Genomic DNA, 144,179 nt, shown 5'->3' on the forward strand with positions numbered 1-144,179 from the left:
CACCAGCAGTGGCAGCAGCTCCACTACAAGCTGCCTTTTTCAGTCAAAAGGCAGTGTAGTCTAGTGGTTAGGAGCATGGGCATTAAAACCAGTTGGCCAGTTATTACCTTTTTCCTGATCTGTAAAAGGGAGGTGTTGATAGTGCCTGCCTCATAAGGATCTTCTGTGTCAGTGCTGTGTGTGTGTGTGTGTGTGTGTGTGTGTGTTTCTAATACTGTTTAGCACCAAGCAAGCACTCAAAAACTGAAGGGGAGGGCAGCCAGATGGTTCTGTTGGTTAGAGCACAAGCTCTGAACAACAGGGTTGCTGGTTCAATTCCCATATGGGCCAGGGAGCTGAGCCCTCCACAACTAGACTGAAGACAACGAGCTGCAGCTGAGCCTTCGGAGGGGAAGCTGGAGGGCTCAGTTGGTTAGAGTGCAAACTCTCAACAACAAGGTTGTCGGTTCAATTCCCACATGGGATGGTGGGCTCTGCCTCCTGCAACTAAAGATTTAAAATGGTGACTGGACTTGGAGCTGAGCTGTGCCCTCCACAACTAGATTGAAGGACAACGACTTGGAGCTGATGGGCCCTGGAGAAACACACTGTTCCCCAATATTCCCCAATTTTAAAAAATTTAAAAAAATTGAAAGGGAAAACAAGGTGGCGGTTTGTGGGGGTGGGGGGCTCTGCATCCCAAGTAAGGGTACAGCTTCCCTCCCTAATCTCCTCCCTAACCTCCTCCCATTGCCATCACTATTGCCATCACTCCAGTTTCTGGTTTCTGGTCAGAGTTGGGTTCCGTGGGAAGAAAGCCCCGATGGGAAGAAAGCCTTGACTGGAATCACTGATTTGGATGTAGTAGGCCCCAGAAAGAGTAGAGTTTTCTAACTCTCTGTCTGGTTCTTCCCTCCATTCCTGCAGCAACAATCATTTTTATTTTATTTATGATGCATTTGTTAAGCAACTAATGCATGCCACTTCTGAAACCCTCTCACTGCCCCCCTACTGGCTCCATCACACCACAGTGTGACTGTGAGTTGCTCTCCCTCTCTAGACAGTGAGCTCTGTGACTGCAATGACAGGCCTTCTCAAGCCTTCTCAAATATTGCTTGGATCAACTCCTTTACACTCTGCTTAGAACTCCTGGCTTTGCTGCACAATGGTCCTTTGCTAGCATCGAGTCTCCTTCAAACTATACCCCGCCTTGGCTACTCAGTAGCTCTATGATCTTGCACCAAACTCCTCCTTCTTCTGTACCTCAATTTCCTTATCTAAAAAATGAGGCTCTAGAAGGTCTTTGAGAACCCTTGTAGCTCGGGTGGCTCCAGGAGTCGGTTGTCATTGGCTCCTTGTCCCAGGGTCAGGGTGAGATGTGTGTGTCCTGGGGGCTCACAGAAGACAGGGTTTGGGTTCCATGCCTGCCAGGAGACACATAGCCGTCAGTCTCAAGGTGCTCTAGGTCTCCTGGGGAAAGGCTAAAGCCATGGTTGGGGATGGGGTGGGGCCTGAAGCAGAGATTCCCAGAAAGGACACCACTCTCTCCCCAGTGGGTTTCCAAATGTTGCCCAAAGTGGGCCAGGCTCCAGCTGAAAGGGGAAGAAAGGCCTCGGTGAGGCTTGATAAAAGCAGCTACCCAGATCTCACTAGGGCCTTCCAGGCCTGGATGGAAACTTTTTCACTGGGCTTGTCAGCTGCCTGCAGAGCCAGTGGCACTGAGTGGCCGGGAGACGAAATCATGGGGACAGCTTCTCCATAGTGAGAGCCAGCCTCCCAGGCCATGTACCACCCCTGAGGGACCTTGCTTGACCCACATGGACTCAGAAGCTTTCCTGCATGCATTCCTTCATCAGGCCTAAACAGAGAGCCATAGACTCTGCAACATATATCTCACCAGACTACTCTGCAGGGTCTTCCCTACACTTCCTTATACCCCATAGCCGCCCTATTAGAGTTACAGTCCCTTACCTTCAAGGAATTCTTAACTCCTTTCCAACTAAAACTGAAACTGTAGTCCTTCATCCAGTCCCCTTGGGGTGATGAGAGGTCCTCAAGTTCACAGGCACAAGGGAACCAGGTTGGTTCTTGAGCAGTGGAATGGCATGCTGAAAGTGCTGAGGCCTGGTGAGGAGCCAGCACTGGACTTGAAATGCTGGGAGACAGACTACCTGAATTTTAGTCCTGGCTCAAACATTGGCTATATAACCTTGGGAAAGTCACTTCCTCTCTCTGTAACTGTTTCCTCATCTGTAAATGAGGATGATGATATAACCTGTTCTACCAACCTTACTGGGTTGACATGAGGATCAAATAAGAATGTATTTGTAAAAGTACTTTTAACCTACAGTGTGCTACATAAATGCTTAGCAGTAGATGACAGGATGTCCTTCCTCCTGTTCTGGGGACCTGGCTCCACACTGGGTCCTTCCCCTTGGTCTTTAAATGTGCTCGGAGCTTCCCTGTCCCTCCACTGACATGTCCCTCCACTAACATACACTTTACTTTCACCACCAAAGTTCTGAGACAGATGGTCTCTGCCAAATGCCTTCATTTTCTCAGCCCATAGTCCACCCTCCTCCTCTTGCTCTCTAGCTTTCATCCCCTCATCATCATCATCCCCCATCCTCTTTGATATCTCTGCAGGCATTTGATCCCATTGATCTTGCACCCACCTAAGCCCTCTAATTTCTGTGGTAGGCAGCCACTACGATGGTCCCCATGTTCTTCCACCTCCTGGTATTTTCTCCCTTGTCTAATCCTTCCTCCTAGTGCATAGGCTGGACATTGTGACTTGCTTTGCACAAATAGAATATGGCAAAGGTGACAGGTTGTCATTTCCAAGATTAAAGTGTAAGACTGTGACTCCTGTCCTTCTCACACTTTCTCACCATCTCTTGCTTGTGCTGTGGAAGCTGGCTGCCATGTTATGAACTGCCCTGTGGAGAGTTCTATGTGGCAAGGAACTGAGGGTGGTTGACAGCTGGCAAGATATGAGGCTGTCAGTCCAACAGACAGCACCTGAAGGCTCCTGCCAACAGCCTCATGAGTAAGCTGGAAGCGATCCTCCCCAACTTTAGTCTTAAGGTACTTGCAGCCCTGGACAACACCTTGACTGCAGCCTATGAGAAATGCTGAGACGTAGGGTCCATATCCTATTCCTGATCCGTACAAACCATGAGGTAAATGCTCATTGTTTTAAGCTTTTAAGTTTTGGCGTAACTTGAAACGTGCAAATCATTGCTGTCACTTTCCAGCAGTTTGGGCTACATGAAGGAAATATCACCAGGGAGAAAACTGGTTGGGCCCAGCTCAGTGAAAAGGCACAATGAAATCAACAGATATGGATTGTTCCCTATAGCCTGGAAATTAATGATCCCACGCATACAGATGGAGGTAGACAGACATAATCATTTAGTATTTGTGTGTCTAGCACCAGAAACCACTGCATCACACTCCATGGAAGCAGAAAAAAACATCCAGAAATTCAAACAACCTAAGTCTATTAATAGGGGAATGGGTACATATATTCAGGCATAATTATTCAATGAAATAAATCTCAAAAACTTAATGTTGATCAACAAGAGCAAGTTGCAAAATATATGTATATTGTATCATTTATATAAAATTTAAACACTTATAAAGCAATCCTAGAAATTGTTTATATACACAATACACCATAAAAGCATAAAAACATGCATGGGAAAGGTTTAGGTCTCTCTCCTGAGTTCTAGACTCATATACCCAACAGCCCACTCACTTCTCCATTTGGATGTCTGATAGTCTTCTCAAACCTAATATGGCCATAACTCAGTGCCTGGTTTTCTCCCCATCCACCACTCAGTAAATACTTTATTCTCTCCTCCCTGCAGTAAATAGCAACACCAAAGTGGCACAGGTAGAAACCCTTGGAGTAGTTCTTGATTTTTCTCTTTTTCTTCATATCCCCCCACCACTATCTAATCCACTGGCAAATCCTGGTGACTCTACCTTCAGAATACATCTAGATTCTGCCCATGTCTCACCACACCCACCACTGCCACTGTGGCTGAAGATACCATCACCGGTCACCTGGATTCTTTGAAGAGGCTCCTAACTGGTGTCCCTGTGTCTGCCCTTATCCCCCTCTATTATCAACACAACAGCTGGAATAATCCTTTACAATCTAAGTCAGATTGCATCAGGCCTCTGGCTCAGAACCCTCTGGGAGCTGCCATCTCCCTCATTACAATGGCAAATAAGGCCCTTATAGGATCTAGCCTCCATTACATCTCCAGACTTACCTCCTACTACTCCTTTGAGCAGTCTACTCGAAATACTCCTTGTTATTTCTTGCTTACTCCAGGCACATTCCTACCACAGCGTCTTTCCACTTGCTGCACCCTTGTTCTGGAACATTATTCTCCTGGATATCAGCATGGTCTACTCCTTCACATCCTTCAGTATTTGCTTACATTTCACCTTCTCAGTAAACCATTCTCTACCCACCATATTTAAAATTGCAAACCCTCTCCTTACTCACTCTTCCTCTTTCACCCTTTATTTTTTATCCATAGCATTTATCGCCATGCCTCATAGTATACATTTTACTTGTGTGTTTATTGTAGTCCTTTCCCTACACTGGAACGTAAACTCCAGGAGGGCAAGTCTTTTGTCTGGTATGTTCTTTACTGTATTCCCAGTGCCTGTAAGCCTAGAACACAGTAGGTCGGGGGTGGGGTCAGCTCCCTCCCAGGAAGGTTTGCCTATCATCAGAAAGGCTTTCTGGAAGTGTCTCGGTCCACACCCACCGCAAAAGTAGCTTCTGGCACTGCCACACCTGACAGCGTCCCTGGAAGAATGGGTTGGGTGGGAGTGTGCATATGAGGGTGTGTATGGAACTGTGAAGAAATGAGTAGGATTGGGAACAGGGGTGTGGTTGTGTGTATGTAACTGTAGGGTAACTGGACATATGCTCAGGAGGGAGAGGGGGAAAATGCCCTTCTGGGGCATTTAGGGTGAGTCTGTGAAACAGAGGCCCAGTTAGCCCCTCAGATTCGGTTTTGGCCACTAGTAGGTATACTTGTGGTGCAGCCAGCCTAGCCAGACCCTCTCAAGCAGTGCCCCTTGAGGGACCAGGAGTGCTGGTGACTATTCACCAAGCATCTCTAAGGAGGTGGGGTGGGGAGTGTTTCAGGCATTTCCTCTCATGAGCCAAAGGAATGTTGGAGAAACCCTGAGAACAATGGGGACCTGAGAGCCCCTCAGCGGACCTGTGACGTGGGACCTGAGGGGGCACACAGCTGCCTTCCAGAACTTGGGACAGGGGAGAGGTGTTGGTGCGGATACAGAGGAGCCACGGGATCCTTGAAGGAGGAAACCGGAAGCAGCTGGGGATGACACTGATAGGTATTTCCTGCCTCAGGATGCCCTCCTGCTTTCTTCACTGCCGCTGCAGCTGCACAAGCAAAAGCTGCAGCTTCCTTGTAGTCCCAAATGGCCGGCTTGGAGGTTGGGAACTGTAGGGCCCCAGTCAGCCCCTACTCCCAGCCTCCCTTCCTGTCCCTGAGGAAAGCAATCTGCTCCCTCAACCCACAGCAAGTTTCCCCTTGGACCTAAAGGAAAGCTAGGCTAGTTTAAAGTGATTGCCTATAGCTCTTTCCCTGCCTGACCCCAAGCTTATGCTTCTGTTGCCCAAAGTGGGGCTGGTTCTAAAGGCTTTGCGTCTGGAAGATGTGATTGCCCTCTCACCTTTTCACTGGGGCCCACACTCGTATGGTCCTGCTGGCCATTGCTCAGCCTCCACTTCTTCTGTCAGTGTCTCAGTGAAGAGCACCAGGCCCCAGAGGCCTCTCACTCTGAACAGCCCATCCTACCTTGGTACCCGATTCCAGGACTTCTCAATCTATTTGCACTGCAACATACTCCAAGCATGCTCCCATTGACGTTCTTGGGTTGTGATAACTCCCCCTGACCAAATTTGTAGTCATCACAGCCACACTTATTAGTGATCATTAATGGTTGCTCAAGGGTTTACACATAGGGAAGACAGTCAAGGGCTCATGTGCAATCCCCAGCACAGAAGCTATAACCACCCCCTTCCTCTCCCATTTAAGAAAGCCTGCTGGAATGAAAGTGACCTTGTTCTATGGGGGACTCTGACTCCACTCTTATTTATAGTAGGAATAATCTTGACTCCAACCTAGTTTACGAGGTCAGACAATTAAGTTCGCAAAGTCATCCTAGAAAAAGTGCTACATACCTCATTGCTGACTATCACTATTAGTCACCTTCGAAGTACTCCCCTTGGGAAGCTGTGCACTGATGCCAGCACCTAGTCCACCCTTCAAAGCAAATTTAGAACTCTTTTCCTGGTAGGGCCGTCAGAGCTGTTGTTATATTACCCCTGACATCCTGAAAGTCATCAAAATGTCTTCCTTTCAATATTTCCTTTATCTTCAGGTAAAGAAAGAAGTCATTGGGGTACAGATCAGGTGAGTAGGGAGGGTGTTCCAATACAGTTATTTGTTTACTGGCTAAAAACTCCCTCACAGAGAGTGCTGTGTGAGCTGGTGCATTGTGGTGATGCAAGAGCCATGAATTGTTGGCGAAAAATTCGGGTCATCTAACTTTTTCACACAGCCTTTTCAGCACTTCCAAATAGTAAACTTGATTAGCTGTTTGTCCAGTTGGTACAAATTCATAATGAGAATTCCCTCTGATATCAAAAAAGGTTAGCAACATTGTTGCAACAAGTTTGTGACCTTAATTGTCAGAACTTGTATAATAAAAAGTCAGTCATTTGTGAACTTCAGTACTTTATTAGTAACACACCTCACAACCGATCTGCCTAACTTTGTTGTTGACAGAAATGGCCCTATCCAGAGCCTGCTCTGGAATTCTATTGCCTAAGAGGGGCCCCAGTAAATGGCTCTCCCCTGGATGTTTCAGATGGCAGTTTGCACCAGGGGCCAGCACCTGGGCTGTACGCATAGCAGCATCAGCTTGGTTCAAGCCACCTTGAGTGCTGGAAAGCATCCTGCTCACCACTCTGTAGGTACACATCACAGAGCTGGAGCCCATTCAGACAGGGCCAGCTGACAAAATCCAGGGACAGGAGCGCTGTAGGGCCTGAAGACCAAAGATGAGGACACACTTCAGGAGATGCATGGGAGAGGTAAAGACACAGGGAGCTCTTCAGTGAGAGAGAGCAAAAGGTGCTGAGAGATCACGTAGATCTCTGATGTCCAAAACACTTACCAGCAGCCAAATGTCACTATGGAGCACTTGAAATGTGGCTAGTACAAAACAAGATGCACCATCAGTGTAAAACACACCAGAATTTGAAAACTTTGCATAAAAAGAATGTTAAATATTTCATTAATAATTTTCATATTGAATACATGTATAAATGATAATATTTTAATATATTGGGTTAAATAAAATATACTATTGAACACATACAATTACAAGGGAGCACGAGGATACTTGTGGGGGTGATGGTTATGTTCACTATCTCAATTGTGGGGATAATTTCACAGGTGTATACATATGTCAAAACTTAAATTGTGCACCTTAAGTATGTGCAATTCATTATGTCAATTATACCTCAATAATGTTGTTAAAATTATTTAGTAGTTCCCCCATTGTTACCCAAGAGGATAAAGAACTAATTGTACCTGTTTATTTTTGTGTATGTGGCTATTAGAAAATTTAAAATTACGTATGTGACTTGCATTATACTTCTACTGGACAGGACTCAGTTAGAGATTTTAGTTCATTTTACAGATCATGAAACTGAGGTCCAGAGAGGGGAAGAAGCTTGCTCATGTAATGAGGTGGAGAAATTTTTATTACTTAATGACAATAAACCACAGGGCAAGAACTACCTATGTTGGTATAAAAAAAATACTTAGCTAAATTCTTGAGGGTAGAAAGTGACACCTATCCCTGATCTTCACACCATTACTAGGTACCAAGGCTTAGAGGGGAGGAGGAGAATTTGGATCAACCTCAGAAACCATGGAGGGAAACGATAAGGAGCAGAGGGGGAAAGGGACAGAGGAGCTTGAAAAATGGAGGAAGCCTGTGAGCTGTGTATGATGTGATTCGCTCCCAGGACTCCACCCACCAAAGATCTTCAGTAAACTCTACTCTCATTTTCTTGGTGGGAACTGAGGAAGGCTCTAGGTTTCATGCCTTAGTCAATGTGGTGAAAGCAGAGACCATGCTCAAAGCTGCAGGAACCTGGGTGGCGCAGGAGACCATGAGAATGTAAATCTTCCCTATTCCTTTACCCCAAGAAATTAAAAAATACATTGGACAGGGTTCTTGACTTACATGGCTCATGGCACAGGAGTGGAGGGGAGCTCAAAGCAATGTCATTTAGACCTTAAGAGGTATGCAGGACCCTGGTAACTCAGGGATACACTAGTATGATAAGAATTTTAAAAGTTAAGAAGAACATGATCAGAGTGATTGTAGCTTTAGTTCCCTCCTCCCACATCTTAATTCAGCAATTAAACCAAAAATGATTAAGGAAGCCTCTTCTATGTGTAAGACCAACCTCCACCTCCACCATGCTAGGTGCTGCGAAGTATACAAAAACACCATGGTCACTTGAAGCCCACAGGGAAGTCATTTCAGCAAGTGATGGCACAGGCACAGAACAATAATCTGAGTGTAGAGTAGTTAAAGGAATATAGGGGATCTTGGGGTCATCAAGAAAACAGCTCAGCACCCTAGTAGGGCTCAAGTCCAACCTCAGTGGACAATGGGCCTGACTCAAGGAGGTGCTAATATGTGTATAATCCCTGGCCAGGAGGGAAAGGAGGGAAGGGAAGTAAGCAGCATCTAGAGCCCCAAGATCAGCAGAAACTGAGTCAATTGTATGGTAAGGGGAGCAATGGGTTGCATTTTGGGAGGAAAATCTGTGAGGTTTGGCTCAGTTCATGATTGACCTGGTCCTACTGCAGACCAAGAATCCCAGGATTAGAGTAGGCATAGAGTAACCCAGATGTGATCCAGGGTGCCTCAGGGCTACCGTCAGCAGACAACATGGTGGAGGCTGCTTGGCGCATCCCTTCATGCTGTTCCCTGTGGAGTGTGTTGCAGGCTTGCCCATGCTCACGAGGAAGGACTGATCAGGGTGTAGCAGTGGATCCAGGTGAGCTAGCCCCAACTGCTACACACATAACTCGCTGGTGATTGGTCCCTCACTTTCTTGTGGGGAGGCCAATCATGGCTCTCCCTCTTCCAACTCCATTCAATCATTCACCAAGGATCTATTGAGCAACTATGGTACTCAGGTAACTGATACCTGTGCGTACATTGTTATGACACCAAGTAGTTAGTTCCCCAGGACAGATCCAGCTAAAAGGCAAGGGGAAGTTAGAGGAAGGAGACAGCATTTCCACTTGGGTGGTCAGAAATACTTCATGGAGGAGGTGGTATTTGAGCCAAACTTTGAAAGGCACTAGGATTTGAATATTAATTCCTAATACTTTATATAGTGCTTACTATGTACCAGGTGCTTGTCTAAGTGCACCACAAATAGTAGCTTGTTTAGGGCTAACCACAATCCTGTGAAGTAAGTGCCTTTATCACCTCCATTTAACAGACATGGAAATGGAGGCACAGAAAAGTAGGCATTGGATCCTGGAATCAAACCTACAGAGTCCGTGTTCATAACCACGATGTATACTGTCTCTTGGATGGGCAGAAAGAGGGTGGGGACAAAGTGGTCCAATGAACAAAATAAGCAGGAACTCAGGAATGCAAGAAAGCTTGGCCCTCTCATGGAAAGCAGAAATGACTCTGTTCTGGCTGGAGTGTTTGGTGCATGAAGAGGGGTAGTCCAAGATGGGATAGAGAAAGAAGGTGGTTTAAAGCTAAATCTTCAGGCACCTGATGGCAATGGATCTCTTTGTGCTTTGAGGGGTACAGTTGCAGCATTCATGCCAGGCCTAACTCAAGAAGGGAGGCATGCCCCTCTGAACCTAGTCCCAGCTGAGACAGAGTTGCCCATTTCCATGAGGGTCTTGCCTTGCCCCAAGCTAGCCACTAATCTCTAAGGAGGGTATTCATTTGGAAACAAGAATGGAAAACCCATCATGTTCAAGGCAGGATATTCCATAATGAAGGTTGTCCCTTGAACAGCATCTTTGCAGCAAGAGCCATCGCCCTTGCGAGGCAAGTCCCATTCCTGTTTTGTTTGGGGACTAAATGTTGTTATTCTCTGCTCTGCCTGTGTTTATGCCGGGGAACATTTGCCTTCAAAAAACAAAGTCCAGGCAGCACCCCCACCAATGAGCGACCATGGATGAAGCCCTTCACTCTGGCATTTCCAGGCTTTCTCCCACCTGATGAATTTTCCAATTGAACATAAAAGATCTGTTCTGGCTTCCATGTCATCTTAAAGGGACTGGTTCTGAGAGGAAGCCATTTGATTCTGAAAGAAAAGCAACTTCTAGACTTGGTATCCTCACCCATCTCCAGCCTGAGTGAGAAGTGAAACAACCCCAAGCAAGCAGGAGCAAGGCATCCAAGGCCTGGCCCCTCATGCTTCCCCTCCAAGACATACATCTGCAGGAGCCGGCAGGGCCAAGGCCGGGGAGAGCAGCCCCATGGCAGCAGCTCTTATTGAATCACATTTCATAAGTGGAATGGAAGCAGGGGAGGTGACACCACCAGCCTCCAATATGAGCATCCTTATTTTGTAGATGAAATAATGAGACTCAGAGGAGGGAGGAGGACCACAAAGAGATCCAAAGAAGGGAGAGAGTATAGGGAGTGGTGCAGAAAAGGGCTAAAAGGAGAACAGAATAAGGGCTGGAGAGAAAGGGCCACCCCCAGGGCCTCTGCAACCATCTGGCCAAAGGTTCCTCTGCGCCTTTCTTCTGCCACCACCTCTGGCCCCTTGCCTGGGCCTAACCCACATCTCCTTCACTTCTCACCACCTGCTGGTCACTCAGATAGTCCCCAGACAGCTGATTGAGTCTGCTCACCCCATTCCAACCCTTCCTCTCTTTCAAGGTCGAGGCCCAGTCCCTCTTCCTCTGCTGTGGCCCTCACTGTTCTTCCCCTCTTCTTTCACAACATAAAGTATAGGCTGTATAATTTTGCACTGGGTTATATACAAGATCTGACAATTAAGTTCATGAACTAATCCTGGAAAATGCTACATACCTCATTGCTGAATATCACTACGGTCACCTGTGAAGTACTCCACTTGGGAAGCTATGTGCCGACACCAGTGCCTAGTACACTCTTCAAAGCAATTTTAGAATTCTTTTTCTGGAATGGCCATAAGAGCTGTTGTCGTATTACCCTTGATGTCCTGAATGTCATCAAAATGTCTTCCTTTCAATATTTCCTTTATCTTTGGGTAAAGAAAGAAGTCACTGGGGGCCAAGTCAGGTGAGTAGGGAGGGTGTTCCAATACAGTTATTTCTTTACTGGCTAAAAACTCCCTCACAGACAGTGCTGTGTGAGCTGGTACATTGTCGTAAGGCAAGCACCAGGAATTGTTGGCAAAAAGTTCAGGTTGTTTTCGTCTAATTTTTTCATGCAGCCTTTTCAGCACTTCCAAATAGTAAACTTGGTTAACTGTTTGTCCAGTTGGTGCAAATTCTTAATGAGTAATCCCTCTGATACAAAAAAAATGTTAGCAACATCATTTTGACTCTTGATTTGGACTAACAGAACTTTTCTCGTCATGGAGAATTGGCTGACTTCCAGTTGTGTACTTTGACGCCTTGTTTCAGAGTTGTTGGTATACCCGTGTTTCATCACCAGTGATAACATGGCCCAAAACATCATCTTGCCTCTCCCAATGGTCTTGGCAAACTTTGACTCTCCTTTGCTTTTGTTCATTGGTGAGCTCCTTTGGGACCATTTTTTGCACACACCTTTCTCATGCCAAGATTTTCGGTTAAGGTTTTCCTGGGTGGGGGAGAGGGGTTGGTTCAGTTGGTTAGAGCTCATTACACCCAGGTCACCGGTTCAATTCCCACATGGGCCAATGAGCAGCGCCCTCCACAACTAGATTGAAAATGACGACTTGACTTGGAGGTGAGCTGCACCCTCCACAATTACACTGAAAAAAACAACTTGAAGTCAGAGAGACACAGATAATAGTTTAGTAGTTACCAGAGGGTAAGGGGGGTGGGGGGTGGTAGATGAGGGTAAAAGAGATCAAATATACGGTGATGGAAGGAGAACTGACTCTGGGTGGTGAGCACACAATGTGATATATAGATAATGTATTACAGAATTGTACACCTGAATCCTATGTAACTTTACTGACAATTGTCACTCCAATAAACTTTAATTAAAAAAAAAAAGATTTTCCTAACTCTTTCTCTATCGATGTTTAGTTGGTCTGCTATGCTTCTCACAGTCAGCCAACGATTTGGACGCACAATTTGACAAATTTTTGCAATGTTTTCGTCAGTTCTGCTCGTTACTGGCCACCCTGGATCTCTCTTCATCAGTGATGCTTTCTCTCCCCTCAGAAAAATGTTTAATCCGTTTATACACTGCCTTTTCTTCATGGCATTATCCCCATAAACTTGGACTAACATGTCCCTGACTTCACTTCCACTCCTGCTAAGTTTAATAAGAAATTTAATGTTTGTTCTTTGCTCTAATTCAGTCTCAGACATTCTCGCAATGGCACACAAAAACACACAACAAGTGACGTCATAGGAATAGCGGCAGCTAGGAGGGATTTTTGAGTTCTCCTCTGGAACTTACCACAAATTGAACATCTATAACCCATCAAAGGACTCTCTGTTCATCACACAGAATAGTTAAGAGACTCGCAGGAGGATTACTTGAAGGTGGGCAAACAGGGCGAGAAGGGGAAGAGGGAAGGGAGCATTGCAGGGGAAGAGGGAAGGGAGCATTGCGGAGGCTCGGCCTGCATCTGCTACTGCGGGGGACCTGGGGGCCTCAGGATGCAGACCAGAGATCAAAAGAGCCAGGCAGTGGACTCTTTCCCTGCATCCCACAGCTGATCTCTCCTGCTGAGAGAGCAGCGTTTCCAGCGTTTGAGGCAGTAACCTCAGCTGAGATCTCTAGCTGGGTCCTACCTCGAACATAAAGACGAAAAACAAATGCCATACCTGGGCCCCTCCTCCCACTCTCCCACAGCAATCCTACCCCCGCCCTTTCAGAGTCTCAAATTGTTCCCTGAACTGAGGAGTAGTGTCAGATTACAGATGAGCTCTAGCACTCAGGATCTGGAAAAAGCCGGTTTGCAGCTGTGAGATAGGGAAGAGAGCAGGCTGCGAGACTGAAGACACCTGCCTTCCCAGCCACCACCTTTTCTGGGCTGCTCACTGCAGGACAATTGCAGCTGCAGAGACAAATGCAGGGGTCAGCAGTGGGTGGCAGAGGCAGCTCTGGGCTTTCAGCAGCTCAGAAATCTTGCACCTTCCACACACCCTGATGGAAGAAGTGCCATAAGACCCAGGAGACCGGTGCACAGGGAATAACCCCACCTCCCAGTGGCTGGCTGTGGTGCTCTACGCACGCATTTGTGCAGGTGAGAACAGAAACTGCACTGTGTAAAAATTACCAACCACACCTCATAACCCCACTCATCTAGAACTACATTGCTAGGGTAACTCTGGACATCAGGTGGCCAGCTCTGCCTCCAAAGGACTCAGAGCAGTCTTTGTACAACAGAAGACAAACTGGAGACAGTTTGGTGGGCTCAAGCCAACACTGGCACTGCTTTTCTTATTTTTCGTATTTTTGATATTTTTGCCTGTGTTGAGTGTTGGTTATTGGTTGTTTTTACATGTGAGTGTATTTGGTTTTTTTCGTTGTTGTTGTTGTGCTTGTTGATTTGTTTTGCTCTGAATTGCCCTACACCAGGGCCCAGAACAAGAGGCACAAGATTCACACACTCAGCGCCCAGCTCCAGACCAAACCAGAGTATTACCGGGTTTGACCTACAAGTGATACACCCAGAGGGAATTCTCTACAGGCACAAGAGCCCATAGGGGCCAAGCCTCATTTGAGCATTCAACCGTCATGCAGCAGATCATCCACTGTGGGCAAAGCCAAGTCTCACAACTAGCTAGCCTAAGAATCAATCCCACCTACTGACAAGACAAAAGCAATTAAAGCTCAACTTTAACAAGGGAATACACACAACACAAGGGTCACCTCTGGAGTACACGGACAGGAGAATATGGAAGTGGAGCAAGTCAAATATAAAGGACACATACTACATTAAATCACAAAGCAAAGACTGAGAACCCTATGGGATCTACCTAATACATCGAAGCAAACACAGAGAATCAGTCAGAATGAGGAAACAAAGAAACATGTCCCAAATAAAAGAACAGAAGAAACCTCCAGAATTGGAACTAAATGAAATAGAGGTAAACAACCAATCAGAGACAGAGTTTAGAACACTGATGATAAGAATGTTTAAGAAGTTTATTGACAACATAGAAGGATAGAGAAATCATAAAGAACAACCAGTTAGAGCAAAAGAATACAATAACTGAAATGAAGAACACACTTGAAGGAATTACCAGCAGATTAAATAAGGCAGAGGATCAAATTAGTGACTTAGAATACAAATTAGCAGATATCGCCCAAGCAGAACAAAAAAAAAAAAAAAAAAAAGGAAAAGAAAAAAAGAAAAAACAAACAAAGAAAAAAGTTTAAGGGACCTTAACATCAAGCGTATAACATGTGCATCATAGGAATACCAGAAGGTGAGGAGAGAAAGCAAGGGATCGAGAACATATTTGAAATAATAATGACTGAAAACTTCCCTAACCTGGTGAAGGATAGCGACATACAAGCCCAGGAAGTACAGAGTGTTCCAACCAAGATGAACTCAAAAAGGCCCATACCAAGACACATCATAGTTAAAATGGTAAAAGTTAAACAAAGAGAGAATCATAAAACCAGCAAGAGAAAGACAGTGGGTTACATACAAGGGAACTCTTATAAGACAATACAACGACTTTTCTACAGAAACTTTGCAGGCGAAAAGGGAGTGGCAGGAGGTACTCAAAGTGATGAAAAACAAAAGCATACAACCTAGATTGCTTTGTCCAGCAAGAGTATCATTTAAAATTGAAGAAGTGATAAAGAGCTTCCCAGAAAAGAATGAGCTAAAGGAATTCATTACCACCAAGCCAGCAATGCAGGAAACGTTGAAAGGTCTTCTATAAGCAGAAGAAAGATGAAAACAATCTAACTAATGAAGACCAGAAATACAAATAACAAAAAGGCAATAACTACATACCTAACAATAATCACTTTAAATGTAACTAGATTAAATGTTCCAATCAAAAGACATAGGGTGGCTGAGTGGATAAGAAAACAAGACCACTGCATATGCTGTATACAAGAGACTGTATACAAAATAGTGCAGAGATCAAGACACACACAGGCTGAAAGTGAAGGGTTGGAGTAAGATATTTCACGCAAGTGGAAATGAGAAAAAAAGCTGGACTAACAATATTATCTCTGAAAAAATAGACTTTAAAATGAAGAATATATTAAAAGACAAAGATGGGCACTACATAATAACAAAGGGATCGATCCGACAAGAGGACATAACCCTAGTAAACATCCATGCACCCAACATAGGAGCACCTAAATATATAAAACAGATATTGACTGACATAAAGACAGAGATCAACAGTAACACTATCATACTAGGGGACTTCAACACACCACCGACAACAAGGGACATGTCCTCCCGATGGAAAACCAATATGAAAACAGTGACCTTAAGTGACACATTGGACCAGTTGGATTTAATTGACATTTTCAGAGCATTTCACCCCTAAGCTGCAGAATACACATTCTTCTCAAGTGCACATGGAACATTTTCCAAGATAGATCACGTTAGGCCACAAAACAAGTCTCAATAAATTTAAGAAACTGAAATGATATGTAGTGTCTTCTCTAACCACAGTGCTATGAAATTAGAAATCAATCGCAAGAAAAAAACTGGAGGACACTGAAATACATGGAGACTAAAATAACATGGACATGAAATAACATGTTACTAAATAATGAATGGGTCAACAATGCCATTAAGGAAGAAATCAAAAGATACCTCGAGACAAACAAAAATGAAAACAAAATGACCCAAAATCTATGGAATGCAGCAAAAGCAATCGTAAGAGGGAAATTCAGGCCTACCTAAAGAAACAAGATAAATCACAGATCAACAGTTTATCCTTACTCTTAAGTGATCTGGAAAAAGAACAGCAAAATAAGCCCAAAGGGAGTACAAGGAAGGAGATAATAAAGATCAGAGCAGGAATAGATGAAATAGAGACCAAAAAAACAATACAAAATATAAATGACTGACCTCGTAAAAATGGCGGTGTGAGGTGAGCCTCTTGAAATCTCCCCAGGAATTTACAACAAATTGAAGAACTATAACTCCAAAAAGGACTCCCTGCACAGCATACAGGCAAGACTAAGAGGGGCACTACTGAAATCATCTAAAGGTGGGCAAATTGTGCGAGCAGGGGAGGAGGGAAGGGAGAAGGGCCGAGACTGGGATGCGTGGGTAGAGGATGCAGACCTAGCTCATGCTCAGAGCTCGCTGCATTTGGAACTACCTCAGCTGTGGGAGAGGGAAGAACTCGGACTGCTAGGGCTCCGTTTACGGCCCGCAGGGCTGAGGGGACAGCACATAACACAGCTGAACCCAATGCTCACAGCAGAGACCTCGGAGCAAAGACTGAGGGAAGAATGCTGAAAACAGTGGTTTAAGCCCTCACTACCAAGCAGAGAATGGAAGCCTTAGGCATTGAGCCTTGCTGCCACCCCCCTACCCTTCCAGAGCTCTCACCACCCTCACCCTCACAGTGCTAGAAGGGAAACAGTCACAATATCAGATCAAAAGAACAGAATATTTGCAGTTCTGAGAATTGTGTGCGCAGACACGGACTTACAGCCCAACTAGTTCCAGCAAAGGGGATGAAGCCGTGGAAACAGGACTGGCTGGTGGTAGTGGTCACCGCCATTGCTCTGAGCCACTTCTCACAGCCCACTCCATCCCTGTCGCCACCTATGTTGGTGGATCCCTGAAGGAATAAACAGAGCTGCTGAAACACACAGGCTCTGAATCTGGTGCAGGAAGAGCTTGGGAACTTCAGAACCTCTCCACATCACCCCACAGAGGCGGCACCCTATGACCCAGGCGAACTGATCACAGAGGAGAAGTCCTCCTTCCAAGGAATCCCCCCCATTGTGAAAGAAGCCAAAATAGTGCAGAAAAAATATAACACAGGAGTGTGAGAGAGAATAAAAGGCTGCAGTCAGAGAGAAAATAAAATATTCTACCAACACCTACTGGAAAACAAAAGAAAGACCTCTTTCTATCAACCTGTTGCAGAACCCACTCCAACAAATGTCTAGGAAGAGAAATAATAAATCAGTAATTGCCATGAACAACCAAGATAACAAGAGAGCTCAGGAAGAAAATGAAAAGTCTACAGAAAATGAACTTAAGGACATGGAAATATATGACTTAAACTACAGAGAATTCAAGATTGCAGTTCTGAAAAAACTCAGCGAGATGCAAGAAAACACAGACAGTTTAATAAACTCAGAAACACAACCAAATAACAAAATGAACATTTTACCAAGAGATTGAAATTTTAAAAAAGAACCAAATAGAATTTCTGGAGATTAAGAACTCAGTAAAAGAAACGAAGAATGAAATAGCGAGCTTAGGTAGTAGAGTTGACCAGATGGAGGAAAGAATCAGTGACATTGAAGATAGAAATCTGGAAATGACACGGATGGAAGAAGAAAGTGATTTGAGACGTAAAAGAAATGAAAGAATTCTCCAAGAACTTTCTGACTCCATCAGAAAGAACAATATAAGAATAATGGGCATACCAGAAGGACAAGAAAGAGAGAATGGAACAGAGAGTATATTGAAACACATAGTTGACAACAACTTCCCAAACTTGTGGAAAGAACTGGATCCTCAAATCCAAGAAGCAAATAGAACACCTAATTACTTCAATCCCAACAGGCCTTCTCCAAGGCACATTATATTGAAGCTGTCAAAAATTAATGACAAAGAAAGAATCCTCAAGGCAGCCAGGGACAAGAAGATGGTAGCCTACAAAGAAAAGCCCATTAGATTATCATCAGATTTTTCAGCAGAAACTCTACAAGCCAGGAGGGAGTGGAGTCAAATATTCAACTATTGAAAGAGAGAAATTATGAGCCAAGAACAAATACCCAGGAATGATATCCTTTAGATATATGAAGGAGGAATAAAGAACTTTCCAGACATACAGAAGCTGAGGGAATTTTCTAACACATGACCTGCACTACAAGAAATACTGAAGGAGGGTATTCGACCAGCATGAATAGGGATAATTTGTGACAACCAAAATATAAAAGGAGGGAGAGTAAAGGCCTGAACAGGAATATAGAAATGGAAAAAGCTTACATGCTGAAAAAAAAAAAGGAATACTCTACATATGAAACTTTCTTTTATATAAACTTAATGGTAAGCACTCAAAAAAAAATTCAGAACTGAAATATGTAATGCCACGAAGGAAGAAACAGATGGGAAAATCATAGAACCCCACCACTCAGGAATAATAGACAACGACAAAAAGGCAAAGAAACAATGGAGACACAGTCTTACCAGAAAACCAAAGATAGAATGATAGGCAATCTTTACATATCAATAACCACCCTAAATGTAAGTGGACTGAACTCACCAATTAAAAGGCACAGAGTAACAGATTGGATCAAAAAACTAAACCCTACCATACGCTACATCCAAGAGGCACATCTCAGCTACAAGGACAAACACACAGTCAAAGTGAAAGGGTGGAAATTGACACTCCAAGCAAATGATGTCCAGAGAAAATCAGGTGTATCCATGCTGATATCAGATGAAACAGACTTCAGGATAAAAAATGTAACAAGAGACAAAAAAGGACATTTCATAATAATAAAGGGGACTATACTACAGGAACATATAACAGTCATCAATATTTATGCCCCCAATCAGGGAGCACCGAAATATACCAAGCAACTACTAACAGAACTAAAGGGAGAAATTGACCAAAACACAATTACAGTAGGGGACCTAAGTACATCATTGAAAGCTATGGATAGATCATCCAAACAGAAAATAAATAAAGAAATAGCAGCCCTAAATGACACATTAGATGAAATGGACATAATTGACATTTATAGAGCACTTTATCCTAGAACTTCATACTCTACATTTTTTTCTAGTGTACATAGATTATTCTCAAGGATAGACCATATATTGGGACATAAAATCAGCCTCAGCAAATTTAAGAAAATTGAAATCATCCCAAGCATATTCTTTGATCACAAGGCTTTGAAATTGGATATCAACTGCAAAAAGAAAGCAGGAAAAACCACAAATATGTGGAGATTAAACAACATACTTTTAAAGAGCGACCAGGTCAAAGAAGAAATGAGAAGAGATCAAAAGATACAAAGAAACAAATGAGAATTTAAAAAATCCTACCAAACCTCTTGGGATGCAGCAAAAGCAGTTTTCAGAGGGAAATTTATATCATTGCAGGCCTATCTTAAGAAACAAGAAAAATCCCAGAGAAATAGCCTCACGTTATACCTTAAAGAACTAGAAAAAGAAGAACAAATGAAACCCAAGGTCAGCAGAAGAAAGGAATTATTAAAAATCAGAGCAGAACTAAATGAAATAGAGAACAAAAAGACAATAGAAAAAATTAATGTGACAAAGAGTTGGTTCTTTGAAAAGATTAATAAAATTTACAAACCCATGGCTAGATTCACTAAGATAAAAAAAGAAAAGACATTAATAAACAAAATTAGAAATGAAAGAGGGGAAGTTATCACGGATGCCACAGAAATACAAAGGATCATCCAAGAATACTCTGAAGGAGTATATGCCACCAAATTCAATAACCTAGAAGAAATGGACAAGTTCTTCGAAACATATAGCCTTCCAAGGCTGAACCATGAAGAATTGGAAAATCTAAAAGGATCGATCACCAGTAAGGAATATGAATCAATCATCTGAAACCTTCCCAGAAGGAAAATCCTAGGACCAGATGGCTTCAGTAGTGAATTCTACCAAACCTTCAAAGAAGATCTAATAACTGCCACACTGGAGCTTAGGGTCTCAACATGTGCATTTGAGGAGTGGGGACGCAATTCACCAGTTCTTAACTGCCTCAGCTCATAAATGGTGCACATTACTTCTGACGACTCTCCCTTGGTTAGAATTAGTCATGTGCCCCAAACTCAAATGCAAGGGAGGCTGGGAAATATAGGGGAACAAATGGATACATGTTGAGCACAATCTCTGCCACCATTCTCTTCTGGGCTGAGCCTTGCTGAAGAAGGAAAGTCTCTAAGATTGAAACAGTGCCCGGTTGGGACCCCCAGAAAAGAGTCCTTGCAATGTCCCTAGCCTTGCCTCTCCCTGCCCTAGTGCTTAACAATTGGAAAAACCCCTCCTTGCGGTTTGAGCTTGAAATGTCCTCTGTCCAGTTCCTTGCTTTAGATAATTATTCTGAAACTTGTGCTTGCTTAGGATCACAATATCCCTTGCTTACTGATCACAATCTCTATGGCTTTGCATTCTTTCCACATTACTGCCATGCTGCTCCTGGGTTGGTGACCATGATGGAGAGCCACATTGCCTGAGGGAAGACTCCATGCAGACCCCTGGAACATCACTGGCCTCTGGAGGAATCCAGATTTTCCCTTAAATACCCCAGGGGAGGGATTTCTCAGGGGAGGGATGGAGCCACAGGGCTGGGGCCTCTGTGGACCACCCTGAGTCACAAATTAGAAGAAGACCACACAGGTTGGCCCAGGGTTAGCCCTCCCATGGCCATGAGGAGGTTTGAATTTCTTCAGGAACAGGAGGGCCATCTCAGCACTTCAGTTTCCTTGTGATTTTTCACTGATATGCCTCTCTTGGGCCAGGCCACCTGTATGACCATCTCTTTAGACCATCCATGAGAGAGGATGGAAGTGAACTTTGGGGCCTGCCCATTTTTTTTTTTTAATGTTTGGCAAGACTTACCTACAAGCACTTTCTTCCATCTGACCTTCCAAATTCTTCTCCTTCAAAGTCAAGCTCAAGCCTTATCTCCTCCAGGAAACCTTCCCTGACTCCCCTTTCCCTTAGTAATGCCTGCTATTAACAGTAGCTATACCAACTTTGATTGTATACCTCTACCTACCAAGTCCTCTGCTAGCTCACATTTCTTGCATGCTGTCTCATCTGACTCACTCAGATCCTGAGTGAGGTGTTATCATCCCTACTTAAAAGCTGAAGAAACTGAGGTTCAGAGAGAAGTGGCTTATCCAAAGTTGCACAGCTAATACATGGCAGAGTGTCCTTATACCATTCACTTGCTGTGTAACTTGGAGCAAGTTTCCTAACGTCTCTGTGGTTGATCTGTAACAAACCAAAGGATGTTTTTAACTACCTGAAAGCAGGTATGAAATGGAAACTAAAATAGTTTTTTAACTACCTGAAGGCAGAGGGCTGGTTTGTATGGGCTCTTAATTTCCTTTCCTGTTTTGTGTTTCCATGATTTAAAAACAAAACAAAACACCAACAAAAACTCTCCTTGGAACTGGAGAAGGGAGCCAAGCGCCAGAGAGGCAGCTTTCTGTACCACTCCCCCAATAAGCCAAACAAAATTGAGGTTATTCTGTCCCCTGCAGTCACTGTTAGTGATCCATTTAGGTTTCTGGAAATTTAAAATCACTTATGCTCATCAATTCATTCACATATTCCTTTATGCCTTACATATTTATTGAGTGTTCCACTCCAGGCCAGGCTCTGTACTACAGTACACTGTGGGTACAAAGTTATATAACACTAGGGCCCCTCCTTGAAGGGGGCTGGAGTCAAGCAGGGCAGACAGACACACAAAGAGATCATTTTGATATAGTTAAATAATTGCTTTGTTAAAGATCATTATGTGGCACAAGGGCAGTGAGCTTGGCTTGAGGGAGGCAAGGGGTGTGTTGGGAAGAGCTTGGCAAGAAGTGATGGTTGAGTTTGATGACTGACTTTGAATTCTTTAGATGGCTGGGGGAAGGGCCTTCAGGACACAGGTGGGTGTGCGTGAAGGCATGCGGGTACCTGTAAGGGACTACAGGACACTTTTCAAGCTGGGGCTATAGTATGGGTTTGGGGGACAGTGGGAGAAGAAGTTGAGAGCTTGCTGGTGGTCAAGGCATGGAGGGACTTGTGTGCCACAAGGAGCGTTTGAACCTGATCCATGCATGGTAGGCAATCTTTGAAGGGCTTTGAGTGACATGGTTAGATGTGAATTTCTGTGAGTTCATTCTGGCTGCTTTGCAGAGAATGGATTATAGAGGTGGAAGGCTGAAGAGGCTCTTGGGAGGATTGCCAGATTTAGAAACAAAACAAAACAAAAGAAAGAAAAACAAACAGGATGCCCACTGAAATTGGCATTTCAGATAGAGAACAATTTTTAGTATAAGTGTATCCCAAATATTATATGGGATGTACTAAAAATTGTTCTTTGTGTATTTGAAACTCAAATTTTAACTGGGTAACCCATATGTTACCTGGCAACCCTATTTTAGAGTCATCAAGGAGAGATGATGGAGGCTTGGACTAGGGTGGAAGTACTAGCATTGTATAGAAGTGGAAAAATTCAAGGGGTATTCAGGAAATACAAATGGAAAAATTTGGGTTGGAAATGATGTAGATGAGGGAAGGTGAGAGAGAGAGTTGTCAAACATAACACCCAAGCTCCAGTTTGGGCTTTCTCTGTGTTGGGTCCTCTAACTGCCCAACCACCGCACACATTGAGGTCAAGAGTCCTTCCTAAAACCTCCCAGAGAACCTCTAAACCCAGGAGCCAAGACATTGTCCAGAACCCTGCCCCGCCCTTCACCCCTACCTCCTGCCCCACTCTGGCCTGCCTCCTGCTTGGTTCCTCTCAGTTCCACACCTGCTTGGTTCTGCATTTTGGTCTCACCCCTTATTTGGTCCGGCTAACCAGCCAGGGTCTGGTGCCTGGAATCAAGCTAGCACCCTTTTAAGCCTCTGTTCTTTTCCTCTCTGCACCACTCTTTGAAACAGCTAGCATGAGGTGCCCAGCCCAGAACTTCATGGCTGATTAGGACAGATCCTTGCTACCATGTAGGAAAATCCCAAACATTCCCAGAACACCACAGGCTTCCCCAGGGTCTTTCTCACCCCCAGATTACTGGGGCTGGAACAGTGGCCTGGCTTCTTGAAACTTCTTGTGACCCAACAGTGCCTCCCAGTGCTCACACAGCACACTGCAGGCTGAGGTGAGATGGGAGACTGGTTTTTAGACCCTGGGAAAGCTTATCTTTCCTGATTACTCCTCTGGCAAGGCACAGGGGTCCTCTCCCTCTGCTGGTGGCCATCCATCAGGAGTGTTAATGGCACTTCTCAGCAATTAAGGATCAGAACAACACATGTGTTTGGTGGACCTGCTGGTAGAGAAGTGGCCCAAGATGACATCCGAAGAATGGAACAACTAGATCCTGAGGTCTGCATTCTTGGCAGGACTTAGGAAGATGCTCCAGGTGGAACGGGTCAGAGTCTCCAAAATCCGCAGCCTTCCATATTTGATAGATACCGCCTACAAATAAAGGTAGTTATGTTTGAGGAACCTCCCAGCCCCAACCTTCTTGTGGACATACCCAGAAAATAGGAGGGGTGGGGTGTGTCTCACAATTGGGTTCCCAATGGTGGGCATGTTGCTAGCCAGCCAGTGGGCCTGGCCACCATAGAATGTTAGAAAGAACCTACCTACTGTTCTACTCTCTCTCCCTTCCACACCAGAGCCTGTGAGTGTATGGCCAGAGCCTCATATGACCTTGTGGGTTAAAGCACAAGGCTTGTCTGGTGTAATTGAAAAAGTGTTCTAAGGAGCCCGGGTCAGAAAATGCAGCCCTCTGACTGCAGATACTTGCCATGTGTTCTTGGGGACACTCCAGGTGTGGCGGGGAGGCTGAAGTGATCACTGACCTACTGATGGTGTCTCCAGTACCATCTGGCTGGAGATGATAAGCCCTCCCCTAGGTGTGGCATGCGCTCTGCTTTCTAGCAGGTTTTGGCCATCAGAAAGAACCAACCCTGCCAACACCTTGTTATAGTCCTAAACTCTAGTATCTGTGAATGCGACCTTATTTGGAAATAGGGTCATTGTACATGTAATTAGTTAAGTATGATGAGGTCATATTGGAGTAGGGTGGGCCCTAATCCCATATGACTGGAGTCCTTATAAAAAGAGGAACTATGGACACAGAGACACACACATGGAGAGTGTCATCTGAAGATGCAGGTAGAGATCAATCTGGGTGATGCATCTATAAGCCAAGGAACAATTAAGTTTGCCAGCAAACCACCAGAAGCTAGGGGGGACACACAATTCAACCCATAATAAGCCTTTTGGTCTCCTTTCTTTCCACTTCCTCTCCAACTGTCTGGCCAGGGGTCATTCTTTTCCCTCCCATTCACATCTGTGCCTCCCTCTCCTCCAGCTGTTTCATCCATCCTTCCAGTTCACCTTTCTCTAGAGAAGAGCTAACTCAACAGCTTTCAGCAATGAAAGATAGGACTGAAACCTCCATGACCTTTAGTCAATTTCAATCCAGTCCTGAAAAAAAAATGGTTTATGGTTGTTGTTGACATTTTAGGCCACAAGAAATTTGAAGAGACTAGTCCATCAAATTCTTCAAAATAAAGAAATGATCATGAAACCGAAAAAGTAAGTGCAGTTTTAAATACCAGTTTTACAACTTGTAACAGTCATTCTCCTCTGCCATCTGCTGGACACTGCTACAATCCATAAATGATCCCTGCTTTTCAGAGCCAGGGCCAGCCACTGTTACAGGTAGAGGGGTGGCCCATGGTGCCAAAAGGCCATTGCAAGTGTGCTTTGTGCATGGACATGGCTTAGAATGCCAGGCCCAGTGGAGTCCTGAGGCCCACAGTCAAGATGGGACCTTGACTAGCCAGGGAGCCCCAAGGCTGCCTGGTGGCTGCTGGTCTGACGTGCCAGAAGGTAGAGAGAAGCTTGCAGATGCAAGGGACGGAGAAGGCCTGGGATGCAAGGGAGCGGGGTGGAGTGGGCCCGGTTACATGTCTGAGCACGACACTGTGTCCATTCATTATAACACACAGATGTTTCTTTCTTTTATGCAATAAAATTTTCTTTAACCTTGTTCTGATGTAAAAAGTAATGCATGCTCATTGTAAAACATTTAGAAAACCAGACAAATACAACAGTAAAAAAAAATCATTTATGTTGGCACCAGAGGGTGGCTTGGAGGCTTCAGCATAATCTCCATCAGCATCCCCAAAGTCATTCCAAGTACACATGTAATTTAAGGAAAAACTGCCTGGTATGCAAAGACAACTTACAGTTTCAAGACAAAGTTCCTAGCCGCCCTTTGAATGGCTTCTAAACCTTCCTTTATAGACATTCTGGAATCACCGCAGTGCAATCACCTAGGGGTGGCTGCTATTTACGGAGCATTGATTTCCACCATTTTGGTGCCTATGTATTACCATCTTTTTAAATTTATTTTTTATTGAGATGTAGTTGACATGTAGTTTATAATTGACATATATTAGTTTCAGGTGTACAACATAATGACCCATATTTGAATATATTGTGAAATGATCACCACAATAAGTCTAGTTAACATCCATTACCACACAGTTACACATTTTTTCCTTGTGCTGAGAACTTTTAGCAACTTTCTTTTTTTTAACTGACGTTTATGGGGTGACAATTGTCAGTAAAGTTACATAGATTTCAGGTGTACAATTCTGTAATACATCATCTATATATCACATAGTATGTTCACCACCCAGAGTCAGTTCTCTTTCCATCACCATATATTTGATCCCCTTTACCCTCATACACCACCCTCTCCCCCCTTACCCTCTGGTAACCATGAAACTATTATTGTCTGTGTCTATGAGATTTTGTTTCTTCATTTGTATGTCTTTTATTTGTTTTTGGTTTCAGTTTTATATACCACATACCAGTGAAATCTTATGGTTCTCTACTTTTTCTGTCTGACTTATTTTGCTTAGCATTATACTCTCAAGATCCATCCATGTTGTCACAAATGGCACAATTTCATCTTTTCTTACGACCGAATAGTATTCCCTTTTGAATATATACCACAACTTCTTTATCCAATCATCTATCGAAGGACATTTTGGTTGTTCCGATGTCTTGGCCACTGTAAATAAAGCTGCAGTGAACACTGGAGCACATAAATCTTTATGAATAAATGTTTTCAGATTTTTTTGGTAGATAACCAGGAGAGGGATTGCTGGGACATACGGTAATTCTATTCGTAATTTTTTAAGGAACCTCCACACTGCCTTCCATAGCGGCTGCACCATTCTGCATTCCCACCAACAGTGTAGGAGGGTTCCTTTTTCTCCACAGTCTCTCCAACACTTGTTACTATTTGTCTTGTTGATGATAGCCATTCTAACCGGGGTGAGGTGATATCTCATTGCGGTTTTGATTTGCATTTTTCTGATGATTAGTGATGTTGGATATTCTTTTCATGTCTATTGGCCATTTGTATGTCCTCTTTGGAGAAATGTCTCTTCAGGTCCTCTGTCCATTTTTTTCCTTCCAGGTTCAGGTTGTATTAATAAGAACTTTTTATTAGTTTCATGTGTACAAAACACTGTAATAGTTATACATTTATAATTTATACTCCTCGCAAGGTGATAACCTCCCTCCCCCAATCTACTACCCCTCTGACATTGCATATAGCCATTACATTTCCACTATCTCTATTCCTTATGCTGTACTCCACTTCTTCTGACTATATATCCATATATTAAATTATATTGACATTCATTCTATTCAGCTTCAGCTTCAGGTGTACGGTGCAGTGATCAGGCATCTACAGCATCCCTGAAGTGGTCTCCCTAATAAGAAAAGTGTCCATCGGATACCCTACAGAATCTTAACAACATGATTGATTATATTCCCCAAATTGACTTTTGTATCCCTGTGGCAATCTTGTGGTTACAGATTGTACTTTCTAATGCCCTCACCTTCTCCCTTATCCCCACCTCCTGTCCCATTTAGCAACCCTCAGGTTTTCCCTCTATGTCTCTGAGACTGTTTCTGGTACTTTGTTCATTTATTGTATTCTTTAGATTCCACATATAAGTGAGATCATATGGTATTTGTCTTTTTCTGTCTGACTTATTTCACTTAGCATAATGTTCTCTAGGTCCATCCATATTGTTGCAAATGGTAAGATTTCATTCTTCTTTATGGCTGCATAATACTCCATTTATAAATCCAGTCTTCTTAATCCAGTCATCTACTGATGGGCATTTCGGTTGTCTCCATGTCTTGGCTATTGTGAAGCACTGCAATAAAATTAGGGGTGCATAGATTTTTTCGAATTAGCATTTTGGAATTCTCTGGATAGATACCCAAGAGTGGAATTGCTCGGTCTTAAGGTAGTTCCATTTTCAATTTTTTGAGATACCTTCATACTGTTTTCCATAGCTGCTGCACCAATGTACAATCCCTTTTCTCCATGTCCTTGCCAGCACTTGTTGTTTGTTGATTTATTGATGATAGCCATTCTGACTGGAATGAAGTGGTATCCAATTCTGGTTTTCATTTGCATTTCTCTAATGATTAGTGAGGTTGAACATTTTTTCATATATCTGTTGGCCATCTGTATGTCCTCGTTAGAAAAATGTCTCTTCATGTCCTCTGCCCATTTTTTAATTGGGTTGTTTGTTTTTTAGGTGTTGAGTTGAATGAGTTTTTTATGAATTTTGGATATTAACCCCTTCTCAGATATATCATTGACAAATATCTTTCCCCATTCAGTAGGCTCCCTTTTTGTTTTATTGATGTTTTCCTTAGCTGTGAAAAAACTTTTTAGTTTGACGTAATCCCATATGTTTATTTTTTCTCTAACTTCCCTTGCCTGAGGGGATATATCAGTAAAAATATCACTCCAAGTAATGTCTGCAAACTTTCTTCCTATATTATCTTCTAGGAGTTTTATAGCTACAGATCTTACATTTAAGTCTTTAATCCATTTTGAATTTATTCTTGTATATGGTTTAAGGAGGTGGTCCAGCTTCATTTTTTTGCATGTGTCTGTCCAGGATTCCCAGCACCATTTATTGAATAGACTGTCTTTATCCCAACATAAGTTCTTGCTCACATTGTTGTAGATTAAATGACCATATAGGCATCGATTTATTTCTGGGCTCTCTATTCTGTTTCTTTGATCTATGTGTCTGTTTTTATGCCAGTACCATACTGTTTTGATTACTATAGACTTGTAGTATAATTTGATGTCAGGTATCGTGATACCTCCTACTTTGTTCTTATTTCTCAAGATTGCCATGGCTATCCGGGGTCTTTTATGGTTCCATATAAATTTTAGGATTATATGTCCTATTTCTGTGAAAAATGTCCTTGGTAGTTTGATAGGAATTGCATTGAATCTGTATATTGCATTAGGCAGTATGAACATTTTAACTATTAATTCTTCCTATCCAGGAACATGGTATGTGTTTCCATCTATTTGTATCTTCTTTAGTTTCTCTCTTCAGTGTCTTATAACTTTTTGAGTACAGGTCTTTTACTTCTTTGGTTAAATTTACTCCTAAGTATTTTATAGTTTTGAAGCAATTGTAAATGGGATTGGTTTCTTAATTTCTCCTTCTGATAGGTTATTATTGGTATATACAAATGCAACTGATTTCTGAATATTAATTTTGTATCCTGCTACTTTACTAAATTCATTTATCAATTCTAATGTTTTGTGTTTTTTTTGTGTGTGTGTGTGTGTGTGTGTGTAGTCTTTAGGGTTCTCTCTATATAGTATCATGTCCTCTACATAGAATGACAATTTTACTTCCTCCTTGCCAATTTGGATGCCTTTTATTTCTTTTTCTTGTCTGATTGCTATGGCTAGAACTTCCAGAACTATTTTGAATACAAGTGGAGTAAATGGGCATCCTTGCCTTATTCCTGATCTTATGGGGAATGATTTTAGCTTTTCCCCATTGAGTATGATGTTAGCTGTGGGTTTATCATATATGGTCTTTACTATGTTGAGATGTGATCCCTCTATTCCCACATTCTTAAGAGCTTTTGTCATAAATGGCTGCTGGATTTTGTCACATGCTTTTTCTACATCTATTGATATGATCATACGATTTTTATTTTTCATTTTGCTAATGTGGTGTATCACATTAATTGATTAGTGGATGTTGAACCACCCTTGCATATCAGGAATGAATCCCTCTTGAAGATCGTGGTGTATGATCTTTTTAACGTATTGCTGAATTCAGTTTGCTACTATTTTGTTGGGGATTTTTGCATCTATGTTCATTGGGGATATTGGCCTGTAGTATTGTTTTTTTTTTTTTTTTATGTCTTTGTCTGATTTTTGGATCAGCTTGATAGTGGCCTTGTAAAAAGAGTTTGGGAGCCTTCCCTCCTTCTAGATTTTTTTGTAATAGCTTGAGGAGAATAGGTGATAATTCTTTTTTGAATGTTTGGTAAAATTCACTTGCAAAGCCATCTGGTCCAGGACTTTTATTTCTTGGGAGCTTGTTGATTACTGATTCAATTTCCCTGGTAGTAATCAGTCTATTCAGGTTTTCTGTTTCTTCTTGAGTTGACCTTGGAAGGTTGTATGCTTCTAGAAAATTATCCATTTCTTCCAGATTGTCTAATTTGTTGGTGTATAGTGTCTCATGGTAATTTTTAAAGATTTGTGGTATTTCTGTGGTGTCGTCACTTCTCCTCTTTCATTTCTGATTTCATTAATTTGGATCCTCTCTCTCTTATTTTTTGATGAGTCTGGCTAAAGGTTTGTCGATTTTGTTTATCTTCTCTAAGAACCAGCTCTTGGATTCATTGATATTTTGTATTGTTTTTCTGGTTTCTATTTCATTTATTTCCACTCTGATCTTTATTATCTCCTTCCTTGTACTCCCTTTGGGCTTATTTTGCTGTTATTTTTCTCGATCCTTTAAGTGTAAGGCTAACCTGTTTATTTGTGGTTTTTCTTCTTTCTTTAGGAAGGCCTGCATTGCTATGAATTTCCCTCTAAGGACTGCATCCCATAGATTTTGGGTCGTTGTGTTTTCATTTTCGTTTGTCTCAAGATATCTTTTGATTTCTTCCTTGATCTCATTGTTGACCCATTCATTATTTAGTTACATGTTATTCAGCCTCCATGTATTTCTGTGTCTTCCAATTTTTTTCCCTGTAGTTGATTTCTAATTTCATAGCACTGTGGTCAGATAAGACACTTGGTATGATTTCAATTTTCTTACATTTATTGAGACTTGTTTTGTGGCCTAACATGTGGTCTATCTTGGAAAATGTTCCATGTGCGCTTGAGAAGAATGTATATTCTGCAGCTTTGGGGTGAAATGCTCTGAAAATGTCGATTAAATCTTACTAGTCCAATGTGTCATTTAAGCCTACTGTTTCCATATTTATTTTCCGTCTGGAGGACCTGTCCCTTGTTGTCAGAGGTGTGCTAATGTCCCCTACTATGATAGTGTTACTGTTGATCTCTGTCTTTATGTCAGTCAATATCTGTTTTATATATTTAGGTGCTCCTATGTTGGGTGCATAGATGTTTACTAGGGTTATGTCCTCTTGTCGGATCGATCCCTTTGTTATTATGTAGTGCCCATCTTTGTCTTTTAATATACTCTTCATTTTAAAGTCTATTTTGTCAGAGAAAATATTGTTAGTCCACCTTTTTTCTCATTTCCACTTGCATGAAATATCTTACTCCAACCCTTCACTTTCGCCTGTGTGTGTCTATTGATCTGAGGTGAGTCTCTTGTATACAGCATATGCAATGGTCTTGTTTTCTTATCCACTCAGACACCCTATGTCTTTTTTTTTCTGTCAGGAAAGATATATTATAAAAAGTCAAAACATTGTGAGTCACTCTCTTACAATGCAATTCTCTATTTTGCCTCTACCTCATTAATTTGCAAACTGACTTCTACTCTGAGAGAGAAATGATTTTCCCGTAAAGTCACAGAAGCAGCTTTCTTTCACTGTACAGGTTCAGTTCTACAGAGTAACTTTTAAACTACTGAAGATTTTGGTTGGAAAGAAACTGAAACCATTAATTTTCTAAACGATAAATTCACCTTGTTGAATTTGAACTAATCCTAGTACTAACAAAGATGATACACACCTCTTCCTGGAAATGTATTCGATAGTATTAGGTTGGTACAAAAGTAACTGAGGTTTTTGCACTTGTTTTTCCTTTTTTTTTGTAATATATATTTTTTATTAGTTTCTTTTTCTTCAAATAGACCTTTTTTTCTCTTTATTATTTTTTTTCAAAATTGAGGTATAAATGACATATAACATTATCTTAGTTTCAGGTAAACAACATTATCATTCGATATTTGTGTAATTATGACACGATCAGCACAATAAGTCTAGTTAACATCCATCACCTTACATAGTTACTAATTTTTTTTCTTGTGATGAGGACTTTTAAGATTTACTCTCTCAGAAACTATCAACTATCAATACAAAATTATTAACTACGATCACCATGTTGTATATAACATCCCCATGATTTTTCAATTTTTTAAATTTATTGGAGTGACAATTGTTAGTAAAATTACATAGATTTCAGGTGTACAATTCTGTATCACATCATCTATAAATTACATTGTGTGTTCACCACCCAGAGTCAGTTCTCCTTCCATCACCATATATTTGATCCCCCTTACCCTCATCTCCCACCCCCCAACCCCCTTACCCTCTGGTAACCACTAAATTACGTTCCCCAGATTAATTTTCAAAACCCCGTGGCCATCTTGTGGTTACTGATAGTTTTCTAATCCCCTCACCTTCCCCCTTACCCCCACCCCCCCGCCCATCTAGCAACCCTCAGTTTTTCCTCTGTCTCCAAAACTGTTTCTGATTAGTTCATTCACTTATTCTTTTCTTTAGATTCTGCATATAAGTGAGATCATATGGTACTTATCGTCCTCTGTCTGTCTTATTTCACTTAATATAATGTTCTCTAGGTCCATCCATGTTGTTGCAAATGGTAAGATTTCTTTCTTCTTTATGGCTGCGTAATACTCCATTGTATAAATGTACCACAGTTTCTTTTTTTTTTTTTTTTTTTTTTTTTTTTTTTATTGGGGTGACAATTGTTAGTAGAATTACATAGATTTCAGTTGTGCAATTCTGAATCACATCATCCATAAATCACACTGTGTGTTCACCACCCAGAGTCAGCTCCCCTTCCATCACCGTACATTTGATCCCCCTCACCCTCATCCCCCACCCCCCAACCCCCTTACGCTCTGGTAACCACCAAATTACGTTCCCCAGATTAATTTTCAAACCCCGTGGCCATCCTGTGGTCACCGACTGCCCTCCAATCCCCTCACCTTCCCCCCCACCCCCCACTCCCCCCGCCCATCTAGCAACCCTCAGTTTTTCCTCATTGTCTCCCAAACAGTTTCTGATTAGTTCATTCACTTATTCTTTTCTTTAGAATCCGCAAATAAGTGAGATCATATGGAACTTATCTTTCTCTGTCTGACTTATTTCACTTAACATAATGTTCTCTAGATCCATCCATGTTGTTGCAAATGGTAAGATTTCTTTCTTCCTTATGGCTGCATAATACTCCATTGTATAAATGTACCACAGTTTCTTAATCCAGTCATCTACCGATGGGCATTTTGGTTGTTTCCATGTCTTAGCTATTGTGTATAGTGCTGCAATAAACATAGGAGTGCATAGAGATTTTTGAATTGAAGTTCTGGATTTCTCCGGATAGATACCTAGGAGTGGGATTACTGGATCATAGGGTAGTTCCATTTTCAGATTTTTGAGATACCTCCATACTGTTTCCCATAGTGGCTGCACCAATCTGCAATCCCACCAACAGTGCAGAAGCGTTCCCTTTTCTCCACATCCGCGCCAGCACTTGTTGTTTGTTGATTTATTGATGATAGCCATTTGTGGTTTTCATTTGCATTTCTCTGATGGTTAGTGAGGTCGAGCATTTCTTCATGTCTGTTTGCCATCTGTATGTCCTTTCTAGAAAAATGTCTCTTCAAGTCCTCTGCCCATTTTTTAATTGGGTCGTTTGTTTTTTTGGATTTGAGTGAGTTTTTATAGATTTGTGATATTAACCCCTTCTCAGATATATCATTGACAAATATCTTTCCCCATTCAGTAGGATCCCTTTTTGTTTTATTGATGGTTTCCTTTGTTGTGAAAAAACTTTTTAGTTTGATGTAATCCCACATGTTTATTTTTTCTCTTAGTTCCCTCAAGCGAGGGTATATATCAGTAAAAATCTTACTCCGGGTAATGTCTGAGAAGTTTCTTCCTATATTTTCTTCTAGGTATTTTATGGTTTCAGATCTTACATTTAAGTCTTTAAGCCATTTTGAATTTATTTTTGTATATGGTGTAAGGAGGTGGTCCAACTTCATTTTTTTGCATGTGTCTGTCCAGGTTTCCCAGCACCATTTATTGAATAGACTGTCATTACTCCATCGTACATTCTTGCTTCCATTGTCATAGATTAAATGGCCATATAGGCGTGGATTTATTTCTGGACTCTCTATTCTGTTCCATTGATCTATGTGTCTGTTTTTATGCCAGTACCATGCTGTTTTGATTACTGTAGCCTTGTAGTATAATTTGAAGTCAGGTATTGTTATACCTCCCACTTTGTTCTTATTTCTCAAGATTGCCTTTGCTATTCAGGGTCTTTTATGGTCCCATATAAATTTTAGGATTATATGTTCTATTTCTGTGAAAAACGACGTTGGCAGTTTGATAGGAAATGCATTGAATATGTATATTGCCTTAGGCAGTATGGACATTTTAACTATATTAATTCTTCCTATCCATGAACATGATATGTGTTTCCATCTATTTATATCTTCCTTCATTTCTTTTTTCAGTGTCTTATAATTTTCTGAGTACAGATCTTTTACTTCTTTGGTTAAATTTATTCCCAGGTATTTTATAGTCTTTGGAGCAATTGTAAATGGGATTGTTTTTTTAATTTCTCCTTCTGATGTTTTATTATTGGTATATACAAATGCAACTGATTTCTGAATATTAATTTTGTATCCTGCTACTTTACTAAATTCATCCATCAGTTCTAATAGCTTCTCAGTGGAGTCTTTAGGGTGCTCTATATATAGTATCATATCATCTGCATATAATGATAATTTTACTTCCTCCTTAACAATTTGGATGCCTTTTATTTCTTTTTCTTGTCTGATTGCTGTGGCTAGAACTTCCAGCACTATGTTGAATAGAAGCGGAGATAGTGGGCAACCTTGCCTTGTTCCTGATCTTGGGGGGAATGGTTTTAGCTTTTCCCCATTGAGTATGATGTTAGCTGTGGGTTTGTCGTATATGGCCTTTATTATGTTGAGATATGATCCCTCTATTCCCACTTTCTTAACGGTTTTTTATCATAAATGGCTGTTGGATTTTATCAAATGCTTTTTCTGCATCTATTGATATGATCATGTGATTTTTATTTTTCATTTTGTTTATGTGGTGTATCACATTAATTGATTTGCGGATGTTGAACCACCCTTGCATACCAGGGATGAATCCCACTTGATCATGGTGAATGATCTTTTTAATGTATTGCTGAATTCTGTTCGCTAATATTTTGTTGAGGATTTTTGCATCCATGTTCATTAGAGATATCGGCCTGTAGTTTTCTTTTTTTGTGGTATCTTTGTCTGCTTTTGGGATCAGGGTGATAGTGGCTTCATAAAAAGTGTCTGGGAGTCTTCCTTCCTTCTGGATTTTTTGGAAGAGCTTGAGGAGAATAGGTGATAGTTCTTTTTTGAACGTTTTGTAAAATTCACCTGTAAAGCCATCTGGTCCAGGACTTTTGTTTGTTGGGAGACTGTTGATTGCTGATTCAATTTCCGTGGTGGTAATCAGTCTATTCAGGTTTTCTGTTTCTTCTTGAGTTAGCCTTGGAAGGTTGTACGCCTCTAGAAAATTGTCCATTTCTTCCAAATTGTCAAATTTGTTGGCATATAGTTGCTCATAGTAACTTCTTAAAACTTTTTGTATTTCTGCAGTGTCCGTTGTCACTTCTCCTCTTTCATTTCTGACTTTATTAATTTGGGTCCTCTCTCTCTTTTTTTAAATGAGTCTGGCTAAAGGTTTGTCAATTTTGTGTATCTTCTCTAAGAACCAACTCTTGGATTCATTGATCTTTTGTATTGTTTTTCTGGTTTCTATTTCATTTATTTCTGCTCTGATCTTTATTATCTCCTTCCTTGTGCTCCCTTTGGGCTTATTTTGCTGTTCTTTTTCCAGATCCCTTAAGTGTGAAGATAAATTGTTGATTAGTGATGTTTCTTGTTTCTTTAGGTAGGCCTGCAAAGCTATGAATTTCCCTCTTAGGACTGCTTCCGCGGCATCCCATAGATTTTGGGTTGTCGTGTTTTCATTTTCGTTTGTCTCGAGATATCTTTTGATTTCTTCCTTGATCTCCTGCTTGACCCATTCATTATTTAGTAATAAGTTATTCAGCCTCCATGAATTGGTGTGTCTTCCAGTTTTTTTCCTGTAGTTCATTTCTAATTTCATAGCACTGTGATCAGAGAAGACAATTGGTATGATTTCAATTTTCTTAAATTTATCAAGACTTGTTTTGTGGCCTAACATATGGTCTATCTTGGAAAATCTTCCATGTGTGCTTGAGAAAAACGTGTATTTTGCAGCATTGGGGTGAAATGTTCTGAAAATATCGATTAGATCCAAGTGGTCCAATGTATCATTTAAGGCTGTTGTTTCCATATTGATTTTCTGTCTGGAAGACCTGTCCCTTGTTGTCAGAGGTGTGTTGAAGTCCCCTACTATGATAGTGTTACTGTTGATCTCTGTCTTTATGTCAGTCAGTACCTGTTTTATATATTTAGGTGCTCCTATGTTGGGTGCATAGATGTTTACTAGGGTTATGTCCTCTTGTCGGATTGATCCCATTATTATTATATACTGCCCATCTTTATCTTTTAATATGTTCTTCATTTTAAACTCTATTTTGTCAGATATAAGTATTGCAACTCCAGCTTTTTACTCATTTCCATTTGCATGAAATATCTTACTCCAACCCTTCACTTTCAGCCTGTGTGTGTCTTTTGTTCTGAGGTGAGTCTTTTGTATACAGCATATACAAGGGTCTTGCTTTCTTATCCACTCAGCCACCCTATGTCTCTTGATTGGAGCATTTAATCCGTTTACATTTAAAGTGATTATTGATAGGTACATAGTTATTGCCATTTTTAAATTTGTAGTTAGGTTGTTTTGATCTTTCTTCTATTTACAGAAGTCCTTTTAGTATTTCTTGCAATGCTGGCTTGGTGGTAATAAATTCCTTTAGCTTATTTTTTTCTGGAAAGCTCTTTATCTCTCCATCAACTTTAAATGATAGCCTTGCTGGATAAAGCAATCTAGGTTGTAGGCCTTTGTTTTCCATCACTTTGAGTATCTCCTGCCACTCCCTCCTGGCCTTCAATGTTTCTGTAGAAAAGTCATTTGATAGTCTTATGGGCGTTCCCTTTTATGTAACCCTCTGTCTTTCTCTTGCTGCTTTTAGGATTCTCTCTTTGACTTTAAGCTTTGCCATTTTCACTATAATGTGTGTTGGTGTGGACCTCTTTGGGTTTATCCTGGTTGGAACTCTCGGCACTTTCTGGGTTAGCATGTCGGTTTTCTTCACCAGGTTAGAGAAGCTTTTGGTCATTTTTACTTCAAATGTGTTCTCGATCCCTTGTCCTTCTCTTCACCTTCTGGTATTCCTATGATGTGCATGATGTTGTGCTTGATATTATCCCACAGGTCTCTTATTCCATTTTCATTGTTTTTTAATCTTTTTTCTTTTTGCTGTTCTGCTTGCGTGATCTCTGCTAACTTGTGTTCTAAATTGCGGTTTCGATCCTCTGCCTCATTTAACCTGCTGGTAATTCCTTCAAGTGTGTTCTTTATTTCAATTATTGTATTCTTTAGTTCTAACTGGTTGTCCTTCATGATTTCTGTATCCTTCTTTATGCTGTCACTAAGCTCCTTAAACATTCTTATCATTAGTGTTCTGAAGTCTATCTCTGATAGGTTGGTTGACTCTGTTTCATTTGGTTCCAATTCTGAGGGTTTCTTCTGTTCTTTTATTTGGGACATGTTTCTTTGTTTCCTCATTCTGGCTGACTCTCTGTGTTACCTTTGATGTATTAGGTAGATCCCCTGGGGTTCTCAGTCTTTGCTGGGTGGTCTTATGTAGTATTTGTCCTTTATATCTGACTTGCACCACTTCCCTATTCTCCTGTGCGTGTGCTCTAAAAGCGACCCTTGTGTTGTGTGTATTGTCCTGTTAAAGCTGAGCTTTAATTGCTTTTGGTTTGTCAGTAGATGGGATTGATGCCTAGGCTGACTAGTTGTGAGAATTGGCTATGCCCACAGTGGATAAGCTGCTGTGAGAGGGATGACTACTTGGATGAGGGTTGGCCACTAAGGGCTTTTGCACCTGTACAGAATTCCTTCTGGGTGTGTCACTTGTAGGTCAAAGCTGATAATACTCTAGTCTGGTCTGGAGTGGGCCACTGGGTGTCTGGAATATTGTGCCTCTTGGCCTCTGCTCATTTTTTAATTGAATTGTTTGTTTTGTTTTTTTCTATGAGGTCCTTATATATTTTGGATATTAGCCCCTTATAGGAGGAGTTGTTTGCAAAAATCTCCAATTCGTTTGGTTGCCTCTTTATTTTGTCGAGGTTGTCTTTTGCTGTGCAGAAGCTTTTTAGATTGATATAGTCCCATTCATTTATTTTAGCTCTTACTTCCCTTGCCTTTGGAGTCAAATTCATAAAATGCTCTTTCAACCCAAGTTCCATAAGTTTCGTACCTATGTTTTCTTCTACACAGTTTATTGTGTCAGGTCTTATGCTAAAGTCTGTGATCCATTTTGAATTAATTTTGGTACATGGTGCCAGATAGCAGTCCAGTTTCATTCTTTTGCACATGGCTTTCCAATTCTCCCAGCACCATTTATTGAAGAGTCTGTCTTTCCTCCATTGTATGTTTTCAGCTTCTTTGTCAAAAATTATCTGTCCATATTTGTGTGGTTTTATTTCTGGGTTCTCAATTCTATTCCATTGGTCTATGTGTCTGTTTTTCTGCCAATACCATGCTGTTTTGATTATTGTAGCCCTGTAGTACAAGCTAAAGTCAGGGAGTGTGATACCTCCGGTATTGTTCTTCTTTCTTAAGATTGCTTTGGCTATTCGGGGTCTTTTGTGGTTCCAAACAAATCTGATGATTTTTTGTTCTATTTCTTTAAAAAATGCCATTGGGATTTTGACGGGGATTGCATTAAATCTGTATATTGCTTAGGGTAATATGGCCATTTTAACTATGCTGATTCTTCCAATCCATGAGCACGGAATGTCTTTCCATTTCTTTGTGTCTTCTTCAATTTCTTTCAAAAATGTCTTATAGTTTTCAGCAGAGAGGTCCTTCACATCCTTGGTTAAGTTTATTGCTAGGTATTTTATTCTTTTTGCTGCAATTGCAAAAGGAATTGTTTTTTGTATTTCATTTTCTGAGATATTGTTGTTTGTATATAGGAATGCAATGGACTTTTGTACATTGATTTTGTAGCCAGCAAATTAACTGTATTTGTGGATTGTTTCTAATACCTTTTTGGTGGAGTCTTTAGGGTTTTCTATATATAGCATCATGTCATCTGCAAAGAATGGTAATTTAACTTCTTCATTCCCAATGTGGATGCCTTTTCTTTCTTTCTCTTGCCTGATTGCTCTGGTAAGGATTTCCAACACTATGTTGAATAGCAGAGGTGATAAGGGACAGCCCTGTCGTGTTCCTGAACATAGAGCAAAGGGCTTCAGTTTTTCACCAATAATTATGAGATTAGCTGAGGGCTTGTCATATGTGGCCTTTATTATGTTAAGGTATTTTCCTTCTGTACTGATTTTATTAAGTGTTTTAATCATAAATGGATGTTGTATCTTGTCAAATGCTTTTTCTGCATCAACTGATATAATCATATGATTTTTGTCCTTTATTTTGTTTATGTGATGTATCACATTGATGGATTTGCGGATGTTGAACCATCCTTGTGCCCCGGGGATGAAACCCACTTGGTCGTGATAAACGATGTTTTTAATGCATTGTTGTATTCGATTTGCTAGAATTTTTAGAATTTTTGCATTTGTATTCATCAGAAATATTGGTCTGTAGTTTTCTTTTTTTGTATTGTCCTTACCAGGTTTTGGTATCAGGGTAATTTTGGCCTCATAAAATGAGTTAGGGAGTACTATCTCTTCTTCAATTATTTTGGAAGAGTTTGAGCAGGATTGGTATTAGATCCTCTTTGAAGGTTTGGTAGAATTCACTAGTGAAGCCATCTGGTCCCGGGCTTTTGCTTTTGGAAAGGTTTTGGATGACCGATTCAATTTCATTTCTGGTGATCGGTCTGTTTGGATTTTCCAGTTCTGCATGTTTCAGCCTAGGATGGCTATATGTTTCTAAGAACTTGTCCATTTCTTCTAGATTATTGAAATTGGTGGCATATAGTCCTTCATAGTATTCTTGGATGATCCTTTGTATTTCTGTGGTGTCCGTGATAACTTCCCCGTTTTCATTTCTGATTTTGTTAATTAGTGTCTTCTCCCTTTTTATCTTAGTGAGTCTAGCCAATGGTTTGTCAATTTTGTTAATCTTTTCAAAGAACCAGCTCTTTGTCACATTAATTTCTTCTATTGTCTTTTGGTTCTCTATTTCATTTAGTTCTGCTCTGATTTTTGTCATTTCCTTTCTTCTGCTGACCTTGGGTTTCACTTGTTCTTCTTTTTCTAGTTCTTTAAAGTGTAACATGAGGTTATTTATTTGGGATTTTTCTTGTTTCTTGAGATAGGCCTGTAATGATATAAATTTCCCTCTTAAAACTGCTTTTACTGCATTCCCGAAATTTTGGTAGGATGTATTTTCATTGTCATTTGTTTCTATGCATCTTTTGATCTCTCCTCTAATTTCTTCTTTGACCCAGTAGTTCCTTAAATGTATGTTGTTTAATCTCCATGTATTTGTGTTTTTTCCTGCTTTCTTTTTGCAGTTGATATCCAATTTCAAAGCCGTGTGATCAGAGAATATGCTTGGTATGATTTCAATCTTAAATTTGCTGAGGCTGATTTTATGTCCCAATATATGGTCTGTCCTTGAGAATGTTCTGTGTACACTAGAAAAGAATGGATAGTCTGATGTTTTAGGATGAAGTGTTCTCTATATGTCAATTATGTCCATTTCATCTAATGTGTCATTTAGGGCTGCTATTTCGTTATTTATTTTCTGTTTGGATGATCTATCCATAGCTGTCAGTGATGTATTTATGTCCCCTAGTATAATTGTGTTTTGGTCAATTTCTCCCTTTAGTTCTGTTAGTAGTTGCTTGGTATATTTCGGTGCTTCCTGATTGGGGGCATAAATATTGATGACTGTTATGTCTTCTTGTTGTATAGTCCCCTTTACCATTATGAAATGTCCATCTTTGTCTCTTGTTATCTTTTTCACCCTGAATTCTGTTTCATCTGATATCATTATGGCTACACCTGATTTTCTCTGGGTACCATTTGCTTGGAGTGTCAATTTCCACCCTTTCACTTTGAGTCTATGCTTGTCCTTGTAGCTGAGATGTGTCTCTTGGAGACAGCATATGGTTGGGTTTAGTTTTTTGATCCAATCTTCTACTCTGTGCCTTTTTATTGGTGATTTCAGTGCATTTACATTTAAGGTGATTATTGATATGTGAGGATTTCCTGTCATTCTATCTTTAGTTTTCTGGTAAGGCTGTGTCTCCATTGTTTCTTTGCCTTTTTGTTGTTGTCTATTATTTCTGTGTGGTGGTATTCTATGATGTTTCCCTCTATTTCTTCTTTTACTACAGTATGTATTTCAGTTCTGGATTTTTCTTGAGTGGTTACCCTTAAGTTTAAGTAAAAGAAAGTTTGATATTTAGAGTATTCCAGTTTCTGTGGCACGCTTACTTTCTCCATTCCCAAATTCCAGTTCAGGCTTTTACTCTCCCCCTTTTTATATTTTGGTTGTCACAAATTGTCCCTGTTGTTGGTGGTCGAATAGCCTCCTTTAGTATTTCTTGTGGTGCGGGTCGTGTATTAGAAAATTCTCTCAGCTTCTGTATGTCTGGAAAGGTGTTTATTCCTCCTTCACATCTAAAGGATATGTTTGCTGGATACATTATTCTTGGCTCATAATTTCTCTCTTTCAATAGTTTGGATATTTGGTTCCACTCCCTCCTGGCTTGTAGAGTTTCTGCTGAAAAATCTGATGATAATCTAATGGGCTTTCCTTTGTAGGTTACCGTCTTCTTTTCCCTGGCTGCCTTGAGGATTCTCTCTTTGTCGTTGATTTTAGACAGCTTCAATACAATGTGCCTTGGAGAAGGCCTGTTGGGATTGAGGTAATTAGGTGTTCTATTTGCTTCTTGGATTCAAGGATCCAGTTCTTTTACAAGTTTGGAATGTTCTCATCGACGATTTTTTGTATGTACTCTCTGTATTCTTCTCCCTGTTCCCTTCTCCCTTTCTTCTCCTTCTGGTATGCGCATTATTCTTATATTGCTCTTTCTGATGGAGTGTGAAAGTTCTCATAGAGTTCTTTCATTTCTTTTAAGTCGCAAATCTCTCTTTCCATCCGCATCATTTCAAGATTTCCATCTTCAATGTCACTGATTATTTCCTCAATCTGGTCAGCTCTATTACCTCAGCTGGGTATTTCATTCTTCATTTCTTTTATTGAGTTCTTAATGTCCAGAAATTCCATTTGGTTCTTTTTTAAAATTTCAATCCCTTTCCTAAAATGTTCGTTTTGTTCTTTGATTGTGTTTGTGAGTTCATTAAACTTCCTGTCTGTGTTTTGTTGCATCTCGTTGACTTTTTTAAGGACTACAATTTTGTATTTTCTGTCATTTAAGTCACAGATTTCCATGTAGTTAAGTTCTTTTTCTGGAGACTTTTGATTTTCTTTCTGAGTTGCCTTGTTACCTTAGTTTTCATGGCATTTAGTGTATTATTATTTCTCTTCCTTGGTATCCACAGGAGAGGGTTCTGCAACAGGTTTGTAGGAAGAGGTCTTTGCTTTCCAGTGGGTGTTCATAAAATGCTTTATTTTCTTTCCAATTGTAGCCTTTTATTCTCTCTCACGCTGTAGTGTTATATTTTCTCTGCACTGTTCTGGCTTCTCACACATTGGAGGGAATTCCCTGGACGATGGGCTTCTCCTCTGTGAGCAAGATGCCTGGGTCTCAGGGCATCGCCTTCTTTTGGGATATGGAGAGCTTTTGAAGTTCCGAAATTCTTCCTGCACCAGATTCAGGGCTTGTGTGTTTCAGCGGCACTGTTTACCTCATTGGGAACAGCCCAGATAGGTGGGAGTGGGGGCGGGGTGGGCTGTGAGAGGTGGCTGTGAGCAATTCCAGTGACCACCAACATAGGCTGTCCTGCACCCAAGGCTCCCTGCCCTTTGCTGGAACTAGCTGGGCTGCGAGTCCGTGGCTGCAGCCAAGTTCTCAGAACTGCAAATATTCTGTTCTTTTAATCTGACACTGCTACCATTCTGCGTCTAGCACTGAGAGGGTGAGGGGTGGGCTAGCTCTGGGAGGCTATGGAGGGGTCGGCTAGGCTTCGTGCCTAAGCCTTGCATCCTCTGCTTGGCAGTGAGTACTTAAACCTCCATTTTCACTCTTTTTCCTTAAGTCTTTCCTCCGAGGCCTCTGCCCTGAGCGTTGGGTTCAGCTATATTATATGCTGATCCCTCAGGCGGGACTATGGTTCATAAGGGGTGGTCTAGCAGTCTGAATTCTTCCCTCTCCTATGGCTGCCGCAGCTCCAGAATGCAGGGAGCTCAGAGCCCCGAGCTCTGTCTGCGTACTGCACCCACGCCGCCCGTGTCTCCGCACTTCCCGCTTCCCACCTCCCCTGCTCGCCCAAATTGCCTACCTTTAGATTATTGCCATTGCACGTCTCTTAGTCTTGCCTGTCTGCTGCGCAGGGAGTCCTTTTTGGAATTACAGTTGTTCAATTTGTTGTAAATTCCAGGGGCGATTTCAAGAGGCTCACCTCATACCCCATTTCTATGATGTCATCTCCTACTGTATACCAGCAACTTTCAAATATACAATACAGTATTGTTATCTCTAGTCGCAGTGTTGCACATTACATGTGTTATCTTTATGCATTATCTTTATATCTGATTTTAAATTTAGGAACGTTTGGTACATACCTACTTGTATCCTGCTTTTCCACTTAATGTTACATCTTGGCCTTTTTCCATATCAGCATTCTTCAGCAACATTATTTGTAAAAGTTGCATAATATCTTATCCATGTAAATGTACAATGTGTTTACCCACATTCCAGTTCTGAAGGCTATTGTAGAGTGTTTCCAGTTTTTTGTCTAATGAACAATGCTGGGGTTAACCTCCATGGACTTACACTTTTGTGCTCCTCTAGGATCATTCCCTAGAAGTGGAATTACTGCTATGAATGTTTCCAGGTTCCTGATACATATTGCCATATGACTTCTAGAAAGGTGACACTCATTCACCCTTTGACAAGCAGCCGAGATGCATGTTTTCGCTCACCTTTGCCACCACTAGAGTTGTAGATGACACAGACTTTTGAGTCCCAGCCATTAGGCTAGGTGCTGGGGATACCATAGTAAAGAAATGAAAAAAAAAAAGAAGAAGAAGAAGAAGGTGGTCTGTGCCTCCGCTGAATTCCTGACCTGGTGAGAGAGAGTGACTTTGTTAAAAAGAATGTATAATTACAAACTGTGATGCGTGCTCTGGAGGAGAGGAGGTGTGATGAGAATGTAGCACAAGAGGAGTTGGCTCTGTAGTGGGAGGGAACAGAGAGCAGTCAAGGACAGACGTCTCACGTGCATGTGGCTGAAGCCAAGAGAATGGAGGTGGCAGGATATGGGAGGAGGCTGGAGTTCAATGACACTCAGACCTGCTGGGCCTTGTAGGTCCTGGTAAGAACTCCAGGAAGCCACTGAATGGTTTTAAACAGAGTGTTGATGTGATCAAATTTGCCTTTTGTGCATCAATTAAATTTTTTTTAAGTTTATTGGGATGACAATTGTTAGTAAAGTTACATAGATTTCAGGTGTACAGTTCTGTAATACATCATTTATATCTCACATTGTGTGTTCACCACCCAGAGTCAGTTCTCCTTCCATCAGCATATATTTGATCCCATTTACCCTCATTGATTCAATTAATTAAAAATTAAATTGTGGGGAAAAAAGGAACAACATTTACCATATTTTAAAGTGTATGGTTCAGTAGTGTGACGTATATTCACAATGTTGTACAACAGATCCCCAAAACATTTTCATCTCGCATAACTACAACTCCACACCCATTAAACAACTTACTGTTACCCCTCTCCCCAGCCCAATAACCACCATTCTACTTTCTGTGTCTATGAATTTGAGTACTACTTTAGATACCTCATGTAAGTAGAATCAGACAGTATTTATCTTTTTGTGACTGGCTGGCTTATTTCATTCATGTTCTCAAGTTTCATTCATCTTGTAGCATATGTCAGAATTTCCTTCACTTTTAAGTCTGAATAACATCCCATTTTATGCATGTACCATATTTTGTTTCTCCATTCATCCATCAATGGACACTTGGGTTGCTTCCACATTTTAGCTATTGTGAATAATGCTGTTATGAACATGGATGTGCAAATATCTGTTCAAGTTCCTGCTTTCAATTCTGTTGGATAAATACCCAGAAGTGGGATTGCTGGATCATATGGTAGCTCTATTTTAATTTTTTGAGGAACCTTGAGAATCGCTTTAAAAAAGCAAATTCAACAAGGCTGATTTTGTTGCCTACAAAACAATAGAAAACAGTACTGGATGGCTGTTAAAAGCTATTTCCTTCTTAGACTATGTCAGTATAACTTACTAAGTACACACATGTGAATGCCTCTAAAGTTAATAGAGCTCAGTATGAATAGTTAAATGTATACACATTTCAGGAACACCTATTGTTTACAGACTTTACGTGCTTTGACCAAATATTGTTGAGCACTTGCTCTCTGCAAGACATCATTGGGAAACCCAAAATATGCCCAGCTTGGTTTCCACTCTCTCAAAGCCTCTAGTCCCAGAGGGTCAGTAACACCCTTTGATGTTTAGTATGTTAAAATAGTGGTACAAAGGGATGGTTCTAAATGTTCGGGTAGACAGAAGTCATGGAGAAAGGCTTCCTGGAGGAAGTGACATTTGGGTTTGATAGAATATGGGCAGGTAGAGTGGTAGGGGCTAGACAGTTCCAGGTGGTTGGCAGAAACTGAGCCAAGTGGTGTGTCCATGAGTTTAGGGAAGTGGAGGGCATGAGGTCGAGAGTGGGCAATTTGGCCAGAGAGCTGAGTGGAAGAGACTAAAGAGAGCTTTAAAACCAGGCTGAAGAACTGGAACTTCTTGGTAAGTAGGGGTGAGGGACCTGGACGAGTTTTGATTATGGGAGTGGCATCAAAGCAGTGCATTGGGAAGATTAGTTTGGCAGTGATGTATGTAGGATCAACTGAAAGGGGGCAGCTGAGAAATTAGAAAGGGATTAAAAGGGATACCATAAGCCTAAGGTAATGACGGTTTGAATTTGCAGGTGGGGAGAGAAAAGCAGGCAATGGAAAGAAGGGGCCAGATAGGAGACTGTGAATGACCTGAACTTGGCCCCTTTTCCATAGATGTCCCATCATACCTTTTCTCCCCTCCCCTCTACTTCTCCTCCCTTTTTCTTCCCTCCCTACCTCGTTTCCTTCCTCCTTCTTTAAAAATATATTTATGCCTTATTTTATGATGATGAGTCTTACTTGTTTGGGTTTCCTTTAGAACCTTGCATAGTGGCCTATACTTAGCAGGTGCTCTATAAACATTTGCTGAATTGCAATTGGTGGGTGATTAGAAATGTGGCAGGGGCCAAAAATAACCAAGGGTTCAAGCCTGGGTGGTAAGAGAGAAAATGCCAGGAGAAGTTGGTCAAGTTCAAAGTCAGCTTGAATTTGAGCTCCTGACAGGTTATCCAGCTGACTTAAAATGTTGGGATGCAGCTTGAAAAGAGAGGATTTTTAGGGAACAGCCCCACCTTCACCCCCACTCCAGCTGGGGAGATATTGGCTGTGTTTAAGGGTCAATTTTTGGTCTGGGGTCATATTCTGGTCTGCCACTAGCCTGTGTTTTTCACCTATACGAATGGGATAATGGGTTACTTTATAAGGTAGTTGTCAAGGCGAAAGGTGAGGTAAAATGTATTAGTACACCACCTGAGATAAATAATAGCTATTGTTATTAGTTATTACTATTATTAAGGTAAGGGGAAGGAGCATAAATCACGTCAGTCCTGAGTAAAGCCATCCATGGTTTCCTGTTGCATATTGAATGAAAGGCAGCCTCTTTCCTCGGGCTCCACAGGACTGAGTAATCAGGTTCCTGCCCATCTCTCACCCAACATGCCACCTCGGCCACACTGTGTTCTGCCAAGCTGCCCCTGAACATGGCAAGATGCTTTACTCCCTTAGGGCCTTTGTATTTGCTCTTCCTTTTGCTGGGAAGGTTCTTTGCCAGATCTTGTAGAGCTCGCTTTTTTGGTGGGGTGTGTGTGTGTGTGTGTGTGTGTGTGTGTGTGTGTGTGTGCATACATGCTGTGTAATCATTCATATTAAACTTAAGTGATCTTAAGTCCCTCAATGTCCCCTCTGACCCTGACTTTGCCCACGAGAACAATGAGATTGGACTAGATCATCACTAAGTTTCTCTCCCTAACACTCTGTGAGCCTACTGTGGCAGTGTGTGGTTTTAGATTATTAGACTACACTAAGAACCAGGTCTTCAATTTGGCCTGCAGCCAGAAAGGCCCTAAGAGTTCTCCTGGGACAGCAGATGGGGATGCAGTTTCTAACCTCTGGAAAGGTGGTCACTGAGGCTGCTCAGCCACATTGCCTGCCGCTGTGTAAAAACTTGGGTGTCAGTCTTCATCCACTGGGAGGAATCACTCTTCCCCCCACCAAAACAAAACAAAACAAAAAAAAACCCAAAACAAAAAACAAACACCTTCTTCTGCCAAAGCTTTGGGTGGGGCTAGAAACACTTTTCATGAAAACACTGAATCAGCACATTCATCAGGGTTAAGTTCACAGTTGGAACTGGAAGAGGGCTCTGGTTGAGAAGAAACCTCCAGCTGAGGTCCCTTCAGTCTCAAAGGGAATGGAATCAGAATGTGCAAATTCGTAGTGGAGATGGCAGGGGAACAAAGGCACCACACTCAAGTTAGGGGTTTCCTCTTAAAGTGCTAGAGTTCATATTAGAGCAAAAAAAAGTATTAAATTTATGAACTTCGTCACCCCAAGAGGTAATGAAAGTTCAAAACTGGTTGTCAAAAATTGCAAAATGAATAATGTGAAAACAGGATCTTTGGGGGGCATATTGAAACTACTGAGGCTATGTTGGCAAGGATAACTGGGTTCTTCCAAAATGTGTAATGTTGAGGTGTGTCAGATTTCTGGGCCTGGAGTGCTCATGGATCTGACCTAGTGTGACATTTACATGCATTAGGCATCAACATCCTTTCTCCTAACAGTGCCATTTTGTTGCCTGAATTCCTCGAGTTAAAATGAGGATCCTTGGCTGGCCTCCAAAAACACTGTGACTTCTTCATTAGCCTCTGAAAATACGTGGCTGTTTCTCCTCTCCAAGGGCAAATATATTGATAATTCCTGAGGTTTCCCTGTAAGACAGGAAATGACAGTGCAGGCATAGCTGTGGGGACTTCAGCAGTCAAGGGGGACTCAGGGACATAAGCCTCCCTCCTCAGTTCTTCCTCATCAAGATCACACTTTGATTTTTCACACAACATATATTTATTCAGAAAAATTTGCAATAAATTATAATAAAAAAGATGACACAAAATACAGGATCCCACTAGCAGCTTTGCTTAGTGACCAAGACATTTTGGGGAAATATAACAAACAACTACAGAATAAGAATCAGAAAACAGTGAAAGGGAGACTAATGCAGTATCACATGAGTTTGAACTGTTTCTTCCCTAAAACTGTAGATGCAGAATCCTTCTCTACCAGCTGAGTCTGAAGCCCCTACTTCAGAAATGCTATGGAGTAGTACATTAGAGGTACTTAGAAATTAGAAGTTGGGGTGCTGGAGGAGGCACAGTAGGGAGGCATCTCTCTTATGTCTGCTCTATTTCTTGTCTCCCGTACCTAGAGATTGTCTAAAACCCTCAACCCTGTGTACATCTCAGGACCAGAGCTGAAAAAAGGTTGAGGCAGTAAACCAAAATAGTGTATGTGTCTTGTGAAGAAGGAGCTAGGATGCTGCACAGAGCCCCCACTAACCATATCCTTGATCACCCAAAGATCCCAGGTTGGCAACATACTAGAAAATGTGCCTAGGATAGGCATCGCCCTGTCTTTGTGTGGTAACATTGCCCCAGCTTCTATAATCTGCTTCTCTGGTGATCACTTTCTGGCCTAAGGGAGACAAGTGTTCTGCTCATCATCTTCCATTGACTAAGTCAACACCCAGTGCCCTAACCTATCAGATCTGCAGCTACTTGGCACCAATAACTTGACTCCTAGTTCCAAAACTCCCAGTCAGGAAAGGGTTTAATCAGTCTATCACAGGATATGTACCTTTTCTTCCCCCAAAGAACTCAACTTATAAGAGACAGGGAAACTGGAGAACCATTCAGCTGCAGTGTTTCTCTTGGCTCCCTCCTTTGATGCACTAGAAAAGTCAGGAGTCGATGCCCAACACTGGACACAGTGCCTGTGCGTTAGGCTCCTTGGATTAATGGTAACAGGCAAAAATGAGTTGACCCAGGGTGGTTTTAATGAAAGAAAACCAGGAGGAAGCCAACTGCACCAGGCACTTTTGCAGTCAGTGGCTGGTGGCTGGTTTGCCAACCAACATAGATTAATTTTTTTTAAAAGGCTGCCCCACAGAGCTCAAGTAAATGAAAAGCTCAGAGAGTTGTCTCGGGTGGGAGAGAAAGGTGCTTGGCTGGGCCCACTGCACAGTCTCTCTCACAAGCATTGGACAAAGTACCTGGGAGCCAAAGGGAACTGGATGTTGATCCCAGTCTACTTTGATGAGAGAGGGGGTGATGTCTGCACTTCGTACTTTAGGATACTGGAGAGGAGGTTCCAAGGCCATCTTCAGTACTCTTGCTGGGGGAAGGAACAGTAAGTATCTCTAGAAAGTCCTGCTTGAGGTGCAGACTTGCTTTTTGACTGGTACAAGTGTTGCTCCAGAGATGGATTTTTAAGTAGGGGTGGCTCCCATAGACACCCAAGATTAGCTCTTGGGTAAAATTTGAATAAGAGAAAGGGATGGTAGGAAGCAGGACCCATCAAACATGAATATTCTCACTCCTGAAATACTCAAAACACTTCCACTCTGTGATTCTATCACATCAGTGGGATGTCATCTCAAATAGTCCCTAAAGTTCTGCTACTAAATGTAGTCTGAGACAAGAGAATACGGCACAGACCCATGAAAAGGCCAATGTTACAGAGACATACAAACACCACTGTAGTAAAAATGCACAAACGCATGTACAACCATATGTAGACAGTTAACTCACTGCTGGGGACACCCAAGGAGTCACTAGACTCACCTAGATCTCCTTTAATGTGATAGTAGTAGTGAAGTGAGTGCAAACGGGTGATACGGGGAAGGGGGCAAAAGTGCTTGAGAGGAAGGACCACACACAAGTCTGAGCTACAGCAAGTAGTGCTTATAGGCCTAGAACGGGAACATCTCAGAATCTAGGCCTAGGGTACTAAGGACAATCATGACAGCTAGGCAGAGGCAACAAACACATCCCCAGGTAAAGGAGTGTAAATACAGATCTCTTGCCTTATAAAGAGAGAACACAAAAACACCAAAATATGGAAACTTTGGCTTGGCAATATAAGTCTAAAAGTATTTTGCTGTGTAGGATATGGTAAGGGAGGGATTAGGAAACTCTCTTCCTTTTGCTTTAGAAACAACTTTTTCATACCAACAGCCTCAAAATTCTGCAATAGACCCTTCCTGTGGCATGACTTTGCAAATCATTCTAAAATACTTGGTGCCGGAGATCTTCCACCTCTAGAATCTCAGAGAGTAGTTAAGAGAAAAAGGCTTATTAGTCTTCATCGCTCCCAAGCAGGAAACCCAGAAGGAATTGGATAGCACGCTGGCGGTCACTTGGAGTCTGTCTTGCCATCAGATTGGGTGGAGGCCTTAGGAGAAGACTTGTGAAGAGAGTAGCTAGAGGACAAGAGAAAGAAAAGGAGGAAAACCCCTTGTCAGACACAATCTAAGCAAAGCTTCAGGGAGGGATTAGGGTGGGGAGCCAGGAGATGAAGGCAGTGGGAGGAGGAAGTGACTGTTCTGTGCCTGGACATTAAGGACAGACAGAATACATTGTGTATACTGTACACAGACTATCTCGATCAACACCCCCTGTGGACATTCTTATGAGCTACTCTTACCGATCATGTTGGCGCTGACATTGTTGTATTCTGAGGATTTTAAGAGCTCTCGAAGGAATGACATCAAGTAACGAAAGACATTTCTATGGCATCTTGGAAGCTGGGAAATCACCTATTTTTTAAAAAGGAGGTAGGCAGTGAGAATAGGTGGAAGAAGGGAGTAAGAGCAGGTTACAGCTGCCAGAAAAGTAGTTTATAATCCAACCCTTACAGAACCCCATTTATCTGTCCCAACCCTTATTGATTTACTCATAACCAACGCAGTAACTGCCAAATGATAACTTCCAAGTCAGAATGGTCATACCGTTTGGCCCCTCTCGACTCAATGACCAGGCTATGCCATCATCACATATTCACATGCACACCCCACCTCACAAGTAGGTCAGTGTTAATCTGGTCTTTTCCCATCTCCCTATGATGGGAAAATGCCAAGTACCCACAGCATCTGTGAAGCTGAATAATTTTCTCTGCAATTTCATTTAGCATGGATGGGAGCTCCTCCTGATACTCACTAGCCTGATTCGGAGGTATTCTCAGTTATTGTAATACCAAGACGACAAAAAGAAGAAAGGCTCACAAATAATGTCAGTCAGAATCCCATGTGTGATCAGCTTCAGCAATCTTACCCCAGAGTAAAGGTATCTACCCTACTCCATAGGCCAACTGGAAGAGGGTGCCAAATATAATAGGAAAAAACACAACCTAAAATTCAAGGGTCCCAACTCTCAATGCTGGTGTCCTGCCATGAAAAACAGATCCAGACCCATCCTACCACATAGCTGGCTGCCCACTTGGCTTTGTAAAATTGATGACTTCTCTATGGGGGAACCTGCCCCCAAAACATGCTTAGAGTAATAAAACTCACCTGTCGACAGACCCGGGGATCCTGAGCAGAGTCGAGGCATCGCTGATACAGCTCGTAACAGATGACAGGCTCTGGCAGGGCTTCCAGGAAAATGAGCAGTGCTTCAGCCACAGAGTGATTACTGCCAGCTGGATGGACTTAAGTCAAGGGAAAGGAGCTCCAGGAAAAAGGATGCACAGACACCTGATTTGCTTCTCTCCTCAAGCTCCCTCAGTGACTATTTTCTTTTTCTTATTCAGGGCACATTGACCATAATCAGGGTTTGGTATTTTATTGGTCCAGGTTCACTGCAGCTGAGGTGTCACAGAATCGATTAGACCCTTGGGAGGTTTGGCCCAACTTGAGAGTCAGAGGAATATAGCCTGCAGAATGACAATCCACACTGAACCTGTCCTGTAAACTAGTCACTGATGTTTCCCATCCTCCGCCCTGCCCAAGTGACAGGACATGTGGTGGCAGGAGTGATCAATCGCCTGAAGCAGAACAGTACCAGTGCTGTGGGTCCTAGGTTTCATGCTTATTAAAAGTTGTTGTTACTCACTCCTTGATTCCTTTCAGTAAGAGAGAGAGGTCAAAAGTTCCCAAAAGAAACTGAGAAATAACTATCTAGTCAATGATTACCTTATAATAAAAGACAGTTATGAAGAAAAAGATGGAAGCACAAAAATGAAATGTAGGTGGAAGAAGAGCTTGGCCCAGTATTCATTCAGTTTCTTAAGCCTTTGCCGAAAAGGATACGGATTATCTCAGGAATGCTGGTATCCAGACAATCTATGATCTGCTGTAACTCCTCCTGCATTCCAGGAGTTTGGAACAGGTCCTCCTACCAAAGAAATCACAAGGAATGGAATGGGCAAGTTAAAAGTCCTATGGTTCTGAAGACCACCCAGGGATCAGGAGAGCAGCAGGAAGTAAAGGGAAGGGTGGTATGCATATTCATGATTTAGGAATGGAGGTGTGACAATGGTGCCTCTTTTTTATCATCTCTATAATCCGTGTGAAAATTTTTTGCAAACCATAAAATAATCTTCAAAGGTTTTAGCCTGTACTTACTTGATGGCTAGATAGGGAGACCAGGTGTTCCCACTTCTAGCCTCTTGACAAGTAGAAGGCAGAGGTCAAACAGTAGTACCACATTCAAACACTGACACTGGTGTCTCCCACTTCTTGAAAGTTCATGTTTTATGATACTTAGCTTTTATGAAAGACCTATGTTAATACCTATTTTTGTTAACCAAAAGAAATCTGAAGATGTTTTCGCTTATATGAAAAACGGTGAAAAGCTAGAATAGCACTCAGTGTTCGTTTTGCAGCGAGCAGTTCTACAGGCAGCATACATGCCAAGCAGTATGAATGACCCTGCCAAGCTCCTTCCCCAGGAACCACACTCAGCATCTCAGCATCAAGCCACCATAGGTTTGAACTGTGTTGTGAGCATTTCCACTTATTTTGTGCCTTCTGGATTTTACTATATTTTAAAATGTTCCTTTAGGTTTTATATGTTATTCGGTATGATTTGTTAGGTTATTTTTTGGGTCTGGGAACACTCAAACAGTTTTTCATATCAATTAATGATAAATGCTTCTTTGCTTTACACCATTTTGGCTTACAAAACATTTCATAGGAAAGTTCCACTTTTGGATACTGGGAAAGACGTGTACTACAGAATGCTAGGGCAAGAGTAAATGGCATGGTATCTCACTGTGGTTTTTATTTGCATTTCTCTAATGATTAATAATGTTGAGCATTTTTTCATATGTCTGTTGGCCATCTGTATGTCCTCTTTAGAGAAATGTCTCTTCATATCCTCTGCCCATTTTTCAATAGCGTTGTTTGTTTTTTTGTTATTGAGTTGTATGAGGTTTTTATAAATTTTGGATATTACCCCTTATCAGATGTATCATTGGCAAATATCTTCTCCCACTTGGTAGGATGCCTTTTGTTTTATTGATGGTTTCCTTTGCTGTGAAAAAACTTTTTAGAGGCAGATGGATGGCTCAGTTGGTTAGAGCACGAGCTCATAAAAACGGAGCTGCTGGTTCGATTCCCACATGGGCCAGTGAGCTGCGCCCTCCACAACTAGATTGAAGACAACGAGCTGCCACTGAGCTGCTGGTGGGGCGGCTGGATGGCTCAGTTGGTTAGAGTGCAAGCTCTTAACAACAAGGTTGCCAGTTTAATTCCCACAAGGGATGGTGGGCTGCACCCCCTGCAACTAAGATTGAAAACGGCAACTGGATTTGGAGCTGAGCTGCACCCTACACAACTAGATGGAAGGACAACAACTGATGGGCCCTGGAAAAACGCACTGTTCCCCAATATTCCCCAATAAAAATAAAACAAACAAAAAAAAACTTTTTAGTTTGATGTAGTTCCACATGTTTATTTTTTCTTTTGCTTCCCTTGCCCAAGGAGATGTATCAGTAAAAATATTACTAAGGGTAATGTTTGCAAACTTACTTCCAATATTTTCTTCTAGGAGTTTTATGGTTTTGGGTCTTACATTTAAGTCTTTAGTCCACTTTGAATTTATTCTTGTATATGGCATGAGAAGGTAGTCTAGTTTCATTTTTTTGCTCAGGTATCTGTCCAGTTTTCCCAGCACCATTTATTAAATAGATGGTCTTTACCCCAATGTAAATTCTTGCTTCCATTGTTATAAATGACCATATAGGCATGGATTTATTTCTGGACTCTCTATTCTGTTCCATTGATCTATGTGTCTGTTTTTATGCCAGTACCATGGTGTTTTGATTACTGTAGCCTTATAATATGATTTGATGTCAGGTAGCGTGATACCTACCACAGTGAGGTACAACCTCATTCCTGTCAGAATGGCTATCATCAATTAATCAACAAACAACAAGTGCTGGCGAGGATGTGGAGAAAAGGGAACCCTCATGCCCTGTTGGTGGGATTGCAGATTGGTGCAGCCACTATGGAGGTATCTCAAAAAATTGAAAATGTAACTACCTTATGACCCAGCAATTTCACTCCTGAGTATCTATCCAAAGAAATCCAAAACACTAATTCGAAAAACTATATGCACCCCTCTGTTTATTGCGGCACTCTTCACAATAACCAAGTTATGGAAACAACTGAAATGCCCATTGATAGATGATTGGATAAAGAAACTGTGGTACATTTATACAATGGAGTATTAGTCGGCTATAAAAAAGAATGAAATCTTACCATTTACAACAACATGGATGGACATTAAGAACATTATGATAAGTGAAATAAGTCAGATGGAGAAAGACAAATATCACATGATCTCCTTTATATATGGAATCTAAAGAACAGAATAAATGAATAAACAAAACAGAAATAGACTCAGAGACAGAAAAAAACCTGTGGGCTGCTAGATGGGAGGGGGGATGGGACGGGAGAGAAGGTGAAGGGATTAGAAAGAGCAAATGAGTAGACACAATATAGTCATGGGTATATGAAATACACTATGGGGAATATAATCAACAATGTTGTAAAAATTATGTAGGGTGCCAGAGGGTACTAGACTTATCAGGGGGCCCACTTCATAGACTGTATAGATGCCTGACCAATGCACTGTACAACTGAAGCTGAAGTAGAGTAATATTGAAGGTCAACTATAATTTTATATATATACATATACACACACACACACACACACACACACACATACACAGTCACGGGATGTGGAGTATAGATAGCATAAGGAAGACAGTCAATGATATTGTAACCGTTATATAAGACATCAGAAGGATAGTAGCTTGGGGGAGGGGATTATCACTTTGGGGGAGGGTGTAAATGTCTAACTAGTATGTTGCTTTGTACACCTGAAACTAATTAAAAAAAAATAATAAATGGCATGCCCACATCAAACCTTGCTTTCAAGTTCTATTCTTCTTTAGTAGGTAAGACAACACTGCCCTTTCAATTTGGTCCCAAGAAATTTCTCCTTTTGTGGGGAATGGGCTAGGGGTGGCTAATATCTTAGGATTTTAAAGAAAAATGAAGACCAAATTAAAGAAATGGGCTTGAAGTTTGCTTTGAACTTTACAATCTGCAATACCTATGACAGCTAAAGCAGGCATAATAGACTCAGGTACACAGCGGTCTAGAGGAAAGTATGTGTAGCCAGGAGACAGGCATTCTCGGTTTGGGCCCCACCTCTGCCACTATGCTTATGCCGTGGACTTAGGTAAATGACTTAGCTTGCAAGTTTCAGCTCTGACATCTATAAATAGAGACACCTCCATCTTCCCAGGCGATCTGACAGTGCTCCTCTGTGGAGGTAGCTTGGGAAGGTTAAAAGCACTATACTGATATGAAGGATTAGCATTTCCCATTGGACTCACACAGCTTCCAAAGTGGCAGGGCAGGCCCACTCTCACTTACCTGGTGACAGGCATATCTGAATAAGTGATCTACCAAAAGCCAGATCTCCTTGGGGACCTGAAGGGGTCTCTCACTGGCACTTTCATCCAAGGGAACCATCTGCAGAAGGGATTTCTCCTAAGAGATAAGAAAAAGGATGAGAATCAAAGGGATCTCAATAAAAACTTGTCTGTAATTGAATCTCCTTCAAATTTTGCTTTATATGGGTATAATTTGACCTTCATGTCTCAAGATTTTCCTCACCGGGGACAGACCTGGTCAGAAGGCACCTGATAGTGAATCCCACAGTTAAAAGATCTCTAGATGCTTCACATAATTGTTAAGCATTTCATTTGGGTCTATTGTGTTTATCACATGGATGCATTGTGTGTTGTAAATCCTTTCAAGGGTGGCACTGAGAATGAGCAATACAGTCATGGTAAAGTCCACACACCACTGGAGACTTGTGGATTATTAAATTACAATTGTCAATATAGTACTCTGAGAGAGCAACATCTACTTAGGTTTTTGTTGACTTTTAATGTATTCTTCCAGGTTTTACCAAATATTACAGTTTTTATTATTGATTTAAATGAGTTATTAAAGACAATTCTCCACATTAGACCTACAGATATGAACTAGTTTAGGCTTGATGAAAGGTCTAATTTTAAGGCACTAAAATTCATAAGCCTTAAGATCCAAAAATAGTAAAATGAATACAGCATCCTAAGAGCTAGAAATACTATGAAAAGTCTAGGGTCTGAATGTAGAAGTTATTCTTCATATTAATAGCTCAGCAAAGATTTCTTGGGGTTTTGACTCCTTTCACCTATCTTTCTACTTTTTGTTAGATTCTCCTGAAAGAATCTAAGTGAAAAACCCAGAAGTGACATAGAATAGATAACTAAATCGAAACTTGAAAATGGTGGAATAAACTTAGTTACCTATGTATAGTCAAATTATATCAAGAATATGTGTGAAATAGGTTAAAAGGCCTGTGAAGGCAGCCTTCAAAAATATCCTAGTGGAGAAAACAGTAACCAATGTTTTGCATTTTCCCCCTCCTCCACTTCCAGCTTACGGTCACATATCATGTATGTTCAACTTTAGGAAATTCCGTAAATTCCATCCACAACCCCCGGCCATGTTTCTTTAAGAAAAATAAAAGCAGCATTTTACTACTTCCAGAGACTGTGTACACTAGAGCAGAGCTGAGGGCTGTTCTTAACATTATGTTCTTCAATAAGCACTGGTGACCTCTTAAAGCCATTGTGTCTTTCTAAGGGAATGAGAAAGAAGAGAAGGGAGCATGGCAGCTGGTTACCATTTAAAATCTATTTTCTTCACATTTATTTTGCCTCCTTTCTTTCTTTCCCTAGGCTTCTATCACTTGCTATTCATGTTCCCTAGAACTGCCAGGACTTCTATCAGTGGCTCATCCACTAATTTCTTTCCAGTTGCGAGTATTAAATCCAGGTATCCACATGATATCTGAGCCAAAACACTGCCCATAATGCACTCTGCTCACCCTCTGGGCCAAAGGCAACACATGTACAGCATCTTTAGCAGATGCCTCCACACTTACCATATATAAATTATTCAGCACCGATTCATGTACTTTTAAAAAATCTGACATCCAATTGTTTCTTTTCCCATACTAAGGCATTAAGGCAACACAAGGCACTGTCCAAGATGAAAAGACAGAACATGGCCCGCTATTAGCAGGAAATGGCTGTGAAGCAGAGCCGTCACAATCCTTAGTGGTTTACAAAGGTTAATAAAATGTCACTAGGTTATATACACCATCCACTATCCATTTTCAAATTCATATGTGATAATACAAAGTGTCATACTTGTGTCTCTGAAGTCTACAGAAAGATCATGCAAAGAAACAATACTTCTTAAAAAATCCACAAATTATACTGAACTCTAATTTTCAAAGGGAAACCAGACATTGTCTTCTTTCAACAAGACACATTTGGTGCCTCATAAGCCCACTCATTGTAACCTTAGTGTTAATAACTAAAGCACAAAAACAGTACACCATCCCCACCCTCAGAATGCCTTAACTCCACCAAATGGGGAGGTCACGTTAGAAACTGTGTGAAAGTGTTTAAAAATGTTTTTCAAGTCCATGTTTCTCTACCTGATAGCCCTATGTGAAGCCAGGCACTCTCCAGCTCAAAGAAGTGGAAAGCCGCAGAAGGAGCGCCTCACTAGGTTCCTTTACTAGGCATTCAGGGGAGAGCTGGGTTCTAGTCCCTTCCACCCCACACCGCTGATGTCAGGAGCAGTACGACTCTAGTGAATTTTATAATCTTGCTGGGCCTTGGATGTCCCATCAATTAGAATGGAGAAAACACCTTACCCTGTCTGAAGGCAGAGCTGGACCAGGTAATCCCTTATGAGCTCATTCAGTTCTATGATTCCATTCTATGCTGTATTTCTTGACCATATCTGGGTATTCTTTCAGTAATTAATTTCTATTATCACTAACGCCAAATCATTCTTAGTGCAACAGAAATCCACTTCTGGTTTTACTATCATTGGAAATGGAGAACACCCAAGCAGTACCCTCCTCCATCTCATGAGCTTTCAGATGCATCAGGCAGCTCTTTAGTTATTTCTCATTTCAAAAATATAAGTCTGGAACCCTGAGTCCTATTGCTTTAAGGTCCTGGGTCTCAATGACTTGACCAGAACAGTAAGTATCTTTCCTATATTTTAGACACACTAAAAGACCGCTGGCAGGACTTTGGGGGATTTTCACAAAGTCAGAGGAATTTAATATGGGAAAGCCTAGGGACATATTCCAGGGACCACGGTTAAGTGTTAATTAAGCACAGGGAAACCCATGACCACCAATAGATTATATTACCTTTTCTAGGAAGCTGTCTTCTTCCTGAGAGCAGAGCAGGAAAAGAAAGTCATTGACAGACAGAAAATGATTAGAATTAATTTACAGAATTAGAAATAGATCAGCATTATTAGCACTCACTAGCTTACTAGACACATATAATCAGTTTTAAATTCTTCAAATAAATAATGACTGTCAAAAATGGAACACATTCTCTTATGCAAAGTTCCCTATTATGCATATTAAATTTTTGTGCAGTTTACTGAGGCTATCACTCAAGAACCATACATGTACAGTACTAGACTACTGTGCCCTTTGGCAGCTGCCAGCTGATCTGGCCAAATACCCTCTGACATTTCCTTTACACGTGCTGCTTGGAGGCAGGTCCTGCTGCTGCACTGTGTGGCTTCTCGCTTCACCCTAACGCCACTTCACTGGAAGAATTTGGTTGTGAGTCCGATGATGGCCATTCAGAAGGAGATGGTAAGCTTCTCTTCTCTCAACTGCCATTCTGCTCACCCTAGCTAGTTACACTCCCTTCTATCTCCCCATACCCACTCCCACCCTCAAAGGCTCATAGAATCCCCAACTATGGAGGTCTCTCTGAAATGTAAATTACTTGCATTTCAGATCTTTGTGGGCCAGAACATCCATCTTTATCCCAACTGTGTTACGCTATAGGGTATAACAGAAAAAAGAAAAGCAGAGGAGAGCGAAGAAGCACTGAATTGAAAAGCTTTTTAATAATCTCTGTCTTTTGTGCTATTACTACAATCCAATAACAACAACAGTAACAATAACTAATGCCACCACTTAGGGAGCTTCCACCATGTATTGGGAACTGTGCAAAATGCTCCTACACAATGTCATTTAGTCTGCACACGTGTGCAAAGTAGATATTATTCCCACGTGTGCAGAGTAGATATTATTCCCATTTTACAGATAAGGAAACTGAGGCTCTGAGGGGTTACATTATTTGCCCAAGGTCACACTATTAGGTAGTGAGTGGCAGAATCAGTATTACAATTCAGTTATGATTCCATAGACATTACCACTATGCTCCCTTAGACAACTCAAAAAAGACAATCTGACTGCTTCCTGGACAAAGAGGCAGGGAAAAGCTGTGAGAATGTATTCCACTCCATAACAGGCTAAAGACAGTGAGAAACCCCAATTACAACACAGCATAGTAAGTAGAAAGACTACAGGTATTGGTGTTTGACAATCCTGGGTACAAATCTCTGTTCTGCCTCTTATTAATTTTGTACAGGCCTCAAGCAAGTTACTAAACTTTGCAAAGCCTTAGTTTCTTCATCTCTAAAACAGGGATAACAATATTTACCTCACAGGGACAGGAAAGCAGCCTAAACCCAGAGCTGGTGGGGTACTAGGCCAGCAGCGGCTGGATCTCTCAAAGCTCCTCACACCTCCCCAGCAACTCTCAATTGGAATTCTCCCAATCCCGCCATGGGTCACCAAGAACTTGAGGCTAAATCACAGGTTTCAGGTCTGATAGTAAAAAGAGAAATCTGATCTTGCTGTCAGAGATGTGGTGGGGAATGAGGGAGTGGGGTGGTACGTGTTCCCTGGCATTCTGAGTGGTAATGCTGAGTGCATTTCCCCCAAACAACTGTGACATATGGTGGGTAGGTTGTTAGTATTATTAGATATATTATGAATTAAACATTCCTTTCTGGGTTTACCTGGACTTTTAAACACCACATATAAGATGAAATAAAAATAATCAGAGTAATAGTGCTTTATAAAGTATATAGTATTTATAGTATTATAATTACAATACTTTCTAATGTCAGAGTTAGTTCTCAGTGCTAAACATCTAATTTAACACAATTTTGGAACACCACCTTTTTTAAAATTTAAGACTAAGTAACAAATAGAGAATCTGCCTGTCTGACAAACTCAATTTTCTCTCCCAGGATTACATGCCACATGATATGATGAGTAAAACTAGGCAGAGTTTTTACATACTAACCTGTCAAACCAGTTCCTCAAAGCAGTTTTCTTTGAGCAATGACCACTATCTCTGCAAAGTACTGTACTAATGTCTTTGGGTGGTGGGGAGGATGAGAATGCAGCTGCAGAAGAGAAAGACATGGTCCCTGACTTGGGTTTGCAACTGAGTTGGGGTGAGGAGTCCCAGAATTTATAGCCTGATATTGTTATAATTCACATGAGTTCTCAATAAATAATTAAAACAAACAAACAAACAAAACAGTGTTCAAAGGAAGGAGAGATGGCTTTCACCTGGGGCTGTCAGGGGACTTTTCCCAATAGATATGGGACCTAACTAGCTCTTAAGAGATTGATAGGATTTTAAAAGGTAGCAATGTGGTGGAGGCATTACAAATAGAAGAGGCAGAAATAAACAAAGGTGTAGAGATGGTAAATCATAAGGTGAGATCAGGGAGCAGTTAGTCATTGGGTTTGTGGGAGCATGGGGGGATACTGAGAAAAAGCAGGAAATAAATATGAAAACGTATGTTGGAAGTTAGACTGTGGGGGACTGTGAATGACAGGTAAAGCAATTTGGATTGCATTCGGCTGTCATGGGGGAGCCACTGACTATGTTTAAGCAAGGAAGTGACAGGCCCCAAACCTGATCAATCTGACAGCCCTGAAGAGGGTAGGGATATAGACACAAAAGGAACTGTTAAAAGGCTATCAAGATAGGTCAAGCAGGAGAGAGTAAGCACCTTAACTGAAAATGGGAAAATAATATATTTTTTAAAAAATTAATGGATATAAGAGAAAATTCTGAAAGAATAATCAAAAGGATTTTGATTAGTTACTGGTAGAGGGGTAGCAGATTTACACTGAGAGTTTCTTTCCCTGGCTACAAACAAAACAGATATAAATTAGTTATTTCAACACTAGGCTCAGTCCCCACTGATAAACACCATACTCCTAATTATTGCTAATTACTTAGTTCAACTGACCAGCCCACTCTCTGCAAAAGACTACAGACACGTTGATAACATTAAAAAAGGGAACCTAGTTCAGGATTTCCCCAGTGGGGCAACACTGGCACACAACAAATGTACTGCAAATCATTCTTCACCCCAAAATTCACCCTTAGAGGAATTTTCCCAGTAGTAAATGTAGCTAAAATAATGTAAAATAATCATTTAGAGGTACGTTCAAATTTAAAAATAAAAAGCCAAATACTGAATACTAAAGTTCTAGAAAGGATTACTTCATGTGAAATATAAAGAGAAGAAACACAAACCATACACCTAACAGGTTGAAATTTATATAATTTTATTAACCAATGTCACTCCAATAAATTTAATAAAATGAATAAAAAGGAGGTTAGATCAGTAAGACAAAGGAAACACCTAGTGGAGAAATCACCAGGGATGAAATGACCACCAAGTCGTTATTTTTGTTATTTCAAATTTTTGATATCATTTTCCTAATAGACATGTCCCCAAGCAAATACAGGTTGTCCTCCCATTCCTCAACTTTTCTCATCTCTGTATTTATAAGCCAAACCTTCACAAGCCAAACCTTTAACCAGATCTGGAGCATTCAAATCTGCTCTCCTCTCCATTAGTCAACGCTGGAATATTCCTTCAAATGTGTCAACTTAAAAGTTCATACCACTCATCAAAGCCTTATGATGGTTCTAGATGTTCTCTGGCTCCAGCATAAACTCATCTGTAGACTTTGAGACTCTCTATCCCCTGCCCCCACGCTACCTAACCAACTCCACATACTCTTACTCTTATTCTCCACTCTTCCCATGGAGATCTTATAATTTTTCAAACGTATTCTTTTTGCTTTCACCTTCTAACCTTTATTCATGATGTCTTTTACATCTGGAAGAGCCTGCTCACCTAATATATTAATACATGCTTCTTAAATACTTGGACTTGACACAACACTTCTATGATGAACCCCAAAACACTTTCCTAGTCAATTTTATTCTTATGTGCTGAACTTATTTCTAGTTATGTTAATAAGGCATGCATGAAATATTCATTAAAGCCAAAACAGACTGATTCTAAGATTGATTTTTACAGAGATTAGCTGGTCAACCAATAAGCTTTTATAGCATTAGGGCTTAAGTAAACAGCCCAGGAAAGGAATCTATTGTTAATACAATTACAAGTTCCATAACTCTGATTGTAAATGACTTTCCAAAATATCGACTTACCAAACACATTAGACATTGTTAGCCAGTAAAGGTGGTTAATGTTTAGATTATCTCTAACCAAACTCTATTAACCTTGACTGAGAATTTGGCCATATTGTACATACAAGTAAACTTTCATCACCATGAAATTATAGAACCCACATAAACTCCATAATACTTCGTATACAATGTGTATTGAATAAATGTCGATGATTAGATGCTACTTAATATGCTAGTTAATAAACAAAAAAACTATCTTACTTCTGAAAAAGAATAAAGATAATCACAAACAGACTCTCCTCTGTTTGCCACTTGGGCTAATCCCAATTATTGCAGGAGTGGCAAAGTCACTGTCACTGAGAAGAGCAGGAAGAATAAAAAGTACTTATGTCAGCTACTTAATTCTTTATTTGGTGAAAAGAGGGTATGTTACAAGAATTTTTCTGAAACAGAATATGGAGAGTCAGCACAGGCATTGAACTCATTTCTGGTTTCACTAAAAATTTAGAGTAAATTATACAAAGAGGACAACAGGTACCATTATTAATAGCATTGTCTCATGGAATTTAAAATATCATTTTGGGTCTTAGAAGAAAGATGAATAAACAAACCTAAGAAAGCATTTCAGAAGAGCAAAATCAAGTCAAAACAGAGTGTGAAGGGATTACAAATGGGGTACAGATAATGCTACATTTTTTATTTACTGCCCCACATTAATGTAGATAATTTCCTCATTGATGAGATACAGGAATTTAGTAACACGGAAATGCAACACGCTGTAAAAAGAATCAGAACCCTAAATCCTAAACAATTAAAAGCTTTAAAAGAATAAATGATGACCACACACATACAATTTAATAAGAATTTAGCAATTTTGTAACAAAAAATGATCAGGTTAAATTTTTTTAAATCTTGAATCATTTGTACACAAAAAGAAGGACAGGGCTTCCTACAGAACCATTAACTGCACTAAAGATTTTGGCTACTTCCTATTCATGGTTGTAGTGTGGGGCGGCCTGCAGGGCCTCTGGGCCCGCTCCCCGCATAAGAACGCAAGACATGGCTAGGCCAAAAAGGAACACCCACGGAGCCATAGATAGGGGAGTCATACCGCTATAGTCTCGCTGGCGGCCTGGCGAGACACACGCAGTAGTAGCCACACGATCTGCAGTCCGCCATTTACTTCTCTGCCTGCCAACCAACCAACCAATCAACGCAGCCCCGCAGTTACAGCAGTAGCCAATTGACTAACCGGTTACAGCTGATGGCCAACCAATCACAGTTGATGGTCATTCACTACCAGAGCCAACACCTCCCCAGGCGAGGCCGAGAGCCTGGAAGCTGCTCTCTGGCACTCTGTCCCCACAATGGTCAAACGTGGTTAAATTACCTGATAATATTTTAAATAAAATTTTAAAATTTCGTACTAGTTGAGCCTCCTTCTAGTCACTTTGACATGGGACAATTACAGTAAAGGGTATTACAACGCTTTTGCCAACTCTGACCAAAATTAAAGCTTGATTCCAGTTTACAGGAACTAAGGTGGGAGGAGGGAGTTTAAAGGGATAAGTTTAAAAAATTACCAAGAAGAAATAATTAATTTAAGAAATGGTGGATTCGTGACTGGACAACTGTACTAGACTTAAAAATTCAATGCCATTAAAGAAAAAAGAAGGGAGAACTGTTCTACTCTAAAAGAGACTGCAGAGACCTCACCAAATGTACTGTATGAATCCAGAATGGATTTTGGCTTTCAGAAAGCTACCAAATAAATTCTTGGGACAACTGGAGGAATCTGGATATGGACTGGCTAGTTTTCTTAGGCGTAATAATGGTGCTGTGCTTACAGAGAAGTTTTCCTTTTTCTTAAGAGAGGCAGGCAGAAGTATTCACTGGTGAAAGTGACATATCACCACTTAATTTAAAATGGTACAGCAAGAAATATATCTCTATATATGTATGTAAGGCATGTGGATGTTTATTTTACTGTTCTTTCAGTTTTTCTGCACATTTGCCATTTTCATGATAAAAAGTTGGGAAAAATAAAGCTGTGAAATGGTGTTTGGGATGGAGAAAAGGAGGTATGAAAAAATACACAATTTCATTTAGAATATATTCTAAAAGGTTAAATATTAAATTTGAAAGACAGGAATATGGTGGTAGAAGAAGAAAAAACAACTATGAAAAATATTTAATAGACTGTCAGGATATGAATTTCTGAAGAAAATGGTCTCTCTTAAACAGAAGTGTAATACATTCAGTCATGAAGGCTATAGGGAAACAGGTATAATTCCAAGAAAGAATGCTGGGACTGGACTCAAGTGTTTTAATCTGCTGACTCATAGCTAAAACAATTCCATGGAAACAGAACAGATCACACTCAGACAAGCTAGCAGCCTGCCTGCTGGTCCAGCCCTTCCTGGTAGATGATACAACCACCGACTTTGGCTAGGGCAAAAGGATCCAGTGACTTCTAATGGTAATAATAACGTATGGTTGTCATGTCACCTAAATTTCTTTGGTAAAAGACCAAGAACATACCATGTTTCCCCAAAAATAAGACCTTGCCAGACAATCAGCTCTCATGCATCTTTTAGAACAAAAAATAAGACCTGGAATTATATTATATGATTATATTATGTTATATTATACCCAATCTTATATTATAGTAAAATAAGACCGGGTCTTATATTAATTTTTGCTCCAAAAGATGCATTAGAGCTGATTGTCTGGCTAGGTCTTATTTTCGGGCTATGGTACTTTTATAGCCCAAAGAGGTCTGCACACAAATCCAACAATACTTTCATTTAGAAGAAAACTTAACAGGTTGAACTTGCTACTAAAATCAATTTATGTTACTGAAGATAATATAAGCATTTCCTCCACAAGGACACTGATATTACAGCTTGGTGACAGGGAAGGGAAATCCTCCTTTCCTTTCTTAAATGAGTCACATTACACTTGTATCAAACTTCCACGCACATTATAATCATCTGGAATGCTGATATATGCAGATAAATAGTCCTCACATCCTGAGATTCTGATTCTGTTGCCAGAGGTGAGTGGGAGGAGGGACCTGTACTTACATAAGGACAGGTGTTCTGAGGCAAGTACTCTGAGTTTCATGTATAGGTCTGGGCTGCAATAAGCAGCCAAGTTTGACCTAGATTAGATATGATATAGTGAGCAGTAGTAGACTTGGAGTCACAAAATCTGGGTGATAGATCTGTCACTAACTTTAGGCAAGTTATTGTGTCTGTGCCAGTTTTCTCAGGTGTTTAATGAGCATAATACTGCCTCTCTCACTTACTATACCTTACATACCTGCTGATTTATACAAAAGCAACTTGGAAGTATGACACATTATATCTTTGAGAAGGGAACCTTTAATCTAATTCAGTGAATTTAGTATTATCTATTATATTCCTGAGAAGAGCCAATTACAGATTACTCTCTCTTTTCTTTTAGGCTTAACACAATGAAAGTAATGCTAGAGTAAGTGACATTCTTATTCTTATTTATCACTTGGCAGTACCCCCACCCCCCAACAAAAGAGAAAGCACAGAGACAATGAAGACATTACTTAAGTATTGTGAAAATTATACCCAACGGAGGTTCATGTCTTAGGCCGTTTCTTACCAAGTCTATGAGTTTGGTAACAGGAACTTCTCGGATTGGTCTTTTCATTCGGCACAAAGCCTCTAAGGATGTACCAAAACAACTTGGGAGGTAATTTCCACTGATGGTCAAGAAGTAATCTTTGCCGCGATCCAGGTGAAGGACAAGAATATCTTCAATTTTATCTTCTCCTGAGTTCAGGATGGTTACAGAGTCTTTGCTGACATACACATCAAGAGAAATGTCCACTGTTTCATCTGAAATGTAAGAGATGACACGTGGTAACAGAAATTTCTAGTGGAAAAGCAAAATGGAGATGAGAAACCAACAGAAAAAGTGTCTTCTAAAATATCACCAAGTGACGAAAGAGAGACTGAACACACAAAAGAGGTATCCCCAATATAATGACAGTGAAGGTAAGAGACATGTGGTTAGAAAACAAGAAGTTAAACAAAGGGAGGGGATGTGGGAGTCATGAGGAGATGGTGCATCTGAAGCAGAGACAATGGTAAAGGGAAAACTCACTTGGCTCCAAGTAGCCCTCAAAAGGTTCAGCCCGAAGCCATGGCTTGCAGTATTGGCTGTCATTAAGTTTAGGGATGAAAGAAAAATGGCAGGGAACCTGTCCATTGTTGCTGATCTGGAACTTCTCCTTTTGTAGTTGTCGAAACTTCACATTCTCAAACACAAACTGGGGAATAACAGACAGACACAAACATGCATCACTAGTAGGGGAAGTAAGTCAGGTGGATTATTCCATAGAAAATATGAATAAAGAATAAAGCAATTATTAACCAGGTGTGCAACTGCTATATCCACTCGCCAACTGAGCCAGCTATACACCATCCCCTCTCAAAAATTTTATACTCATACAAGCAGGGGAGGAGTTAGGCAGCTCTTGCTACTTCTCTAGGCTATACTGATTGTTCCTGGAATCTTAAGAGGATAACCCAACCTTGGGTCAGGGCATTCATCCCATGACCAAGTCCTGGTTCTTGAGATATGAATTCTTGAGATATGAATTAGCTAGCAACTCTGAAATATTAAATAAGAGTGGCTAAAATCTGATGGCTTACTTTGTGCCTCTTCCTGTTTTAAGAGCTTCGCACATATTGACTCGTGTAATCCTCACAACCATCCCTTCATCCAGAAAAGGAAACTGTGGCTCTGAAAGGGTAAGATACTTGCCTGTGGCCATACATATACTAAATGGCAGTGCTCGGATTGGAATGGAGGCAGTCTGACTTCAGCATATATGGTCTTCACCACTTTGCTGTGTTGCCCTCTCTAAGTAACATGGTTTCCCCTTTGCTAACCATGATGGGCAGTAGATGGGGCAGCCGTGTATTTTTGCTCACCTCCCTCCTGCTGAGTTCTAAGGAAGGAAGGAAGTCATTTTCCATTCTGTCCATGATGCGTACAATATCTTCAAACACTTTCCGATACCTCCGTTCATCCACAACCTTCACCTGAAAGAAAACGAACCTTTTTTACAGTCTTACATGCACCTAGCTCATCTTCCTTTGAAATTACCTAACAATTTAAAACCAGCCATTACACCAATCATTGAAAATAAACTGTGGTGCAAACAACATCCTCAAACACTTTCTGGTATTTCACTCCATCCACAACTTTCACTTGAAAGAAAACAGACCCTTATTTTAGTCTTATGGACTCTCAAACTTAAATATCTCTAAGAGTCTAAAATTTTTTTAAATGTCACTAAAGCAAACATAAATTAAACTAAGCATTACAGAATCACACACTTTAAAGTAAAGGTAAGGTTAATTGGTTACCTTCCTGGAAAAATTAAACCTCTGTGCTTGGCAATAATAATAAATATATAAGAATATTTTCTTGCTCAATGGTTATTTGGTGGTGGAGAAGATGTGATGATTTTGTAAAACGATTTCCTGCATTGTACAAATTTACAGTGTCAAAACATACCTCATACTGTTTGTAACAATGATCATAAAGTGTTGAAACAGCAGAAAAAAATGATTAAAGCATTGAACTCTATTAGCTGTTATGCACAATGCCAAGAATCATACGTAGTATCAATGCTCAGATTATACACAATGATAAAGGTATGTTAGTAAATGGAACCTATGACCATTTTAGAAAACAGCTGACCCAACTTGTCCTAGATTAGAGTAAAAGCATGACAACAGACAAACAAGTTATCTTGACAGATCAAAAATCTCCCATATGACACAGCACTTTCAGCTTCATGATTTAGCTGTGTTCTTTTCACTATTGAAACTTCATACAAATCATTGGCAAAAATGAACATAATTAGCACAGCATTTCAACTTATCAAGATCCCAAGTTTTTTTTAGAATAGAAAACTTCACAAATCCAATGTCACAGAAAGACTGATGCAGGTAATAGAGGTTGTAAAGAAAATATGGAAAATAAAAACATTAAAGCTGAGCCAAATCTCTTAAAGACAGGTTTTTACATATCTGAACCATAACGCTTCAGAACTGAGGAGTAAGCAATCACTTTAAGTGTTACCAGGGTCCATACTATAATGTCAGGTTAAGAGGAAATTTATACTTTTTAAATACTTTTATAAAACTTTGCAACTTTTTATTTCAAAAAGTATTTTACATGTGTCATCTTATTTTCACAACAATCTGGGAGGCTACCAAAGCAAGGATTCTTCTTCTGACAGTTGAGAACATCGAGATACAAAAAGATCAACGAAGCAGCTCACTGCCATGGTTAGTACTAGAGGTGATACCTAGACCTCTAGTGTAGGACCCTTTCGAAAACACCAGGTAGGCAAAAGGACCAACTTGTATAGGTCTTAAAAATGCAGATGCCTCAGCCTACTAATCACAATCTCCAGGGCTGAGGTCCATGCATCTACACTATTTTAAAGCTCTCCAGGCAATCTTATGTCCACCAAAGTCTGAGAACCAATGCAACAGATCTCATTACCTAGTGCAAGGGTGGGAACCCTATCTCGGCTTAAACTCAGTCAGCTCACAACAAGTCTTCTGAAGTTAATTTGCCACTCAGTATTTGGTCCCTCTGTTAGCAGTCATTGATGCTAATGGTGGCAAAAATGTAATGTGGTTTTTAAAGCCTCTAATCATAGCATGTTCAACAGTCCAAAATTTGGGGTGGTTACTCAATAAAACCAAAGCTTTTCTCAGCAGGTTATCATGATAATAGACCGTAATGGCACATTAAGAATAATAAAGGGGTAAAACACCATAGAATGTCATCACCTGATACATCCATCTTAGAAAAGGAAACTGACAAAATTAGGAATTAAGAAAAAAGTACAGATTTTTCAGTCAAGATGGTGGAGTAATTAAATGCTGTGCTTACCTTCTCTTACAACCCCATCAAAATTACAACTAAATTACAAAACCACCATCATTGAGAATTGCCTGCACTCTTGCTGAATCAAAGCCCTACAACTAAGGATATACAGAAGAAGCCACCTCGAGACCGGTAGGAGGGGCAGAGACACGGAACAGGCCGGTCCCACACCTTTGTGTGACCATTAAAAATCGGGAGGGATATCTCAGATGCAGAGGTCCCCCCTAGAGGAGTGAGGGCCCCAGTGCCACACCAGGCTCCCCAGCCCAGGGTTCCAGTGCCAGTACAGAAGTCCCCATAACTTCTGGTTGTGAAAAACAGCAGATATTGTGGCTGAGTGAAATGGAGGGTGGCTGCACTCCCAGGAGCTCCTCTTGGAGGGCACATGCACAGATTTACTCGCTGATGGATTCACATGCTCTGAGCGCCAGTGCTGAGGCAGCAGCTCCAAAACCGAAAGAAGCATGGGAAGGAAATGAGTTGTCTAGCCACAGAATGAGGGCTAGAGAGGGGCAGCCTTCTCACAAGACGGAGGAGCTGGCGGAAGCCACTGGTTCTCTGTGAGCTCTCCCCCTTCCTGGCGTGCAGACACAGGCAGCTGCCATATCTGAGTCTCCATCAACCTGGCTAATGCCCTTCACTTACCTCCCCCTGGTGATTTTGAGACCCCATCCCACCCAATTTTTGGACACACCCAAGCAGCTTCAAGTGGCTTTTTTGTACAAACTGCCTGCCATGGCTCATGTTGCAGACTATCCTACTAAAGTCTCAAAAGTTCACAATACCCAAACAAGCTGTATCTGGCTTTAGTGTGTCCCATACCTGTGGCTGAGCAGTCCTAAGCTCGGCACTAGTGGCAACCAGCCTTGGTTCATGACTTGGCCTCTCAAGGCACCTCCAAGCACAGCACAGGTGGCAGCCATCTGCGGATTGCTTTGTGGCTCATGCCACGTGACCCTGGGCAGGGCACAGGCTGTGGCTGATCCTGGCCTGCAGCAGATCCCTCCCAATTGGCCCTGGGGCTGGCCAGCTTCGGACCCAGCTGGAGTACCACATGACACCTCCAAAGACAATAGACCCAAAGGGCAGACTGGACAGACACCAGAGCCCTACTAAAGCAAATCCTATTCCATATTGTCTGCCCCTCCACAATAGCTCCTTCACTGTAGTAACGGCCAGTCCTCAGAACCAAAGCACCCAAGGGTCATTCCCTTCCAAACACCAACAAAGGCTCAGTTATAACAGGGGACACACACAACGCACACAAAGAACACACCTGGAGCACCTGATTCTGGTAATCAGGCAGACTGCACCACTAGGCCCCAGAGGACACCTAGTACATAAGGCCACTCTATTAAGACCGGGAGACATAGCAGCCCTACCTAATATATAGAAACAAACATAGGGAGACAATGTCTCCAAAATGGGGAGACAAAGAAACATGTCCCAAATAAAAGAACAGAACAAAGCTCCAGAAACAGAACTGAACAAAATGGAGACAAGTAATCTACCAGATGCAGAGTTCCAAACACTGGTTATAAGGATGTTCAATGATCTCAGGGAGAACTTCAACAAAGAGATAGGAAACATAAAAAAGAACCAGTCAGAAATAAAGAATACAATAACTGAAATGAAGAATACATTACAGGGAATCAACAGTAGGTTAGATGATGCAGAAGACCAAATCAGCCATTTAGAAGGTAGCAGAAAACACACAATCAGAACAGCAACAAGAAAAAAGAATCCAAAAAAATGAGGACAATTTAAGGGGCTTCTGGGACAACATTATGCATACCAACATTCGCATCATAGAGGTAACAGAAGGAGAAGAGAGGGAGTAAGGGATCAAGAACCTATTTGAAGAAATAATGATGGAAAAATCCCTAACCTGGAGAAGAAAATGGATACACAAGCCCAGGAAGTGCAGAGTCTTAAACAAGATGAACCCAAAGAGGCCCGCACCAAGAAACATAATTAAAATGCCAAAGGTTAAAGACAAAGAGACAACCTTGAAAGTAGCAAGAGAAAAGCAGGTAGTTACCTACAAGGGAACCCCCATAAGACTGTCAGCTTTTTTCTCAACAGAAACTTTGCAGACCAAAAGGGATTAGCAGGAAATATTCAAAGTGATGAAAAGCCATGATCTACAGCCAAGATTACTCTATCCAGCAAAGCTATCATTTAGAATCGAAGGACAGATAAAGAGCTTCCCAGACAAGAAAAAGCTAAAGGAGTTCATTACCACCAAACCAGTATTACAAGGAATCTTAGAGGGCCTTATTTAAGATGAAAAAAAAAAAAGAATAATAAAATGGCAATAACTTCATATCTCTGAACAATTACTTTAAATGTAAGTAGATTAAATGTTCCAATCAAAAGATATAGGGTGGCTGAATGGATAAGAAAACAAGACCCATACATATGCTGCCTACAAGAGACTCACTTCAGATCAAGACACACACACAGACTGAAAGTAAAGGGATGGAAAAAGTTATTTCATGAAAATGGAAAGGAAAAGAAAAAAGCTGGGTTAACAATAATTATACCAAACAATGACTTTAAAACAAAGGCTGTAACACGAGACAAAGAAGGGCCTAGTAATCCCACTTTTGGGTATTTATCTGAAGAAACCCCAAATTCTACTTTGAGGGGATGTATTTACCCATATTTTCATTGCAGCATAATTTACAATAGCAAAGATATGAAGGCCACCTGGGTTTCCCTGAATGGATGAATGGATAAAGAAGAGGTGGTGTATATATACAGTGGAATAATACTCAGCCATCAAAAAGAATGAAATCTTGCCATCTGTGAGAACATGGATGGACGTAGAGGGTATTGTGCTACTGTGTTTCCCCAAAAATAAGACCTAGCCGGACCATCAGCTCTAATGCGTCTTTTGGAGCAAAAATTAATATAAGACCTGGTCTTATTTTAATATAATATAAGACCGGATCTTATATAAGACCGGGTATAATATAATATTGGGTATAATATAATACCAGGTCTTATATTAATTTTGCTCCAAAAGACGCATTAGAGCTGATGGTCCAGCTAGGTCTTATTTTTGGGGAAACACGGTATTTAGTTAAGTCAGACAGTGAAAGACAAATGTCTTATGATTTCACTTATAGGTGGAATCTAAGGAACAAAATAAACAAAACAGAAACAAATTCATACATACAGAGAACTTTTTGATGGTTGTCAGAAGGCAGGAGGACTGGGGGTGGGTGAGAAAAGGGGAAGGGATTAAGAAGTGCAAATTGGTTGTTACACAGTAGTCATGGGGATGTAGGGTATAGCATAAGGAATATAGTCAATAATAGTGTAATAACTGTATGTAGTCAGATGAATACTAGATCTATTGGGGTGATAGACGGGAAGGGGTTTGGGGCAGGGTGAAAAGGTGAAGGGATTAAGAAATACAAATTGAGAGTTACAAAACAGTCATGGGGATGTAAAGTAAAGCATAGGGAATATAATCAATAATATTGTAATGACAATGTATAGTGCCAAGTGGGTACTAGAGTAGTCAGGGGGATCACTTCTCAAATTATATAAATGTCTAACCACTATACTGTACACCGGATGTAATGTACAGCATAGGGAATGTAGTCAATCATCTTGTAATAGTGTTGTATGGTATCAGATGGTTGCTGGACTTATCATGGTCATCACTTCTTTAGGTACATAAGTGTTGAATAACTATGGTGTACACCTGAAACTGATATAATATTGTATGTTAGCTGTATTTTAATAAAAACATTAAAACAAGAAAAAAGTACAATCAACTGGATCTTTATGTAATAACACGCACAGCTCTCCAAGACACACCACTGAATTAAAAAAAAAGCAAGCTGCAGACCAACACATATAGTATGAGACCATTTATGATCTATACACATCAACAAACAAAACAATACTATACTGTCAGTGAGTAAACAGAAAAGCAATGCAAAGGTCTAGTACTGTAATGTCCAATATAATAGCAAGTAGTCCTTTAAATTACTTCAAAGTAAAGCAAACTGAAAATTCAGTTCTCAAAGTCACACTAGCCACACTTCAAGTGATAAATGGCCTCCTGAAGCTAGTAATTAATTTACTCAACAAGATAGATCTGTCATCACAGAAAGACCTAATAGACAGTGGTGGCCTATAAAAATAAAAATCCATTAGGCTAGTTGGCCTGGCTGGGGAGTGAGATTTTGGGCAAAGGTGGGAATGGGGGATAGAACAGGAATTAAAGAACCTCAGCCTTATCTGTAAATTTTGCGCTTTGTTTTTTCAATTTTAAAGAAAAAGCCCTTTTGAATTCCTGTGTAACTTAAAGACTATTGAAAACTAGAATGGTAGACCTTTACTAAAGATACACAAAAATACATAGAAAGTGTGGAAAAATTTTAAATATCCTGTTGGGAGCTCTGGATTAATGCGTATGATGGAGTATTACAAAAATTTCAAAGTTCTGAAAAGAAATACAAACAAAAAAGCCAAGCACAGATGATGAAACCAAAATGTTAGTGTTTGGGGAAAGACATCCTTTTAAAAATGGATTAAGAGAACGCAAATTAAGAAAACAGGACACAATGTGATATACAGTTGATGTATTGCAGCACTGTACACCTGACACCTATGTACTTTAATTTAAAAAAGAAAAAGGTGACGTCATCAAAATGCTGGCGTGAGGTGAGCCTCTGTAAAGCTCCCTGGAATTTACAACTAATCGAACAACAATAGCTCCACAGGGCACTCCCTGCACAGCAGACCAGCAAGAGGAGGACGCCCACTACTGAATTCACCTAAGGGTGGACGAGTTGCGTGAGCAGAAGGGGGGGGAGGTGGGAGGGCAGAGGTGCTGAGACGGAGCTGCACAGGCGTGGGACGCAGACCTGGCTCAGTGCTCTGAGCTCGCTGTGTCCTGGAGCTACCGCAGCTGCGGGAGAGGGAAGAACTTGGACTGCTAGGGCTCCGCTTGTGACCCACAGGGCTGAGGGGGCCGCATATGGCACAGCTGAGCCCAACGCTCACGGCTGACACCTCGGAGAGAGGTCAGAGGGAGGAGGGCTGAAAACGGTGGTTTAAGCCCTCACTGCCCAGCAGAGAACAGAATGCTTAGGCACTGAGACTAGCCACCCCCTCCCTACCCTCCCAGAGCTTGCCCCACCCCCACGTGCACGGTGCTGGATGCGGAAGAGTGGCACTGTCAGATCAAAAGAACGGAATGTTTGCTGTTCTGAGGACTGTGGACCACAGACAGATTCCCGGCCGAACTGGTTCCTGGCAAAGGGGAGGGAGCTGTGGAGGTGGGACCAGCTGTGGTGGTGGTTCACGCCATTGCTTTGGGCCACCTCTCACAACTCACCCCGCCCCTAGCCCCACCTATCTGGGCGGATCCCTGCAGCAATAAACAGAACTGCTGAAACACACGGGCTCTGAATCTGGTGCAAGAAGAGCTTTGGAACTTAAAAAGTGCTCCGCATACCCACACGGACACTGGACCCTGTGACCCAGGCGAACTATTAACAGAGGAGAAGCCCATCTCCCAAGGAATCCCCCCATTGTGTGAGAAGCTGGAATAGTGCAGAGAAAACATAGCACTACCGTGTGTGAGAGAAAAAAAAGGGCTACAGTCGGAGAGAAAATAAAACATTCTACCAACAGGTACTGGCAAACAAAAGAAAGACCTCTTCCTATCAACCTGTTGCAGAAGCCACTCCTGTAGATGTCTAGGAAGAGAAATAACAAGTCAGTAATTGCCATGAATAACCACGGCAACAAGAAAGCTCAGAAAAAGTGAAAAGTCTCCAGAAAAGGAACTTAAAGACATGGAAATATGTGACTTAAATGACAGAGAATTCAAGATTTCTGAAAAAACCCAGTGAGATGCAAGAAAACAAAGGAAGGCAGTTTAATGAACTCAGAAACACAATCAAAGAACAACATGAGCATTTTACAAAAGAGATTGAAATTTTGAAAAAGAACCAAAAAGAATTTCTGGAGATTAAGAACTCAATAGAAGAAATCAAGAAAGAAATAACCAGCTTAGGTAGTAGAGTTGACCAGATGGAGGAAAGAATCAGTGAAATCGAAGATAGAAACCTGGAAATTACACAGATGGAAGAAGAAAGAGCCTTGAGACTTAAAAGAAATGAAAGAACTCTACAAGAACTTTCTGACTCCATCAGAAAGAGCAATATAAGAATAATGCGCATACCAGAAGGAGAAGAAAGAGAGAAGGGAACAGAGAATATATTCAAACAAATTGTTGATGAGACCTTCCCAAACTTGTGGACAGAACTGGATCCTCCAATCCAAGAAGGAAACAGAACACCTAATTACCTCAATCCCAACAGGCCTTCTCCAAGGAACATTGTATTGAAGCTGTCTAAAATCAAATCTAAAATCCCTCAAGGCAGCCAGGGAAAAGAAGACGGTAACCTACAAAGGAAAGCCCATTAGATTATCATCAGATTTTTCAGCAGAAACTCTACAAGCCAGGAGGGAGTGGACCAAATATTCGAACTATTGAAAGAGAGAAATTATGAGCCAAGAATAATATATCCAGCAAAGACATCCTTTAGATATGAAGGAAGAATAAAGACCTTGCCAGACATACAGAAGCTGAGGGAATTTTCTAATACACGACCCAAACTACAAGAAATACTAAAGGAGGCTATTCGACCACCACCAACAGGGACAATCTGTGGCAACCAAAACATAAAAAGGGGGAGAGTAAAGGCCTGAACCGGAATATGGGAATGGAGAAAGTAAGAGTGCTGAAGAAAATGGAACACTCTAAATATCAAACTTTCTTTTACATAAACTTAAGGGTAACCACTCAAAAAAAATTCAGAACTGAAATATGTACTGTAATAAAAGAAAAAACAGAGGGAAACATCATAGAATACCACCACACAGAAATAATAGACAACAACAAAAAGGCAAAGAAACAATGGAGACACAGCCTTACCAGAAAACTAACGATAGAATGACAGGAAATCCTCACATATCAATAATCACCTTAAATGTAAATGCACTGAAATCACCAATAAAAAGGCACAGAAGCACACTGGATCAAAAAACTAAACACAACCATATGCTGTCTCCAAGAGACACATATCAGCTACAAGGACATGCATAGACTGAAAGTGAAAGGGTGGAAATTGACACTCCAAGCAAATGGCACCCAGAGAAAATCAGGTGTGCCATAATGACATCAGATGAAACAGACTTCAGGGTGAAAAAGATAACAAGAGACAAAGATGGACATTTCATAATGGTAAAGGGGACTATACAACAAGAAGACATAACAGTCATCAATATTTATGACCTCAATCAGGGAGCACCGAAACATACCAAGCAACTACTAACAGAACTAAAGGGAGAAATTGATCAAAACACAGTTATACTAGGGGACTTAAATACATCATTGGCAGCTATGGATAGATCATCCAAACAGAAAAATAAATAACAAAACAGCAGCCCTAAATGACACATTAGATGAAATGGACATAACTGACATATAGAGAGCACTTCATCCTAAAACAACAGACTATACATTCTTTTCTAGTGTACATGGAATATTCTCAAGGATAGACCATATATTGGGACATAAAATCAGCCTCAGCAAATTTAAGAAGACTGAAAGCATACCAAGCATATTCTCTGATCACAAGGCTTTGAAATTGGATATCAACTGCAAAAAGAAAGCAGAAAAAAACACAAACATATGGAGATTAAACAACATACTTTTAAAGAACGACTGGGTCAAAGAAGCAATCAGAGGAGAGATCAAAAGATACATAGAAACAAATGACAATGAAAATACATCCTACCAAAATTTTTGGGATGCAGAGAAAGCAGTTTTAAGAGGGAAATTTATATCATTACAGGCCTATCTCAAGAAACAAGAAAAATCCCAAATAAATAACCTCATGTTACACCATAAAGAACTAGAAAAAGAAGAACAAGTGAAACCCAAGGTCAGCAGAAGAAAGGAAATGACAAAAATCAGAGCAGAACTGAATGAAACAGAGAACAAAAAGACAATAGAAAAAATTAATGTGAGAAAGAGCTGGTTCTTTGAAAAGATTAATAAAATTGACAAAAATTAATAAAATTGACAAAAAACAAAAATTAGTTGGCTAGACGCACTAAGATAAAAAGAGAGAAGACACTAACAAAATCAGAAATGAAAAAGGGGAAGTTATCACGGACACCACAGAAATACAAAGGATCATCCAAGAATACTATGAAGGACTATATGCCACCAAATTCAATAACCTAGAAGAAAATAATAAGTTCTTAGAAACATATAGCCTTCCTAGGCTGAACCAAGAAGAACTGGAAAATCTAAACAGACCGATCACCAGTAACGAAACTGAATCAGTCATCCAAAAACTTCCCAAAAGCAAAAGTCCGGGACCAGATGGCTTCTCTAGTGAATTCTACCAAACCTTCAAAGAGGATCTAATGCCAATCCTGCTCAAACTCTTCCAAAAAATTGAAGAAGAGATAGTACTCCCTAATTCATTTTATGAGGCCAACATTACCCTGATACCAAAACCTGGTAAGGACAACACAAAAAAAAGAAAACTACAGACCAATATCTCTGATGAATACAGATGCAAAAATCCTAAACAAAATTCTAGCAAATCGAATACAACAATGCATTAAAAAGATTATTCATCACGACCAAGTGGGGTTCATCCCCGGGGCACAAGGATGGTTCAACATCCGCAAATCCATCAATATGATACATCACATAAACAAAATAAAGGACAAAAATCATATGATTATATCAATTGATGCAGAAAAAGCATTTGACAAGATACAACATCCATTTATGATTAAAACACTTAATAAAATAGGAAAATACCTTAACATGATAAAGGCCATATATGACAAGCGCTCAGCTAATCTCATTACTAATGGTGAAAACCTGAAGCCCTTTGCTCTACATTCAGGAACACGACAAGGCTGTCCCCTATCACCTCTGCTTTTCAACATAGTGTTGGAAGTCCTTTCCAGAGCAATCAGGCAAGAGAAAGAAATAAAAGGCGTCCAAATGGGGAATGAAGAAGTTAAATTGTCACTCTTTGCAGATGACATGATGCTATATATAGAAAACCCTAAAGACTCCACCAAAAAGCTATTAAAAACAATCAATGAATACAGTAAAGTTGCTGGCTACAAAATCAACGTACAAAAGTCCATTGCATTCCTATATACTAACAACGAAATCTCAGAAAAAGAAATACAAAGAACAATTCCTTTTGCAATTGCAGCAAAAAGAATAAAATACCTAGGAATAAACTTAACCAAGGATGTGAAGGAACTATATGCTGAAAACTATAAGACAGTTTTGAAAGAAACTGAAGAACACACAAAGAAATGGAAAGGCATTCCGTGCTCGTGGATTGGAAGAATCAACATAGTTAAAATGGCCATATTACCCAAAGCAATATACAGATTTAATGCAATCCCCATTAAATCCCAATGACATTTTTTAAAGAAATAGAACAAAAAGTCATCAGATTTGTTTGGAAACACAAAAGACCCCAAATAGCCAAAGCAATCTTAAGAAAAAATAACAATACTGGAGGTATCACACTCCCTGACTTTAGCTTGTACTACAGGGCTACAATAATCAAAACAGCATGGTATTGGCAGAAAAACAGACACATAGACCAATGGAATAGAACTGAGAACCCAGAAATAAACCCCCATAAATATGGACAGATAATTTTTGACAAAGAAGCTAAAAACATACAATGGAGGAAAGACAGCCTCTTCAATAAATGGTGCTGGCAGAATTGGAAAGCCACGTGCAAAAGAACGAAACGACTGCTATCTGTCACCATGTACCAAAATTAATTCAAAATGGATCAAAGACTTAAGCGTAAGACCTGATACAATAAACTGCATAGAAGAAAACATAGGTACTAAACTCATGGACCTTGGGTTCAAAGAGCATTTTATGAATTTGACTCCAAAGGCAATGGAAGTAAAAGCTAAAATGAACGAATGGGACTATATGAAACTTAAAAACTTCTGCACAGCAAAAGAAACCATCGACAAAATAAAGAGGCAACCAAATGAATGGGAGAAGATTCTTGCAAACAGTGCCTCAGATAAGGGGCTAATATCCAAAATATATTAAGGAACTCATGAAACTCCACAACAAAAAAACAAACAGCCCCATTGAAAAATGGGCAGAGGACCTGAAGAGACATTTCTCCAAAGAGGTCATACAAATGGCAAATAGACATATGAAAAAGTGCTCAACATCACTAATTATCACAGAAATACAAATAAAAACCACAATGAGATATCACCTCACCCCAATCAGAATGGCTATCATCAACAAGACAAATAGTAACAAGTGTTGGAGAGGCTGTGGAGAAATAGGAACCCTCATCACTGTTGGTGGGAATGCAGACTGGTGCAGCCGTTATGGAAGGCAGTGTGGAGGTTCCTCAAAAAATTACGAGTAGAATTACCATATGACCCAGCAATCCCTCTCTTGGGTATCTACCCAAAAAATCTGAAAACATTTATACATAGAGACACGTGTGCTCCAATGTTCACTGCAGCTTTGTTTTCGGTGGCCAAGACATGGAAACAACCAAAATGTCCTTCGATAGATGAATGGATAAAGAAGTTGTGGTATATATACACAATGGAATACTATTCGGCGATAAGAAAAGATGATATAGGAACATTTGTGACAACATGGATGGATCTTGAGAGTATAATGCTAAGCGAAATAAGTCAGACAGAAAAAGCAGAGAACCATATGATTTCACTGATACGTGGTATATAAACCAAAAACAAAAGAACAAGACAAACAAATGAGAAACAAAAACTCATAGACACAGACAATAGTTTAGTGGTTACCAGAGGGTAAAGGGGGTGGGGGGTGGGAGATGAGGGTAAAGGGGGATCAAATATATGGTGATGGAAGGAGAACTGACTCTGGGTGGTGAACACACAATGGGATTTACAGATGATGTAATACAGAATTGTACACCTGAAATCTATGTAATTTCACTAACAATTGTCACCCTAATAAATTAAAAAATAAAAAATAAATAAAAAAGAAAACAGGGCTGCCCACAAGCACAAACTAGAAATTAGGTGGGGCTAAAAGTAATATCTGAGGGCTTATCTATTCAGTTCTTTTGAGCTATAGAGTCATTGTAGAGTTAGTGGAAAGAGCATCTACAGGGTTGGGAGTTAAACAGACCTAAGATTTCAATCTCAGGAATCGCAGCTAAATGCTCTTTAAAGAAGTTATCTAAATGCATTGGTTCTCCATTTGCCATCTGTTAAATGAGAAATATGTAACTCAAAGCATTGTTAGAAGGAGTAAATGAGATGTATGTAAATTGCCTAATAGAGTTCCTGGCACATATTAGCTACTATTTGAGGAACACTTCACTTACTATTATTATTATTATTACTTTAAAATGTAAAAATGGACAAAAGTAAAGTCATGATTGCCTCAATAAAATTTAGACTCTATTCTAAGACCAAGAACTAATGTTTTACATAAAATAAATGCCTCAAAGTCATTCCCCTTTAAGACAGGAGTAGGAAGGTGAGGGGATCAGAAAGCACAATCGGTAACCACAAGATTGCCATGAGGATAGAAAGTCAATTTGGGGAATGTAATCAATAATGTTGTAAAGATTTTGTAAGGTATCCGATGGACACTTGTCTTATTAGGGAGACCACCTCAGGGATGGTGTAGATGCCTGATCACTGCACTGTACACCTGAAGCTGCAGCTTAACAATAATGAATGTCAACTATAATTTTATTTATATATATATATATATATATATATGTTTGTGTGTGTGTGTGTGTGTGTGTGTAGTTACAAGAAGCGGAGTACAGCATTAGGAATAGAGACAGTGGAAATGTAATGGCTGTGTGCAATGTCAGAGGGGTAGTAGATGGGGGGAGAGGGGTTATCACTGTGTGAGGGATATAAATGATAAATGTCTAACTATTACATTGTTTTGTACTCCTGAAACTAATAAAAAATAAATGAAATATTTGAAAAAAAGACAGGAGTAGGATAAAAAAAAAAGACAGGAGTAGGATAAGGCATGTGGGTGATAGCCTATCTCAGAAGCCCCCAAAATTGACATATACAGAAGAAAGTACCTACCCTCCTATGCTTTTGGCATGTCTTTACTCATTAATCCTCATAAGTAGATACTATTTTATTCCCATTTTATAGAGGAGAAAACCAAGGCACAGAGATGTCACATAAATTTTCCATGGTTCCACAGAAAGTGGTTGAGCTGGGATGCAAATCTAAGCAGTCTAGTTAAAAAGTCCATCCTATCAAGCACTGCACTATACATATTCTGACAGAATGTATGACCGCAAGTCTAGACAATCTATAAGAAATAATCTAAATGTACTAGCTGTCATTAATTAAATCAACAAGATCCCAAGATATAACCTGCAAACTAGTAACAGACAGCTAGAAAATACAATGTGACAACAAAAACTCTACTCACAACAGAGACAAAAAAAGCTAAATAACTGGACATTAATCCAGCCCAGGAAACAGTGTTAAAGAAAAATTTTAAACCTGTGCTCCTGGATGTGAAGGGTTCACTAAAATAGGGCTGACAATACGCTTAATGTATATACAAATTTGACTGTATTTTTTTTCAGATTTTTTTAGAACTTCATTTTTCAATTACAGTTGACATACAATACTATATTTGTTTCAGGTATACAACACAGTGACTAGACATTTACATAGCTTACAAGGTGGTGACCCCGAGAAGTCTAGTACCCATCTAACATCATACATAGTTATTATAATATTATTGACCAGTGGATTCCTTTGCTCCTGCTGTCCCCACCTCTCCACCTGGAATCTCTCTCCTGGTGCTTCCGCTCCTTACAAGTTATCTGATGAAAAGCTACTCATCCTTTAAAACCTAGCCACTCTTTTTTATATATAAGGACTTATGAGGCTGTGGGGACAGAGTCCCAGAGAGCAATTTCCAGGCTCTCGGCCAGATATGGAAAGGTGCTGGCTTGGGTAGTAGATGGCCATCAGCTGTGACTAGTTGGCCATCAGCTATTACTGGTTAGCCATTAGCCACTGATATAACTGCCGCGGCTACGTTGGTTGGTTGGTTGGTTGGTTGGCAGAGAAGCAGACGGCAGATTGTGCATCATGTGGTTCCTGTTTCCTATGTCTCCAACCCAGCCACCAGCGAGAATATAGTGGTATGAATCCCCTATCTATGGCTCCGTTGGTGTTCCTTTTTGGCCTCGCCATATCCTGTGTTCTGGTGCGGGGAGCGGGAGCTGAGTCCCCGCATGACAGAGGCTAAAGCTACTTTCCAGCCATTATGCAGCATGAGAAACATCTCCGTCACTAAGAGGCCTGGAGCGTTGAAAGCCATAGAAATAGCATTTCGAAGGGTCTAGGGCACTAACTTCTCAATGCTGCAAATGATTGTTTGGTTTTAGAAACATTTATGGATCACTGAACTACTACTGATCTGTTCTGAGTGTAAACAGTGTTCTAAGAAAAGATACTTAATACACAAATAAGTGAAGGAACAAACAAGTGTTTACCCCAATATGGAAGAGGGCGCTAACAGGCTTGTGGTCACTGGTTTTCAGTTCCATGTGACTCCGGTAATGAAGCTGATTAACATTTGTCCCTCTCCAAAGAATTCGGTCACACCAGGCTGGAACCCGACATTTCCCACTGCAAATAAAGAAAGGAATTATAAAAAGAACATACCACACAAGAGTGTAATACCTACCACACTGGTTCAGACCTAGGTTAGGCCCTCTTGTCACATACACTTGTCTTTCCTTAAAATCTCCAACTATTATCTTCCCTACTATATTATAAGCTCTGTGAAGAAGTGTCTGCTTGTTTGCCACTGAATTCCCAGCCCCTAGCACAGTATCTGTTGCAAAGTAGGTGTTCAATGAACAATTACCTAATGAATGAATAAACAGTGCTCCTAAGATTAGGATTACATCTTCAACAACCTTGTCCCATGAGAAAGTATAATAGTACCTTCTTAAAATATCCTCAGAAGGTCAGGATTATATTCAGCACACGTCCTCCTCCTTTGCTCTATGAACCGTAACGATACTTTACAAAAGATAGACAACTAATAAAATCTAAAAATCCAATCCTGTATTCCCAGACTGGGCTTAAACTCTGGAGATTAGTAATAATAGAATTTTTTTCCTTTAAACCTGAGCTTTTATGGACAAGTCTAGCTTCTCCTAGTAGAAATGAACTAACATCTAAGCATGCAATTCTGAACACATAACAGCACATAGAATACCAAAGGTAGGGAAAAAGCCCATTCATCCTTCTATTAAAATAAGTAACACCTTGTACACCTGATTCAGAAGGCGACACAAATAAGTTCTTTTTTTTTTTTAAGTGTGTTTTTCTAGGACCCATCGGCTCCAACTCAAGTAGTTGTTTCAGTCTAGTTATGGAGGGCACAGCTCACAGTGGCCCATGTGGGGATCGAACCAGCAACCCTGTTGTTAAGAGCACCATGCTCTAACCAACTGAGCTAACCCAGCCACCCCACAAATAAGTTCTTATCAGTAGCTCTTCAGTTGACTCTCAAGTCAAGTGAGTGGAAGAAACAAGACCAGTGCACAGATCTTTTGTCAGTGTCACTTTTCACTTGCTGACCAGCTCCCGGGGAGCACAGACTCCTCCCCACCCCACCCTAGTGCTCTGTGAGTCTAAAGAAGCTGAATATACCCAGGGATTCTCTCTTTCAAGCTGGGCTCAGCCAGCTAGGAAACCACAGGAAACAAAGAAATAGATAGTAGGTAGAAGACAAATACCTACCAGGAAGTACTGACAATGGCACTTTACTGGGAGTAATTAGGAAATTAAGGGGCTTCCTAGACTGGGTCTCAGCTTTCACTGGCAGTTGGAGAGGTTGGGCCCAGACATCGTTATTTTTTCAAGTTCCCCAAGAGTTCCTAATGTGTACTCAGTATTGAGAACCACTGTGCTGGAAGAACCATTCATGTCTCTTTGTTTTCATCTAATGGTGTCTTGAGTTAAACAGTTAAGAAACAGTTTGGAAAAAACAGAACAGGGCAATGGTAAGGAAATAGGGGCAAGATCAGGTATGTCAAAATCTAAGCAAGTCTGCTGAGGTGACAGAAATAAGGCACTACAGGCAGCACATAAACTTCCACAGCCCTGACACAGAAGTTACACTTTTTAAAGATATGCTCACTTTTGAATACACATGAATTAAAAACTCTTCTGTAATAGCACTGAGACATCAGATTTTTTATATCTGCTTCTGGAAAGACCTAAAAAATTCCTAGCCCTTCACCAGTATGGAGGGACAGAAATAAGATCAGGCCTTAACATATTCTACGAGGAGGTTCTTGTTACTTTACCTGGAATCCCATCGGTCAGTTTTAGAGTCATACTTATAAGTGGGGATAAACTTGATTTCCCCTTCAGTGAAGTCAGCAAAAGCTTTTTTCTGTGTGCGCTGAATATTTAGCTAGAAATGGAAAGAAGCATCATATAAGTAGGGTAATACGAACTGAATATTAGTGACAATCAGGTTGATCAGCCATTTCTAAGTATCTAGTTCCACAGCCTTTGCAACTGTCAAGAGTACATAAAATTTCTGTACCTTACAAAATAAATCTTGCCATTCCAGTAACACGTAAACTCACCAACAGATAGAATGCTCATTATGAGCATATCAGTAATTTTTTGTTGCTAATAGTGGCCTGGTAAAAATGGAAAAATGAAATCTGAATAATCATAAGTTCCCTGAAGTTGGACAAGAACCATCTAGCACAATTTTAATTTTAAAAAAAGCACACAAATATTGAGTGGATAATTCCAGAAGCCAAATTCAGTGAACAGTTATAGACTGTTTTGAAAGTTATCCTCAAATATTTTACCAGAATTACGTAATACTCAGAGTTTACTCCAACTGGACACCCTATGGAGGTGAGATAGAGGAAATCATACAAAGCAATTAGCCAGCCAACCTCAATGTGAAGAAAGACATGGCCAAGAAAGGTTCACTACAAAAATCATTCTACTGCAAAACTCCTGAATTTTGACTATGTAAGGTCAAAATTCTCACATAAAGATTTAAAGATATTCAAATCAAGTTGAAACACTTTCTTCCCTCGAAAAAAATTCACTTTTAGCAGCCAGTATTCATAAGCTGAAATAAAAATTCAAATCATGTGCTAGGTTCCGAGGGAAATTAACAGAAAACTAGGTGCCTGAATATTAAGTTTTATATGTTACCAAATAAATGCTTTCCCCCACAGTTTTTAACTATAACCCAGCTAACCTCAACTTCTCAATCAGTTCCTATAAGACGACAGTCTGTGCTATTTGTACCAGGCAAACTTCTCTTCTGTGCTTCCCAATCGCCTCACAGGGCCTCCCTCTCTTACCTCCAAGCTGTTGCTGAGCCTGCCAAGTCAATCAGAGCAGCTTTCCCTATTCCATCTGCCAAATCTCATCAACATAGCTGAAGGCCCACTTCCTCCAGGAAGCATTCTCCAATTCATCCTACCCATGCTCCAACTCATTGACACAAATCTCTTCTTGATAAAAATTTAGTGAATAAACCTTATATGTACTTTTTATCACTAACGCTACCTCCCCTCCTGCCATCTAAGCGCTTAATAAAAGCACTACAAACCTGTGTGTATTCACTGCATCACTCACACTGTTTCCCAAGATAATGAGACCTTTCCATCTATTCCTGGAGTAAGACACACCTCCCACGTCTAACTCATAAACCTAACAATTTTATCTGCTATCTAGGGAAGTACCTATAAAATGAAAATTTACCTGGTCAAATTTCAAGAGTCTCTGAAGGTCATTCTTGCTAATAAGACTCTTCACTTCATTGGCATCAGGCATGCAAAGTCTATAGTTCAAATCTCCCAACCAGATGACAACACTGAGGATCAAGAAATACATGAACAGAAGTAGCAATAATTAGCATAAAAATCAATCAGAGAAGAATGGAGAGAAGAAAAATGGGTTGATTATTGATAAGGACTCATTTATCACTACTTGACAAGGAGTTGGAGCTGTAACTATCTTTTCGGGGCAAGTACTATGTATCAACACCTGAGAGGGACTAGGTATTACAAAATAGACAGGAGGATAGGCTCTCCATACATGAACAGATAGGGAAATACAGTATATGCGTGGGATTCAGAAGCCAAGGAGTTAACTGCCTGCGAGAAAGAAGCATGTAGTTCATTTGCTGGACTAGCTTCAAAATTTTGCCTGGCTGCTTGCCAGGTCTCTAAGGAAGGGAAGAGAATCTAAACGTTTTCTGAATCTCTGAGCCCTGACGCTCTGCAGGCTCTCTGCTAAGGTCTGTGTGGTCTGAATGACAGCTCTCCCAGGCAGGGCTCACTAGCAAACATGGGTCCAGGGCTCTCCACTCAGCCAATCTTTCTACTGCTGCCCCAGATCCACACTCCAAATCCCAGGCACGCAGGAGACTGGCATACTATGGGGTCCAGGTTCGTGATGGGATCCTTGGGCCCACATTCACAGTAATAGGCTCCTAGCTGTGCTGAAAACCTCACAGGTAAGGCCCTGAAATTACCACAGCAAAATGGATTCTCCTGTGAGCTATCTGAAGTTCTGAATGAGTCTCTGCCAATCTAAAGTGCAACATGGAATTTCTGGAATCCTGGGGAAATAAATTTATGGAATTTCAGGGCAACTTTATGACCATTAATGTCAAGGCTTTGACTTTACCACTGTGAAAAAGAATCCCATATGATCCTAATTGTCGAGACAATATAGAAACAGGCCAATATCACTACTCTTCCCTACTCTTTCCTCCATTACCCTACTCTCTACTGATTCTAATACCCTAAATTATCTTGTTTTCCTACAATTCCCATCTCAAACCACTTATTCCAAACCACGTCACCCTCTCAGAATTTCAATTACTAGTATTAATTTGTTTACAAGTAATCATTTTCTACCATCCAAGCCATTCCTCAACTGATTTCTGCTTCTATCCTTAATTAAGTCCCATTCTTTAATAACCTTTCTCTCATGTTTTACTATTGATCCACTGGGGTCTTTAAATCTTTGCCACACCTATTGTTAATGACAGCTATTAAAAAGAATAACCTAGCTCTATATATACTGGCTTGAAAATGATCCACAACAAATATAATATAGTCCTCTATAAAAAGTATGTGTGTGTTTGTAGGTGCATAGAGAAAAGTCTAGAACAGCATTATTCAAAAGAAATACAATGCACATCATGAATGTAATTTTAAATTTTCTAGTAATTGCATTTAAAAGGTAAGAGAAATAAGTGAAATAACTTTAACAATAAATTTTATTTAACTCAATATATCCAAGTCAATATTTAAAAATGTAGATATTTTACATATTTTTCTTCTCTGAAATCCCCTGTATTTTTGCTTACAGCACATCTCAATCAGGACTAGCTGCTTTCTAATATCCTTAGCCAGCCATGGCTACTGGCTGTCATATTGGACTGTGTAATGCAGGGTCTCAGCTCCCGCTCCCTGCACAAGAACACAGGATATGGTGAGGCCAAAAAGGAACAACAACAGAGCCATAGATAGGGGAGTTCATACAACTATATTCTCGATGGCGGCCGGTCGAGACACAAAAGCAAACATCCACCAGTACCCCAATAAGGGGTCTTCCTGCACACCAGTCTCGCTGGCGGCTGGGCGAGACACAGGAAGTAGGATCAACACAATCCGCAATCCACTTGCTAACAGCACTTGCTAGCCGCAATCCACTGTGCACTTCCCTGCCAACCAATCTACACCCTAGCGTAGCCACGGCAGTTATATTAGTGGCTAATGGCTAACTGGTAACAGCTGATGGCCACCCAGCCAGCCACAGCAGATGGCCATCTAATTACAGCTGATGGCCATCTAATAACCGAGCCAACACCTTTCCACGTGAGGCCAAGAGCCTAGAAACTGTTCTCTGGGACTCTGTCCCCACAGACTGCATAGACCTAGAAGGATACATACCGTGTTTCCCTGAAAATAAGACCTAGCCGGACAATCAGCTCTAATGTGTCTTTGGGAGCAAAAATTAATATAAGACCCGGTCTTATATAAGACCTGGTCTTGTATTGTATTGTATTATATTATGTCATACCTGGTATTACATTATACCTGGTATTATATTATATTTTATAATATAAGACCCAGTCTTATAGTAAAATATAATTATAGTAAATTAAGAGTGGGTCTTATACTAATTTTTGCTCCAAAAGACACATTAGAGCTGATTGTCTAGCTAGGTCTTATTTTCAGAGAAACAGGGTACCAGGCTTTTAACAGTGGTTTCCTTTGGACAGAGGGACTGGCTAGGGAAAGTAGAGGATAAGAAATGAGGGATTTTTACTTTTATCTTTTATTATGTTTACAATGCACATTTCTATTTTGCAATTAAAAACAGTAAAAATTGACACCAATTGATAGACCCCTCCTGCATTACCTTAGTACCCTCTAACAGAACTAACCTTTTCTCTGATAGCAAATTTAATTTCTCTGCCTCAGTGAATCTGGTATTCCTCAAAAATCCTCTCTTCTTTGAGACCCCAATCCCTAAATGGTAATCCTCCACACTTCACAGTTCTATAGTTTCTCACTACGTTCAATCTCTTCTCAGCTCTATTATTCAAAGTTAAAGGAAACTTAACCACTCACTCATGTTTCATGATGTTCAGCTGCGGGAGGGCCTGATTTGGGACCACAAAACTCATTCGTGCACAGATGTCCTTATAATCTTGATTCCTTCTCTCAAAGTCCTCCACATGGGCAGCCAAGTGGGAGTTGACAATGCAAAAGGTAGTGTTGTGAAATACAAATCTCACAGCTACCCCACCCTTGTTTCCCTGTTGGCAAAAGTATTCACAGTTAGTACAATGACACAAATGACAATTAAATTTCACACGGACATAAATAATAATCAAGCTCATTTCCAAAGGTACTCACCATTTTCCCCATGATTCCAGTTCCAACTGTTTCTGTAGCAACATCACGGATATATCGCCAATGATCCTTTCTGGCAAATATCAGGAGCATCATCCCAACAAGACGAACTAATTGAACCTATGAGTTCCAGGCAATTAGAAAAGGTTCATGTCAATACCACTCTTTTTAGATACTACATATCTGATTTCCCACAACTAATATTCCACCAAGAAGACATAACGATGCCCAAATCTGAATCTAAATCATCTAATTTCCCAGTGGATCCCATAAAGAGAAAACAAAATTTCTCTAGGGAAGCTCTAATCTGGCTCTGACCAGTAAGAGTTAAACGTCTTTGGGGACAATGAGTACACTCAGCTCTAGATCCATTTTTTAAATCACTTTCTAGCCTATTGGGAGTACGGAGCATTCAAATAATATAGAGAAAACCTCTATCCAAGCTTGTTCCTTTTGTTCCTCCTCGTTTTTGATTTCCAACTTCCTAAGAAATTTACCTTTATAAAACAACAATCCTTTTTATTTTGATTATTTTAAGTCTGTGAACTAGAGCTAGTAGAAATAGGTCTGAAATATGTATTAGCCAGGGACTTATATGAGAGAAATAACATCATCAGGAGCTTTATAACCTACATTAACTGTTAGAAAATATAGACGAAAATTACTTAAGCAGACGACTCGTTTTAAAGGTTTTAGTGCGGTAGCCTTGCAATTAAAATAACTCTCTGGTAGCCTCTACCTCGTGCCTTCTAAAGACCAATAAATTGGCCCAACTTGTTAAAGTCAACACTACTCCTGACTTACAACCAAGTTTAGAACTCATTTAAATTCCACAACACTTCTATTCTTGCTTTGATTCCAAAGCATACCATATGCACCTACATGCTTCAAACTGCTTTTCTGTAAAGCATCTAGTTCTGACCGTGTCAGTGAACAATTTCAATCTTAAACTCTTATTGCACAAATCAGTTACCTTAAATGTAATCATTTTGAGTTAATTATTGTTATGAGAACAAAATTATTTTTTTCTCCTAAAAGCTACCTGAGCAATGAAAATATAGGACCAGAAAGCTCAGGGAATTTTTTTTTCTCTAGGAAACAGGTATAAAAAGGATTAGTCTGCCCTATTCCAGTATTACAAATGGGAAAAAATTCAACTAAACTGTTCTTTTGGAACAAGTTATAGACAACAGAATAAGTTCTAGGGAGTTCTATTCAGTCATATACTAAAAAAAATAATTAAATGTGGCTTACTTTCTTGTACTTGGCTTTGGAATGCAAACCCCTTTCCACAGCCATGGACCACTCTTGTTCCTTCACAGATTCAAAGTAGAAAAAGGCTTCTGTACTCAAGTCCAGCTCTTGGAATCTGAGAAGCAAGAGGACGTGAGATCTATACATATCCCATAATTATCTCTGACTAACTTCTGTCCCATTTTGAGACAAGTGAAAAAGGGAATGGGAGAAATTTCATAGAACTCCTCTGTTGACCCAGGTGATCAGTAAGGACAAGTAGCTTTCTTTTCCAAAGACTCTCCACAAGTATATGCACAGGCTATGCAAGATGTAAACAAAAAAACCTCCACAAAGGAAAACAGTAGAGCTTTGCTTATATATCTTAGGAATCATCGCTGTTAGAACTGACCACATGTCTCAATTTCTATGAAGAATATAGTTTTCTATGTGTTTTGAGAGGACTAGATGGTTCCTTACACTATTTTATCTGTTCCTTTCTGATCTCACAAATTTGACCCACAAGTTAACTCTCTTATAGTCTATAATAGGTTTTCACCAAATAATTTTTTTCTTAAAAAAAAAAAAGAATGCAAAATGTCATGTAAACTAACACCAAACAGAGCCAAAAGGAAATTCCAGATGTGTTCCTTACCCAATGCAGTAGATATCAGGAGGATTCGGATCACAGTTCAGCCAAGGTTCTAACCCACTGTCTGGAGACTGGCCATTCACGTTCCAAGTTCCAACAAAAAATCTAATACATAATACCAAAAATAATGTGAAAACAAAGGTCAAGAATGAACCAACAGAAGTTTTCTCATCACTTCTATACAAGGGTAGGTTCACAATAAACCAACATAATAATTTCTCAAATGTTTTGCCACACACCTAAGAAAAACCTCCTGCAGAGGTTTTTGTAGAACACAAAGGCAGTGAGCTTATTCTCTGTACGTTTTATATCAGGTGAACCTACAGAGAGGAACCAAGTATCTATTTAAAAAACACAAAGTTAATTGCTCTACCACATTTCCTTTCAATTAAACTCTATCCAAACTCACACTTGAAGGGAAAGCTTGCGGATGGGAAAGAGGTATCTTCATGCTGTTAGCATGCCTAATATAGATAACTGTTCTGTAAGGAGCTGTAGTTGAATCCCAAAACTTATGCCCTGAAGGATTACAGGGATATCTGTGTAGGAAATTCAGTTGAGGTAGATATAGTATTAAAGGGGAAAGCAGAAGGGAAAACTCATGATTGTCTTAACTGTCTACATACAAATATAAGCATGATGGGGAAATGAAGAATTGGAGGTTTTAACATAGGAATACAGTTATGACTGAATTAGAATAAATGAAGCATACTGGGATAGCAGATGGGACTGGAATCTTGGACTAGAAGGGTACATGCTCTTCACAAATAACAAAGAAAAGTGTTACTGCTTTGTACATTGGGATACACGCCAGGCCACACCATACCACACACCACACACACTGGGTCCAGAAAAGAAGATATCAACAAGTAAAGGTGACATGAAAAATATGATACAGAGGAAAGAATCCAAGACAGACCGCCCCTTCAAGAGGATCAGGTGAAACTTTATTTAGTTAAATAGCAAAGTTAAGTAAGTTAAGATCAAGTGGTAATGGTGGACTTTAATTTTCCAATATTGGTGGGAAAAAAATCCAGCAGGTGTCTGACAGAAAAAGACACTTGCTTACGAAATGTGCTAGGGGACAAGTCTCTAGTGCATGTGAGCTTGATTTGGTCCACTAAGAGTTGATAGAAACAGTAGTACGCATGGTATAAATTGTAGCATTTACATTATTTTGATTACCTTGAATCAGCTGACCATTGCTTTTTATTATGCTTTCTTAATTAAGCTAATTAAACTAACAACTACCAAAAGGTCATTTTCTGCTATACCTCAGTAAGTATAAAAATGACTAACCTGAAAGCCTGAATGTTGACATATTCTTTCTCCCGCTTTGCCAGGATATGTTTGATGAGACCCTCCCGCTGTCCAGACTGGGTATTTGGTACAAAGAGCTTCCGCATGGTGTTGGTCACTTTGGGCTGTTCCTTGTTAGAAGCTTCTTTGTCACGTGGAAGCCTAGCAAATAAATGAGAAATTCAAAAGTGAAACTGCCTAAAATAAAAAAGTCTCCTACATTGAAAACATGTTTTGACATAGGACTTACATTCTATTCACTGAAGGGGGTGGGGGTGGGGGTTCCCGATGAATCCCCATAGGCTGATTTTGTAAATTTATCTTCTTGTCCAAATTCATAGATGAAAAATTATCCTCAAATCCAAGAAGCCCTGAAAAAGACAGAACCCAGCACCAAAGGAGGGAGAAATAACATCCAACTTAGCCAGTATAGATAAGGCTTTCTTTGATCAGTGGTTTTGATTTGATCACTATTTGCTCAATGGCAAATACCAAACAAAAAGGTGAGAACTTTGGAGGAAGAAGCACATCTGTACCCAAAGCACTGACATATTAACTAGATCAATAGTAAGTTACATTAATTTGGACCTTAAATTACGAGTGCTAACATTTATTGAAGACTTAGCACAATGCCTGGTTGATCATAAGGGATTATATCATTATCTCACTTAAGACCCTATGAGGTCAGTGCTATTAAAAATCTTTCCATGTTACAGAAAGAAATGGAAGCTAAGAGTTGTTGAGTAACTTAACCAAGGTCATGTAACTAGTAAGTTGTAGAATTTGGGATTCAAACCCAGGCAGTGTAGCCCTGGAGCCTGCATTTTTTACCACACTACTAAGCTGGCTCCTGAAAAGCTAACATTCCACAGAAAGGATCAAGAGTGCACATTAGTGGCATGGACTCCATAAAACAACTCTATAGGCGGTGTCTGACATTGACATTAATCCACATTATCTTATCTGTCCAGATAAAAATCTGCTGACTCTGCAAGGATCAAAGCAACCAGGGAAAAAAAGAATCTTTTCAGTACCTGAAAACACAGGTTTGTCCATAGTATCTAATTTCTGGTACCAGCTGGATGAGTCCTTTTGCTCTGGAACAAGAAGTTGTAACTGTGCTGGAGAGGTAAGGGTCATGGTCAGAAACTGGGGAGCCCTTCATTGAGCGGAATTTACCATAACCAAAGGTCATTCTCTCAGCACTCCTCAAATGCAGGGGCCAGTAGCATTCTTGAATGTAAAGGAAGAGACTAAGAAAATGAGGGCAGCTAGGGGATCATTTGGGGGCAGAAGGCAGATTACAGCCTACAGTAAGCTGTCCATGCCATGACACCAAAGATTCTGAAAATTGGCTCAGTGTCATTAAACCTGAATAAGACTTGTTCCCTAACCCATCCCTAGGGTCATTCCTGAATTAAAAAAAAAAAATCAGCTATCAAGGCTCAGGGGATGAGGTACTTTGCTCATGGCCATTTGCCTCTGTATCAGCATGTCAGAATTTCATTCCCATTCAGATAGTAGAAGGAAAACTGCTGAATCTTGAGTTACCTTCCTGAGCAGCAAGGACCTCTGATAGGAACTTCAAACAGTGTTCCTCATCAGGGATTTCAAAGTGGCGCTCTCTGGTCCAGTCCCCCTGAACCCGAATTTTGCAGCCACCTAAAATGAATGGAAATCCAGACACATATAGCTTTAGAACACAGTGTTTTCTTGGGATCATATTCTCAACTTACTAGTGTAACAGAAGGTCCATATAACAAATACTCCAGACCTCTAATGTAGGAAGTATGTCTACAAGATCAAGGGATTCAGTGTGGTGGCGGTGGTGTTGGTGGTGGTAGTGGGGTGATGCAGGATTGGGGGTAATGCAGAGAGGGATATCTAAGGGGCTGATAACTGTGTCAATGAGTAGCCCAATATAATGATATGATACATACTAAAATCATAGTTTCCTAGGTTCTGATATATCTTTCAGATGTTAATGTGGGAACTTCTAAATTCTAGCAAAAGATCATTTCCCCAGCCACCCTCCTTCCATCTCTTAGCTGAAAATTCCTACCATTTCAAATTCAGATCATACAGTAAGAGTTTCTGAAGCATGAAGGAAATAAAAGAAATAGGATGGTTTGTTCCTAGGTATAGATCATACTTAGGCAATTGAATTTACAAACTAATTAAAAAATAAAAGAACAGTGGGAGTGGTTGGAATCATTCTAAAAAGCACCATCTATACATCAATACAAGTGAAAAATGTATGCGTTGAATAAACTTACAAAAGCAATATAATAATGACCTATGTCTAGGAGTAGTCTGGTTCAAGTACAGCCAATTGGGAAACAGTATAATTAGAGGCAAATTTATCTAGGACTTCAGTTTCTTATGTATACAACATACTCTCTTCCTTTTTCTGATGCCCTCTAGTTATCATCTGTATCAATTGTCTGGATATGGTGATCCAGGAAACCTATGTATATGTACTTGTTTATATTTTAACTGATTTATTACATGTGTTGCTTTCTCAGGCCCCTGGAAACTATAAGCTCCTTAAGAGCAAGAGGCAGGGGACACACACAAGTTATCCAACACAACACTTTTGATGGTCTCCTGGGGTTTGTCCGGGACTGAGGGGCTTCTTAGGACTCAGGACTTTCAAAGCTAAGACCAGGAACGTCCCAGGCAAACAGGGATGGTTGGTCACTTTACTGGTGATAATGACAGACTTCGCAGACAGAAGACATTGAATAAATGACTATTTAACTGGACTCTTTCACACTTGTAAATAACAAAGAGATGAGAAAAATCAAATGAGAGTCCTAGTTTCTTAAGGTGGAAATCCACTTCTGAACATTTGAGTCTCTTTTTCCTTTGCATTTCCTTAAGTTTCTATCTTCATAGATTTAGTGATCAGAAGAAAAGAGGCAAAAATAGAGAAATAAATGAAAAAGAAGGCATCCAAGTGAACCAGAAATAAGAAATTCAGGAGGTGCCACTGTAAGGAGGAGGAAAAAAAAAGAGCATGAATAAAGACTGCCAATTAGGAACAGCCTTGAAATACAGGGGAAAACTCCTTCAAGGCACAAGTAGTCCTTTCTTTCTCAGATAATTTATATTAAAAGCAGTAAAAAATAAATAAGAGAAGTTTCTATCTGATAGAAACTTAGAACAATAACACATAGTTTCTCTCTCCCACAATCCTTGAAAGATATATTTTAGCAAATATAAAAAAATAAACTAACCCACTTAACGGAGAGAAGATTCCAGCAATTGCTTACAAAATAACACTAGATGCTTTCTCACCACGCTGCATGGGAAAGAGGACAAATTATCCCACAACCCAACCTCCTACTCAGCTCCTCTCCAAAACCATTGTGACTCTTTGTGATCAGCAAACACTTCTAGTTCCTCAACTTCTCCTCTGAACATTCCCTGCATCTCTCAGTGGTTCCCAACTATGGCTGCCATTAGAATTACCAGGGGTACTTTTAGAAAATACTGACACTTGGGCCCCACCCCAGGCCAATAAAACATAGTCTCTGGGAGTGAAGCCCAGATACTGGCAGTTTTTAAAATATTCCCTGAGTGATTCTAATGTGCATCCGGATTGAAAATCAGAGTCACCTGCAAACGGTCTGGTCCCTGAGAGCAGCAATCCCCCCATAGCTCTCTAAAGTAGAGGCTGTTTATAGTCTCTCACACCCTATGTAATTGAAGACTGGTGTCCTTATTTGTCCTAATGCCATTTCCAGACCATTCCCTCTACTTCTCCCTTAGGAAAAGCATCCTTTCTCCTTTGAGGCTCACCCATTGCGCTATACCAGTGTCTTCCCTTCCTTCCTCCACAAGAGCATCTACCATCCTCCCAGAACCTTCTGAATGCAGGGTTTAATACCTGACTCATAAGGCTTTCTCTGCACAAAACCGCCTGCCTTAATTTTGGGTCCCTTCAAAATTAGCACAGAAAACCCAGTCAACACCTTTAACTTCCTTATCCAATGTCCTTGCCCCTCCATCTCAGCCACCTACTCCCTCAGTCCCTTCTGGAACTCTCTCAGTTATATCCTGGACCTTATAAGCACAGACACACCACCACCTCCGAAATCTCTAATTCAAATATCCCACTCTGACCTGTTACTCCTTTCAGCTTACTTGCTCATATGGGAACCTCCAGCCCACTGATCCCTCCATTTTCTCAGTATTCATTCACTCCCCCTGACTTTCACTTCCCTTTTTACCAAACAGATGCCATCATTACACTCTGTTCCAAAAGCCCAGAACAGCCTTACCACCCTGTTCTTCCACAGCACCTACCTGGATAACATCGGACCCTCAGAAATCCAACTAATTGCCTTCTCTGTACTTATATCTGAGTAACCAGAGGAAATACACACACACACACACACACACACACCCCATTAGAAATTGATTGCTACCCTCAACTGAGCGCTCAATGTACAGGGAGCAATCTAAGTTTCCATAGTCAACCAGTCTCCTACTACTATCTAGAACAACTATTTCACATCTTCTCATTTATCCTCAATCTTTGGATCCCCTTTTTCTCAAGTCCTCTCATTCCAAGCTGATTGCTTCACCTCATATTTCAAAGAAAATGGAAGCCATCACATGGAAACCTACCTGTATTTGTACTCATCTCCTTTCCCTTCAGATACAAGGAAGAAAAGTAGTCCTATCAAAGGCCAACTTTTCTTTGAACTACAACCCCTCTGATTCTCTCAGGAATCGTATACACACAATCATTCCTAGACACCTTCCCCCAATATCTTTAACTTCTCCCTTTCATAGGCTATTTCTCATCAGCATTAAATTAAATCGTGTTTTAAATCACCCTCAATTTAAAAACAAAAAAACCTTCCTCGACCTCGTATCTCCCTCCAACTCTAGTCCATATCGATATTCCCCTCCACAGTCAAGCTTCTTTATAAAACCAAAGTCAATAATTGCTCACCTCCCATGTCTCTCTTTAATTCACTCCAATATCACTTTGGCTTCCACCACCCTTATGAAATTGCTTTGATAAGGTTACCAATAACCTCCACATTACTAAGTCCAATGGACACTCTTTAGTCGTCTCATTTGACCTATTAGCAGAAATCAACAGTTGACCACTTGTCATACAGGGTGTCACAGGGGGTCTCAGCTCCTGCTCCCCACATAAGAATGCAGGATATGGTGAGTCCAAAAAGGAACACCCATGGAGCCACAGAAAGGGGTGTCATACCACTATATTCTCGCTGGCGGCCGGGCAAGACACGCAAAGCAGGATCCACGCGATCCACAATCCGCAGTCCGCTTTTCTGCCTGCCAACGATCCAACCAACCAATGTAGCCACGGCAGTTATATCAGTGGCCAATTGGCCAACCAGTCACAGCCAACAGCCAACCAGTCACAGCCGACGACCATCTAATCACAGTTGATGGTCATTTACTACCCGAGCCAGCACCTTTCCACGTGAGGCCAAGAGCCTGGAAACTGCACTCCTGGCTCTGTCCCCACACCACTACTTGAAATAATCTCTTCCAAAGGTTTCTATGACACCATACTCATCTAGTGCGCTCTCTCTTCCTCCCTCCCTCCCTCTCTCTCTCTCTCTCTTTCTCCCCCCTAATTTTCAGTGCCCTTTGAGGTAGCTCCTTCTCTATCTAACCTTTAAAAAGTACAATTCCTTAGAGTTCAATCCTAAACCTTTTTCTCTCTCTGTATCAGCATTGTCCAATAGGACATTCTGTGATAATGGACACATTCTATAATTGTGTTTTCCAATATGGTAACTAATGACCACATGTGGTTAATGAGCATTTGAAATGTGACTAGTGTAACCGAGGAACTGAATTTCTAATTTTACTTCTAATTAACTTAAATAGGCCCATGTAACTAGTGGCTACTCTGACAGCACAGCTCTATATGTAATCACATCATCTCTCTTGCTTTTAAATACCATCTATGTGCTAGTGACCCAGACATTTCTTCTGAGGTTCAGATGCATACATTCAACTGCCAATTTCTCATCTACACTCAAATGTCTCAAAGAAATCTCAAACTGAACATACTTAAAACTGAATTCATCACCCACCCACCCCCATAGGAAAATGCATTCTTCCTGCAATGTTCTCATTTCTGCAAGTGGTACCAGCATCCACATTCATGCCAGAAACCTGGGATTCATCCTTGACACTTCTCTTCCTATCACCCCTATACCCAAACCAAACTTTGTTGATTTAATCTCCATAAACATTTATCAAATCTGTCCACTTCTCTCCATTTCTACTATCACCAGACTCCTTAGCTTAAACTACCAAAACAATCTGGTTCCATACAAATGATGATCCCCCAACATAAAATCCTTCATATTCTTCCCATTTTTTAAATCTAAAAATCCAAATTCCTTACCATGGCTTAGAAGATCCTATTTGATCTGGCCCTAGCCCATCCTACCTTGATGACTAAGCTTTATACCAGGTACCTAGGCATTCTTTCATTAAAAAAAAAAAGTGTCAAGCTACTTCCCAATTTGGGGCCTTTACACATGTGGTTCCCTTTACCTGAAATACTCTTCCCCATTTCCACCTGTCTCTTACTTAACCTCTCTGGCCTCAATTTAAATGTCACTTCTTCAAGAAGGCCTTCCCTGATCACTTTGCCTAATGTAATTATCCCTCTTAAAACTTTGTATTTCTCCGTGACAGCATTTATCAAAACTGCAATTACCGTGTTTCCCCGAAAATAAGCCCTAGCACGATTTTTCAGGATGACATTCCCTGAACATAAGCCTTAATGCGTCTTTTGGAGCAAAAATTAATATAAGACCCAGTCTTATTTTCAGGGAAACATGATATGCAAGTATCTATACCTTATCAACTTAAAGTCTGTTTCTTTCACTAAGTTCCATGAAATACCACGACTATATTGCTTTCTGCTATATCTCTAGAGTCTAATAAGCACAGTGCCTGGCACATAAAAGGTATTTATATTTTTATAGAATGAATTAATGGATTATAGATATCTATGTGATGACACTAGTACCAACCACAGAAGAACAACAAAAGCAGGAACAACAAATAGAGGAGCAGTGGTTCTCTATTGATTCTGTAGCACTTAGTGCCTAGCAAATAGAGGGCGCTCAACAAATATTTGATGAATAATGAACACATAAGGGAAAGTTTAATATTAGAAAATGAGTATAATACAGTCCATCGATAGGTCCAATAAAGAACACTATAACAAGTTCCATAAATACTCAAAAGACATTTGATCAAATTCAATGTACATTCACGAGTTAAAGAACCACACAAACTTAGAATAAATGCAGTTTCTCAATATGGTTTTTAAAAAAAACCTGTCAAATCAACAGGTAATCATGTCCTCAACAGTAAAGCACCACTTGAGGCAGTCTCACTGAAATCAGGAGCTAAACAAGAATCACCATCGTTATTTAACATTGGTCTCAAAATTCTCATTGGTGTAATGAGACATGAAGCGAAACTAATAGTTATAGTTACTGGAAAGGAGATAAAATTATTGTCTGCAGATGACTAGTGCTGTTTATCAAAACCCAAATAAATAAATAAATAGATAAATAAATAAATAAACAGCCAAAAACTTAAAAATAAATTTCTGTGAAGTGACTGGATAAAAGATAAATATCTACAACTCAGTAGTTGCTCTGTATACTAACAATAAGCAATAAGAAGAGAAAAAAGGTTCCATTGACAGCAGCAAACAAATAAAATTCACCATAAAATATTTAACTTAAAAATGTATGATATATAGAGGGTGCCAAAAATATCTATACACATTTTAAGAAAGAAAAAAAAACTGTATTAAAATTGTAATACAATGAATGACGCTAGCACTCATTTGATTAACACCATCTTTTGAGCGAACATCATACTACACTTTGGTACCATAATTTAATTCAACTTGGAAAAGTAATACATAGATAACATCTCTTAAAATGTGTACATTTGGGGCGGCCGGATGGTTCAGTTGGTTAGAGCACGAGCTCTTAACAACAGGGTTGCTGGCTCGATTCTCACATGGACCAGTGAGTTGCGCCCTCCACAACTAGACTGAAGACTATGAGCTGCCGCTGTTGTAGGGGTGGCCGGATGGCTCAGTTGGTGAGAGCGCAAGGTTGCCAGTTCAATTCCTGATGGGATGGTGCGCTGCACCCCCTGCAACTAAGGATTCAAAACGGCAACTGAACTTGGAGCTGAGCTGTGCTCTCCACAACGAGACTGAAGGACAACGACTTGACTTGGAGCTGATGGGCCCTGGAAAAACACACTGTTTCCCAACATTCCCCAATTAAAAAAAAAAAAAAGGAAAAGAAAAAAGACACTCCTAGATCCAATTAAAAAAAAATGTACATTTTTTTGGCACCCCCAGTATATGAAGAAACTGCACGTCACTGAGAGATACAAAGAGAACCTGAATAAGTAGAGAGTGATATCCTGTTCCTTGATAATGACTTAATTTTATAAAAGAGTTAATTTAATAAAATTTGACATATATCTATGGTGAAATATTAGTAATTAAAAATCATGTTTTTAAATACCTTAATGACATGGGAAAAGACCACAATTAACATTAAATGGAAATATAAGATAAAACCTACATACAAGGATTCCAATTATGTAAAAGTATAAATAAAAGAGTGGAAGGAGCTATATAAAAATGTTAACCACAGTGGTGATCTACACATTGCAGGAGCATAATTTTAATTTGATACTTTAAATTTTTCTGAATTTTCTAAATTGTATATAATGAAGATATATTACCTTGACAATCAGAAAAAAATTAATTTAAAATATTTAATATCAACATCTAGACAATAGGAAAATACATACTTACATTACAATCAGGCCTGCCTAACAAACCCAGGGTCCTCCTCCTGCAATGTACTGTGTGCTCTAAAGTTTATGTATGAAGCCCAAGGATTGAGATAAAATCTAGTTTCAGTGCAAATATCACTAAATGAGCAGAAATAACAAAGAAATAAAAATTCAAGTGGTTACTTATTTCCCCTCTGTGATCCAGTAACTTGAACTCTGGACAGAGCAACACATGGCTAATTTCTGTGTAGGAGAGGCCACCACCAAAAAACAAAACAAAACAAAAAAACCTAAAGCCCTAAATTAGGTGTTTATAAGAGAAAAGGCACAGCTCAGTTTAACTTTTCAGCTTTGGATGAAATACCTAGGAGATTCTGGTATCTTCTCTCAGCAGCAATGTCAGTCACTACTGAACTACCTTTGCTCAGATTTTGTGTTTTTAGTGTCGCTTTTGCCTTCTCCTTTCTAAAGCACAATGAAACAGAGATACTAAATTGTTTGCTTTCTTGGGTACCTGAAGAAACCAACAGCTGAGTTTACTTAGCCTTTCAGGATCAGCCCTTAAGACTTCCAAAATCCATCACCAAAGAAAAGAATGATAAAACCCAAACCAGAAGAAGCCCATGTAAACTGTTTAATGCAAATTACTGGTGCCAAGGACAGGGACTGCGTCTAAACAAAAGTATGTATAATCTGTAGCTCCACACTAAGAGCCAAGCCCCACGCATCCAAGGACTCAACCAAGAGATAAGGCAACCAGTTTGATTTAGATTCTTGTGGTTACCTACTCTTTTCTATAGCAATCACAGAGTAGTCACAGTAGCATTCAAGTGCTCGTTATCTCCTCCCTATAACACAGGACAATTAGACGATAAAAAACAGCTTGCAAAGAAAATCAGTGATGATCTGCTTAAAACAGATACGAATGAAAGAATAAAAACAGTAAGAAGGAACACAATGTTCTCTCTAATAGAGGGATGCCTTGAAGGGATGGGGCTTAAATAAAAAAACAAAATTATTTTAAGAAAAAAAAAGGTATGCCTGGTACAAACAAGGTTATCTTTGGTACAAGAGGGATTCTATAGTGTCGTGTGGGGGACCCTGCTCACAGCACCATCCGTCACGCAGGGTGGCCCGCGGGGTCTCTGCTCCCACTCCCCACACAAGAACGCAGGACATGGTGAGGCCAAAAAGGAACACCCACGGAGCCATATGTAGGGGAGTCACACCACTATACTCTGGCTGGCGGCTGGGTTGGAGACACAGGAAGCAGGAGCCACACAATTCTCAACCCTCACTGTGCCGCTTGCAGGCTCAGCCACCATCTTCTTGCTAGCCCCCATTTTCTGCTAGCGTAGCCACGGCAGTTATATTCATGGCTAATGGCTCACTGGTTACAGCTGACGGCCAACTAGCCACAGCTGCTGGCCATTTGATCACAGTCGATGGCCATTTACTACCTGAGCCAGCACCTTTCTATGTGAGGCCGAGAGCCTGGAAACTGCTTTTTGGGGCTCTGTCCCCACACTCCACCCCTACAGGGTCTCGCCTCACAATCTACGCGACAAGCGTCTTCCACGAGGGGCCCTGTGCGAGGAGTCTGGAGGTGAATGCTATTTCCTGGACACAGCCAAGCTCTCTGGTCACAGCCAGGGTTTCTCAGGGCACCACCAGTACTTCTGGGCACAGCCAGACTTCCTGGACTTCTTAGGGTACCACTAGTCTCCCCGGGCACAGCCAGGGTTTCTCAGGGCACCACCAGTACTTCTGGGCACAGCCAGACGTCCTGGACTTCTTAGGGTACCACTAGTCTACCCAGGCACACGAGGGCCTCTCAGGGCACTGCCACTCTCTCTGGACACAGCCAGACCTCCTGGACTCAGCCAGGGCTCTCAGGGCACTGCCACTCTCTCTGGACACAGCCAGACTTCCTGGACACAGCCAGGGCTCCCAGGGCACTGCCACTCTCTCTGGACACAGCCAGACTTCCTGGACACAGCCAGGGCTCTCAGGGCACTGCCACTCTCTCTGGACACAGCCAGACTTCCTGGACTCAGCCAGGACTCTCAGGGCACTGCCACTCTCTCTGGGCCTCTCACGGTACCGTGCTGGAACAACAGCGGCTCACAGTCAAGGTGCTTACATATTCTCAATGGTGGCCGGTCAAAACACAAAAGCAAACATCCGCCAGTTCCACTACATGGTGGGATGTTCACAAACAGTCAAGCTGTCCATTAAATTAGGGATGGAAGGCAATTCCCCATAGTCATTGCCAGGGCTGTCCTGGGGGTGAGGGATGACCTTGACCTCACCCTCAGCTCCCACGGAGGACTCAGCAAGCCTTTCCTCCTGGGACTACAAGTCCTGCATCCGGGCTGTCTCAGCAAGCACTTCCCAGCCCACAGGGCCGCAACAACCTTCGCTTTCTCCGGCCTCTGCTGGTTGGGGAACCGTCCACGTCTTCCCACCCCTCCACGGGGATCCAGCTCTCAGGCAGCTGCTCCTCCTGGTCTTCCTGCAACTGAGTGTTCATATGCACAAACTGCTCCACTGCCCTTCGGGGAGCTTTGGCCGGCACCGTACCCTGCTCGCTGCGCCATGTGTAGTGCAGGGCATCCTGCGGACTACGCCAAGTGTCATGCGGGGTGTCCAGCAGGGTCTGTGGGGTGTCAGGCGGGGTATCCTGCCGACTACGCCAAGTGTCGTGCGGGGTGTCAGGCGGGGTCTCTGGTCCCGCTCCCCACATAAGAATGCAGGACATGGCTAGGCCAAAAAGGAACACCCACGGAGCCATAGGTAGGGAAGTCATACCACTATGGTCTCGCTGGGTTTACACAACGTGCAACCTGCTGTCTGCTTTGCTGCCAACCGACCGACTCTCCTCCACTCTCCTCCACTCTCCTTCAGTCTCCTTCTCTCTCCTCCTCTCCTCAACTTCCCTCCGTAGCCGCAGCAGTTATATTAATGGCCAATGGCTCAATGGCTACAGCTGACGGCCAACCAGCCACAGCTGATGGCCATTTACTACCTGAGCCAGCACCTTTCCACATGAGGCCGAGAGCCTGGAAACTGCTTTCTGGGGCTCTGTCCCCACATATAGCCTCCCAAATAATATAATAAATAAAGAAAAACATTATGATTTGACATGCAAAAGTAATAATTGGGGGGGGAGCTTAAAACAATGGTTTAAAAAAAACAGCAAAAACCACTCATAAACTTTGTGCTTTAAACATTTTCTGGGCCTTCTTACATTTACCAATTCCACAGCAGTGATTTAACTGGTAGGTCAAAGAAATTCAGCATTAGAAAAGCAGATCATGTTTTCAGCCAGCCAAGCTTCTTGTCAGCCACTTCCTTTCTCTTATGCTTAGTTAGCCTAAATGTTTTTGGGAGACAATGCTAATTTGTATGGCTGCCTGAAGAAAATGGAGAATAGAGGATAAGATGGTAAGATAAAAGATGTGCCAAAAGAGGTGTCTTAAATATAGTGGGTATTCAAGTAAACATCTGTTGAATGAAAATCAACTCCATTCAGAAAAATACTCACTGTTTGAAGCTATATCAATCAAAAGAGTTTCTTCTGCTTCTGAGGGAAAAGAAGAAAGAACAGGATCAGGGAAGAAAAAAACAAAAGAAGTATATGCCTAACTAAATAACTGCTTCTCTCAATCACCACTCCTAGGTCTTAGAACACATTTTTAAAATCCTTTGGTTTTTTGTTTAGCATTTTTTAAAAAAGAATTTTAATAGCATTAGGTTCTAAAGATTCTGAGCAATTCAACTAAAAGAAAAATGAACTGAACACGTAACTGAATGGAATGCCTCAAAGCAAATCAAGGAATGACAATAGTAGGGAATATAACAACATGTTAATTTAAGTGAGAGTTTAATTACCCCCAACTAGAACATACTAATTTAATATAACCTAATTGTATCATTTAGACAATTCTTGTAAAAAGCCAAGGAAGTGACCCCAAAGGCCCAGAGGTGAATTACTTTCTTAACTCAGATCTAGTCTCTAAAAATTTCCCAGGGATCCCATTACCTCCGCCCCTGCTCTGTACAGGAACACAGAACACCTGAATGTTTTTCACCTTCAGGCTACATTTAATACCTGTAGGCACAAGGCCTACCAAGCCAACAAGGAAGTGTAAATTGGGGCAAAGCATAGTTTCCAAGTTTAGAGTTCTCTTTTCTCTCCATGGCTCTCCATGAATTTCCTTCCTTACATCTAGTAAGGAAGGAAACCCATCTCTTCCTCTCTAACTTCCCTGTATTTGGCCAACAGCACCTGCCAGACCCTCCTGACTAGTTGAACTCTGGGAACTGACTCTTTGGGGTTAGCCTGGATCTACAGTGGCCAGATGGAGTAGTCTCAGCCTTTTCTAGCTCTCTCACAAGTGTGGATTGTATATTTAGCTCCATTATTCAGGAACAAGAGAAGCAACTAGTAAGGAACTAAGTTATTTAATATTAGAAAATAGTCTCAATATTGTTACTAGCATGATGGAGCAAGGGACAATGGGGCATTAAGACATAGCTATTATACGTTTACCATTGTTCTTCAGTAGCTTTAATTCTTTAAAACCTGATTATTTATAGGCTTTTCAAAACAGATGCACAGGTTGGGAAACAGAAAAGATATGAAAACTCAAGGAGGTAACTGTTCCTTTGATTATGGGGAACTACTGTATGTGTGCACACATATTTTCCTAGATTCAAATCTAACAATCTGTTATTTCTTATTAAAAACAATACTAAGAGAAACAGGGTAAAAAGACTCTAGTAGTAATTCAAAAAGTTAATAGGATACTAATCTAAAGTCACGTTCTTGGCTTTTCTCCTCCTTAAAGGGCTGGGTATGTAACATAGGGTGTTACACCAAAAGTGAGGTGACTACAGCAACTTGCTATGGCATGCAGGTGCCTTGTTCAATGTCTCTCTAACATAAGGCAAGCTGAATGGCTATAACTTCATTCTTCTATGCAATGTATATACTATTCATTGCAAGTATTTTTAATTCTTAATACATGCTGTCTTACAAAGTTGTACCCACTTAGTATTTCTATTTACAGGAATAAATCTTAAGGAAATAAGAGACATCTGAGAAGATTTATGTACAGACATGTTCATCGCATTACTATCTATACTAGCAGAAAATAACTCAAATGTCAAACACAAGGAAATAATTACATTATGGGCCAGTCATAAAAACAGAATATTATATAGCTATCAATAGTATGGAGAAGCACTCATAATATGGCAGAACAGACAAAAAACTATATATAGTATGAGTTCCACTCACTCTAAAAGGTACATGTATTAAAAAAAGGAAAATGTTAAGTTTTATCTCTGAAGGATGAGAATTTGCTTTTCTTTATATATTTCTGATTTTCCACATTTTTTACAGTATATGTATTAGTTTTGTGACAAAAAAAGTTCAATGTAGTTTAAGAAGGAATCCATTCAATGTAGGATTCATGTTTTCCAAGAAGCTACAACTGATACAGAATGCTTCTGTCTGATGAAGCCAATGGACCCACTGGAAACATAATGCATTCATTCTCTAGTAATCAATTTCCTTTCGAGAGCAGTTAAGACATGACAGAAGCAACACCTCCTACACAAGCCTCCCAATTTTTGAGTCTCATTGTAGCAGATGAAACAACAGATTTTATGTTCTCTGTCCCTAAATTGGAGGACAGGAAGCCAAATAATTCCTCCCAGGAGTTGATATTTTTATGACTCACCAATGTCAAGGTTTGAGAATCAGCACAATTGCTTATATGGTATTACAATCTGTCAAGGAATGTTGCCAAATGTTTTAATTTCAAATAGTGAGGGGAGAAAGTGCTAAATATGTGTGAATCCTAGTGACCTTGCTATTTTACAGTGAATAGTGTTGTCAGTTAAACCAAAGAAAGTCACTTAAATCCACATATATGTCCATCAGCATAAAAGACAACAGACTACACACATCTATAACCCCCAGCCAGGGAAACAAGTGAGACTATATACTGGGGGTGACAAAAAGTATATATACACATTTTAAGAGATGTTAACACTTTGGTCAATCTTGCTCAAGCAGTAGTTCACCGTAATCAGAAGTGTCTGGACGCTGATGGTAACCACTTTGAGCACCTCTTGTAACTGCAGAAGTCAAAAGTAACTTGTATTCATCTTTTGTTATTGGTATATATTGAGTATTACAATTTTAATAGTTTTTTTCTTTCTTTCTTAAAATGTGTATACATTTTTTGGCACCATCTCTCTCTATAGATACATATACGGGGGTGCCAAAAAATGTATACACATTTTAAGAGATGTTATCTATGCTCCAGCAGTAGTTCTCCATAATCAGAAGTGTCTGGATGCTGATGGTAACCATTATGAGCACCTCTTGTCATTGCAGAAGTCGAATGTGACTGGTATTTATCTTTTGTTATAGGTATATATTAATAGTCTTTTCCTTTCTTAAAATGTGTAAACATTTTTTGGCACCTTTTTTTGGGCACCCTCTGTATATCCAGTATAACCCTTCAGCTCTCTTAGATAAAGCATTTATCATCTTCTGAATAGTAGATTAGTAATGTTATCTTTTTATGCAAAGAGTAATAATACATTTCATTTTACATGCAGTGACAAATTTAAATATGCATGGTATTATACAAGGCAATGGCCGAAGAAAAACATTATAAAACTAGCCAAGCAATTAAAGCTAGTACCTTGAACACATCTAAAGTGGCTATTTATAGGAATGATATCTTGAACATGCTGTTCCTTCGCGTGCAACTGGATTATTAACCTAGGAAACAGAAGAATGCATCAACGAATAGCTACTGAAAAACCCAAACATTTAACCAAATATACTGCTGTGTTGTTACACAAATCTAGTCTGTATTGATTAGGCTTGCTGCATCTTGTTCCCTGAATCTGAGCGTCATGACGCCTAGATACTGCTTTAGGTCTAAAAGAGTATTAGTGGTGATTAATATCTGAATACTCACTGTTCTATGTCATAAAGACCATAGTCTATATCCTAAGAACAGCTAACAACCTTAAGAGCATGAATTACAGCACATACACGTTTAGAGTATGCATACTAATGAATGAATAGCTAGGTATGAACTCCATGAGGGCAGGAACTGTGGCTGTCTTTTCACCATAGTATTTCTAGCACCTAGCATAGTACCTGACCCATAGCAGTCATTCAAATTTGTTAAATGAAATTAGAAATTTCATGAATTAGTTTTATTATATCTGCATGGCTTTTAGCAAACAATGGTTCCATCTCTTCAAACAAGTAAACAGGTTCATGGAGGAGGAAGATGAGGTGCCCAGCCAGCTGGATTGGTTAAAATAAGCCCAGTGACCAAAAAGGTAGCAGATTTGACAACCACATTGCCTTTATATCCCTTGTGCTTTTACTCTGGTTTCCAACATTATGCAGGTAGTTCTAGGTAAAACATGATTGAAGAACTTGGCTCCCCAGTATGAAATGTGAGACTTCTAAATTCCTACATACTCCTGAAATTTTCACTTACTACTTATCCTCAGTGGCCCAGAATCAAGGTACAACCTACTGGTAAGTGGCCATTCTGAATACCTCCTAGCTCTGCCCAAGTCAAGCACTCTTTTGGTGGTTCTTTTTGCCAGGAACACTCTCTTTCCTGAGACCCAGCTCAAATATCACCTCCTTGGTAAAGCTTCCCCCAATACTCCCAAACAGAGCCAGTGGCCTTGTCTCCTTTGCTTGCCCCTCTAATAGAGCACTACATACTCCATTATAGTTATATTTATTTCCCACACGGATTTGAGCTCCTTGAAAACAAGGACCCAATCATATTCAGTTTGAAAACAAGGACCCAATCATATTCAGTTTTGTCTCCTGCCTAATAGGTGCTCAATAAATACTGGTTGAATAAACAAAATAGATTAAGCTATAAAGAGATGAATTTCTAAATATAAATGTTCAACTACTGACATTAAAATTGCCATTGTTTTGAAGGGTTTGATTTACATTTTGTTGTTTTTTGGGGGTCTTGTTGTTTCAGCTTTTTGAATTTTGTTTCAAATGTGTTATCTTTTAAGAAGGTAACCTGGGGAAAGAAATTGCTTATACAGAACTAAGGGAAATAATGCTGTCTTTCTGTTCTGATCCTGCTTGCCTAATTTACAAGGGTTGGTATTTTAAGATAACTAGAGGACTATGGGACCCTTTCAAACTGCAAAGTCCATGAGTCGAGCTGAGACCTAGAAACCCAGATGGAGATAAGGCTGAAAAAGCAAGGGTAAAGGAGGAAGAGCTTACTTTGAGGAAAATGAATACAAACCAACGTAATCTCAAAGTAACTAGACTAGAAATGGTGTTAAACATTAGCAGTAAAGCTTCAACTGGATTGTATTGTTGAAAACCATCACCAAACAGATAATACAGATGGACCTTGAGGGCATTATGCTAAGTTAAATGAATTAGAGAAAGACAAATACTGTATGATGTCAACAAACTAATCATCAGAAACAAACTCATAGATACAGAGAGCAGACTGTTGGACCTCAAAGGCAGGCAGGTAGAATGTGGGCAAAATTGTTGAAGGTGGTCAAAAAGTACAAAAATCATTATAAAATAAGTCATGAAGAAGTAATGCACAGCATGGTGACTGAAGTCAATAATACTGTATTGTATATTTGAAAGTCGCTAAAAGAGTAAATCTTAAAAGTTGTCATCACAGGAAAAAGTTTTTTTAACTATATGTGATCATTTCACAACATATATGAATATCGAATCATTACATATTTCGGTAAAAAAAAATGCACCCCCCAGAAAAAACCCAGCCCATCAGAAAACAAAGATACACTGGGAATTTAAGTCAATTCTACAAATATTTATTGAGTATCTACTATATGTTAGTCATTAAATAAATTGTACCACGAGAGTAGGACTAGGTGAACACAATGTAATTTATAGATGATGTGATACAGAATTGTACACCTGAAATCTATGTAATTTTACTAACAATTGTCACCCCAATAAATTAAAATAAAATAAAAATTCTACCTAACTGTAACCATTCCTTTCAGAACAGAAAGATGAAAAATAATGGGTACATGGCAAAAAAATAGAAATCAGAATTTGATAAACAGTTGGCAAACAGAAGAGAGTGACATGGAAATACTTTGAGTCATTCAAGGAAGGTTAAAGATGAAAGATGTTGCATGATAATCCATTTTCCTTGAAAAAAATGAATTTTAGTGTTTGATTCTGTTTCCAAAAAACTTATTTTCAACTGTAATGTTAGTTTCTCGTGTAAATTTCTCCTATGGTCAATAGGAGTAACTACACAACTAAAGATTAAAATAGGCTTCAAGTTCTAGGATAAAAAGACCAAAAGTACCAAAGTTCTGGACACCCAATTCAGAGAAGGCACCGAAGAGGTAAGAATTTTAGGATTATAGGTGTCTCTAATAAATGATTTCTAAAAAAAAAAAATTTCTCAGACAATATAATGCTGAAATAAGTTACATGGGTTCAAATCTTGACGAGGCTACTACATTCTGTGAACAAATGACTTAACCTCTCTGTACCTCAACTTCTAGATCTAGAAAAGGGGGATGATGATGAAAATATTACTATTTCACAATACTGCTCACATAAGGGTTAAAAGAACTAATTCACAAAAAGTGCTTAGAAAATTACGTGGCAGAGATCAAGCCATTAAGTGTTAGTTGCTGCTATATCCCCATAACATACAATTATGGAACACATGAATTTGATTTCTATGTGGGAAAGACACAAATAGTTAAGAGATCTACTAATGCAAGTTTAAAAGTTCTGGTACAAGAGCTGAGATAGAATGGGACATTTATCTCAAGGCCACTTGTCTTTTCCCTTATTAGCTGAATAGAACTCCAAACCTACAGATCAAGGGATCAGATCCTAGGCTGTGATCATCTTAATAATGTACCTACTTTATTTAATCCTCATAATTTTGTTTTTACAGAAGAGGGAACCAAGGCACAAAAAATTTACTTATTTGTCCAAGGGTCACATCTCTCCACTCTACTCTAGCCTTTGGAAGCAGCAGTGGTATTCCACTTTGTAATTCATATTTCTGTTAAATTGGCTTTTATTAAATTGGTCTTCCAGGGTTTGATGAAATCTGGGAAAAATAATGAGTTTTCTACATCAACACAATGGACAAACAGGACATAGGATGGAGCTACTTCATGGAACCAGTTGACTTCCAGTTAGAGCGGAATCAAGGTCTCAGAAAAGGGCAGGATAGGCCAGTGGGAATTTATTCTGTATAGACAGCATAGACACAGACTGAGTCTGAACAACCTAAAAGTGAGGACTGAGAAAAATTGTTTTTCAGGTAGAATACAAAGTTGGGTGATGGCAAGATTTAAGTCATCAACAATTTTTAAATCTGATGTCAAGAAACCAGCGAAGAGGACGTCATAAAAATGGCGGCATGAGGTGAGCCTCTTGAAATCTCCCCTGTACTTACAACAAGTTGAACAACTATAACTCCACAAAGGACTCCCTGCGCAGCAGACAGGCAAGGTGAAGAGGTACTACTGAAATCATCTAAAGATGGGCAAATTGTGCGAGCCGGGGAGGAGGGAAGGGAGAAGTGTGGAGACAGGGCCGCATGGGTGAAGGACACAGACCTAGCTCATGCTCAGAGCAGCTGCGGGAGAAGGAAGAACTCAGACTGCTAGGGCTCCGCTTACGGCTCACAGGGCTGAGGGGGAAGCATATAACACAGCTCAACCCAACGCTCACGGCAGAGACCTCGGAGCAAAGACTGAGGGAAGGCTGAAAACAGTGGCTTAAGCCCTCACTGCCGAGCAAAGAATGGAAGCCTTAGGTACTGATCCTAGCTGCCCCATCCCTACCCTCCCAGAGCTTGCCCCACCCCCACTTGCCGATTGCTAGAAGGGGAACAGTAGCAGTGTTAGATCAAAAGAACAGAATATTTGCAGTTCTGAGAACTGTGGTCTGCAGACACAGATTCGCAGCCCAACTAGTTCTGGCAAAGGGGAGGAAGCCGTGGAAGCAGGACCGGCTGTGGTGGTGGTCGCCACCATTGCTCTGGGCTATCTCTCACAACCCACCCCGCCCCTGTCCACACCTATCTGGGTGGATCCCTGCAGGAATAAACAGAGCTTCTGAAGCACACAGGCTCTGAATCTGGGGCTGGGAGAGCTTTGGAACTTCTAAAGCTCTCCACATCCTCCCAAGGAAGCAGTGTCCTATGACCCAGGCGACTGTTCCCAGAGAAGCCCGCCTTCCAGGGAATCCCTCCATTGTGTGAGAAGCCGGAATAGTGCACAGAAAATATAACATTTCAGTGTGAGAGAGAATAAAAGGCTGCAGTCGTAGAGAAAACAAAACATTCTACCAACAAGTACCGGAAAACAAAAGAAAAACCTCTTTTTATCAACCTGTTGCAGAACCCACTCCTGTAGATGTCTAGGAAGAGAAATTATAAATCATTAATTGCCGTGAATAACCAAGGTAACAAGACAGCTCAGGAACAAAATGAAAAGTCTACAGAAAATGAACTTAAAGACATGGAAATATATGACTTAAATGACAGAGAATTCAAGATTGCAGTTTTGAAAAAACTCAATGAGACTCAAAAAAATACAGACAGGCAGTTTAATGAACTCAGAAACACAATTAAAGAACAAAATGAACATTTTACCAAAGAGATTGAAATTTCAAAAAAGAACCAACTAGAATTTCTGGAGATTAAGAACTCAGTAAAAGAAATGAAGAATGAATAGCCAGCTTAGGTAGTAGAGTTGACCAGATGGATGAAAAAAATCAGTGACATCGAAGATAGAAATCTGGAAATCACTAGATGGAAGAAGAAAGAGCCTTGAGACTTAAAAGAAATGAAAGAACTCTACAAGAACTTTCTGACTCCATCAGAAAGAGCAATATAAGAATAATGGGCATACCAGAAGGAGAAGAAAGAGAGAAGGGGACAGAGAATATATCCAAACAAATTGTTGATGAGAACTTCCCAAACTTGTGGAAAGAACTGGATCCTTGAATCCAAGAAGCAAACAGAACACCTAATTACCTCAATCCCAACAGGCCTTCTCCAAGGCACATTGTATTGAAGCTGTCAAAAATTTACGACAAAGAAAGAATCCTCAAGGCAGCCAGGGAAAAGAAGTCACCTACAAAGGAAAGCCCTTTAGATTATCATCAGATTTTTCAGCAGAAACTCTAAAGCCAGGAGGGAGTGGAAGTAAATATTCAAACTATCGAAAGAGAGAAGTTATGAGCCAAGAATAATATATCCAGCAAAGATATCCTTTAGATATGAAGGAGGAATAAAGACCTTTCCAGACATACGGAAGCTGAGGGAATTTTCTAACATATGATCTGCACTACAAGAAATATTGAAGGAAGGTATTCAACCAGCATAAATAGGGATAATTTGTGGCAACCAAAACATAAAATGGGGGAGAGTAAAGGCCTGAACCGGAATATGAGAATGGAGAAAGTAAGCATGCTGAGAAAACAGAATACTCTAAATATGAAACTTTCTTTTACATAAACTTAATGGTAACCATACAAAATAAATACAGAACTGAAATACATAACGTAATAAAAGAGAAACAAGGGAAAAATCATAGAATACCACCACACAGAAATCATAGACAAAAACAAAAAGGCAAAGAAACAATGGAGATACAGTCTTACCAGAAAACCAAACATACAATGATAGGAAATCCTTACATATCAATAACTACCCTAAATGTAAAAGGACTGAACTCCCCAATAAAATGGCACAGAGTAGCAGACTGGATCAAAAAACTAAACCCAACCATATGCTGCCTCCAAGAGACACATTTCACCTACGAGGACAAACATAGACTCAAAGTGAAAGGATGGAAATTGGATACCAAGCAATGGTATCCAGAGAAAATCAGGTGTATCCATACTGGTATCAGATGAAGTAGACTTCAGGATAAAAAAGGTAACAAGAGACAAAGATGGACATTTCATAATGATAAAGGGGACTATACAACAAGAAGACATAACAGTCATCATATTTATGCCCCCAATTAGGGAGCACCGAAATATACCAAGCAAATACTAACAGAACTAAAGGGAGAAATTGACCAAAGCACAATTATAGTAGGGGACCTGAACACATCATTGACAGCTATGGATAGATCATCCAAACAGAAAATAAGTAACGAAATAGCAGCCCTAAATGACACATTAGATGAAATGGACATAATTGACATATATAGAGTACTTCATCCTAAAACATCAGACTATACATTCTTTTCTAGTGTACATGGAACATTCTCAAGGATAGACCATATATTGGGACATAAAATCAGCCTCAGCAAATTTAAGAAGATTGAAATCATACCAAGCATATTCTCTGATCACAAGGCTTTGAAATTGGATATCAACTGCAAAAAGAAAGCAGGAAAAAACACAAATACATGGAGATTAAACAACAGACTTTCAAAGAATGACTGGGTCAAAGAAGAAATTAGAGGACAGATCAAAAGATACATAGAAACAAATGAGAATGACTCTACATCTTACCAAAATTTTGGGGATGTAGTAAAAGCAGTTTTAAGAGGGAAATTTGTATCATTACAGGCCTACCTTAAGAAACAAGAAAATTCCCAGATACGTAACCTCACATTACACCTTAAAGAAATAGAAAAAGAAGAACAAATGAAACCCAAGGTCAGCAGAAGGAAGGGAATAATAAAAATCAGAGCAGAACTAAATGAAATAGAGAACAAATAGATAATAGAAAAAAATTCATGTGAAAAAGAGCTGGTTCTTTGAAAAGATTAATAAAATTGACAAACCCTTGGCTAGAGTCACTAAAAAGAGAAAAGACACAAATAAAATCAGAAATGAAAGGGGGGATGTTATCACGGATGCCACAGAAATACAAAGGATCATCCAAGAATACTCTGAAGGAATATATGCCACCAAATTCAATAACCTAGAAGAAATGGACAAGTTCTTAGGAATACATAGCCTTTCTAGTCTGAATCATGAAGAACTGGAAAATCTAAAAGGATCAATCACCAGTAAGGAAATTGAATCAGTCATCCTAAAACTTCCCAAAAGGAAAAGCCTAGGACCAGATGGCTTCAGTAGTGAATTCTACCAAACCTTCAAAGAGGATCTAATAACTGTCCTACTCCAACTCTTCCAAAAAATTGAAGAAGATAAAATATTTCCTATCTCATTTTATGAGGCCAACATTATCCTGATACCAAAACCTGGTGAGATTAACAAAAGAAAAAAAAAGAAAAGAAAAAGAAAACTGCAGACCAGTATCTCTGATGAATACAGATGCAAAAATCCTAAACAAAATTCTAGCAAATCAAATGCAACAATGCATTAAAAAGATTATTCATCACAACCAAGTGGGGTTCATCCCAGGGGCACAAGGATGGTTCAACATACACAAATCCATCAATGTGATACATCATATAAACAAAACGAAGGACAAAAATCATATGATTATATCAATTGATGCAGAAAAAGCTCTGACAAGATACAGCATCCATTTATGATAAAAACAATAAAACAGGTATAGAAGGAAAATACTTAACATAATAAAGGGCATATATGACAAACCCTCAGCTAATATCATACTTAATGGTGAAAAACCAAAACCCTTTGCTCTACGTTCAGGAACACGACAGGTCTGTCCCCTATCACTTCTGCTTTTCAACATAATGTTGGAAGTCCTCGCCAGGGCAATCAGGCAGAGAAAGAAATAAAAGGCATCCAAATTGGGAATGAAGAAGTTAAACTGTCACTCTTTGCAGATAACATGATGCTATATATAGAAAACCCGAAAGACTCCACCAAAAAGCTATTAAAACAATAAACGAATACAGTAAAGTTGCCGGCTACAAAATCAGCATACAAAAGTCCACTGCATTCCTATATACTAACAATGAAATCTCAAAAAGAGAAATTAAAAAAAAATCAAACAATTCCTTTTGCAATTGCAACAAAAAGAATAAAATACCTAGGAAGAAACTTAACTAAGGATGGGAAAGACATATATGCTGAAAACTACAAGACATTTTTAAAAGAAATTGAAGAAGACACAAATAAATGGAAAGACATTCCGTGCTCATGGATTGGAAGAATCAACATAGTCAAAATGGCCGTATTACCCAAAGCAATATACAGATGTAATGCAATCCCCATCAAAATCCCAATGGCATTTTTTAAAGAAACAGAACAAAAAATCCTCAGATTTGTATGGACCCACAAAAGACCCCAAATAGCCAAAGCAATTTGAAGAAAAAAGAGCAATGCTGAAGGTATCACACTCCCTGACTTTAGCTTGTACTACAGGGCAACAATAATCAAAACAGCATGGTATTGGCAGAAATATAGACACACAGACCAATGTAATAGAATTGAGAACCCAGAAATAAACCCACATTAAGTATTGACAGACAATTTTTGACAAAGAACTCAATAACATACAATGGAGAAAAGATAGACTCTTTAATAAATGGTGCTGGGAGAATTGGAAAGCCATGTGCAAAAGAATGAAACTAGACTGCTCTCTGTCACCATGTACCAAAATTAATTCAAAATGGATCAAAGACCTAAGCATAAACCTGAAACAACAAACTGCATAGAAGAAAACATAAGTACTAAACTTATGGACTTTGGGTTGAAAGAGGATTTCATGAATTTGACTCCAAAGGCAAGGGAAGTAAAAGCTGAAATAAATGAACGGGACTATATCAAACTTGAAAACTTCTGCACAGCAAAAGAAACCATCGACAAAATGAAGAGGCAAACAACTGAATGGGAGAAGATTTCTGCAAACTGTGCCTCCGATAAGGGGCTAATATCCAAAACATGCAAAGAACTCATACAACTCAAGAACAAAAAACCAAACAATCCAATTGAAAAAACGGGCATAGGACCTGAAGAGACATTTCTCCAAATAGGACATACAAATGGCAAACAGACATATGAAAAAATGCTCAACATCACTAATCATCAGAGAAATGCAAGTAAAAGCCACAATGAGATATCACCTCACCCCAGTCAGAATGGCTATCAACAAGACAAATAGTAACAAGTGTTGGAGATGCTGTGGATAAAAAGGAACCCTCATACACTGTTGGGAATGCAGACTGGTGCAGCCGCTATGGGAGGCAGTGTGGGGCACTTGTTAAAAGAATGTAGTGACAAGGGAAGGCTGTTTGCTGAGAAATGTCCTCGTGTTTGCTTATTAAAATGCGTTCTGAGCTAGGTCATCTGGCCCACTGCTGAAATGGGCCTCGTCATAGTGATTGTTGAGGTGTGTTGTAACACACCTCAACAACCTAAAATGTAAAATTAAGTGACATTATGAATAGAATTACTCAAAAAATTATGAATAGAATTACTATAAGACCCAGCAATCCCTCTCCTGGATATCTACCCAAAAAATCTGAAAACATTTATCCATAAAGACACATGTGCTCCAATGTTCATTGCAGCTTTATTTACGGTGGCCAAGACATGGAAACAACCAAAATGTCCTTCGATAGATGAATGGATAAAGAAGTTGTGGTATATATACACAGTGGAATACTATTCGGTGGTAAGAAATAATGAAGTAGTACCATTTGTGACAACATGTTTGGATCTTGAGATTATAATGCTAAGCGAACAAGTCAGACAGAAAAAGTGGAGAACCAGATGATTTCACTGATATGTGGTATATAAAACTGAAAACAGGAAAAGAATGACAAATAAAGGAAGAAAAACTCATAGACATAGACAATAATTTAGGGATTACCAGAGGGGAAGGGGGGGGGCTCTAGAAGAGGGTAAACAGAGTCTAATATATGGTGATGGAAAGAGAACTGACTCTGGGTGGTGAACAGACAATGTGAGATATAATGTATTACAGAATTGTACACCTGAAATCTATATAACTTTACTAACAATTATCACCCCAATAAACTTTAATTTAAAAAAATAAAAAAGAAACCTGTGATCACCAAGGGAGACTTGGGCACACAGGAATAGGGGCCTATGATACCATGTGATGGTCACCATACTTTTAATATGAAGCATTTGTAGCAAGGGAGTGAGAGAAGCAGCTATAGTGACAGCTTATCAAAATAATCTTTTGATCAATCAGTCAACAGTATTTACCGAGCTCCTATTTACAAGGCAGAGTGGAAGGTAACACACACTGATAAAATGCCAAATGTCGTTTATATTTTTGCACATTTCATTACTTTAACAATCAAGTGAATAAATGAGGGAGTTACTGACCTACACTAAACCATTACTGAATTAATGAATATGCCTTTTAGCAAGTGGATTAAGGTTGTGGGGAGACTAGAGGAACCTGTTGATTGGAATTAAGAAAAGGCACTTCTGTCAAGGTTAACAATGAAGCGATCCTACAGCACTTTTACTTTTTTGCAAACCACTTTCACGTTTATTATTCTCCCAGTTACAACTCCAAAAGCTATAAGATAGGCAGCTAATTTTTTATTTAACTGATGAGGACACTAAGGCCCAGAAAGCTTTATTGACTTGCCCAAGGTTACACAACATTCGTCAGTTGCAGGGGTAGGAACTGAGAACCCAGGCTTCCTGCTTCCCCGCCCACTGAGTCCTTCCAGTGAGCCTCAATGCCCGGAGCAATCCAAGGGCTTGGAAGTTGGGGACAAAGCCCCGTGGTTAGAGCACTCGCACTTCACACCTGGCCCTGAACTTGTTGCCAGCGTGGCTTCTGTGGGAGGCGGGTGGGAGGCTCATCGCGGTTTGGGGTTGGGCGGTAATGGCAGGCTCCCCTCCTCTGCGGGAATCAGGTGGTTACTTACTCATATTGCCCGTTCCTCTGGGCTAGGGTCAGGGCGCAGGGCTCCCGGAGAGGACCCTTCATCTCCATACCCTCGACAGTATGAGAGCGCTAGTCAAGGGTCTGTGGGAGGTTGTCGCCCCTCTACGTGCCCTCGGTGGTGCCCTGGGTATCGTCTCCCGCGCCAGTCCCCTCCCCCGCTAGACTCGGCCTCTGTTCTTGACCGCAACCCCCAGCCCGCCAGCCTCCGCCGCGTCCCGCAGTTCCCCCGACACCCACCCCCGCCCTACGAGGCCTTCCCTCCCCCATCTCTCAGGCGGATACGGCAAGGGGCTGGGCTCCGACTGGGAGCGGTGGCTCCATCCGGGCGGCCTCCGGGCTCAGCTGGGCTGCGGACTGCGGGCGGATCCGACGACACTGCCTGCCGCGTCCTCCCACCCACGCGACTCGGCTGCGCGTCTTTTTAGGAAAGGCTCCGCACCGCGCGCGGGGAGCCGGGAGCCGGGCGCTGAGAGCCTGACCCGAGAGAGAGAGGCGTCTCGCGCCCCCGCCAGTTTTCCAGGCCGCCGCAGAGTCTGCCCCCTGCGGCCACACTCCGGAACTGCAGCTAGAGACCCGACGGACCTGGGGCATCTCCACCACGTCCAGCAAGGAATATGTTTTAAATGCTGCCCGTGACACCAAAACTGTTCTGGAGATTTGAAGATTGCCACAGAAACAAAACATAGTCATACCTATGAGGATCTCAAAAGTGTTGGGCCAATAGGACCCACATCATCCATTCAAAAAATTCCTTATTACGGTTATAATGTACTGGTTATTCTATCTCCCCCGCCCCTGTCCTCTTCTTCCTTCCACTTCCTAAATCGGAAAAATCTCCAAAGCTCAGTCAGACTTTTGCGCCCCTTCCGAGTCACCTCTATGCAGGCAACGACCAAAAATACATCCCTGGCCCTGATCCTTTGCCTAATATACCCCATTGTTAGCACAACACTGAATGACAAAAATAACTCATCATTTCACACAGCCACCCCAGGCTTGAAACTTCAAAGCCGTATGATTTTTTCCCTCTCTCCTAATTTCTCTGCATCCAATCAGTCAATAAACCTTGTTAATATTTTCTTTGGAATTACTTTTAGATTTCTTGTTTTCTCTCTATTTGCACTACCATCACTTTATTGTAAGCCCTTGTGATATCTCCTTGGACTATTTCACTCTGTTGACAATTATAAGAATATTCTAAGAATCCCAGAGGAATGCTTCTTTTTTGTTATTAATTTGCTCAAGAATCTACAATTGACTATATATCATGACTGATTTTAAACCTATAGTAATTAAGACAGTGTGGTATGGAGGTAGAGAGACCAATGGAACTGACTATAGAGCCTCCAAACAGATCCACACATATAGGAAGTTGATATGCAGCATACATGTCAACTTTCAAAGCAGTAGGGGACAATGGATTATCCACTAAATAGTGTTGGGCCTATTGATCATCCATATGGAAAATTATAAAATTAGATCCCTACCTCACACCATAGAGGGGAAAAATCAATTCTGGGTGGGTCAAACATTTAAATATGAGACGCAAATCTTTACAACTTTCAGAAGAACATCTTTATGACCTTGGAATAGGGACTGTGAATAATTACTTAAGATACTGAAAAGCACAAACAATAAAGTAATTGATTAACACATTTAACTACATTACACTTTACTTAAAGACAACATACACAAGTTAAAAGAAAAGCCATAGACTGGGATAAAATACTTTAAATGCATGTAACTGACAAAGGATAACCTGTGAGGTTCTACACTTCTAGCTGTCATCACCTTTTTGACTTCTTCTTCCACCACTCTCTCCAACTCACTCTGCTTAGTCACTGTTCCTTGCTATTCCTAGGTCATGCCAGAAACACTCTTGCCTCAGGGCCTTTGCACTTGCTGTTCACCCTGCCTGCACTTCTACCTCCTGCATATCTTTGCTCAAATGTCACTTCCTCAGCGAGGCCTTCCTAGACAACTTTATTTAAAATTGCAGTTCAACAGTCTCTTTTCCCACTCCCATACCCACATGCTCCCTATTTATCTTCCCTGTTTAGTTTTCTCCAGAGGATTTATTACTATCCATTATTCTATTTTACTTATTAATTTTGGTTATTGTTTACACCCCCCACCCCCCAGAATGTAAGTTCCATGAGGGCAGGGATTTTTGTCTGTTTTGTTCATTGGTTCATTCCTAGTGCCTAGAACCCTTCTTGGAACAAAGTCGATGCTAGAAAAATATTGATTGAATGAATGAATTAGTATCCAGAATGTATAAGAACCCCTACAAATAAGTGAGAAAAAAGAAAAAAAACTAGTAGAAAATTTACAAAATATGTGAATAAGCAACTCATAGTTAAAGAAACCCAAATGATCAATAAAGACATGAAAGGATGCTTCAATTCATTACTGTTCAGTGAAATTGAAAATTAAAACCATGAGATACCATTTTACAACCCTTGGTTTGGCAAAAATTGAAATTCAGACAACACCAAATGTTGAGGATGTAGAACAGATAGAACTCTGGTCACTGTGAGAAGGGGTGTAAATTGGTAGAACTGCTATGAAGAGGAATTTGACATCATATAATATAATTGTACATGTAATACCTTTCAATCTAGAAATTCCAAATCTAGCAATAGACCTGGGCAAAATTCTACACTTTGGGCACAAGGAGACATGTAAAAAACTGTTCACTGCAGCATTATTTGTAACCTCAAAAAATGGAATCAAATTAAATATCCATCAGTAGGTGAATTAATAAATAAATCATAGTATTCATGAAGTTGAATACTATTTTGAAATTAAAATGAATAGCTCAAACTATATGTATTAACAGAGCTCATTGTCAAAAATATAATGTTGAGCACGAAGAGAAAATTTCAGAATATTAATATGTACAGTTTACCATCTACATAAAGCCTGAAAACATTATATGTTGCTTATCACTATATAGACATAATAGTAAAAGTGTATAAAACAAGAAAGGGCATGATAATCACCAAATACAAAACAGGGAGAGGGGCACAAAGGGAATATCAACTATATCTGTAATATATATATCTATATGTACGTATTTTATACACAATCTGAAAGTTGATGTTGCAGAGTTTGATAGAACTGGGTGGTAGGTACATATATTGGTTATGTTATTTCATGTCCTTTCCTGCATTTTAAATTGCTTGCAATCAATGAAAATGAAAAACAAAGAAATAATATGCAGGGGAGGGTTAGTGTCAAATGTTGAAAAAGGGACAAGGAAAATGAGGACTGAGAGACTTTCTTCAGGAGTTCACTGGAGACCATGAAATAAGTGGTTTCAATATGTGGTGAAGGTAGAAACAAGGTGACAGAATTGAGAAGGGACTATATCGTGAGGAAATGGAGATAAGAGACCATGTATTGAAGAGGCTTGGAAATAAAAAGGAGTAAAATGAAATTTTAATTAAGTTAGTTAGAAGGGTCAAACAGAAATAGTTGACACAACCTGAAGCCACTTTAAAGCAAAGGGGAAGGAGCCAGCGAAGAGGGGGGCATTTAAAATACAAGAAGAGAAAAGCAGGAAGGTTGCAAGAAAAAATCCTCAGTAATTAGGGAAGGACAAGTATCCAAGGTACAGATGGAAGCATCAACCTTAGAGAAGAGGGTAACTTCCTCCTCCAAGTCTCCAGTATCTCCAGCACCTAAAATAGTGCCCTTTATATAGTGGGGTACTCAAATGTTTGTTGTAAAGATTAAGAAGTTGTGAAGACATGGAGGTGAGGACGTTAAAAACTGTGATCTCTCACAGAAGAGATGATGATTTTCTCCAAAAAAAGTAATAAGTGGATATTATAATAGTAATAATAACAACAATACCTGATCCTGGTGGCTATGTTGAAGACTCACGTGACAGACCCTCTTCTCATGGCCTTTCATTTAATTCTCACTAAATCGCTGTAAATTATTAATATTGTTTCCATTTTAAAGATGAGAAAACTGAGACTCAGAGACATTTAGCAACTTGACCATTAACTAGTAAGTGGCAGAAACTGACATTTGTCTGAATCCAAAGCCTTAGCTTTTTAACCAACATATTATGTTGTTCATTCAGTATTAATAGTAGTACCAGTGTTTATTTAGAACATTCTATATGCCAGGTACTCTGGTAACTTGTCTACCTGAATGATCACATTTAATCTGATGAAATTAAAGTTGAGAGTAGAGGGTTTGAGAACTTGAATACGATGTAGAAGGAGGGAACAGGCACTGTTGGAGAGTGACAGTGAATGCAGAAAAGGTAAAGCGTTTTAGAGCAACGGAGAGCACAATTGGAGGCAGATGGCATGAATTTCTATAGTGGTTCAAAGGAACACATGCCTATAACTTTCTTCGGCAACACTTTAAGATGGAAAGCAAGAGCAGGGGAAACATGCCAAGAAGGTGCATTAGGCTTGGGAGTTAGTATAGCAGGCACAGCAGGAGGTCATGGGGTGAGGGAGTCTAAAGTGGTGTTTAGGATGCATTGAAATAGCTGGCCCTGGAGTCAAAGTTAGGTGAAGATATTAATCTCCTCAGCCTAGGACCAGTAGAGGGGACAAAGGCAACTGGACAAACATAATCATTTCCCTAGGCCTCATTCTGCGGCAAATTGTTGTATCTCCTTTTGGGGGATCATTTTGGGGACTATGCTTACTTATGTGCTTCTGTACGTGTGAAGTCATTTCTGTAAATTGGCTAAATCATTTTTTTAAATCCATAACCACCTTTGGACTTACCTGTGGTTGTTCATGATACCACTGTTTAACTAGTCACCCAAGTTTGAAACTTCCGGTTTATCCACGAACCCTGCTTCTCCTTCACATATGATATCCTATGACTCAAATTTTGTTAATTTTATGGTAAATTCCTTACTGTATAGTTCTGATCATTCTCACTTATCATCATTAGATAGCATTTTTCCCAACCGAGTAAAGGTCTTGTGCCTTATACTTGTATTTACATATAAGAAATATCCATTGCAAAGAGCTAAATGGTCACTGAACAAAATTCAAATAAATGAAACTCTAGCTTTAAGAAAACATGAGTCTCACCACCTTTGCCACCACACACACACACACACACACACACACACACACACACAATACACACACAGAGGCACATGATTAAATGGGTGCTCAGTGCCTGTCTTTTATCCATTAGAGAACTATAACTAAATCCTTAGGATTTATGGGCTTTTTAGAGACAAAATAAAAATTGAGATCTTAAAAAGAAACTATAAAATACTAAAAGGAAATGGAACACTCAAAATAATAATTTAATTAAGTGGTTACAAAATATAACAAGTTCATTAATTATTAAATTTGTATTTATTAAAAACAGCCACTGTCTTTGAGAAAATTTTGGGGTTGGATATTCTTACTTCCCAAGAATTTTCAAGTATGCATTATAAATATGGGGAAATCATAGCCAGTACAAATTAAATTAGTTATACACAATTTGAAGAGCAAAATTATAAAAGCCCTTTCAAAAATTTATAGCAAAAATATAAATATTTAATGCAGGATTCAGATGCATTTTAATATGCTTAATATGATGCTGGCTGAAGCCTTCACAAGTAAGAGGGCTTAGGGCCTGCAAAGGCAAAAACAGGCCTGTCTAACATAGATGAGGCTGGGGAAGAAGATTTCGCATAGGTGAGTCAGCAGCCAGAGGCTGGAAGGCAGGCAGGGCAGAGGCATAAATGATTCATTATTTTTTAAGTCACCACTAGTTGAAAAGCCTCGCTTTTCATATACACAAGTCCAACATAGATGTTGCTTTCCATACAGAGCAACATGAAGAAGAGCTCATTTTCATTTACATATTTCCGTTTATACTTTCATTCTATATAGAATTTGGGGTGAGAAAGGCTCATTAGATGGTGATAGGTACAACAGGCAGGAGAAGATGTCCTCCTTTGGAACACCAGGCCCTACAGATCCTCCTTCTCCCCCTAAGTCTTACCTTCCCTTTGCTACTTTATTTCTGTCCTGGCTAGTTTCTTAATTCCCTTTGCCCTATTTCATTCTCCTAGGCTAGGCTCTCTTGTCTGCTTAGTGAATCCCATAGCCAGGTCTGGCATTGCCCAGGCCTACTTTCCTCCTCGCCTCAGAAACTGGAGATAACGTATGAACTGAAAGAACACGGAGTTAGCTTGGCATTTAAGGCTCCAAGGAGTATGTCTTGAACACATTTTTCCAGAGTGACCTCCCAAGACCACTCTTCACAAATTTAATGTCTACCCAGCATTCCCCTTAGGAATTGAACACATGCAGTGATTAGTGGCAATCAGACAGGTGTGCTCATGACTCAGGCACTCCATTGATCATCCAGCTGGTACTGCTAACTTGCCATCTTGGTCTTAACCTTTATAGAGTGTTAATTTTTTTAAACTGGTCATGAGTTGTTTAATATATATCTACAAAGAATCAAAGAGATGCTGATGTTGAAATATAGGTCATAAAAATGATAAAAATTCTACAAATTCTCAAGATGATACTTATCAGACCCATAAGCTGCATTTATCTGACCAAAATTCTTACATAGCATGTAAAGATTTCTCCAGTACTTTGAAAACCCTAAAAGAGAAAATAGAGTTATGGGTAAATTTAACCAGTTTTTCGCTTATTGAGAATAAAAATTATCCACATCTGCCAAGTAAAACCATCTCTCTAATCTCATAATTTAGAAACAAAATACAAAAATTATTAAAGTAAGCAAATTGGTATTTTTTTAAAGCACAAAATTCAAGAATTCCAATCAGGTCTTGAAAACAGTTTTTGCTCTTTGTGACATTTAATCTATCTACACTGATGGATCCAGTGGGACAATCTGTGAAGGTTAGCTGAGTTCCCTTCTACTCTCAACCCTGTAACCTTTCTCAAGGCAGGCAGTGACACATGAGGCTGTTCTCACCTCCACTGCAGGTGTCACAAAGGAAGTGCAGAACATACTTTTGGTTTTTAGGTTATTATTTACTGTCTCAGTTCAACGGTGTAAGACAGAAAGATTTAGGGAAGAACGCTTGCTGTTAGGTTACTCATCCCATCCCTCCACCCTAATAGATAAGAGTCTCAGAACTGAGAAGGAGGCACATAGGAAAAGAGAACCTAGAAGCTTGTGGGGTCTTGTGGTCATGACAAAGGGGAAGCAGCACTGAATGGCAGTAGGGACGGTGCCATTAGAGGCCTGATGAGGAGTTGGCCACCTTAATGGATGGCAGCAGAAAGGGATGACATGGTGGCTGTACATCTCAGTGAAGGCCAGTGCAGAATATAGTAAAAGTCCAAGAAGTGGACACCTCCTCCCCAACACTGCTATTTAAATCTTACAAAAACTCTGGAGTTCAAAATCAACACGAGGGTCATGAAAGAAGGAGAGGGTGACTCTAAATCTGATTGAGGTTAATCATGAAATCACACACACACACACACACACACACACAACTGACATTGAATTGACTAAGTTTATGGGCACGAGTCTAGACTGCTTTCTGCTCTCAGAAAGAATGGTGCCTTTAGAAAGAAACTTAACCCTGCTATAGGCAGTGTAAGCTCCAGAACCTTTCTGTCTTGCTAGGATGGCTGTATTTCTAGTACCTGCCATCTGACATAGTAGTTATTCAGTAGGTATCTGTGGAACGTATGACTAACTATTCCTTACAGAAAATAATGTATGATTTAGAATTTTCCTGTGTGATTTAGAATTTTCCTGAGGATGTTAAGCATCAAAACAAGTTGCGGCGGGGGGGAGGGGGAAGTTGGGAGATGCTGCTTTAATCAATTTGACTATTCGATTTCTGATTTCTTGATCACATGCTCCTTATTCTTACTTCCATCTCGTTAATGCTGTCTGTCTTTTCCCTAAACTTCCTCTACCAACTGTGCTGGTTGGAATCTTCTCTATTCTTCAATGCTCACCTCAAATGGTCCTTCCTCTATGAAGCTTTTCTCCTTTCACTTCTCGGCTGGAAAAGAACACTCCCTCTTCTGAACAACAGTGTCTCTGTGTACCTCTTATAGAACTTCTTGGAACTTCTCAAGGTCTGTTTTGTATCACATTGTTACAGCATGAATAAGCACATGATGAGCTCTGATCATTTTTATATTCGCTCCCCACCATCTTCTCAGTGCGTTATAGATACACTTTTTAAAGTAAATGTTTACAAAACATTTATTTATATTTCCCTACAGTATGCCTATATTTTCCTTCTTTTAATGTGCAGTATACACACACACACACACACACACACACACACACACAGTTTAACAAATGATTGTTTATGCCTATGTAACCTTTATCCAGGTCACAAAATTGAACATTGTTAGTTTTTTGGAAAACACCCCCAAACTAGGCACCTCTCTCTCTGACCATCCCTTATTCTACCACCCAGAATTAAACCAGGGCTGGTATTGAGCCAGCATACTCTGATGACGTATAAAAGCTTCTGTCTCTTTGGACTGGTCAAGAATTGAGTCACACTGATTGTTAACCTTTATTGAAGACCATCCCTTAGGACATAACCACTATCTTGACTTCTGTGATAATTATTTATTTGCTTTTCTTTATAGTCTTATCACTTTGAATGCAACCATAAATACTGTTGCCTGTTTTTGACCTTTATATGAATGGCACCATACAGTATGCATTCTTTTATATCTTGCTTATCTCACTCAGTATTACCGTATGTCATGCATGTAGTCATATATAGCTGCCATATTCATTGATGTGTAATACTCCATCATATGAATATATCACAGTTCATTCATTCTCCTGCTGATGGACATTTGGGTGACTTCCTGTACTTGGCTATTATAAACAAAAGCTGCTATGAACATTTTTATGCATATCTTTTGGTGCATATATGAATGATTTTCTCTGGGGTATATTATCCTAATGGAATTACTGGGTCAAAGGTGTTGCAGGTTGGGCCCTCCAGAAGCAAAAGCTGAGATGGAGTATTGACTACAAGATGTTTATCAGAGACCCAAACTCATGAATGGAAGGCAGAGGAAGTACAATTGTCCAGAGGGAGAGGATGAGCTACGATACAAGTCTGATAAAGCGTGGGCCAGCTTGACATGAAGCTGGAACAAGTAATGCCCATCAGTGTGTTATGTGTCAGGCCTCTCTCATTTCCACTCCTGCCTTGCTCATTCACTTTAGGAACAGCATGACCTTGAGCAAAGCATCTCTGTGCAGCTAAGGCAAACTCTCAAGGAGCTGGCGGCTGGAGGCTATCTATTGACGGCATTCCCCATATTTGCACAAAATACTTCCTTAAAGGAGAATCTGGGTGGCACATCTTCGTTTCTCTACCACAATAAGACACATATGTGTTTAACTCTAGTAAATAATGCCAAACTGGTTTTCATAGTGGTGGTACAATTTATACTCTCACGTGTACTATGTGAGAGTACCCATTGCTTCCCACCCTCACCAATGCTTGGTATTGTTAATCTTTAAGAAATTTTGGCCATTCTAGTGAATGTTGAGCAGTGGCTCACTATGGCTTTAATTTGCAGTTCCCTGATGACTATCAAGGTTAAAAACCTTCTCATGTGTTTATTGCTTTATGTCTTCCCTACACACACACACTTGTGTACGTTTTCTTTCTCAGATAATGAGTCTCTTTCAGGTGGGGGTCAGCAAACACAGTCTGATGCCCATTTCTGTATGCCCTCGACCTAAGAATGGCTTTTATATTTTTAAATTGTTGAAACAAAAGAATAATATTTCATTATATGAAATTCAAATTTCAGTGACCATAAATAAAATTTACTGTAACCTGGCCATGCTCATGTGTTTACCTATTGTCTATGGCTGCTTTCATGCTATAGCAGCAGAGTTTAGTCATTGTGACAAAGACCTTACAGTCTACAAAGCCTGAATATTCACTATCTGGCCCTTTACAGAAAAAGTTTGCTGATGCCTGTTCTAAGTCACTTGTTCTAAAGTGTGGTCCCTGGACCAGCAGCATCAGCATCACCCGGAAACTTGTTAAAAAGGCAAATTCCTAGCCACATCCAAAATCTGTTGATTCAGAAACTCTGGGAGTGAGGTGAGCCATTTGTGTTTTAACATGCCCTCCGAGTGATGCTGATGTGTTGAAGTCTGAGCCCCTTGGTCTAGCCTCAGGACAAGGACCTAATCCATTTTCTTTGCAAGCCACTATAGTCCTTGATATCTTGTTCTACACAGCTGTAAAAGAGCCTTAAAAGTGTTCTATATTTGTCTTGTTGATGATAGCCTTTCTCACTGGTGTGAGGTGATATCTCATTGTGGTTTTGATTTGCATTTCTCTGAGGATTAGTGATGTTGAGCATCTTTTCATATGTCTATTGGCCAACTGTCTATGTCCTCTTTGGAGAAATGTCTATTCAGGTCCTCTGCCCATTTTTTAATTGGATTGTTTTTCATTTTCGTTGTTGTTGTTGAGTTGTATGAGTTCCTTATTCCTTATATATTTTGGATATCAGCCCCTATCAGAGGTCTTGTTTGCAAAAATCTTCTCCATTTGGTTGGTTGCCTCTTTATTTTGTGGATGGTTTCTTTTGCTGTGCAGAAGCTTTTTAGTTTGATATAGTTCCATTAATTTATTTTAGCTTTTACTTCTCTTGCCTTTGAGGTCAAATTCATAAAATCCTCTTTGAACCCAAGATCCACAGGTTTAGTACCTATGTTTTCTCCTATACAGTTTATTGTTTCAGTTTATTGGTTTCTATTTCTCCTCACCATTTATTTTGATCCACAACGGGAAGATTTACATCCTAGTTTTAAAAATTCAGTCATAAGGAACAAAAGGTAGCAAAACATATAGAAAACAATAATCACAAAACCTACAATTTCCAAAACGAAACATATACTTCACAAAGTGTAAAGAAATCATGGTTAATTTCCCTCAACACACCTTCCTAAATTACCAATCTGAAATCAAGTGTGATTTCTGCAAATAGCAGGAAGGCACACAGTTATCCCCCCTCCCAATATATCCCCCTTTCCTGGGGATAATACCCTAAACTCCTTTGTGTTTTAAAGTTGTGAATCTTAATATGCAAAAATCTTGTGACATTTTAGCTCTTATTGGTCATTTGCACTTTAGTGTGAATGAGTGTGGGATCCTGTCCCAGGACTGGTTTTGAACAGAGAAAAAAAGGCAAAGAGAGCAAGACACTTGTGATTGAAGGAATGTGCCACTGAGAGAAGAAAGGAGAGGCTGGTGGTGCTAGCTAGCTTTTCTCTGATTTTACTTTCATTATGTTCTTCTCATGTACTTCAGATTTCTCCCCCAGTGCACTCGTTTCTCATCCTGAAGTACACATGTATACTATCCAACAGGTATAGGAAGTATCAGTATAAAGATGGTTCCTATTTCTGGAGCATCAACTTTAGTCAAAAGGTGTTTGAAATACGAATTTTTTCCATTAAAATATACAGATGTATTAAGGAATGAACTGCAGAGTCTGACGTGTCTCCAAATAAAAGCTTGAGACTTCCAGTTAGACATCCTACCCCTTCCCCACTACCTGTTCAGTCTCCTCTGTCATTAAGGGTTATTCGATGAGAAAGTTCAAGAAGCACTGAAATAGAGGGATGCTGCAGTGCATGCATCCACCTGACTTGAGAAGGACCCTTCCAGGCAAGGGCAGTGGAGGATTTCTTTTTCACCAAACTGCAGCCATGGGAGGATAGAATTCCCCTTTCATTGCTTGGAGTTTCAAGGGGAAAGGTTCAAGAAATATTTGTTGTGTATTGATGTGTTCCTGCTTGCAAGGGTACTTTGTTCCATTGTAGTTCCCATGGCCAATGCACAGTATTTCAGTTACATCGTGGGCTAAATGCACTTTTGTGAGGAAATCTGGGAAGCTCACATCCCTTTATCACACCTTTTCTGTGGGAACATGTGTTCCAAGTTTCAAAAAATAATTTAGAAATTAATTTAGGGGACAGAACATATTTGTACATTGGCAATTTTCCATCTATGTATAATGTGATCCTTCCTTTTTTCAAGATGACACAGCTGAAAGTGCTACCAAGTATATGAGTTTGGCTGGAAAGGTCAAGGCTTGGTCCATAGACCTTGCCACAGGATTCATGTAAATATTGCCCTTTGGCTTGTGGCAACAGCTGCTATTTACAGAGCATGTGCTATCATTATTTGCAAATCTGCCTAAAATTCATGATCTGTAGACTTTGTTCAACAAGAGTCGCCTTTTTTCTGATCCTTCTCAACACCTTGCTCTATCTGCTACTATTTTCCCTTATTGTCTTTTCATTTGAAATGATCTTTAATTGTTCTACTCCATTGAGGTTAGAGAACAAAGCATACCTTTATAGAGAATCTTGGGGCCATATTTGGGAACCTCAAAATGAATCCTGGTCTACTGAACAATACATCCATTTTGTCAGATTATGAATATTGTAGTAGTTATCCAATAGCCATTTTGCATAACCAAACTTGTTTAGTAGCTATCAGAATGCATAAAAGTATTAAATACTTTTATTAAGTTCATAAAGACAAGGTCAAGGGCTTGGTGTTTCTTCTCTTGTCCTCTATCTGAAATTTATCATTGAAACCACAGTATGACTTAAAACTACACTGCAATCCCACTGATCAATGTTCTTCAGAAGCTGATACAAAAGATTCTGTTCACAGTACCTTGGTAGTAACCATTCTGTTCATATCAGTAAGCTTTCTCACCATTCTTTTTAAAGACATTCATGATAGTGTCATTTTTGAAAATGTGGTACGTCCTCAGTGCTCTGTATGTTAAGGAAAAGGTAATGGTAATAGCTTGTGTACGTCTACCGTTTTTTGAGCACCCACTATTGTGTCAGGCATGGTGCTAGATTCTTTACGTATGATATTACTAATCCTCCTAGTAATTTTATGAAATAAATGTTATTATCCCTATTTTACAGATCAGAAAACAGAGACTTATAGAGGCCAAATAACTCATCTAAGATCCCACAGCTAGTGAGTGACAGAAGCCAGATTCAAATCACAGACTGTCTGGCTGCAAACCTCCTCTTTTCACCTCACTTTATTAAGCTCTCTATTCTTTATGGGGCTTCCTCCTTGACAGTAGAAATTGTATTGAGAAAATGACTGAGAAATATTTTTACCATCCCTCTCTATGCTGTTCTCTCTGAGTTTATAAGGAGACGTTGTCACTCTTAAGGCTCTGGTAATATGTATGGCCAGATAATTTCTTTAGCTCTACATAGAAGTTATTATAAGGTGGAAGTTGGAGAATAATTTGGGATTCTTGCATGTATCCAAGGTAAATTCTTGGAATAGTAATGGGACTCAGAACAGTGAGAATGCAGGGAGCTGGAAAACTTAACAGAAACAACTTAGATGTTGAAGAAGAGTTGTTTGACAAAATAATGTGCTGTACATTCGTAAGTGGAACACTATGCAGTCATTATGAATGATTTTGTAAATATATATCTGTTGACATGGAAATATGCTCCTAATATATTGTTGAGTGAAAACAGGCAAACAAAAAAGAATGATTCTATTTTTGCAAAAAAAGAAACTATTCATATTTATGTAAATGAATTTCTACAAAGGAAAATGTCTGGAAGGTTCTACTCCAAATATTAAGAGTAGTTAAAGCAAGGTAGCGGGATTTTGAGTGACTTTTTTCATATTTTTGCTTTTCTATTAATTTTCTTTGATTAAGGTATTTATACTTATGTAAGAAATAAAAAACATTTTAAAAGATGATTCAAAAATATTGCTCAAAAATAGACCGGTTGAAATAATCCCTAACAGAAGGAAGGAGTAGAAGGAGCAAGTAGATAGAGTCAAAAAAAAAAAAAAGAAAAGAAAAATTTCATACTGAAGAGATAATGCAGTTATTTAATGTGTGATGTAACAGAAGAAATATAAATTACCGTGCTATTTATGATAAGGTTACCTGAAGTTGCATGTTAAAGGATTTTTCTACTTTGAAAAATTATCATACAAAATCTAGCTCAGGAAAAAGATACAGCTGATTTTTAAGTATCTCACACCCTGAAATTCTACACACCTATGTATGCCCTAAGACATGAAACACATGCTAAATAATCTGAATTTGGCTTTCATTGTCTTGCAATATTGCAAATGATGAATATTATTAGAAGCAGAATAGCACAATTATTACCATCTTGAGCCCTAGAGTCAACAAGACTTGGCGTTCCAATTCTACCAAATTATTTAACCTCTCTGAGCCTCAGACTTGTATCTGTAAAATAGATACCTACCGTGTTTCCCAAAAAATAAGACCTAGCCGGACAATCAGCTCTAATGTGTCTTTTGGAGCAAAAATTAATATATGACCCGGTCTTATTTTACTATAAGTAAAATAAAAAAAATTTTACTTATAGTAAAATAAGACCGGGTCTTATATAATATAATATAATACAATACCCAGTCTTATATTAATTTTTGCTCCAAAAGATGCATTAGAGCTGATTGTCCGGCTAGGTCTTATTTTCAGGGAAACACGGTAACTCTAAGTGGCTTTATGAGGATTTAATTCAAAAGTATATGTAAAGCATTTAGCATGTTTTTGGCATGTAATATGCACTCAATAGATGGTAGTTAACAAAAAGAAAAAAAGCAAGGTGATGCTTTGAGCTTCAGACTGAGCCAAGGAAAATGCCAGGAGATGAGAAAGTCATTCTGGAAGTCAATCCTAAACTAAAGTGGGAATAAGGCAGAGAACTGTTGTTTGCCAAGTTAATTTTCTCTGTTCATTTTTATATATTAGGGTCAGCAATTTGGTGCAATTACACTTTGTCAAAGGTAAGGTCTGAAGAAAGGCAGTAAATGAGGAAAAAGAGGGACAGAACACTTCTCTACTTAGACTGTGACCTCTTTGAGGACAGGGACCATATCTGATTCATCTTTGTTAAAAGACTACATAAAATGAGGTAGAGGAAAGGGGGTCCAGACTGGCTCCCTAGCTACATTGAGTCCTCCACCCTCCACACATACCCTTCAGATTTTATGTTGCCTTCTGTGGTTTCTCTCACTTTTCCTCCTTTAATTTTGCCCTATGTGTCCATTTGGGCCAGGTTTCACATGTATAATAATATACTCATAGAACACTTTTTTAAATTAAAGTTTTTTGGGGTGACAATGGTTAGTAAAGTTACATAGGTTTTAAGTGTACAACAATGTATCATCTATATATCACATTATGTTCACCACCCAGAGTCATTTCTCCCTCCATCACCATATATATTTGACTCCATTTACCCTCATCTACCAACCCTCTCCCACCTTACCTCTGGTAACCACTAAACTATTGTCTATGTCTATCAGTCTTTGTTTCTTTGTTTGTCTTGTTCCTTTGTTGCTTTCCGTTTTATATCCCACATATCAGTGAAATCATATGGTTCTCCACTTTGTCTGTCTGATTTATTTCGCTTAGCATAATAATCTCAAGATCCATCCATGTTGTCTCAAATGGCACGATTTCATCTTTTCTTATGGCAGAGTAATATTCCATTGTGTATTTAAACCAGATCTTTATCCAATCGTCTATCGAAGGACACTTTGATTGTTCCCATCTGTCACCATGTACCAAAATTAACTCAAAATGGATCAAAGACAGTACCTATGTTTTCTCCTATACAGTTTATTGTTTTTACTTGGAGACACGTCAGACTCTGCCGTTCATTCCTTAATACATCTGTATATTTTAATAGAAAAAATTCGTATTTCAAACACCTTTTGACTAAAGTTGATGCTCCAGAAATAGGAACCATCTTTATGCTGATACTTCCTATACCTGTTGGATAGTATACATGTGTACTTCAGGATGAGAAACGAGTGCACTGGGGGAGAAATCTGAAGTACATGAGAAGAACATAATGAAAGTAAAATCAGAGAAAAGCTAGCTAGCACCACCAGCCTCTCCTTTCTTCTCTCAGTGGCACATTCCTTCAATCACAAGTGTCTTGCTCTCTTTGCCTTTTTTTCTCTGTTCAAAACCAGTCCTGGGACAGGATCCCACACTCATTCACACTAAAGTGCAAATGACCAATAAGAGCTAAAATGTCACAAGATTTTTGTATATTAAGATTCACAACTTTAAAACACAGAGGAGTTTAGGGTATTATCCCCAGGAAAGGGGGATATATTGGGAGGGGGGATAACTGTGTGCCTTCCTGCTATTTGCAGAAATCACACTTGATTTCAGATTGGTAATTTAGGAAGGTGTGTTGAGGGAAATTAACCATGATTTCTTTACACTTTGTGAAGTATATGTTTCGTTTTGGAAATTGTAGGTTTTGTGATTATTGTTTTCTATATGTTTTGCTACCTTTTGTTCCTTATGACTGAATTTTTAAAACTAGGATGTAAATCTTCCCGTTGTGGATCAAAATAAATGGTGAGGAGAAATATAAAAGATAATATTTAATTGTTGGCATTTGGCGATTTTTGCATCTTTTACGAAAAGCTTTTATATCCATGATTATGCACATTATTAGTATTGAATTACTACTAAATAATAACAACAAGGATACAAATAGAACACGCACCAAAAAAATCACAGTAATTCAATCCAAGTTCTTATATTAGGTACTTACCATGAGTTGCCCCAGGTTCCGTGGGGACTTTGACTTTGCCCCCAGGATTTTTAAAATTTAGTGGTGATAGCAAAAGAAGGACTACGGTACCTTGGCTATCTGAGAAGTATCAGAGTTGAAAAGAGAGCACATATACACAAAACCTAAGAGTCACGCTTTGCCTTGTAAGTGAATGCAGCTGCAATCAGGATTCAAGGAGTGTTTTCCTTCTGCAGAATTTATGAAGGTGGGAATAGCACCACCAATACCCCTTGGACCTGGGAAAGGGCAGTCCCCAGAAGGGTTCTGGGCTTTGCAAATGGTGAGGAAGACCTTCTATAGTACAGTTATCAGCAGAGGAAAAGTTCTTTGTGCAAGAGAGGGAAATCGCCCCGAAGTACAAAGAGCAGATCTAAGGGAAAGAGGATTCCTTGTGCACACATCTGCGAGGGGAGCTCAGGCTGACTGTTGGGGGCGTGTGGGAAAGGAGATTTGTAGGGGGCCGCGGGCTGTGGGTTCCCGCCTCCGCCCCAGTCCGCGCCCCATACTCAGGCAACAGTTGGTCTTGCGGGGCCAGCTCGGGCTCTGGGTGGGGAGGGGGAGTCTCGCGATCGTTGGGGGGGGTGGAGGAAGAGGGGAGGGTGACGGGGGGAGGCCATGACGTAGGGTGGGTGGACGGAAGTGGGGCAGGGTTGAGGGTTATTTAAAGGGGGGGCCGAGCGAAGGGGTTGGAAGCAGAGTGATTCCCCACCCCTGTTCCGTCTAGCTCTTTCCAGTGCAGCCACTGCCGCCGCCCAGGAATCCTCGTCCCTCTCCTCTTTCCCGCTCCAACGCCATGGAGCAGGACACCGCTGCAGTGGCAGCCACCGTGGCAGCCGCTGATGCGACCGCCACAATTGTGGTCGTAGACGACGAGCAGCCGGGGCCGTCCACCTTGAAGGAGGAGGGAGCGGCGGCCGCAGCCACCGAACCCACCGAAGCCACCGTGGCCACGGAGAAGGGCGAGAAGAAGGAGGTAAATCGGAAGGGGGTGTGTGGGGTGGACAAATTCTGTGTCCGGCCCCTCGGAGGGGCGCAAACCCTGACCTTTGGGCGCCGACAGGTACCGGCGAGCTCGGCGGGGATGGGGGCTGCGGGCGGGCGGAGTGGGGGCGGCGGAACAGTCTAGCATTCGCTCCCCTCCCCCTTTCCTTCTCGCAGCCTGGAGGGCGGGGGCGGGGCTGGGGCGCGGGCGCGGGCACGGCGTTGGGTGCAGGGTGCCCGTTATCTCGGGGCTTGGGGACTTGGGAGCTGGGGAGCCCCTCGGCAGCCCCCAACCCCCTTCACATTCCCGGAACTGGGGTAACGCGCGGGGTGGGGGATGGGGCCGTGCAGGAACCAGCCTCCGCCTTCCCTCTCCTCTCCCCCCCCCTTCCCGTCGGCCTCTGCCTGGGAAATCTGGGCCGTTCAATCCCACACTCGCGCAGAAGGGGTTTTGCTGGGGCTTTTTTTTTAAAATTTGAATTTCAAGGTGCCGGTGGTTGGGTGGCGGAGGACGATAGGAGAGACTTTTATTGCTTTAATTGGCAATGTCGGTCTTTTGGATGGCAGGAAAGAAAAAAAATCCCTTGTTCATTGGGTCCCCGCCTGCTAAGGCGGGGGTGTCACCCCGACAAAATGAGCTCTCTGCGTCGTACCCCTTCCCCCCAGTTCAAACCCCCAACTGAGAAAGCGAGGACGCTTGCTTAGGAAAATTTCCAACGTGTGCATCCTCACCCTCTCCTGCCCCGCCCCCGACGGTATAGTGTTTCACTCCAGGGACACCCAAAATTGTCCCCCAATCTGGCCCCAAGGCTTTTCATGCTTCCGCCTCCCTCTCCTAGTGGGCGCTGTTGGCTCCTGTACACATGCAGGTTAAAAAAAAATTTTTTTTAACCAAGCTTCGCCAGCATGAGCTGCTGCTAACGTGCATAAGGGGACCACTCAGACACCTATTAAAGCTAAATCCAGAAAATTTGTGTTATCTCCATAAGGCAAATTTTGTATGGATCCAGACATGCAAATAAAACTATGAAACATTGCAAAATTGAGATAAAAATAGGATGGAGCATAAGGATTTTTGATGTATACTAAAATTGTAGAACGGATCATTTATGGGTGCACTTTTCTTCCATTTACGAATAGACATATCACAATTTAAAAAACGGTAGGTAAGTAAAATTATGCGTTCGAGATCTCAGGTGGCTTTGTCTGAATCATTATGAGACTATACGACCAAATGAAAAGCTTTTGAGGGAAATTAACACCTTTTGCTGTGAATTGTAGTAATTTTAAATTCAGTAGTTGTTTAAGTGTTTTACTGTTACAAGGTTGACTAAACAAAGATAATTGTAGTGCTAAGTGAAAACCATAGAAAACATAAACGTTTTAAGATCCATTGATGATTAAAGTTGGGCCAAATACCAAGCGTCAGTATAAATCAACTGTTTGGAAATTCAGAAACGCGTCTAGGTGCATTTTAATCCCCTCACTGGGCAAATATAAGTGCTAAACTGTCTTTTGTATGGCAGTAAAGGTTGTTGAATTTCCAGGTTGGATACATTTTTTTGAATTGTGAAAAGAATGGGAATCAATTAAAAAAACGTATAAAATAAACACTGAGTTGATAACATATATATTCACGAACTCTGTAGCCTTATCAGAAATTGCCTTAATAATAGTGCCTCATTTGTCCACTCAGCATAGTTCCCTATGAGGTGCTGCATGGCAGGAACTTTCTGGATATCTGAAGTTTACTGCTTTGGTCATTACATCTTTTTTTATTTTTAACTTTTCTTTAAAAACTAAATAGTACAAAACATCTTAAGTTTTTTTTTTTTTTCATTTGTACCATTCCTTTGAATAAAGTGATTTGGTACCTCCCAAAAGCCCCTAAATATATTGCACACTATCTTGACTCCTTAAATTGTATATTAAAAGTACAGATTAACCTTTTTCTTATACCCATCAGTTATTGTACTCTTGACAGTGATACAAAAGCACTTGAGATCTAGGAGGTTGTTTTCCCTCAGTTAAGTAACCACCTCCCAGACACTTCCTGTATTGTGTTGATTTTTAAATCTGTCAGTCTCCTGACTCAATTGTGGGGCTATTAACTATCACTTTTAAATACTTCATCTACTTTCATCAGAAAGAATTTGTTTATGATAAAGGACATTGATGTAACAAGACCATAACATCATTTAAAACAACTGTAAAACACAAAACTGTAAGTCATGCAGCAGGGAGAGGGAAATAATTACCCCTGAGCACCAAGGGAGAAGGGATGTGGTATGATAAAACTCACATTTGAATCCTGGGCTCTTAGGATCCCGTCTTGCTGTTGACAGTATGCCTTCCTTCTAGTGGTTTTCTCATGTCATTTGCTGCTGCTGCTGCTTTTATTCTCTGGTATGGGAAGTCAGACTATCAAACTTGGTAGAATTACATATCAAATTAAAGAAAATAGACACTGAATGAGAGCACTTTCATGATATATAAAGTAGATGAGATTTAGTCGATTGACTTGTGATATTTAGCTACAGAAAGGTATTTTTGCTTACCTTCTGGTTCTTAAACGTATTTGGTTTGTGATTGTTGGATAACCTAACTCTGTGAGGTTATCTGGAAACTGGAGTTGGTATTTTTGGTAATAAAAACGTCAAGAAAAAGTCCATGGTCTTTAAGACAGGTCATCTTGATGACCTTGCACTACATTTTCATGGCATCTAGATTACTAGATGATAAAATCCATAAGGGATTTATTAGAATATCATCGTCACCTTTTATCTTTTCTGGTATGAGAAGTGTATTTTTGAAAACATATGTATACAGATGAGAAGGTTTAGAGGGTAGGTTTAAAATTCCTTGTGGAAGATAGTGCCAATTAAGTAATTACAGCTTTAAATAGTACTGCTCAAGATTAGGAATTTTAGTTAGCATATAATTAAAATTTTATATTTTACCACAAGGTAATCAAAAAAGTAATGAGTAAATTGTTTTTCTAATATTAAAGTTTTAAATTTTTATAAGTCTCATGTTATTAGATATATACTTTGTGTATATGAGATGAAGTAATTTTCACTGTTTTGAAACTTGAAAACTAGATTTCATATAGCTTTTCAAGGAATGATATAGGTATGGGTTTTGTCACTCAATTTTCCTTTACTTGTTGCTTTGATAATAAAATAGCATCTATAGTATATGTGACAGTTTGAAAGTGTGGAATTGAGGGGATTTTTAGCAGTTTTCTATTCTCATCCATCCAGGATTACATTCAAAACATCCCACATAGATGATACATACAGGAGAGGCTGGAAATCAAGACGGCTATTATTTGGGTTAAGAATAACTGAACAATATCAGATCAGTGCTCCAAAGTAGAACCCTGACCAGAGCCAAATTCCATGATCTTGGTTTGGATTTTGTCAAAATAGAAATTTTAATAAATGTTGGAAAATATATACATTAACTATTGGAGCCATGCTTTCCTTATGTTTAAGATCACATTCTGTTGATTTATGATTTAAGTTTTCAGGAACATGTTGACAAAAGCCATGATAAAATGGACATAATTTCTTTAGTTTACACAGACAGATTTGTATTTTGATTTGTACAAAGTCTGTGTTAAAACTGAAATACTCTCAGCTTTGGTACTGATGGGTAGATTTGTGTTTTTGTTTTATATCTTGATTTCTTACAGGGAAGGACGTGTAGTCTATATATCAATTTATATTTACAAATACAAGCTTGTCTTTATAAAGGATAGGATGCCTGAGAGAAGCCCCCAGATAATTTCAGCATTTTTAAGTAGCTGATTTGTTAATTTTCACTAAATTACAGCTTTTTAAGTACCAAAGGTTAATAGTTAATAGCCCTGACAAACTGCTTCTGCAAAATATTTATATAATAGAAATAGTTAAAAGTTTTCTTCCCAGTTGGAGAAAATTAACATAAGCCAAAAGTTTGAAACTACTGTTTTATTATTTTAAATATAAATGGTCACACTGCATTACCTAAAGAAGTTTAAATGTTCTGATTAGAATATGGAAACAATAAAAAAAAAAAAGTGTCTTTTCAGGAACAGAAACCATACTCTTTTCTTGTTAAACTGGCTTGCTTCCATTACATAAGGAAGTGTTTCTGAGTATTAATATTTACTTTCCTTGAATTCTTTGGTTTGTAATTGATAATATTGGTATATTCTAGATTTTAAATCTCCTACTCAGTGATTACACACTTTCTTATGCTTTGAATTAAAAGTAGGCAATTAATGTTTCTCTGGCTTTCACAATTCTTCAGATATTTTTTTATTGGACCTCAGGTGTACAGAAATGGATTCATCGTAAGCCTTGATTTATGACATGCTCTCATCGTTGGTCCATGCATGACCCATGTTGATTTATTTATTTAGTATTTAGTTACTTTTTACTTTCTTCAAATGAGGATATTGACCACTTTTAAGACCTTGCTTTGTAATTTGATGATTTATTTTCTTTGAAATTCTAGAAAACTGTTTCTCCATTTCAACTCAAACTTGCTGCTAAAGCTTCTAAATCTGAAAAGGAAATGGACCCAGAATATGAAGAGAAAATGGTAAATATATTCTTGGGTAGGATGGTGAATACCATAGTTGATTGTTATAGAAGAGATGTGAAAGATTAAAAAATACATGTGTACATATGATGAATACACAATCGTAGATTTTAGAATTGGAAAGTAATTTAATATATAATCCATCATAATAGATTTTTGTTGAATAAATGAATCTCCTTATTTTCACATGATGAAATAAAAGATCAGAGAAACTATATGGGTTAGTTGGGACCAGAAGCCACATCTCTTCATTTTTGTTCAGTGTTCTTTATACCCCATAGTAAGGTGTTTTGTGCTAGAAATGTTTTATCCACTAAGTGAAAATATCAGTAGCAATATCAGTATGGCTGAAAGAAAGCAGGTCACAAAGCCTGTCTCGCCTTGCTTTGGATATATGAATGAATGCTATATATTATGAAACTTGGAATATGGTAATGTTTTCTTGAGGGAAGGATATTTGCCCAGTTCATGAAAATATTACATGTTTAAGTAGCATAACCTTAGTTATGCCCACCTATTGCTTTGCTACACATTTAATTGTTTAATTTTTTGTCACTAAAATCCATATTTTAGCTTTAATTTAACTAGATATGTATGTCTTGGGATTTTTCACGACCAGTGAATTTGGTTAATTCAAAAAAGAAATTAACAGGTAATTGGAACTGAGTTTTTGTTGTTGTTGAGGGGTTATCTTCGTAGTAATAATTGTGAAAATAAGTAGAGATGAAGTGCATTTTTTGGTTGTTCATTGTGATGTTACAAAACTCCATTCCTTAATGTTTAAGGCCACATCTAATGTAGACAGTTAATGTTTTAACAACTCTAAAAACAACATTCCAGTGAGGATAACATAAAATGGAAAGGTTTTGGCCTCCTTCCAGCTACTGGTCTGAATATATCTGTCTAATTCTTGTATTTATGCTAATGAACTCTTGTAAGTTTCTGGTGTTATTAATTATGCATCCTTAATTAGCAATCAAATGTCCTCTACCCTGTGGTCAGAAAGTGACTGGGAATCAAAAAAAAAACTTCATTGTTTCCTAACCTGATGTATATACATCTTTTGATTTTTTAAGATTTTTATAGAGAAAGAAGTTTTACTGCATTTATATGGTATAATTATGACCTTTTACAATTTATTGAGAAATTATATATCAATTTTCAGTTGTTAATATATATTATTTCACGTGTGTGTGTGTGTGTGTGTGTGTTTGTGTTTGTATTTTCCCCCAAATGCTCACTTTGGGGAGAAGCTGTATATACTGTTAGCATAAAATGTGATTTTTCAGATCACTGTAATTGATGAGAGAAATATTTGTTACATTATTGTACCATGACAGCGAAAATACATTGAGGCAAGAATTCTTAAGAGTTTAGTTTATGGTATATATACATATATATACATACACACACACACATATATATATATATATATACACACACACACACACACATACATATATATATATATCACAGTTAATTTATATTTCTATATTTGGGGTACATTATATATTATGATATTTAATTTTGTTAACTGCTTAGGAAAAGAAAATCATTGTGGTTTGGAAAGTGGATTTACTTTTTGACTCCGACTCTTTAAACAGGGTACTTCTTATGGAGACATTAAGACTGGCAGATCACTTGGCTTCTATTCAAACTATCTGAAAATACTATTTTCAAATTCTGCTACCTACTAGTTGTGGAAGCTTGAGCAATTTACTTACTCTGTGCATTTCAATTTTATCAGTAAAATGGAGATAATACTAGGACCTATCTCTAGGTTTATTAAGAGAATTAAATGGGATAGTATGTTTAAAGCTTAGAACGTAGTACAGATTAAGTACAATATACTCGTGTTTGTTTAGTAACTTTGAATTAATAAAAAGGAAAATCATTGCTTTTAATTTTCTTTTGTAAATTAGAAAGCAGACCGAGCAAAGAGATTTGAATTTTTACTGAAGCAGACAGAACTTTTTGCACATTTCATTCAACCTTCAGCACAGAAATCTCCAACATCTCCTCTGAACATGAAATTGGGACGTCCTCAAATAAGGAAGGATGACAAGCAGAGCTTAATTTCTGCTGGAGAGTATGTTGGCATCTCTCTATCTACTTTCTTCCTTCTTTCCTTTC

At 39.9% G+C, this 144,179-nt stretch overlaps 2 protein-coding genes across 13 annotated transcripts in view; one reads left to right on the forward strand and one right to left on the reverse strand.

The window, feature by feature from the left end:
• Positions 1-48,008: 48,008 nt before the first annotated feature.
• On the reverse strand, positions 48,009-120,352 carry OCRL (OCRL inositol polyphosphate-5-phosphatase). Of its 5 annotated transcripts, none has more exons than XM_033110990.1 (24): positions 120,123-120,352; positions 119,821-119,891; positions 108,669-108,748; positions 105,491-105,529; positions 94,642-94,752; positions 94,125-94,211; positions 93,341-93,461; positions 93,091-93,252; positions 91,795-91,896; positions 91,161-91,275; positions 89,910-90,026; positions 89,622-89,809; positions 86,734-86,845; positions 85,299-85,408; positions 83,469-83,604; positions 67,875-67,985; positions 67,042-67,207; positions 66,538-66,773; positions 58,764-58,787; positions 55,907-56,023; positions 52,268-52,352; positions 51,530-51,657; positions 50,665-50,776; positions 48,009-50,440 (listed from the first exon to the last, which is right to left on the reverse strand). In XM_033110990.1, the coding sequence occupies exons 1-24, from the start codon at positions 120,159-120,161 to the stop codon at positions 50,316-50,318; spliced, it is 2,694 nt and encodes an 897-aa protein (XP_032966881.1). In that variant the 5' UTR covers positions 120,162-120,352; the 3' UTR covers positions 48,009-50,315. The 5 variants fall into 5 exon arrangements, with proteins under 5 accessions (XP_032966881.1, XP_032966893.1, XP_032966871.1 ...); XM_033111002.1 differs by having other exon boundaries at positions 94,125-94,187; positions 119,821-119,900; XM_033110980.1 differs by having other exon boundaries at positions 119,821-119,900.
• A 16,787-nt stretch (positions 120,353-137,139) lies between these two features.
• SMARCA1 (SWI/SNF related, matrix associated, actin dependent regulator of chromatin, subfamily a, member 1) overlaps positions 137,140-144,179 on the forward strand; it is a 178,915-nt gene continuing 171,875 nt past the window's right edge. For 4 of the 8 annotated variants that reach the window (XM_033118508.1, XM_033118524.1, XM_033118532.1 and 1 more), the window contains exons 1-3: positions 137,140-137,449; positions 141,958-142,046; positions 143,969-144,135. In XM_033118508.1, the coding sequence (XP_032974399.1) occupies positions 137,269-137,449; positions 141,958-142,046; positions 143,969-144,135 (437 nt within the window). In that variant the 5' untranslated portion in view covers positions 137,140-137,268. The remainder of the gene's footprint in view (positions 137,450-141,957; positions 142,047-143,968; positions 144,136-144,179) is intronic. The other 4 variants (XM_033118517.1, XM_033118492.1, XM_033118542.1 and 1 more) reach the window with 1 other exon arrangement.

The sequence above is a fragment of the Rhinolophus ferrumequinum genome, chromosome X (genome assembly GCF_004115265.2).
Source record: "Rhinolophus ferrumequinum isolate MPI-CBG mRhiFer1 chromosome X, mRhiFer1_v1.p, whole genome shotgun sequence".
Lineage (NCBI taxonomy): Eukaryota > Metazoa > Chordata > Mammalia > Chiroptera > Rhinolophidae > Rhinolophus > Rhinolophus ferrumequinum.

Coding starts and splice junctions, on each gene's coding strand:
- OCRL (XM_033110980.1), bottom strand. CDS start 120,161: ATGGAGCCACCGCTCCCAGTCGGAGCCCAGCCCCTTGCC. Junction 90,027..91,160: donor CCAAAGCCAAGTACAAGAAA/GTAAGCCACATT, acceptor TGGAACTCATAG/GTTCAATTAGTTCGTCTTGT. Junction 67,208..67,874: donor TAGAACTCAGCAGGAGGGAG/GTGAGCAAAAAT, acceptor GTTATTCCCCAG/TTTGTGTTTGAGAATGTGAA.